Source organism: Ciconia boyciana, chromosome 2, assembly GCF_034638445.1.
Source record: "Ciconia boyciana chromosome 2, ASM3463844v1, whole genome shotgun sequence".
Classification (NCBI taxonomy): domain Eukaryota; kingdom Metazoa; phylum Chordata; class Aves; order Ciconiiformes; family Ciconiidae; genus Ciconia; species Ciconia boyciana.
This window is the reverse complement of record NC_132935.1, coordinates 123,441,329-123,585,507: the sequence shown is the minus strand read 5'-3', so window position 1 is coordinate 123,585,507 and position 144,179 is coordinate 123,441,329. Positions and strand designations below refer to the sequence as shown.

At 41.6% G+C, this 144,179-nt stretch overlaps 1 protein-coding gene across 2 annotated transcripts; it reads left to right on the top strand.

Annotated features, from left to right (window-relative positions):
• Positions 1–79,208: 79,208 nt before the first annotated feature.
• On the top strand, positions 79,209–140,920 carry TGFBR2 (transforming growth factor beta receptor 2). 2 transcript variants are annotated; one of them, XM_072853926.1, is made up of 7 exons: positions 79,209–79,578; positions 106,715–106,886; positions 108,554–108,744; positions 121,990–122,789; positions 127,080–127,221; positions 135,096–135,223; positions 138,741–140,920. In XM_072853926.1, exons 1-7 carry the CDS (start codon positions 79,485–79,487, stop codon positions 138,918–138,920), a joined length of 1,707 nt encoding a protein of 568 aa, XP_072710027.1. In that variant the 5' UTR covers positions 79,209–79,484; the 3' UTR covers positions 138,921–140,920. The 2 variants fall into 2 exon arrangements, with proteins under 2 accessions (XP_072710027.1, XP_072710028.1); XM_072853927.1 differs by lacking the exon at positions 79,209–79,578 and adding an exon at positions 100,120–100,195.
• Positions 140,921–144,179: the final 3,259 nt, after the last annotated feature.

The following is a 144,179-nucleotide window of genomic DNA, read 5'->3' as shown; positions in this document are numbered from 1 at the left end:
CTTTGTCCCACCAGGTCTGCCCCTGCTCTGCCACTTAATTATCCTCATAGTAAAATTACTTTCATTATATCCAGGAAAAATCACCTCATTCCCATTTATGATCACCGTCTCTCATTCTGCCCCTATTCACCTCAGCAAAGAGCCTGACTCTCTGCTCTCAATAACCTCTGTAGGTCCTGGGAGCAGCAGGTCCCCTGAAGCCATCCCTTCTCCAGGTTGAACCAGCCCCACTCCCTCAGCCTCTCCTCACAGGGCAAGTGCTCCAGCCTTGGCTGCCTCGGGAGCTCTCTGCTGGACTCACTGCAGTTTATTGACAACCTTCATGTATGGGGGGGGCCAGAACTGAACCCGGTATTCCAGATACGGTCAAGCAAATGCTTCCTTCCATCTCCCAGCTGTGCTTCTGCGTACACAGCCCAGGGTGCTGTCAGCCTTCATTGCTACCAGGGGTCTGCTGGCTCGGGCTCACCCAGCTGTCCCCGAGGACCCCCAGGCCCTTCTCCGCAGAGCTGCTCCCCAGCCAGGCAATCCCAGTCTCTTTCCTGTTGGGTGTTAGTCTGTCAGACACAGGTCAGGGCATTTGTCCTGGCTGAATTTCATGAGTTTCTTGTCAGCTCATTTCTCCTGTCCAGGTCCTTCTGAATGGCAGCCCTGCCTTTGACCATATCAGCTGCACACACCCCTGTCCCCCTCCATTTCAGATCATTGCAAACTTGATGAGGGTAAATCTGTCTCCTTCTCCAGACCCAGGACAGGCCCCTGAGCAACTCCACTTGTAATAATTTACAAATATTTGTGTGTAACTTTTTTCCATCCGTACTTTATTAAAAGCTAAAATTGTTGCAAGTGTTGTACTAGAAAAAATTTTAACAGTAAATCTGTCCAAACATGATGTTTCCAGCAAACTTGTTGCAAGATGGTCTAAAGAAAATAAAATTAGGCTGCCAACATATTTTGTAAGGCAGCAGGAATTGGTGGAATAATTTTTCACATTATTTTAGCATTTTCCTATCTAACAAATTTATGGGGCTGGTAAGAAGTGACTTAGATTTCAGTTATGGTTTAGTTCCAAAGTACCTCCAGTAACTACATAGGAGTGCCAGCATGCCCAAAACTGAATTGGAGACTATATAATGAAAAGGATAACATGTGTGCATGGCAGGACACTGTTCAGGGAACTAAAATTCACTCTGGTCTAATTTTATTTTTGCTTATCTTTGAGCCCAACTCTCTGATGCTCATGTGGCCCTGACCTCAGAGTTTGTTAGCGGGGTATTTCATTGGAAAAGGCAAAATGAAACATTCTTTCAAGGTAGGATTTCTTTTCCCTACTAAAACACACACACACAAAGAGGCAAAATGCCAAAAATGTCATATTTAAAGCACAAGAGATGCAGAGCCAGAAATTCCCTGGCTTCGTTAGAGGTGTGAATATTGCTATGTAGTTTTTACTCTGAGTTTTGGCTCTGTTCTCACTCAGTTGTCGTCTTTATTCATAAGCTCAGAAATTCTGCTGAGTGTGTCAGCCTCCTCTTTTGCTCTGTGGTCAAACGTGCTTTCTTCTGTTTTAGGAATATTCCTTGTAGATCTTCTCTCTGACAATAAGTTCTTGTTCATTTGTTGTCTTGATTTTGCTGAAAAGATGGGATGGGTAAGCTTGTGAAGAAAATAATCCTTCCTCTTAACTATTCCGTAGTTTTGTATTTGCCATCTTACCTGCATGATTAACAGGTTGGCTTATATGATAGTTTTTCCTTTTTTAATACCTTCAGGCAGAATTTTGTGATTGTGTCCTACTTTTCCCACTTGAGCGTCTGTCAGCTTCAGTGCAGCTCTCTGGGTTTGTATACCATGGGGTAAAGTGCCGTGTTAGAGATACCTGGCTACCCTGAATGACTTGTTCTGTACACATAACGCAACTCAGCTCTGAGCAGACACTAGCTGCAGAAATGGAAGCAGCAGAGCTGCATCAGCCCAGCACTAAGCCCAGGCTAATTAGCCCCCCTGAGAAGCTCATGGCATCACCTAAAGCTTTTCAGCATCTTAGGTCACACCTTGTTTTTCCTCCTCTAAATATGTGGTATGTCTTGATGTCTGAGCAGCACTCTTGAGCATCACTCCAGTGTGCCCCCATTACTTGTAACTAGGGAACGTCTTCCTGACCTTTGTAATAAAGATTCCCATCCTTAAAGCCCCTTTACTTTCGGCACCTGGCTTGTTATTGAAGTCAGTGTACTTAGGTAGCCGGAGAGAGACACACTGAAGCCGTTGTCAAAAGGATAAGAAGAATGTCTCTGTTATTTGTAGATCTGAATGGGAAAAATATGACACCTTTTACAGAGAGAGAGCTACTACACATAGAGTAGCAAAACTCCCGTTCCTAAAGAGACTTGATGCAATACCACGTGACAGTGACACAGGATTTATTTGAAGATGCCATCATCACAAGTTTTTCAGCTTGTACACTCTGCCTACAAGCATAATAATGATGGCTGAGCCCAGCAAACTTTTAAAAGCCAGCTGCAAGGATGGCCGATATTGCTGCCTTTGTTTTGGTGCTTTGAAGACTGCCATTGAATTCTTTTGTGTCAGCTGCTTTCTTCTGATAAAACAACTGTGGGCAGAATTTATTTTTGGGGTGAGCAGATGAGCGGAAAGAGGACCAATGCTGGTGATATCCACCAGGGCAGAGGTAGCTCAAGGTCACAGCATTCAGACAGGGTCCACCAGGCCTGTTCTGCTCCGAACCTGACTGGCCCGTCTCCCGCGCAGCCGTGTGAGCCAATGAACGGTGAGCCTACAACATCCAAGTGGCTGTCAGTTCTGTTCCGGTGGTTCTTCCATGTGGTCTTAATATTTTACTGTAGTAAAATATTTTACTGTAGTAAAATATTAAGTGAAGAGCCTTAGCCAATGTCAATAATATCTGGTTAATGCATGTTTTTGCAGTTGTAGAGCAAAATGCAGCAAACGACTAAGTCGTTTTTATTGTTTACCTAAGAAAGCTCAGCTTAGAGGCAAAATCTCATCTTTTTTAAATTTGGTCCCAAGTCTATCCATCTTTCCAGATGAAGCATGTGAGGTTCCAAGAGGTCTTGTGACTTTCTGAAGTCAAAGACTTGGCTGGTGTAAATTTACATTGTCTATTTAAAAGTAATGGAGCTAATGTGATTCTTGCTAGCTCAGGATCTAGCCCCAAGACTCCACAGAGGATTTACTCAAATTAGAAACACCAGGTGTGTTACTGTTGTACCTCCAAGTTGCTTGTAAATAGGCTGCAGATGTTAAAACATTAATGATTTTCTGTGTCTGAGCATGAGGTCCAGATATTATCCACTGTGGCTTCAAAAGTAGGATAAGAAGGCGGAGAAAACTGGAGTGTCCACTGTGCTTATGGAAAAAGAAAATATTACTGTGGAGAGGACTCAGGGAAAAGCGCAGAAGGCAGAACACAGGAAGGGCATAGGAATTTTGTGTCTGTTGATGTGAGAGAGACTTAACCTTTGAAACAAGGTGTTTAGCTCGCTTATCTAGTACAATGTTACAGTGGCAGAAGTAGACAGCCTCCAGTTTTCACTGATTATCTCTTCTTAAAAAATATTTAGGGTGAGCAGACACACTACTGACTTAAATACTGCATAAGATATCATTTATCAAAAAGAAATAGGTGCCATTTGGCACCTGCTGTAATTGCTATGATGGAAATAGCAATACATAACTATCAGAAGAAGGGGTGCCACACTTTTAAAAAGCTTACAGCTATTTTATGTATTTCTAATGGCCAATGAATAAATGATGAGACATACATTTTACATATCTGTGAAGTACTGAATTTGAGATTAAATCATACATAATGATTTTCAGGTGCTAGACTCGTTTAATATACTGAGGAAAAAATTGCTTTTGATGTGAAGCATGAATATAGTTACAAGTATGTTGGATAGTTCCTGGGAGTATTGTCTATACCTGAAGAAAATTATTTGACTCCAGCAGTGGACCCACCATAATACATGAAGAGCAGTCCTATAGCCCTCATTCCAGATGTTTATTTCATCTTCTAGATGTGCAGTCATTAAAAACGAGTGCTAAGTATTCCTGATTTTACCTGATCCTGCCACTGCTTGCTACTATAGTCTTTGACATGAACCGTTACAAGGCACATATGAACACAGCTGAACATGTTCATAAATGAGTGGTGAGAAATTTTAATAATAATAATAATGAACAAATTACATGACCTTCTTCCTGCAAAAAAGAACCCCTGTGTTCATCAGTTACAAGTATTGTTCAAATAGTAGTAAAAAAAATATTTTTTTCTTTCAAACAAAATGATGTCTGATTTTTTTTACTCACTGGAAGGAAATGAGATAATCTTTAAATAATGGAATTTTTTAGTCATTTTTTAACTCTTAAGGAGAAAGTGCATTTTGTGCCAGGCAGATGAATCTTCCATCAAAGAATTTCAGATGTGATTTTTTTCTTAATGTAATAAGACACTATGCATTTTGTCCTCAGTTCTCTGGAAGGGATCTCAAAGAAGCAATTAATATCAAACTGAATGACTGACCAACCATCTGCCAATTCCAGCACATTCAATACAACTGATGCTTTATTCAAATACAGAGTCAGAGTACAGACTCTGCCACCAGAAGAATTGATTTAGCTCAGTTGGGAAGGCAAGAATGATATGTAATTATACCTACAGTGAAACCTGCTCATATAAGACTTTGATGCAGTAAAAGTCTTTTTCTGCTACAGTAAAGGAGAAAAGATAACAGGAAACTTTCAGTATATTGCAATGTGTAAGATTCGAGGCAAGTCATACTGAATCTATACTTGTCAAGAAGTTGTCTGGGGAAGGGGAGGAGTTGCCTCATTACAGGAGGTTTTGCTGTTTAAACTCAGATATTCAGAGGTGCTAAAAGGATTAAACACTCAAATCTGATTTATTTTGGTGGACTTGGGCAACATAATCCTCAGGCAACATTTAACTCCCATGTTTTGACATCACAGAAGGCAGCTGCAGGGACAGGAAGCTATCCAACAAAGGCAGAGGAAATCCTGGGTTGTTTGGTTCAATAGAATATAAATGAAGAAGACATTATAATGAATAAGGAATCAAAGCTTGCAGAAGACATTTTGTGTCAGCTTGTGGCCACTGATTTGGTGACAGCCTATAAATCAACTGCAAAGTCAGCTGGAAAAGCCATGTGAGGTTTTCTACAACCTTGGGAGAACCTATAGGTCTGCACTACATTTTTCCTCAATTGGTTTGCTTAGCTGCAGGGGGATGGGTTAGAATCTTGTCTGGAAACAAGGGCATAAAATCCTCACATGGGTTACCATTTCTGTGTTTACACAGAAAGTGTCCTTAAGTCACTATGCAGGATGTTTAGTGAAGTTAGAAGATTTCTCAAAGTAGGACTTTTCATGGCTGGTTGTAGAGATTCTAGGTTTTGATATCAAAAAATGTCACAATAGCGATCAAAAGTAAAAAGGATAGTTCAGAGAATACTTACCGTTTCCTTTTTTTTTCCTGTTAAAATAGTGCTATTCTGTTATGCGACATGAACAGAAATCAGGAAGGGTCATATCAACCAAGCTTATCTATACAGCACGGAGTTCTGGCAACAGGCACAAAGTACTCAAACTTTCACAGAAGTGAAAGTGCTAGTTTATTTATTCTTGAGACTGTTAGAACCTCTGCTTTGATATTACACAGAGACAGTCATTCAGAAGAAGCTGATTTCAAGTCACCCACAGCTCTAGGATAAGAGTAAGTAGCAGTTTGGGACTTTCATGAATCAAGTGTGAAAATAGAGCTTGCTTCTTGACCCAAATGCTCGGGCTTTAGGATTAACTAAGTATCTTCATTGTTCACCTGTTGATTCTTATATGAAGCACCTACAGAAAACACACAGCCTGCATACTTGAGATATCATAGCTAGTCAGTGCTTCCCCCTGAAAAATGCTTCTAAGGTCAGCTGTTCAAACAGTGCATGCTTTGCTTTTAATACAAATTGAAACTAATTAGCAGCATGTGAAAATGATTGCTAGCAATTAAGTCACTGTTCATATAGCCAGGCACATTGCAAAGTTAGGATAGCAGGTTTTCTGTGGTCTTCTATAGGAGACTTATGGATTCATTTTTAATTGCATAGTTATGGTGCTTAAACCAGACCTTTGCCTTTTACACTTTGTATTTCACAGGCTAGTGGGGATTGATTTGTTTGTTTAAAATAAGGAAAATGAATTGACATTCATTTTTAATCTCATTGATTTAATTTGGTGTGGAAGAAGGAAACTTTCTGGGACTGAACATTTACTGCTTCTATGTAGTCTGACACTCTTGTATCTGCCATCTCTCTTAAAATATTGCTGCTGACGCTTGTCAACTTACTGAGCCCAAGGAAGTGAAACTTAGTGAACTTAAAATAATTCAGATTCCTTAGCAAGAATTATGCCTGGTGCTATTTTCTGCCACTACAGGGGAAAAGAGTAGAAGACCTCTAGACTGCAGACTAGCTTGTCCACAGCTATACTTGCTTCTCATTCAAGGTTTTTGCTCCATCCATTCCATCAAGCTGCACCTCCAAACCAGTCTGCAGATAATGGCACTGTAGGAAAGTTGGTTGGAGTTCTTGATACTAAACTTCGCTTACCCTGCGTACAGCTGCTGCAAAGACAAGCTCTGTTTTGCCTTTCTCAGCACCTTCCAGAGGCAGCTGCAGCCCCCGTGTTTAACTGCCTTGGTATATTGGCAGAATGATAGTTTTGATGACTGCTTACAGGTGGTGAGGTGATTCTGTATATATGGCTGTTTTCCCTATATTTCTAGATAGTGTTTCTTCCTTTCTGTTGTTGAGCATGTCTGCTCAACAGCATACGGCATCAGAGGAGCAAGTTTTAACCCAGTTTGCTGGTTCTTTAGGCTGCCTTGCACAGCTCTGTTGCAATATTGAGACCTGCCTTGACTGAAGGATAGCCCCTGTCCAAAACGATCCACAGCGCTTTCACCTTGTCACCCCAGAAGGTACTATCAGAGAAGGACCTGCTATCTTGGAGGGAAACAAGGGCACAGGCAAATCCTTAGGCTACTTTCACTTCTACTAAGAATTCGGTCAAAATGCAAACAGGATAGATTTCTCTGCACTAACCTCTTTCCAGCAGCAAAGAGCTCTGTGCAGACTTAATGATTTGTCTGCCTGCTGAGAAATGTAATATATGCAACTATCTGACAATAGATTTTTGCCCCAAAAGATACCTTTTTCCTCTCATTCTTTTCATTGTTATGCCACCTAACATGAAAGTAGAAAGGGCAAGAGTCATTTTTTTTAAGACATTTCTTATTGCAGATGTGAAACTCTCAGTGGCCCTTGTAAGTTAGTACACGTCTAAATACATGATCAGACCATCAGATCCTGAGTACACCAGGAACAGCTGGTGTATTGGCTGGTTAAGGCTAATCTTCATTTAAGATACTCTGATTGCAACTGAATATAGTGAAAAAGTGTGACTCTCAAACCCCCTGCTGCTCAAAATGTTCTGTTTCTATTCCTGCTATTATACTATTTTTTCCAAGATTGGGAAGATTAAAAGATGAATGAGATCTCAAAACTGAAAGGCAACATGTAGCTTTATGAAAATTAAATTTTCATTTCTTCCTGATAACACTGAAGTTAAAAATTATTAACCTTATATTTCTAATTCCCTTCTCTGAATTTCCAAATCTGTGTTATTTCTTATGAGTATTTGTTTAATAAAACATGAAAATCCTATAGCTCCTTTAGCTACAGTGATGCTTAGTCACTTCTGTTGTCTCAAACTAAAATAATAAAAAATAGAAACAATTTTTAGAAGATTAATAACTAAATACCTCTGGTAATCCAGCAAAACAAATTGCAGTATGTATTTCTTAACAGCTGTGAGTTGTCAGATATAAATTTTTACATGAAAAAAATCACTATTTATTTGAACAATTTATGATATTTGACAATGGAATTTATTTTATACTTAACAATTGTATTTAAGTAACAGTCTTTGACTACTACTTCCTTTTATGGACTTTTCCTCAGGATGCGTTCTTATATTAGTATTTCCCATGCTTATAGGGTAGGTCTTCAAGTCTTTAAGTGTTTTTGATGTTTCTTAATCCCTTTTTAGCCCTTCTACTTTGCTTTTTTTCTCTAACTTTTTAACTAAATGTTTTAAATGGAACTTTTAAATATTTTTGACACTTCTGAAAGTTTTTAATCAAAAGTATTTGCCAAACTTCATGACTAGTAGAATACTTTCAGTTGCCTTATAATTATTTTTCTTTGATAAATTCATTATTCACAAAAAAGATATTTCCAAGTTCTTCACAAAGACTACTTAGTAGATAATATCACAGAAATGCAGAGAATTATTTGGGTGAACTTGGTGATCCTGAATGTTCATTAACAAGGGAACATAAAGACCAGAATTGTTTCAATGGGCTATATGTAAAATGGATCTCTACGTTACAGTGAGAAAATAATAGCAATGCTATTTCATCACAAAAGGAAATACCACTGTAGGAAATGAGAAATCATGCAGACAAATGATAAGTCAAAGCAGGAATGCTTCACTGTAATGGAATGATGAGGCTGAATACATTTGCAATATTTCTTTAAAATTGAATGTTGTGGTTACTGTTTCACAGTCAATACCACAGAAAAGACTGTACAGACTGTATCTGTATATAATTTGGAAATGCAAGCATTCACCACTTACTTTGCAGGCTTGAAAACATGAAAAAAATATTTTTCAGGTGTGTCCTAAAGGAATGGGTTTTCCCCTGGTGACATACAGGGTTATCATGGCAACTTGAATAATAAAATTAATTTTGAAGTGATTAACAAATATAGTACAGCTTGTTTGCTGGTTCGTGATATGCAGACTGATTGTAAACTTGAAATTACAACCATGATTTTTTTTTTTAAGTGGACTACACTTGTGTGTTCAGTTTCTGCTGTATTTTGGTCAATAGCATCTGAGAAATGCAGAGAGCAAAAAAGGCAAACGATTGCCCCTCAGTCTCACCTCAGAGCCCCTAGCCAGTGTCTGAACCATAGTCTGCTCCTCTACTAACATTTACAGGACTGCAGGCCATATTTGGCATTATAATAGCTTAGATTGGATAGTCATTTTCACAAGTTTATTGTAGCACTTGTGAAAAGATCTAGATTGACAGCTCTCTCCAGTGAAGTCTTCTCTTAACTGGTCCACAGAAAATTTGCAGCAGCTGGTGCAAGGTCTCTGCATGTGGGATCCACCACCCTACAGAACTGCCTGGGGGAGCAGGAGGAAGAATTGCATTTCTCTGCCTTTAGCATGGCTGGGATTAAAGGTATGGATGGTGACCATTGTGTAAAAATCTTCAGTGTGCATAAAAGGAGAGCGAAGCACTAAAGCAAAAGGTACCAGAAATGGCATATGCCTTTAACAAACCTGCTTTTTAAGTGAAAGCTGTTTGGCTTCAGTGTGAACAGTAGTAAATTACACAGTAAGACTCCTACAAGAATGTTGTAGTTAGCAGGGAGGTATTTATACATGGACTTTTAAAGCCCAGGAAATTCAGAGTTAAGATTAAATTCACAAACCATCGAACACTTGAAAGTTTGAAAATTCATAGTTAAGGTCCACAAACTCACTTGGCTTGCTCCCACGGCTGATAGCAGCCTCCCCAAATTCTTTTTTTATCTATGTTGTAATAAATAGTATTTTTTGATCGAGCATTTTTTAAATACTTTAAGAAGTCAGCAAATTTGAAAAAGCCATTGCACTTGTACTTCCACAGAATATCCAGGAAGGGATCAAAGTGTGCGTGTGTTTGTATTTCTGGCTGGCTTTTCTCTGTCCCTGAGCTGCTGATGAGCTAAAATTAGACTGTGAGGATGGGTTGCTGGGAACTCATCGCTAATAAACTCTGGTTCTGTGCATTTAGGTCTGATATATCCATTGAATCATGATGTATCTCTTTTCTTTTTTGTCATGTTTTTGCTGTGAGATGGTGAAAACTGAGGAAGGAATGTGGGTTTTCTGTTTCGTCTCATGAATGCTGAAAAACTGCCTGTCTTTGAATTCCTGGAAGGCACAGAATACTGTAATAATTATAAAATTCTCTTTTCTACATAACCACAAGCTTAGGGGAAATTATATTTCAAAGCCCTTGCTTTGAAACTTGACTTGGGGGGTGTGGGGGAGTAGGGGTCAAATTTTAGAATGAGGGCAAAATTACTGATAATCATGAAAATTGTAGATGAGGCATTATTAATGTATGGTCTCCAGGAGTATATACGAATGAGAAATCTATTATGTGTATTGAAAACACAACTATTATAACTGCATAAATAATTTATGCAGTTTAGTGATGAGCTTTTCATTTCTAATACCTGTGTGTTGTCTGAGAGTTACTAAGCCTGTATCTCCAATACAAATCCCAAAGTAACAGAGGCACTGCAGAGTTCAGAGCAGAGCTTCCAGAAGCTTAAACAATGTCAAACTTCACTGATGCCCTTTCCAGTCATGTGGATCCTGCTAGCTGTGCTTCTGGATACAAGTCAAATATAGCTGCCTGTAGAAGTAATGCAGAAATACATTACCAGTGTTTGTTTTTAATTCTCCTTGTGACCTGGACAGCTTACGAACAAATTTGGAAGCCTAATTAAAATAACGCATTGAAAGCTGTCACTAGATTTGAACACAGAGTGGAGAGGTAGTGACTCCTTTTTGATTTAAAAACAAAGCAAGTTGGGAATCAGAGTGAAAAAGAAAATCCTCTCTTTATTTGATGGTTCCCAGGGATTAAAATGAGCACAGAGTAGAAATGTTTGGAGAAGTCTCAGTTTTCCATTCCTCCTTCCTGTGTATCGCGAACACTATTATACGAGAACTGCAGGTAATACTGGCTCTAGGAAACAAGTGGCTGATGGTTTTCCAAGCTAGCAGCAGAATATTCCTTACACTGCTGCTGGCTGGTGAAGAAGACCAAAGTGTTTTTAAAAGCTAACAGAGATAGCACTGTTTTGATCTAGAATCAGCACAGAGTATGCCATTCCCTGCTTATCTACAACAAGCATCTGTTTTAAGATTGCAGTACTTTCTATAGAACTGCAAAAATGTTTTGACATGTTGCAAGTGAAAGGGAGCTAGAGTTCACAGTGTGCTCACACAGGATACTGCTCCCATCAAAGCCAAAAGCAAAGCTTGCTGTGACTTCATATACATGAAGGATTCAGTCCCAGCTTCTGAAACAAATATCATTAAAAGACAGGGGAGAGAATATAAGGGCTGTGTAATAGCCAAGTCCTGAAACAAGTCACTGAGGACAAAGAGTCAACCTCTGACCCTGGCCAGCCAGCCAACTGTTTGCCTGGAGGTAAGCAGTCCTTACCCGGGTGAAAGCCAACAGAACCTTCTCCCATGCCACCCCTTTTAAGGAAAAGGAAATGTGGAGGTCACTGTTCAGCTGTGTAGCCTCCATAGTGAAGTGAAAGCAGGCACATCATGACGCAGTTTGTTTGGCTGTGAGGGAACATACACAAACTAAGATGACCCGCAACCACCAACTTCTTGAGATTGTCTCTCAAATGTATCTATGTATTCATACTTTTTTCCTGAAACAAGGATTTTTTTATTTAATGTCATCAACATAATATATATGCAGAAACATGCATAGGCACAATTTACTATATGCTGAGGAAGGAAATGTTCATTTTGTACTCCAAGATTGACAATCCTCTTCTACTGCAGTTATAAATACTAATTAAGGTTTTCCACTGTCTGATCCTAGCTAGGACCTCCCATGCTTACCTTTCTACTGACATATTGCAATGCAATTTGTGTTTCTCTTGTGATACTGTAACAAAGATAAGGCTTTGAATGGGCTAAAAGTAACCTTGAGGAAAAGGTTATTTTTTTTTATTCTTGAAACTCCAGGTTAAATTTAGTCACAATTAAGAGCCTGGTGATTCATCCGTATTATTCCTTAAGAAATAACCACTGTGTTGTAGTTCCATATCCCATCAGCTCTGTGTTTTACATTTCCGTTTTTTTAATCTTGAGTACCAAGAAGACAACTGGGATTGCAGGGAAAATTTCTCCGAGAAACTGCATTCACCTCTTTTGGAGGGTTGTAGGAACGTTGGAAGGATTTAATAGTGCTGTTTAATCAACGCAGAAATAATCATTTTAGTGTGATCCAATCTGATTATGTGCATTTGTATTCTTGTGTGATTTGAGAATATCTGCAGAGATATTTTTGTAGGAGGTAAAGGAGGTAAGCAGTAATGCACCCTTTTTTAAGAGGCTGTGTAATTTACATGGGTCCATTTCAGTGCCGTTAGTTTAAATAGGAAGGTGCTAGCAGATACTACCTGTCAGTTGTAGTATATTACATAAATATGCATAGTACAGAGATAATAGATATGAAATCTCCCATATTTTTCTTTCTTTAGTCTTAATGCTTAAAGATATTGAAAGTAAAATCCACCCAGAATGCATTGTAACCTTTTTCCAGTTCACAACTGAGTAATTTGTTCTCTTCCCAGCCAGGCCTAGATGAGCTACCTAGTTAAGTGTTATTTATCACTTGGACTGAATTCCATGTGAGCCTTAAGACCCTCTTGTCTTTTTCCTCTTGTGACTGAGGGTCTATGAAGACTGATGCAACTTGAAGAGAAGAACTGGCAAAGTAGTACCTGCTGGTAGCTTGGTAGGGTAGGGTGCTGCTGAGCAATCTCTGTCTCAGACATCGGAACACCCAGGAACTCCCTTCACTTGTGATTCCCCTTTTGTTGCAGTTGGGAGTAACGGCTGCTCCTCAGGTTTCAATACCTCGAATGTGGCAAATCTGGCTTCCTGTGATGAAGAGTGAGTGAATGAGTATGAAGAGAGACAGCTATGGTTGATGATAGCCACAAGTAAAGTAGCTTTCCTGGTGATTGTGATCCCAGTCATGGTTTCTGAAATGCCTGACACAGAGTAAGTATCCTCGTTATTTTCCTCTATAGCAAACAAGACCTTTTTTCCTCCATAATTGATAGAGAGGAACATAACTGAGAGAGAGTAACACATTTATTGACTGAAGTAACAGAGATTTGGGGAAAAAAAATGTTGTGAATAGCATTCCTTTATTACTTTCTTGACTGAAAATCTCCATAAGAAAATACCTGGACTTCATTTAAGCTTGAAAAATAGCAGGTGCTCTTACTGAGGCTGCCACAAATGTTCTGAGACTTGCATGTTCTGATAAAGCAGTACAGATGTGAGGAAAGCTGACCATGTCCCTCAGCAAGATGACAGAAAAGGAAAGGGGGCCTTCCCACTATTAAGTTCACAGTGTTCGGTTCCTTGAGGCTTGTTTCATATCAATTTGAGGTTCCACAGTCCTCCTGATGTGTCCATCATGACTAATTACATAATCTAAAGTTTTAAGCCACTTAGTACATGGAATGGCAAAGCTCTTGCAAAAGGATGACCAGCAATATATAAAACCCATCTTAATTACATTGCTTGAATCAAAACCACTTGCATGTAAGCATTAGCTGGATAATACAGTAAATTGCTGTTCTCTGTAAGTGTTAAACCAACCCTAGGAAATCTTACACTGTTATGAAATTTTGTGATTTATATTGGCTATTAAGAAATATTAAAAATCTCCAACTATGCAAAAGTGTACTATAGCTGGAGGGGATCTGGAGATGCTCATATTGTGAAGTGATCCTTTATGAGAAAAGCGATTCTTTACTTGACAGCTGCGTTATTCACCCTATGATATGCTTCCAAAATATTTCAAGTTGTGGATTAGTTGCACTGTTTTAATTACTAAATGCAGGCATTTTTAATCAACCATGCTTCTAATGCCTGAGGAATTTGCCCGATCCTCTGGTAAATGTTAAGTCTTTGTTAGTGATAGGCATTTGAAGAATAGCTCAGTAGTCTGAGGGCTAAAGAAAATCCATATAAAACAAAGATATATTTTCATTTTTCTAGTTCTGCATATAAAAAAAAAGCTGATATGCCATAAACTATGTAGCCTTCTGCCATTTCTCTAACCCTTGGGGAATGCAGTGCAGAATGGACACTTGTTCAGTTACTAAAACTTCTTTTCAGCCTCACAAAGACTTGGCTTCCCAACCTGATGAAGACATTCTTAGGAGTTTATATATAGCACTGCTTCTTTGAGCAGTATTGTTTGGTGACAATAATAACATTATTGTTTTAGTTTCTCAAAAGCTCTCTTCACAGCAGTAGTTGAATAGTAGCAGACTAAATGCCACAGTACAGTCCTATGTGTTGTACCATTTTCTTCTGCACCCATGGACATAGAAGATGCAGGTGTTGGTTTCTCTCACCAAGTGTATATTGTTTCATAACATCCATGGGCATAAAAGTATTACTGCATGAAATACACCTTCACAAAATGTGAATACAGCTTCATGATTTGTAAAATAGAAGGAAAACAGTGATTTTTGGAGCAAACTCCCAGCTGGTATCAATTAACTCAGGTTTGTTGAAGTCTTTCTTTTGTCATATGCCACCATATGGTTTAAGGGAAACATTTTGGCACAGTCATTTTATCCTGGCTCAGGATTCATCTACCTAGAGAATTTGACAGCCTCTTCAGTGCTATGAAGTCAATACAGAAGCTGAGCACTTTTTCCCCCACCCCATCCGGGTGCTCTCATTTAGAAGTAGACTTCTTTTCACTGCAGTTTACACAATAGAGTATTTGAAGTGCTTTTAAGGATTTTTTTTTTTCAACTTAAAACATTAAGCCTAAGCTTCCAGAGTGCCTCTGGATAGACAAGCGAAGAGAGTCCTTGACTTGCTCAAGCAGCTTAACTGCATATTTGCTTGGTATATGTTTGTGGTAACATAAATCATTCATGTAACAGTAATTCATAAATCAGGGGATCTCTAGGTTTCTAATTTACTGTTTAGTACCCATTCTTGTAAAGCTGCCATTTTGCTTGCCCACAGTTGTGAGAAAACCCCATTCTCCCAACCCCAGTTTTACATTATGCTCACAGATGTAGTATAACCTCATGTAATTGATACAGTCCCTTGTGACATGTTATAATATAATAGGCCAGCTGGTAAAAGTGGAATAATGAAGAAACGTAAGTAACTGTTGATGTCAAGGTAGGACTGATGTGAATGTTGTGCTCTGGCCAAATCCCAAATTAGAGCAGAAAACACAGTCAGCTGAGATAGGTATGGTTTGAAGCAGCATTCAAAATGTTAGCATCCCATAGCGATGTGCAAAAAACCTCACTAGCTCACTTTCAGAGGAACTGAGGATTCTCAGCACCTCTGAACGAGGCCCCTTCCTGAAGAATAATTCAGGGTGAAGTCAGAATGCATGAGAAAAGCTACTTTGCAGAAATCCCTCAGCAAGAACAGTGGAGCAGTTTACATCAGCCTCAGCCATACCTTCTCAGAAATCAAATTATGTTAAAACCCAGGCTCTTGAGGATGTGGGCACATTCTTACAGCATTGCTCCAGAAACATTCAGCCAAATCATATCGATAAAAATGAGTTGTGCTTGCTTGATTGTGCTGAAAGATACAGGATGTGCACTGGCTAAAAATCACTGTAAGATGCTTATCACACTTGACCTCTTGGGAACAGAGCTATACTTGTATGTACAGCTGGTCAAAATTCCTTTTTTATAAATGTTGACTTGAGCACAAAAATATTGGAGTTTCTTGTCCAGAATATTCTTGAAAGAAGGAGGGGAGAGTTTGTTATCTAAAGGAAGAAATGTTTTAAGAAAGCTTTTTAAGAAAGAGCCATGCTCCACAAAAAGCAGATTCCCCCCCACCATTTGCAAACATTCCTGGTTAATCAAAAATTCACTTTTCGTCTTTGCTTTTGCTTTTTTATGATGTTCGGACTTGGAACACCAAGTTCCTTGCCTAGCCTAGTGATAATGTTACCAGCACTGGAAGTTAGAGCAGCCCACTGGGGAGAGTAACTTCTGCTATTTTTCACTTGGTGTTTAGAAACAACCCTGAGACTCAGAATGGCTGAAGTTTTACAGCTTCTTTGGCCTCACTCCTGTGCTAGTCTTCTAAGGGAGCAGCTTGAGGTTTCACATACAAGTTTAGCATCAATCTTGCATTATGGAAAATTCTCTAAGAGGCTACTGAGATTCTCTTACATTGTTGAACAAGTTCAAAATCTGACCCATAATGTTTGATGGTAATCTGAGTACAAGTGAGCTCAGGAATGTCACTTGGAGTTTAGAAATTTTTTCGCTTTGAGTTCAACAAATACAGGCTCTGTCTCTGTAACCCTCATTTTGTTCAAACTACTGAAGGTTAGATAGTTTCTAATTTGGTACCAAATTGATCTTGTCAGTGGAAATAACCAAGTGCTTAACATGTTCAAATAGGCTCTAGCTTCCAGAGATAAACCTTCGTAAACATTAAGAAAATAAAACTCTTAACTTAGCTGTGGAGTATCCAAAGCACAACTTACTGATTAAATGTTATTTGCCGCATTTCTCCATTTCCAAATCGAGTAAGATGGCCAGCAAAGGGCAGAAATATCTTAAAAAATGATGTTGGAATAGATTTTTTTTTTCAGATGGACGAGACAAGTGAATGGCCAGGCACCCAATGCTGCATTCTTGTGGCCAAGGGAGGGGCGAATACAAAGACAGCTTAGGGCAAAGAGCAGTCACCAGTTAGTGGCTAGTTTATAAGGGAAAAGCTTTTTAGATGCTCTTATCACTGGAATGGGGGAAACAAATGAGAGTGTTTAAATGAATATAGACCAGCTTCAGAAAGTTTCATCTGATGATGTTGAGATGGTAAGGTTAGCTGGAAGAACCTAGCAAGCCTATATTTCAATAGAAAATACCTATTTAGTTTTGAGGAACTGATTATTCACTTTGATTTACCAAAACTCTGTAGTTACCTCAGCTCTGCCATCAGTAGCAAGACAAGGTGGACGCAGTGTTGTGCTAGGGAAGAAAACTGGCTTTCACCACAGACAGTCGGTGTGATCCTGAACAAGGCCAGGTTGGGTGGGGCTTTGAGCATCCTGGTCTAGTGGAAGGTGTCCCTGCCCATGGCAAGGACAGTGGAACTAGATGATTTTTAAGGTCCCTTCCAACTCAAATAATTCTATTATTCTATGATTCTATGACATGTCTCTGTTCATGTTGGTCATAACCAAGTGAGTTGTTCTCAGTCAGTTCTGTAGAGAAGGCAAGGAGAAAGTAGAAGGAGATGTTGTCAAATTACAAAATTATGAAAATGACCTTAAGCATCCATGTGTTCTTTTGTCTCCCTGTCACATAAAGGCCAAAAATCTAAAAGGACAAGAATAGACTGAGATGGGGAGGGGAAGGAAGAAGGCAACTGCACCTATATTTCTAAAGAAAATTAACACATGGAAGACAAGATAACGTGAGAAAATTTGATTTCAATTGATGTTGCAATCTTGATTTGTATTTTTTTTGCAGCCATCAAGCAATTGCTTGGCATTCGTTTTCAGAAAGCTATAAAAGCCACTCAGTTTATTAATTGGGATGGGAAAAATCAAGAAGGAAAATAAAAAACTTCACCCTCAAATTGTCATATTGTCCACACGTGACCTAGTGTAAATCCTCAAAGAATTCCAGTTTGAAATACACCATGGTAGAGAAATGAACAAAACTAAATACACGAATTCTCCAGTTCTAATGATGTGCCTTTAAGGGAAAATCGCTCAGCTTACACAACTCATTACCTTTTCTGTATAATGGAAGAAATATTTACCTACCTCAAAGGAATTTGAGTTGGATCCTGATTCTGATTTTATGGTCACATAAATGGTAATTTTACCAATGAACATTTTGGCTGGTAAAAGGACAGAAGAAAAAAGTATTTTTTTCAAAAGAGAGACTTTTGCAGGTGCAAAGCAGCAAGCATTAAGATTTCCTTAATAATACTTGACACCACATAAAATTATAAATAGATGCCCATCTCTCCAGATTCCTGAGCCACTATTAACAATAATGATACAAATAAAAGCTGTTTTGTTTTGTCATGTTTGGAATTGGTAGATTGGGCTGTTAGCTCCATCTGGAAATTTTAAGAATATATAACCTTAGTGTAGCAATATTGCTTTTGCACTACCTTGACAATACTGTCTGGACTTGAAACAGAATTTTCCTAGAAATGCAATGCAAAGACATCAAAACAGAAGTTTGCATCTAAAGAACCAGAAGAATTATTGTGATGAGATCTGAGTTCCTTGTCCTCTGGAGTTGAATAGCAAAACTCCTGCTGACTTGGAGGGTGGCTTCAAACATCTGTCCATGTCTAGAAAGTTAGAAAAAAATTGATAATTCAACACATCCTCAAGCCTGAGGAGTGTAAACTATCAGATTCTTTTCAATTTGCTGCTTCTTGACTTTCCTGCAAACCTTTTTCCTTCTGGTTCTTTGTTGCAGGCCATGCTTGCTTTGCTGCACCAGTTCTTTAGACATTTAGGATGGCACAAAACAAAGACAGCCACTCTGTGCTTGGAGGAGATAGTTGTGTGTCTTGAAATGGTTAACTTCAGATATATAACAGTCACTGCTCTGCCTCAAAGACTACTTTTGCTGTTGTACAAACTGCTTTCTCCCTAATGTCTTGGCATAGTCCCTTTTCATGTAAATGTTAAGATTTGAAATTTAAAATGCTTCATTGCCCCAGACTTCCTGCTGCTGGCAAAGGAGGGAAGACAGTGTCAGTAACCTTGGTGCTTTTTTCAGTCAGGCTTTTTCGGCAAATCAAAAAAAATCACATAGGTCTTAATATAAAAAGCTTTACAAGATTGCCAATTCCCTCTCAAATCAGTCTCAGTGCTAAAGGAAATTATTAGATTGCTTTGCACATTATATGTTATTATGAAGGATATTTGCAAAAGTTCCTAACTTCTGATGTATTTAGGAGCACAATTCATGACTATAGTCCCCTTCCCTGCTTTTAATCCCTAATATATAATCTGGTGCTACCAGACTGTACTGTGCCAGCAGTTCTGATACAGGATGGGTCCAGGCAGCTGTGCCATGACTTCAAGGAGGCCAGGAGTCTGCCCTAAGATTTTCTTAATCAAGAAGTCCAAAATGCAGATGAACACAACAGAATCCTTTCCTCATACAAGTAGTCCAAATACAGCTGATGGTTGCTTCACTTTTTGAGTTCTTAATCTCTTACACCATTACCCTTGATTAGACCTGCGGAAGCTTTAGTACCTTTGAAACAGCTGCAGCTTCTGTCCTTATGTCAGAAGATAAAAATATTCTGCTCTTTGTGTCTAATTCTGTTCGGTTACAGTAAAATTAGTGCTGAAATTAGGGATTCTGGTTTTCAGGTTACTAAAAAAAAAAATCTGATAAAATTACATCAGCTATAAGTTTCCTAGAGTCAAAATAAACATACTTGAATGGCAGAAAGTGACACATTTCCTTTAAAAGGTTTTTCTGGAATTCACCTTCTGTTCACACTGTCTGCCGCACAGCATATACCTCTCTTCCTGTTCACGCTCTCTGTAGTTCACATGTGCATTGGTAAAAGTAGTATCTTAAACAGCTTTTTATTTGTGTACTAAAATCCACGTGGGACCATATGTACCAAATCCTAAATGAAGTAATGGCAAAGTTTGTATACATTTTCCTCCTGCCTTTCTGTCTGTCTTGTAAAACAGCTCATTTTTGCTCAGGTTTACATGGCTACCATTCAAATCTTCATGTAAAAATCAGTTTTCTAAGAATTTACAAAGTACTAACCATTTGTAAAAACAGACACTAAGGATTCACTAATTATACCATTAATTAAAAAGAAATCTCTCTCCTGGAGATGTAAATAATTCATTTTATGTTATATGCCTGGGAAGAGTACAGTCTCTCTTTTTTGGGGGAAAAGAGTTGGAGTTTATTCTAAATGTTACAAAGTCAAGGATAGAAAATACAATTAAAAATGACATTTTGATCATAATCCCCCTTTCAGATACGGCATGTAAAAGAAAAGGTATATTTAGTAATAGATCATTTCGCAGAAAGGCTTAAAATGTCATTGCTAACCATATTTTTTACCTTTGCTCTGTGTCTGTAGATAACCACTTGTTCCATTTGCCACCTACACATTGATAATGCTTTAAGCCCCCTTCTCCAGGCGAAAGGATAATCCAGTGGTTAGACTGAAATTTGAATTTGATGAGCAGCTTTGCCGTGGACCTGTATCTGGTGACCTGCACAAATCCCTTATTGCCATATGCAAACAAAAGATAGTAAATGCTGCAAAGTTTAGGTCTTTTCTGGTGGTGTCTGGCTTGTGCAGACTTACCAGGCCTAGTTGGACTTGTAGGACACCTTACCTAGAGAGAGCCACCTTGAAATGTGGGAACATTCAGTCTGGGGAGTCAGGCTAACTCAAGTCTGAAGTAAAACGCACAAAATGACTTGCACAGGATCATCAGTACCAACTGCTTGATCTGCTTTTATTCCACTGCGCTTACTAGTGTGATTGACTCCTGGTTATCTTTCAGCATCTCGTTTCCCTGACTGTACGCGCTGTCTGCTTGCTAGACCCGTCCTGAGATTTCACCTGGAATGGAATAACTAGGTCTCTTTCTGGACAAAATTAGCAGCTACATAGGGTTTGAACAAAGACTGTTCCACTGGGCAGGAGGGTCCTCTGGTATTGGTCCTCCAACCAGTCTGGTCATCCACTGCCATTCCAGAAAGTATCATATCGGCACATGACCTCCAGCAATAGCATAGAGAGATTAATGCTTAAAGAACCTTTAAAAGGTTTTTAAGATGTCTCAACCCAAAAGAGGGACCACAAGAGACTTGGAGGAGAGATGGGATCTTTATACCAATGTTCCTCAAACTATGCCACATATAATTGCAGAGTTCATGACTGTGACATTGGTCACCTACAGGGATGTGGAGTGGCTTCATCTAGAGGAGTTTAAAACACCACTGAAACTAAATGTGATCTATACTAAGGTCCAAGGAGGGAAACTGCCGTGTCGAGCACAGGGCAGACAAGCATTGTGCATGGCATGAGCCATGTGCTAGAAGTGCCTTTGACAGAGGGAAAATGGAGGTGTATGGGACAGCTGTGGAGGCAGGGTTTGCATTAAGTGGTGTGCAGTGTGGAATGGACTGGCTGGTGCTGGGTGTGGCTAGGCAAAAGCAGAGACAAGGTGAGCTACTCTGGACCCATTGGCCAAGGCAACGGGCCCACCCATAGGTGGAAACCACAAAAAGAGGAAACTTATACACTTCAGTTCCCCAGTGATAGAATTAATATTTCATTATCAAGTGTGTTGTGAAATGAATAATTCAGAGGCACCTGGATATTATAATAAAAGAGTTGTGTAAGCAAGTACTAGATACGCAGTGGATACCCATTGGCCCTTGAGTCAGCAAGGCAGGTGTGTAAATGTTCTGCTAAACAAGGATTTAAACATAAGGTCAGAGTCCCCGTTTTGCTACTTTTTTCTCTTTGCTTTGGCCCTAGCAACATCTGCTGCACTGCATCATCCCACTAAACACATCAGAAGAGTCAAGACAACACTTCTTAAAAAAAGCCGGTTGTCATTTCATACTAATTTCCTGACAGGAATGAAGCTAAATTGGTTAGAATTTTTTTTTAAGGAACATCAGCATTTGGCAAATAAGGATGCATAAAAATAATTGAATATACTATACATTTCACTAGAGCATGCTTGAATAGTTCCTGCACTAAATTACATATGTGGATCCCACTGTTTCATCTGAGAACATCTCAGCAGGGATGACTATGGAAATGCAAATTTACACTGCTGCTGAGTCCTTGCAGATTTTACACTGTGTGTCAATAATTCACTTAAGGATCTTGGAATGGTTTGCTTTCTCTCTTAACTTTTAGCAATTCAAACATTTTGCTCTCCAAATTAGATACAATTATTTAAATCATTATGATCTTTTTAATATCCGCTCTGGGCCTCTTCTTGCTTGCTGCAGGAGGTTCCAGGTATCCCTATTTCTCCTTTGTGCAATGTATGAGTATGACCATCACTTAATCTAAAATATGAAGGGGACTTTGTGCCAACAGTCTTTCAAAAAATGACAAAATGTTCATTTTTAATAGAATTCTTTGTTTTACCAAAACCAGAGTCAACACAGGTGACAATATTGCTGTTCACACAAAATCCTACAGTGATTCTGCCATCTATTGTTTTTACAAAGCTTCCTTCAAAATCACTGAAAGCTATGCCAATGTAATGACTGATGAAGCATTCTCTGTATGGAGGTGTTAGATATTTTGTTAGACTGACTGAGAAAGTTGTCAAAAGATAGCCAAGTTTTTGCCTGCGTGAGCTGTTTTCACCTTGTCTCACACAGATTATCACAGCCAGATTGACTCCAAGACTGTAACTATCCAAAACTGGCAAACTCCTAATTGCATTTATCCTTGTACTAAAGAAGAAGGAGCAAATGACCAGGACTGGTCTGTTAAAAGTTGGAAAAAAAATTAAATCTCCTAATAACGTTGTCTTGCTTTATTCTATTAGAAAAATCGAGGTTTCCCATAAGCATCGAAGGGAAGGAAACTTACTTTCCTATGAATTTATTTGGTGATTGACTTCACAGCCTAGGATGCAAGGTCTTGCTCAAGCCTTACCAACAGCGGGGTCATTTAGAGGGGCTTTTGATATTGCAGACTTTCTGGCATCTAATAAACATTGCACCTTTTTCCCTCACAGGAGTCACTGATAGCCTGACTCTACCCAGCCTTGATGGAACTGCTAGGAACTTAATGTCTCCGAGACTGCCGTCACTCTGCCATGCTTGCTTGAGCATATTATTGGGAACTGGATGGACAGATGAACGCAGCACTTAACAAGTCACATGAGGGTAGATACCTTACTAACAAGGGTAGAAAACAATATTGTATGTAGCTAGGCTAGTCAAACTCACATTTTGGACATACCTGATTTTCAGGGGATCGTTAACTTTCTTCCAGTTTACTGTAAGACTCTGCTACATGCTTCTCCAGCTGCCAAAATTCAATTGTAGAACAAATGTATGGATGTTTAAAAAAATCAGTCATTCTGAAAAATAAACTGCACTTGGATGAATTCTCTTAATATAAGTTGGTCTTTCTGTTATCTCTGCTCTTTAACTCTGTTTCTCAGGGCAAAGATTTTTGGGAGTCACAGTGAAAGGGATAGCACATTTGTGTGGCAGTGCTGAAGGTGCTTTTAGCTTGAAACTTGTGGTACTCCTTGAAATGAGATACTCGTGGGAAATGTGCTTGGAGGCCCAACCGACTGAAGCATGCTGCTCTGGACTCCATTTGCTGTGGCCGTGTTTTGTTGTAGGTCAAAGAACAAGAGGAAGTCTAGTACGATGGAATTTCTAGCCATCCCAAGAATAGAATGGGTTGGATGTTCTCCAGTCAAACCATTTTTTTTGTCAGAAAATGGTGACTCATCACATCTGGAATGATTTGTGGAACTCTGTCATTTTAGCAAACTGACAGTGAACTGTAAGGAGGTTTTCATCATTTCTCACTTGTTTGCCTGGCAGGAGGTTGTAGACCCCAACAACAGTCACTTCTTTGGTACCATGGGACTTCTATGAGTTTTTATAGCTGCCAGGAACTCTCACAGGCATTTGGAGGCCAGAAGCCCAAGGAGCCTTTAGTCCACTTGGAGTTTGGCCCACTGTTGTGCAGCTGAGAGCTCATGCTGGGGGCCTCTCTCAGAGCTTTCATGTAGACACTGTTGAAATTTTCCAGATATAAACTACTTTTTTTTTTTTTTTTTCTGAAAAAAATAGCTATTTACATCCATATGAGTAATTTACAGATACTTTGAGTGAAAAGTAGTCAACACATTTCTTTCTTAAATTGACCTAAGTTTCAAGTTTAAAAAAAAAAAAACAAAAACCACCAAAAATTCTCAAACTCTCAACATTTCATTCTGCCAGGAACAGTCTTCCTTCCATATATGGGAGAAAGAAAGGTTGAGACATTGTTTTCTGCTTTTTGATGGTGGCTCGTGTGGAAAGCAGGACTTAAATAAGCCAACTAAAAAGCCTGCTCTGTGTGAAAAACCTACTCTGGATACCTTTGCCAGTGAGCTGGAACACTGATTCCCACACTCCCAGTCTGCTGCCTCACCCATGAACTCTCGGGGCTTTGCTGTTTCCAACTCCCTGTTGTTACCCTAGGAGCTGGGCATTAAGCAAGAGTTTGTCATGGTCTCCAGTTTCAGTTTCTTCAACATTTTCAAAAATTCAGTAATTTTAGCTATTTGGAAACAAAATATCTAGGAACTCTTCACTTTCATGGGAAATTCTTGAAATTTCTATTTTTATATTCCAAAGAAGGAAGGAAAAAGTCTCAAATTTCCTACAGAGAAGAAATGTCAGCTTTTAAGGTGGTGTTCTCAGGAATATCCTTGCTAGAGGCCACAGCATTGCAGCCTTAGGAACAATGGGAGCTGGGTAGAATAGCTGGAGGCAATCTGAAGTGTCTGTTTTCTGTGATGTCATTTTATTTTTATCCAGGAACAGCAAAGTGTTAATGCCTTGGCAGCCAAAATCACAATAAGCTCTATCTGTAATGAATGTAGGGATGCAGACTTGCCTGCAAATCGTGAGAGGTGTGAGTTTTTGGATGCAGTCATCTGTACTGCCAAACCTTGCCCACATGTGCTGTTCTCACATTGGGATTTTTCAACTGTTACTTCTATTAAGAAATAGCATCACTCTCAGAAATTACAGAAAAGAATTTTGGGAAAAAACAGAGCATTTTTGAAATCTCACCTCTGCCACCCCCTCCCCAACATCCTGTTGTCACCTTTTCCTTCCATAAATGACTTGGAATAATTAGAGCTTTTTAACAAATCTGAAATTATCTGTTTATCAGCGAGTGATGCTATAGCTCTTCAATAGTGCTTGTTAGCAGGGGGATGTTGATCTGTCATCTTCGGTCTTGGGAAATGACCCTAGTGAGATTAAAATGACATCGAATACACTGTTTTCTAAAGAACAGCCTTTTGATTCCATGGAAGGAGAGCTGCCTCTTTCACTGTGCTGCCAAAGCTTTTCTTCTACACTTTCAAATTAGTATGAGTCATTTTTGCAGAGAGCTGAATATCTGCCTCCTAGTGAGGCTGCAGGTGTCGGGTGTTATTCCCAAAGTCCTCTTTACATTCCATGCTTGCTGTTGTGTTCCCCCAGCACTGCTCCTGCCTTTTTGCTTGCTAGATTGAAACATGCATTCAATTCTTGCTACGCCTTTGCAGCAGGGAAGCATTGATCCTGGTCTTGTTCAGTAACCTCTGACACTAAAGGTGTCTGCATGTTCTCTTTGAAGCAACTACAAGCTTGAAGGGAGAGGCCATAGTTTGCATTAGGCCAGCTGAAACACTTGGAGAACACAATCAAGTCTTCACACATGCAAACCTTTCTTCTGGCCTGAGGGAGAAGCAGCAGCCAGGCTCACACTAACTAATATTGCTCAGCCATCATGGCTACAAAAATGCCACTACTATTGTATTGTAATGCTTTCTGTAAAAATGCCAGAGAAATAGAAAACTGGGGAGGGGTACTTTAAATTTTTAGTATTCTGCACAAGAAATAGTTCCCCAAACTGAAATAATTTTGTTTGGCACTTTTCCTAGATTTGTACTTGCACAAATCTGACTCCGGAGTGAATATGATCGCTTAACGGGGTCACAAATGTATTTATCAGCAGGCATCTTTAAGATTGCCTTCCTCACTTTCACCTTGTTTCAGTTGCCAGGCCATATTCCCTCAGCCCTGCAGAGCTTCATTTTCCTTCCAGCCTGAAGCCTGGTTCTCTGGTGTCTATTCATATCCATAATAATGCCTTTATGTTTACAAAACATTAGGGCTGAGCATGAGACTTTCCAGTTTGTAAATAAGAGCAAAATCTATTAGGCAACCAAGGAAGCAAGAATTCATCATTTAAATCCCAGATTAGAAACAGTGGGTATAAAAAACTGCATGAAACTGTATCCTGCATTAAAAGAAAAATAGAGCCTGTCATTTACTCACTGGAATTTACATTTTTTTCTCTCATGCAAGAAGCAGGATTGAATACATGGGTCATATTAATTACATCTTAACTTCAGCCATTTTAAGGTTGCCCTTTAATCTACATGAATTATTTTAGTTCTGTTTGGAGACAGAGGAACAGAGGCAGGCAGCTCCTGAGAGTCATTCAACCCACCTTAAGAGCAGATAAATAGTCCTGTGTGACTGTTTTGGATTGCCTTTCTTCAAGATAGCTGAAGTTAGGTGAGATGAGCCTGTCCTGGTTTTGGCTGGGATAGAGTTAATTTTCTTCATAGTAGCTGGTATAGTGCTGTGATTTGGATTTAGTATGAGAATAATGTTGGTAACACAGGGATGCTTTAGTTGTTGCTAAGCAGTGCTTACGCTAAGTCAAGGACTTTTCTGCTTCTCACCCCACCCCACCAGCGAGTAGGCTGGGGGTGCACAAGAGGTTGGGAGGGGACACAGCTGGGACAGCTGACCCCAACTGACCAAAGGGATACCCCACACCATATGACGTCATACTCAGTATATAAAGCTGGGGGAAGAAGAAGGAATGAGGGGGAGGTTGGAGTGATGGCGTTTGTCTTCCCAAGTAGCCGTTATGCGTGATGGAGCCCTGCTTTCCTGGAGATGGCTGAACACCTGCCTGCCGATGGGAAGCAGTGAATGAATTCCTTGCTTTGCTTTGCTTGTGTGTGCAGCTTTTGCTTTACCTATTAAACTGTCTTTATCTCAACCCACGAGTTTTCTCACTTTTACCCTTCCGATTCTCTCCCCCATCCCACCAGGGGGGGAGTGAGCGAGTGGCTGTGTGGTGCTTAGTTGCCAGCTGAGGTTAAACCATGACAGAGCCCCATTTCCCAAAGAGAAACCCTAGATTTTTCCCCCATCCCCCCTTCCTATTAATTGATCTGTTTTTCTCAGAAGCACTAAAGGAAAAAAAGTGGATATAGAATCAGTTGGCAGGATCCCTGCAGGATGATGTCTCTCTTTTTATCATATACATTTTCTTAAAAAAAAAAGAAAAAAAAAAAAAAGCTGCAGTGATATTTTGCAATCCATAAAGAGTTTTCTACATTTGGCAGAAATAAAATGCAAAGCATTTATTCCTATATTGCAAAGAGTCCTGGAGGTGCAGTAATCAACACTTTATACAGCCAAAGCGGCTTTCTAGGAGACATGCTGTAAAGCAGAGCCAGACTCAGTGGCTATACAGTCCTGTGTCTGTGGTAACTTTGTTAAAGAGGGGAAAGTGGGGATTGTTGTTCCGTAAGGAGGTTTGGATAGTTTAATCCTTGGGATCCTAGTGGTAAAGGCAGTATGGCTGGAGCAATTTATATTTGATTTAAAGCCTAGAAGTCCCTGAGCAATCTCCATGCTGACGGAACCAGTAGGGCACAGGGAGGCTTGTATTTTGCAGAATCAGCCCCTTATTTACAGTTCTAGTTTATAAAGAAAATGATATGAGATAAACTTCCTTTTCAAGGCCAGGGAAATATGACCAGAACAGTCCACTTTGAGGGGGGTCTTTAAGTTCCCAGAAATATTTACTGTGGTATGCCTAATCCTAAAGTGAGCTGGGGAGCAGCGGCTTTTCAGACTGCGTGGAGACTATATAGAATCCCTGTATGGGGTGCTCTCTCCAATGTGCATCACGTTGCCACCCAGCCACAGGTCTCTGCAAAAATGTTAGTACTCAATATGCGGTAACAACCTTTATTGGAGAAAAATGCAGTCTTGCAGATCCCATCAAAAGACCCTTTCTTTCAGCCTTTATCAGAACTGGGGAGTGACTCATTTTGGTACCGATAGTAGAGCCTATTCTGCATCTCACAGGCATCTAACCACTTTCTAGGAGTCTCAAAACCCACAGAATTTCTTGGTAAACCTTAATCTGGGTATTTTGAAACAGATGTTTTTCCCCAAAATAAAGGTGCCATTTCTCATTGGTTGTTCTACTCTACATTTATATTTCTCTTTTCCTTAGAAAAGGCTGTAACTGCAATAAATAAATTGATGCTTTTAAGAATAAATTTACCTGGAGCCACTTCTACAAATATGAAGTCATTAGACTTCGGCCTGTGCTTTAGATTTTGCCAGGAAACCACTTCTCCTTACAGTCATTTCCATTTAGCCAAAAAGGAAATTGTCATATAAAAATACTATGTAGCTCAATAGAGTGATTGGACCATTTATAAGTTTTGGGCCAAATCTCATCTTCAGTGATTACCTCATGCCACTCTATTCATTCTAATGGATTTGATGTGAAAAGAGATGGAGCTGATAGAAGCTCAACCTATGCTTTCAAGCCAAGACTACAGGCAACAAATCCAAAGCATGTTGATTTAATGTATATCAATAAAGCCAATGTCTTGGCAGAAAAATTCAGCAGTGTGCTTAAGTGAGCAAGACTAGTAGGCTAATGTGTGCATGATTCAGTACAAAAAATTGCACCTTCTACTGGCAAAGTATGACTAGGAGGAATAATAAATCCAAGTTCTAGTAAATAAACACTGATGTTTGTTACACCCAGTAGTTGTGCAGCAACAGAAATGGGAGAAAAAGGTTATGCCCTGACATGCTTAATACTAGTCTTGTTAAATTTCAAGTGCTCTGATCCCATGAAACATGCAAATAAATCTAGTTGCAAGCATCTGAGTAGTCACATGGAATTATTAGCTCCATTGCATTTTCTTCAAATTGATAATCAAGTCTAAACTTGCAGCTTCTTTACTGTCTGACACTGTGCACCTAACTAAGGTTCTGTGTGCCTCTGTCTGCAAAGGTGGTTAAGGACTTCCAGAAGGCCATTCACTGAATATAGGTGGTGAATATGCTCCTAATTCTGTGCCCTCACTTAAATCCCTGAATTTGGATGGAAATAATGCCAACCACAGTCTTTTCAGGAGGCCATCAAAAGCCAATTACATGTAGTCAAGAGGCAAATCTGATGGTGCCCAAAATAGGCGTGGAAAGCACAATGAGATATCATCAGTGTACGTGACATGCCCTTGAAATGTCTCGTCCAGAAACATGACCTGTTTCTGAAGAGGGGAATAGTGCTGGGAATCAAGGCTGCAAAACTACATGGCTAAAAGAAGCAGTTAAACTGCTGTGTGGCCTGAAAGGCATTTGGGAAAGAATGAAATGGGAAGGCACCACTCAGGAACGCCTTAGTGTTGAGTTTGAAGTTTTACAATTGCAAAAAGAAGGAAAATAGACTCTCTAAATCTCTTCACTATTATGGGAACCCATGTAAGAGGAGGTCAGTTTTCTGGAAGCTGGTCATTTGAAAGTTATTCTGATCTGTGTCTTCTCGTTTGAACTTTACTTCCTGAAATGCATGGTTAGTTTCCTAAATAGAAGATGGATTAAAAGCTGATGTGACTTGATTCTTTTCACTGGTAGATCTATTGTTACATAATCATAATAGAAACATAGAAAAAATTAATTGGGAAGGGACCCTTGGAAGTCAACTGATTAAACTACTGCTCAAAGAAGGTTAATGAAAAAGTTCAGAATTTCTAACTTCAAAATCTTTGCTGGCAGCAGCATAAACCATGTTCTTTGATTTCAGTCACTGTGGTTAGCATAGTGACTGGGGAAAGAGAGAGATTTTTAAACCACCTCTTTGATTTTCCTGTATTTTTGTGCTCTAAGGTCTGCCTGGCTCCCACTGTAAATTGAGACCTCTCTAAAGTATGTTTTGTTAATGGGCCGTGAGAAAGAAAATACAGTTTTAGCATTCCCTACTCTGCCTGTGTCTTTTGTTCCCATTTTAGAGGAGTGCCATTACAGTGGGAGCTGAGAGAAGAGCTGGAATAGGGTCATTCCCACAACCTGTGCTGATGGGGGAGGCTCCTTCGCCTAGTCCCACAGTACCTTTCATGCTGAAAGATCAAATGTAAACCTTTCTTACGTCTTTTGCTGTACTCAAAGAGATAGTACAAAGGACCCATACATTTACGTTTCAAATAACCGTGTTTGCTAATACACAGGGCCCAGCTGCATACAAACCTCTGCTATCTGGAGGGAGTTGGAATCCATCCACATCTGCTGGATTTCAAATTGGCACTTTATATAGCTCTCAGAAAACCAATAAGAGGCACGTAAAGAAGTGAGATATATTTTCCAGTTCAGAATTTCCCTGTAATTAGAAATATTTCAAGTCCTTTTTTTCTATTTCAGTAATCTAAAATGGAAAAACTCATCATAAGCAAAAGGCAAGCGATTTTCAATCTACATGTGAGACATCATTTATCATTAGGAGCTATGAGAGCATGACCATTAATTTTTTTCCCAGGTCTTTCATATCTTGTATTTTTTAACTCACTTTTGTATTACGTTTTTGAATGATAAAGCGTTCAATTCACTGCTTAGGGATTGTTCTCAAACTCTTTAATATAAACCACATCCATACAATATTGAAGGATCTGACTTAAATTAAATCTACAGAAGAAGGGATATTCAAAGTTCTCTATTTTTATGAGTGTATCATTCATCTTCATCTGTCACGTCAGTGTCACTCTGTACTGTAAGACTGTGCTCTTGTCTTGTCCATTCCAAATTGCTTAGATATCCCTGAAAAAACAGAACAAAAACAGAAGCAGAATTTTGTCATCAACTTCACAGAACCCAGAATTCAGCTTTTAATGCAAGGACTGCTACTTGGAAGTCTCTGCCCAGTCATTGCAGAAAATTAAATATCAGGTGTGAGAGACTATGGAAATGATGCTCACCTTAGCTACGCAAGTGTTAATCAAAACTAAGCTCCATGGATTTAAATGGGCGTGCAGCAAGGTCGATCAGCTGCCAGACAAGAACCAGGTTCATTAAGTGCTAAGGGAGTGACTTCCACCAATTTTCCAGACGTTGCATTTTCCCATATCATTGTAGGGTGAATGGGAAGCTATAAGCAGCAGTAAATAACAGAAGAGGATATGATAAAATAGGGGGGGAGGTTAACTGTAACCTTCCTGTGAGTTGTTTTCCTGCTATGCATTGCTTTCCCCTACAGTTGGTTTGCCAGCCCACAGAATGTCAAGCTGTTGCAAGACACACAGTTTTAGCACATCTGTCAATTCTCCAACCAGTGTTTACTTCATGCACTGTATATGTGCAGCCTGCCTTCCACGTACCATCTAAGAAGGCACATATATACGCATATGAACCTGAAATGTTGTTCATGGAGACTTTCAGTGGTCTGGCACCTTTGGAAACACAGTAAATCATCTGATATCTGTGCACCAAATTGTGTAGGAATTTGCTCCTGAAAACACTGTTGGTACCCGAGTTTCAGTTCTAAAATTTGTCCGTGATCAAAAGTAGGCTTGTACAGTGTCTGCTACTTAAGAGTAGTTGTGCAGCGTATATGCTCTAGAGAACATTTACATGCTTTTGATGCAGTTTAGAAACAGTTTGTCAGAACAAAATATAATCCGGTATAACTCATCACTAGCAACCTGGGTAGTTTTTAGAGCTTAAATACTTCTTCTCTTTCTGAAAGTGCAAAGACTTGACTCACTTCACTATGCCTTCTCTCGTGGAGAAATGCTATCATGCATAGGTCATACTACCTCAGCGCACAGTTACAGGAGCATATATCAACAGTATCAAAATTGATGTCTCTTATGAGCCCTTTTAAATGAATTTACTACTATTTATTATAAGGACTGTATTTATTAAGACATTTTATCAAGAGTTTTGGACTTTTTAGTTAAATCAAATAAAAGTATATTATTTTCTTCTTATTTGTGCTACTGTAACTCCATTGCTTTTAGTGTTTCAGCAGCCAGTGTAATTCAGAGGACCATTTAACTTTTTGTATTTGTGTTCCTAATGAAGTTAATATGAAATTGCATTTCGATTTCCCTTATTCCCAGATGAGCTGTCATGAGAAAATAAGTTCTGGGCAATACCATTTGGTCATGGCATATCCAAGAAACCAAAAAGCTTGGATTCCAAATGAAAAAAGTCAGTAACCAGAGGTGATTTTTGTTTACTATTCCCTACCATGTCCCTGTCCTCACACTGTCCTGCAGTGGGCACGTGTGGGTTTTTAACATTCTGGTCTGGACACCCCCCTCTGTTAACAGCTTTCAAGACTCCAAACCTCCAGCAAGCAGAAACGTCCGATTGTGGAGCTGTGTCTTTGCTGCCCAGCTGGGGAAATCTCTGCTTGACTTTACCATCTGCCTCCCCACAGCCCTTCTAAGAACACCATGCAGTGGGGTGACTAATGGGTGAAACGCTCTTCTGGGAAGAGTTAGCACAAAATACAAGGGACCTGAAAAGAATGAACTCACTGTGTGTTGGGGGGGGGGGTGTGGTGTGGTGTGTGTGCATGAAATTCAAACCAAATGTCTTACAGAATTAAGACTGGTTTGCAGAGAGACCTCCTGTGTTAAGATTGTAAGCTGATCATGTTCTGCAAACAGAAGGAGATGAAAAAATGAATGCTGTGGACCCTGCAGATTCGTAGTCACCTGGGAACTTGGGCACGTGTGAAGCTTCCGACACATAAGCAGCTGGGTTGAAGTCGGTGCCCATGATTAAGCCTCTTCCTGAATCGGGACCTGGTTGTGAATTATTGGCTTAGTTCTAATTCTTGCCACATGGGACTGCTTTTAAATCTAAATTCGTTCATTAATGTTTATAAGGCGCACTGAGATCTTCCAGCGTGTATGGCACTATTGAAATGTTAAGTGTTGTTATAACTCATGCTTGCAAAAGCAGCTGAAGATGGATTTACTTTACGTGGCAGACAGTAATGGCTCACTTGGAACAGTTACACATTCTATTGGGTAAATAACAAGAGTGTTATAAATTGTAAGAGTGATATGTTTACATAATAGACGGTAACCACTCCAGAGAAGCCATAACAGTCAGCTTAATAATATGCATTTTGAAAATGATGTAAATATATGTATATGTGAGGAAGCAAAATGGCTGTAGAAGATACAGAGCTGACAGTTCCTGGTAAATACTGCATGTTTTCCATGCCGTATTTTTATGTTTTTATGCAAACATGTCCATCTGGTGGCTTAACATGATAGCAGAGCAGAAAAAGGGTTGTATTCCAAGGGCTGTCACTAATGTATACACCAGTGCTATTAAATGCACTATAGATGGGCTATACAGTGGGCTGCTGAGTTTGCAAGTCAGGCAGTGCTGCTAAAAGCTTTCAGGCATGTTTGTTCCCCAAGACAACTCCCTCCATCTTCTCATCCCCCTTTTGGCTGTGTACCTTCACTTAAGCTTCCTCCCACATTTTAAAAAATGCGACCACTTCATTTCTGCCAAGCACGTTGCCTGTTCTCCATCTGCACAGTGCCTCAGGAAAAAAAGTCCTCCCAGCTTTGTTCTCTGGCTCTGTAGCATTTACCTGGCTGCTTCTACCTCATTGTGCCTTAATTTTTAATATTCTGGGTAGTGAAGTTCTGGTAAGGAATGCTGCTCTATGAAACAGTATGAAACTATATTTTCCATATGCCATAACCACGCTGTTGATGGTTCTACTCACTACGTGTGAGGGGAAATAATGCGGTAGCATTAACTGCAAGAGTGAAACCAAATTCTTGACTGGAGCTATTCTGCGGGTGTTTGTGAAACATTTTTTCAACAAAAGGAAAAATGCCTTTTTGACCAAAGGAATTTTTTTCATGGGAAAAGCATATTTTGGTCAAAATCATTCATTTTGGAAAGGAAAAGGGAGGGGGGCATAAAAAAAGGCATAATTTTAATTTCTTTAAAAAAAAAAGAATTAGAAGAAAAATCATTATACTTTTTTTTTCAAAATATCCTGTCAAAAATGGTCATATCTCTCTGCTTTATTCCATAGCTGTGTTGATGCATCTACTGTTACATAGTTCGTATAAGAGTTTTCCCCATAATTCTTCCACCATTTTGAGAAAAATACCTGAACTGTATCACTCCCTTTGGTTTCCTTGTCTGTTAAAAAAAAAAATAAATGACTCAAATAACCTTTTAAGTATTAAGAATAAGCTAAGAACACTTTAAAACTTATTTTTAGCATCGAAACTATTTTTAGTACCCTGAAATAACAAGCCTAAAGACAGGAAAATTTGTCAACGAGGAGTTCTGGTAACCCCTGTGCTGTGGTGGCTGTATGACAGACCAGGAGAACTGTATTCTTACAGCTTCTGTAGAGTAAGAATCGTACTGCTCTTTGCATATTTATCTGGTTTCTGTTTCTCTCTAAGTCTGTGCAATTTGGGCGCCCATGACAGAAAAGTTTTTCTGTGGGGCAAGCCACATGGGAGTCCAGAAATCACTCTGCCTTTTCAAATCTGAGCAGCACTCTGCAGGGACGCAGCCAGGCGCTGTGGCTGCTGAGCCACGCGGGTCTCTTGGTGTGCACCAACCCTTCAGTGGAGCCTGCACAAAAAACCCTGTCACCTGCGGAGGATTCCTTCACTCCTCCTTGCCCCAAATGGCACAGAGAATGTGATTCCTTCCCTTGGGTCTGGGGTGACATGTGAGGAGGAGGAAGTCTGGTGGAGCTGGAGAAAGGACCTTTGGAGATGTAGTCCATGGACAAACTGGGATCAGTTTGTCATTCATGGTTACCACTAAAAAAAATGAAAAATTTTCTTGGGTGCTGGGATTGGGGGGAGTGCTTGACTCCCCCAAAGCTCTTGTACATCCAGTTTATTCATTTGGCATCTCCTTTCACCAGAGGATGAACCTGGACTGCAGCTTTAATGCCCCCTTGCAGCTTAGCCCCAGTGCATGCTCCTTCCCCCCTCCCCTCTGCTGCGCGGCTCTCTAGTCTCTTCCTTTACTTCTATAGCAGGAAGCCAAGCAAAAGTCAGGAATGGAAAGGTCTGGGCATGAGTCCTGTGTCAAAACTGAGAGAGAGGAGCAGCTTTGGAGATGGTATGGCTTTCCGTATCCCTAATAAGGATTGTTTAGAGTTAGAATAAAACTTACTATGGGGTTTTGATATGTTTTTTAACTTATTGGCCTTCAATAGTGCCTAGGAGCTAAATAGCTTTCTACTATTACCTATTTCAGGTGCCTGGTTTAAAATCTATATTAATACTTTGATGCCGATTTATCCGTGATTTTATAAAGATTTTGCTTCCTTGAGGATTCTCTTCCCAAACTACAAGTAATATCTCAGTGTTAGAGCACATGGCAGATCTAGAGGTTTACAGTCAATTAGATGAAGCCTAGGGGAGGTGGGGAGTTTGGATTTCATTCTTATCTGTATGTGCAGCAACTGGGTTAGGATGAGGACACGCTCAAAAGATTGATTTTCTTTTCCTGTAAATACAATGGAGGGATGAGTCTTTTCAACTACAGAAAAACCACACCCTGCCAGAACAGGATCCCCACCCTGTCTCTGCTCAATCCTTTCGATAAAAGCTTCATGCTGTGGGCAATACAGATTAGTTTTAGATGAAGGAAGCAAACTGGAGAGGTAAGGATGGAGGGGGTCTCTGACTTACAATGCTGTCCATTCTAGTTATCTAGGAAACATCTAGGGACTGCACCTCATCTTACCCTAGCAATTGCCAAGAGCTCTGTGTCTCATCGATGTTCAGTCCAGCTGTGGGACTGGGACAATTTCACTTTTCATATGACATGGTCTTAGCTCTTCCCAGGCACATGATTTTAACCGAAATGTGGTATTTACAGTATATCCTTTTCTCATTTATTTTGCAACATGAACTGTCATTAAAAAAGAGACTTACAGGAAATATTAGGGGAAAAGGCAAAAGTACAAGAGTTTCCATCAGCAAGACACTGGGAAAGTGAGAGACACGCAGACCAAAAAGGAAAAAAGAAATTACCAAGCAAACCCAGCTGACATGGGTTGACATTATTCTTCCTAAAATCAAAATGTCATGGCAGCAGCAAGGAGCGAGATGTATAGCGTGATATTTTGACTGGGCTGATTCATGGTAGACTCACAAGAGTTGCAGAGAGACAGCCCCAGTGAGAAGTAAATTTCAATCAAGATGCAGGTCTTTCTCTTTCCCTCTTTGTCCCAAAGACATATCATTAGCACATACCATCAAAGCAAAGTGTCTTTTGCTTTCTTTTTCTTATTCAAGCAGTAAGACAAGCTGGATGGGAGAAAAGAGCTAATCTATAAAGTAAGCCAAGTTCTTAAAATTTGGATTTTGGACAACATATTTGGGGCTGTTAATTGGGGGACAAACCATTAGAGTTTTTTCCTGCAAGCCCTTCAAGGTCCAGCCTATTAACTCCAATTAAGTTGTTCTGAAGAACAGTTTATCATGGTCGGAGAGTCCTTGTCTCAGTATCCAGTGAGGAGTGGGATTGACTCACGCACATTATATCTAAACACTTCATCTGAATAACAAAAAACCTTTTTCTCTCTCCTTTCTTCCTAATATCCATTTTGTGATGATGACTTGATTGTAGCCCATATTTTGTTTGTAGCATTTTTGGTTGGGAGTTTCAAAATGCCTAGGCAAGTCTGATACTTCTTGCCACTGAAACGCAGGGTTAAGTGGGAATCATAACTATTTTTTATTAGCTTCAGAAATCTGGTCTTTTATTTTTCCATCTGTTACTAATTTTTTTAACAGATTTCATTTTTTGAGGCGTGAAAAAGACAAACAGATTTTATGGGTTTTTTTCACCTGCAGAACCTGATTAAAAAACATCTTTCTACACAGAATACACTCAGCCTGTGACACTGTGGCTGGGGAACTCTTCTGAATCCTCATGTGGCAGGAGACAGATTTAGTACGTAATTCACAATTTAGTATGTAACTTTTTTTTTACAAGCTGTAGCCTTTTCTAATAATTTTGATTACAGCATTTGTCATCAAAAGAAATATATGCAGTACATATATACATATGTATACATATATGTATATGCATGTAATTCTAGTGTGTGAGAGAGCATGGTGCTTTATGGAGTTACTAGGTTATATATGCTACCTGAAGGTACTGATGTCTGCGTTGTAAAATCTGAAAATAAAATAAGATTGCTATTGCGACACCGAGGGAGAGTTGGCAGCTGAATAGCTAAGTACTTCCTTGCATGCCAACCTGTACAAGGGCAGCAGGGCTAGTGTGCTGTGAGACTGAGTAGGACCCTGCAGTGGTGCTGCTTAGTTCCTAAGGCATCTCCACCTCTCATTCCCTTTCCTTACTTCTATGTTGAGTAAGACAGTTTCAAGTTTAAATATTTGGTCTTCTTCCTTTTAATTTTTAGAGGCATTTAAATAAGTCCCTTTTGAAGAAGCTCTTTGGCCTGGCTGCAGGAATTGTTCCTTAGAGGAAGGCAGCCAGCAAAATACCCTAGAAACAAAAGAAGAAAATGAGAAAAACAGCCCCGATGGGAATGATTTACAGGCAATCTCAGTGAGATTAGCAAATGGAATAAAAGCCAAGTCTACAAAAGGAGGCAATGCAGAAATTAGATACTGATCTCTCTGCAAGAGACACTGTCCCAGAATTTGGGATCAGCTCAACTGAGCAGCAATAAACAAACAAACAAAAACCAACAAAGCTTACAATAGTTGGGATCATAAAACACTTAAAACCATTCTGAAAGCCATATTAATACAAAGCCAACAGGAGAAACAACAAAACTTCTGAGTAAGCTACTGTATACTGCACCTCATAAGAAAATTGCCCCAATATCTAACATGAATATACTTTATGTTACAAGGCTTCCTTAGCACTGGCTGACCATATCTTGGTATTTTGTAAAACACCTTACATGCTGGGCCTTGTTTCTGTTCAGCTATTTCTAACAGTCAATGCCTGTATTTGCTCTCCATCCTCATCCCTTCCTGAGAAACCTGGCCCCCAGATCCACATACTCTAGTCAGCCCTCAGAAGGTGGTTTTTTGACTGATTTTTTTTTCTTTTTTTTTTTCCTTTTCATCAAAAAGATACTGAAACTAAAGTTTTTAAGGGTAATGTATCACTTATGACAAAATTTTTATTGGAAAATGTTTTTCAGTTCCAGGAATTTGTGGTCCAAGTGTAAGAGTAACAAATTGTTTCAGTCTAGGTTTTAGTATCTCCTGTTTGGAAGAAGTCACAGGTTTTTCCAGATTTAAGGCATGGTATCTGTCTTGGTTTCCCGATCTGTTAAAAGAACCTGACAATAGATTAGGACTAACAGAAAACTTGCTCTAGGCCTCTTGGTGTAAACTGTGAACATCAGTGAATTTATATTAGCAAAACTCAGTCAAGCTATCCAAAGCAGTATTTGGTGCAGCACCATGGTGGATATTTCTGAGCTACCTTATTCTGTTCCAGCTCTGGGCCCCCTGCATTGCTCTCTGTTGTACAGCAAAGATATGACAAATTCAGGCTTTGAAGATTTTGCCAAGTTTCACATCAATTATGTTCCAGATGAGATTTCTTTTCACATTAATAGTCACTGCCTTCTGATTACTGCTGGAGCCCACTCTTGAATAGTTCTAGTGATTTGCCCCGTTCCTATTCATAATCATGTAGCCAAACTCCTTAGTTCAGTAAAAATGAAATAAACACTGATCCACAATTTACAATCACCTCATCCATTTTGTACTTTAAGAAACACATTCTACACAGATTGTTCAATGCGGTGAAGTACTATTCATGATGGAATAGCACTGAGGCATTTCCCACACTACAAGCCGGGATCTTTTAACTAGACTCAAGGGATTGCTATTCCCTGGCCTGCTTTTCTAGCTCAAGGACATGGTGGAAAGAAGTTCAGCCTGAGAAATCCATGTGGCACCCCGCATTCGTTGGCAGCTTTGAAAGCCTCACCTTCAAAGCCAAAACCCGCACTGTTCTGGAGTCAGTCCTGACCTCTCAGCTGAGATGTTGTCTGCATGCTAGAGCTAGCTCACAGAGAGTTAGGACATAAGGCATAAAGACACCCAAAATCCAGCTTGTTCTGCTTTGCTACCGGATGCGTACTGGGGGAGCTAAGAGCAGTCACGTGGGGAGGTACAATGGAGAAGCCACTGCTTCCTAGCCTCATCCCCAACCCACTGCACAACAAGAGAGCTTGAGGAATAGTGTCGGGGAAACTTGCGGCAGTGCTGCCAGAACTCAGCGTTTGCTACAGAAAAAGGCCTTTGGTCTGTAGTTCTGCTGCAAGCCAGCAAGCATTACACTCACTCCAAAAGTGTTTAAATAATTTTTTTAAGGAAGAGAAAAAAGATTTTATGCTGTGAGTAAGGGGATGCAGAAAAGGGCCAAAGAAAAAAAAAAAGAAATGCATAAAAGTTAATTAAAAGTTATTTGCGGCATGAAGCAGTTATCTAATATGCACCTAAAATATAACATTGGTAGGAAATCAAAACATGGATTTCTTTTATATTCAGAATGAAATTCTTCACTACAGTATCCAGTAGCTGGAATCACTAAATAACTGTGAATCCATGTTGGAAGTGGGTTTGAGGTTATTTTAAAACAAAGGGAAAAGAATAAAAATCAATGAAATACAATGGTTTGGAAAGACTTTTCCTGGAAGAGAGAGATAACTCTTAGGGTATTCATGATCCAGTGGGACAAGTACTTCTACTGCTTTGATAAATGACCTTTTTTGCTGCTTTGGAGTCAAAGGGAGAGCCTCTTTCCAGCGTGAATGGAGCTGGGTGAATCACATGGTCTATGGCAAGCTCTAGAGTGCTTAGCAAATGAAGTCATCCAGACAGGATTAAACAGAGTTATGTCTCCGTAGCAGAGCCTTGTTTATGGAAAATGAGTTTGGGCGATTGGCTTAGCCTAAGCACATACTGTTCTTTTTTACCTAGGCACATACGGCTTTCTTCAATAAAGTAGTCCTGTCCCAGGCAGCAAATATTCCTGGTTTTAGTTCATAGAGGTGAAGCCTGGGGGAAGGAGGCTGGCCTATCTGTTCCTCTGATTTCCCATAGCCTTGGCAAGCTCCTCAATATATACAGCAGTCTGTGCTGCTTTTTTTTTTTCCTAATGAAATCCTACACTTTTTGAGGTCCCTGTGTCTTTTCCAAATGAAGCTGCCAAGAAACACATGAAGCATATATCAGCTGCAATTAGAAAATGGTGTTTTAAAATTATGTCGGTATTTTAAAGCATAAATATTCCTATTCATATGCATCTAAAATGCATAAATGCACCAGCTGTGAGGTTTTTCCTTTACTTCAGCTTATGAAAAATTCTGGGAGAGCAGGAAATTTAGAGCACAAGAATGGTTTATTTTTATACCTATTTCCCTTGTCATTTCCTTTTCCCATTCCAGTCCCTCTGAGAAGAACCAATTAACTTGAGACATTTTCCACATTCATTAGTATCTTCATTAAAAAAAAAAGCAGAATTGTTTCAAGACTGGTATTTTATGCCCAGTAAACTATGATAATGTTGCCTTTCAGAGTGTAGCAAATAGAGGAAGCGCTAAAGATGTAAAATCTGTGAATAAATAAAACTGTTAAATTTTGCATCTGCACCTGTATCAGAACGGAACAGATGCCATTACAAAACAGCAGGTTGCTAAATAAAATGTACTTTAAGAAAGCAGGTTAGTGGCCATAAATGAAAAGGTGATTGCCAATGCTGTTGGAGCTAGTTGCTGGAAAAGAACGTGATTAGCACTTTTCAATAGAAGAACGAACTGTTGTGACTTCAGCAAAACAAAACTTTTTAACACTATCAGGCATGTAAGGAGTCACCAAAATGTCACCTGGGCTCCATGCCACAATCAGAGTGGTAGCACAGGCAGGGAGACAGGAGTGCCCTGTCCGGATGCCATCCAGGGAGTCCTGGACCCACAAGGCATCTGTTGCTGGTACCGCTGCATGACCCCTTCTCCCTCTCCCTCCTTCCCCCTCTCCTCCTGCCATTTAGAGATGCCATAGCCACCCTGCCATGAGCACAACCAGGAGCAGAGGCAGGTGATGGGGAGGAGCTCGGTACATGTTGGGGGTGAGAGCTGGTCCCTTCACGTGTATGCTCTTCTCACCTGATTTGGTGATATCAGGGGATATTGCTCTAGGCCCAGAATGCTCCTTGGATGTACGCTTGAGTTTGGGCCTGATGCTTTGCTCCTTTGCTTCTTGACCTCAGTAGAAAAATGCTAAGTCAGTAATAGAGTAGGAGAGAGTTACCTTTGCTGTGTACGTATGGTTTGTTCCCTGCTGTTTATCACTATATTTCTATGGGCTATATTACAAACTATTTTTTCATTATTATTCTTTCTAATAATTTAGTGAAAAACACTAACAAGTTCTTTTCCACTGCTCTTTTTCTTCTTTACTACTGAGGGGGCTGGAATTGGCTCAAGCTGTCCAGCCAAAATTGTGTATAATATCCAGAAGTCCTCAGATGGCATACGACCAAGGTACCTGGTTCTTACACCCACTCATTTTAATTTTTTGCTATGGAGACATGAAGTCCAGTGCATATTTTTCCTGTCCTTCAAGGATTTCTCAAATCATGTAGGGTGAACGTTAAACACCAACCAATAGTGCACATTGGAGCAACCCCGACAAGTTTTTGTTTTAGGATTAGAAAAACCTGTGCATCAGCAATATGTCACACTTCCTCACACTACTCTCTGTATTCTTTCCTTCTTGCCATGCTGAGCAAATTGTCGTAGAGCTATTGGTTCTCGCTAGACTGGCAGCAACCCTGCTCTGACCATTTACCCCAAAGGGCTCTACAGTCTCTTGCAATGACAGTTGCCCAGCACAGACAGGTCTGACGCTATTTTTTGGTGAAGTTTGCTCTGTAATTCCTAGCTGAATCAGTTTTTTCCTATTATAAGGGGTTTTAAGTTGCCAAGATCAGCCAGCACTTCAGACTTAGGGTTTATGGCTAAAGTCAAGTAGAGTCAATTCTGAAAGGAACACTGGGATCTAGTTGCTGCTTGAATAAAGTGGCTGGATCTTTAGTAGCTCCATCTCAACTATTAAAGGTAGAGAGAGAAAGAAGAGGGAAGGAAAATAAAAGCATTTGTGATGGAGCAAAATTGTCACCCCAGAAATAAAGTGGAGGAACCTTTCATAATCCTTAAACCGGTCTCACCAAACCTCTGATAGGGCTAGAGAGGCTTTTTGGTTAGATGCCTTTAGTTCCCAAACTCCTGCTTCTTCAAGACTCCACTCAGAAAATTCAGTGTGCTGTTATGTGAAAGATTAAAGTTTTCCTGACTAAATTATCAAGAAAGATTACAACTGCTTTCAATGACTGCTTGCAAAATATTGTTCCTCTTGGGAAAAAAAAATGGCCCCATTTTTAAGGAAAGGGCTTTGCGTATGACTGCTACACTGTAGGTTCAGACATAGATAAGAGAATTTCAAATGCAAAATTTAATATGAGAAACATAATAGCTGTTTGAGTTCTTGATAGGCACAATATGAATGGTGAGTTTCTGATCTTCATCACAAACAGCACTGAATACAGCCTCCACCTTTCAGTCATATTTGCTGAAGTAATTTAGTATCTGTTATCATGCCTAAATGTATCTGTTATTATGCCTAAATGGTTTCATTACACATAGAAGGCAAGTCTGAGCCAAGTATCTCAAGCATCTTTCAGAGTTTGTAGGCACAATATCTTATAATAGAAAGCATTTCAGTGTCAGAGTGCTGCAAAAATCTCATGCTTAAGAATTTTATGTATAGGACAGTTCACTTCAGAAATTATGGTTAGCTTTTTAAAACAACATTTTTCTGATTTTAATCAGCTTAATTCTTCAATCTCCTATACTTGAAAATACAGGAAACAAGAATTAGACAATGGATAAAAGAGCTCATAATAACTAAAACAAAATTTCCTCCCATGAAGTCAGAGATCTGAACCTTGCAGGAATATCAAAGTACTGCATATATTTTCTGTGCACTAAACTAAATATTTTAAAATACCATAGAGGCTTTTAAAAATAAATACCTTACTTAGAGCACTCTTCTGCCTAAAAATATTTTTAAGAAACACAATTGTGTTTTTGGTTTCTATATTGTTCAAAAGAAGAAAAGAAAATCTGATGAAGCAGAAGCCAGAAAACAGAGCAAATGCTGTAGTGTTCCTGTAGAAAAGTAAACAAACAAACAAAAAAACACTATGGGGGAAGACGTACTGAGCTACCCAGGGCAAGATTGTAATGGCAATGAAGGGAGTCACATACGCCACATTAGGAAAGGGAAAACAGATTTAAAGCTAAGTCAGTCCCACTACATAGAATAAAAAAGATAACCTAAACATACCCAGGCATTCTGTTGGTTTTACTTGTCCCTGCCACACATCTGTGGATTTCAATGGCTGATTAAGGATTTGGGAGGTTTTTACATTTTTGTGGGTCTGCTGCTTTCTTGGGGATATCAACTCTCTCCTTGACAGTATACTGCATATGAAGGATGGATGCTTGCAAAAAGAAATGCCAAACGTCCTCAAGCCAAGCTTAGAGCTCTGCATTTCAGTGTTGTCCGTGGAGCTGATTGTACAATACTCACCCTGCTCTAATTGTTAGTGATATCTACGCCTGTGCAACAAGGAACATGGAATGATAGAGCCATAGCACCTTACGTGAAGAAAAGATGTCTAATATTTGTGAATGTTTTCTACATTATTTAATAACAGCTGAGACTCTGTTCTGATGGCGCAGGTGCCTTTGCAGTGGAAAGATCAGCAATAAATATTACCCAAACCAATATCTGATTAGTGCAGGAATAGCTGCAGCTAAACTTTGTGAGCCTTTTGTCTCATGAATTAAGACTTCAGGTTTGATCTAGCTCCTACTGAAGTCAATAAGAGTCTTTCCATTGACATTCAAGAGAAGCTGGACATAGGTAGACCTACAAAGTCAGTAGTCTTTGAGCAAAACTCCTTTGGCTTCAGCTGGAGTAAAAGCAGCCAAAAAAGGCTGTAAATATTTCAGGATGGAGTTATGTACTTGTGCTGACACAGCGGACAGTTTCTTTTTATCTGGACATAAAGAGCATTTCAGCCAACTTCTGGGTTTTAGCTGGTTAGAGCAGAGTTTTAAAATTCACAAAATACTGCGTTACAAGTGGCAGATGTATTCCTCACCACTGTGAGTCAATGTGAAACGGTGGGAAAGTAGAACAGCTTGAGAGACCTTGCCATGTGCCATGTTGATGGACATTCACTGAATGGCTGCATGTTCTTGGAGGTTAATTGCAACTTTGGATTTGAGCATTTTGGCACATCCATGGGTCAGCAGAACTCTAATGCAGCCTTTCTTGCAGTTATTGCATGACTGGACTTGTGTAGTGTGAATGATTGATTCAGAGAGGCTAAGCCTCCTCCCTGTGCGTGGGAGGATCCTTTAGAGAGCCATTTTCCGTGTTTGCTCGAGTTCCCTGCAGAGATTAAATTTGTGGAGTGAGGCTATTACTAGGACTAGTGAAGGGGGGTGGGAGAACCTCACAGATCTTCACACCCAGAAAATAGCTATGGGATTCAAGTTCTCCGGCACAAGGACATGTTAAGAGTCGGCCAAGAACAAAGGCGTGAACAGATCTCTGAAATCCTCAAAAGGACCAGATGGGATTTAAGTAAATGGACACTGAGCTACCCACGTCTGGAAATAAACACACTGTATGCGGAAATAGAAGTATGTGCATGGTGGGGATGGCAGGAAATTCAGTTTCCCCATTAGAAGATCTGGCATGTGTCGTGCATTGACTGATGTTAATGAAGCAGACTATATTTTCATCGTTGCCTGGTAACTCTGGCCCTGCCAGTGTATTTGTGCATGCTACGTCTGTGTGTGTGAAAAGGACATTTTTCTCTATCTTTCTTCACCTTCTCTTCCCTTCAGTGGACAAATCGGGCAGGTGGTTACTGCCTTTACTTCTGCTTCTGCATGACCTCTCCTGAGATCAAACACTGTATGTGAAAGCTTTCCCCTGCACATTTTTATAGCTTTACTAAAAATACTGTGTACACACACTTAAAAAGATGTCTTATCAGCATAAAATAATGTGGAAGCCCTTTTAGAGTAAATTACTCTCAGAAAAACATATCCTTCCTCTCCTCACACAACATCAACACATACCATTATTACGTATGTGTTCCTGTCTCGAGTCCAACCACGTGCGCTGCTACATATTGAAATGTCTGTACATTAGACAGTTACTTTGAGCAGCTTCAAAAATTACAAGCAAATTTTTAAGCACATTCTGTGCTTCGTCCTTATGGCCCAGTTCCTGTCATCCATCAAGTCTGTTTTAAAATAGGACGCGTTTTTGGTATTGCAAAGTCAACAGTGCTGGAAAGTTGGCAGGTACGCTTGTTTAAACAACATTCCCAAGTAGTCTCCTGGCAGGTGTTTCCAGAGTACGTTGAGCACAATTCTTTGGATGGGATATCTGCCAAAGTACATAGCAACAGGGAAAAAAGTGTTTTCCTTTTACCGCAGTTGGGACAGTGCAGTGTTTTAGATGCTGCGCTGTGCATCCATTTCAGGAGCTTATTCTGGCATAGGGTCAGAGCCTATACAATGGTAAAAGACACAGCATCTTCCTGCCTGTTTAATGCAAGTGAGCTCCAGAATACCAACTGGTAGGTTATCTTCCTGGCAATGGGCCAGCCTGTGACATGCCTCCTGCACCAATCTAGTCTTTCAGCTATATAGAAACCTTAGAGCTCCTTACCATAGACCGTCACGCTGCAAGGGTTTCTGCAAGGTCAGAACAAATGTTCATTTCATAGCTGGCCAAAAGAACAAAATGGGAAGGGTGGGTGAGGCAGGAGAGGGATCGGAGAAGCCTTGTCTACCTGGCACTGCTTTCTGTTACAGCTGAACCTAGCTTTGCTTAATTGAAACCTGTCCTTTAGATTTGAAAAACACACGACTGGTTTTATAATCCTTCTGGCAGCCTGTCCACTTCTCAGTATGTGTTCTAGACCTAAAATTACCCTCTGTATTATCCATGCAGAAATAGTCTCTTAGATATGTATACTCTTAGATACGTACAAACGCTCTCTGACCTAAAATAGAAACAGGTATGTGGAACAGTAAACAGACATCAAAGGCTAAAGGAAACATTAACTGAGGGATATGCTGTTTTGAAATTTAGACTTTAATGCTAAGCTGAAAGAAGCCCTGTTCAAAGACATGGTCACAGCATGTTTGGTTGTTAAACAAGTACTTAGTAGTCTAATACCAGAGCTGCAGCTGCAGGTGACCTGCACACATGCAGCCTTGGCACAGGTTATGGAGAGTGCTCTATGGCACAAAACTGGTTTCCAAAATAAGGGCTTTCATCTCAAATCCAATTCTAGCTCTTGGTTATAAAGAAAAAGACCTGGGTCAAACCAAAGCACTTGCATTTTCCTGGATGTGGAGACGAGTAACACAAAAGTTTTGGATGTGACTTACTCCAATCACTTCAGAACCTTTGACCATTGAAGTGACTGTGTAAGCATCCATACTGCCAGTTATTTCACTTCAGCTGTTACTGTCGTATTGGGTTTGTGTGGCAAGGTTTTGGTAGCAGGGGGTTACGGGGGTGGGTTCTGTGAGAAGCTGCTAGAAGCTTCCCCCGTGTCCCAAAGAGCCAATGCCAGCTGGCTCCAAGACGGACCCGCTGCTGGCCAAGGCTGAGCCCATCAGCGATGGTGGTAGCGCTTCTGGGATAACACATTTAAGAAGGGGAAGAAACTGCTGCAAAAAAGCAGCCAGAGAGAGGAGTGAGAATATGTGAGAGAAACAACTCTGCAGACACCCAGGTCAGTGAAGAAGGAGGGGGAAGAGGTGCTCCAGGCACCGGAGCAGAGATTCCCCTGCAGCCCATGGTGAAGACCATGGTGAGGCAGGCTGTCCCCTTGCAGCCCATGGAGGTCCACGGTGGAGCAGATACCCACCTGCAGCCTGTGGAGGGCCCCACACCAGAGCAGGTGGATGCCCAAAGCAGGCTGTGACCCCGTGGGAAGCCCACACCAGAGCAGTCTGTTCTTGAAGGATCTTGAAGGTCCTGAAGGGACCCACACTGGAGCAGTTAGTGAAGAACTGTAGCCCATGGGAAGGACTCATATTGGAGAAGGTCGTGGAGGACTGTCTCCTGTGGGAGAGACCCCACGCTGGAGCAGGGGAAGAGTGTGAGGAGTCCTCCCCCTGTGGAGGAAGGAGCAGCAGAAACGTGTGATGAACTGACCGCAACCCCCATTTTCTGTCCCCCTGAGCTGCTGGAGGAGAGGAGGTAGAGAAATCAAGAGTGAAGTTAAGCCTGGGAAGAAGGGAGGGGTGGGGGGAAGGTGTTTTTAAGATTTTGTTTTATTTCTCATTATCCTACTCTGATTTGATTGGTAATAAATTAAACTAATTTCCCCAGGTCAAGTCTGTTTTGCCCATCATGGTAACTGCTGAGTGATCTCCCTGTCCTTATCTCGACCCATGAGCCTTTCTTTATATTTTCTCCCCCTGTCTGGCTGAGGAGGGGAGTGATAGAGCAGCTTGGTGGGCACCTGGCATCCAGCCAGGGTCACCCCACCACAAATGTGCATGTGACACAACTCTATACTGTCTCCTTACTCACCTCCTTACTTGCCTGCCCTACCTGCTACATAGTGAGCTACCAATACCTTCACCTTTCTCATTTGTAACTTCTGCAAGTTGGCATAGGTGCAGAAACCTGTAGTACTCCGTAAGCTGCAAATGACAATATCGTCTGGTAAATACTGCAGGAAGACAAGCAGTGTGGGTGGTAACTTTTTTCTGTTTCATTTTGGAAAAATCTCCATTCTCAACTGAAATTGTCTGGCACAGAATTTTCAGGTTGCCAGAGTAGGCTGCCATCAAATCCAGCTGACCTGGCTACAAAAGGTGTGGACTGGCAAGGACCGTCCCTTGTCCTTTGTAACTGCCAACCTTCCTGTTTCACTGTGCCTGCCCTGTTTCCCACCCAAAATTCACCTTGGCCTGAGCTAGAGGCAGGCTCTTCTCTAGGGGTTAGGCTTCTCTAGGGAGTTGTGACTCCGCCTATCTTCAAAACTAACTTCAAAGCTCTCCTGTTGTGAATATTTTATAGGTGACTATTTCCATTACTTTTCTTTGCTTTTTATGTGTAAGTAAAAGGGGGGGGGGGGGGGCTTGTTTTTATTATTGTATCTTATATAAGTTAGAGAGCCTAGACGTACGTATATGGACAGGGATGCTGTGGGACTAGGCACTGTGCGAACACAACACACACACAGGCAGCCCGGCATCAGACACGTCCTTGTTTAGGTGTAAGGGGTGGATGGGCAGGACAGTAGGAGGATGCAACTAAACTCTACAGGGTGTCATGACAGATCTGAGCAGCCCTGCTCTTATTAGATTGTGCCATTATGAGCATTGCAGCAAACGAAAGTTTTCAGCAGGCTTTAGAAGAAAAGCGAACGGTCCAAAACAAAGTACGAGTCATCACTTCAGGGGAGCCCAGCCCAGAGAAGATACTTAAATACTATCATTGTGAGGGAGAGTCTACAGTAGGTTTTTTCTAAGAAGTCCTTAATAAATTGTTTAATATTACTCTGTGTAATAACTGTTTTAAAGAATGAAGCAAAGAAACATGAAACAAAGAAAATGTGCAATGGATCCAGGGCAGTCAGATATTCAGTTCCTAGTTTTGGTGTTTGACTTACAAAACCACTTCTCAGTGATACACATAGATATTTGAGTATTATTGAGGCATTATAGCTGCATTAGCTAAGCATCCTTTTCTCTTACTTTGTAGACATAGCCTAGTTGTCAGTCATTTAATATTCTCAGAGGGTGACATTCACTCTGATGCTGGCTCTGTCCCCAGGGACGAAAGTAACCCAAGAAAGTAAATATAAATCCTTTAAGTCTGGCTGAAGCAAAATTTGAATTAATAACTCCAGGAATGTTTATAGTATTTGCCAGGCTACATTGCTCAGATTAACAATGGAGTGAAGAATACTAGTACTAGTACTGCTCATAAAAAAAGCTATATTCTGAGTTGTTATTGGAATTCTAAGCATTTCCAGGTGTTGTGCATGGTTTACAATAGTAAGGATGGAAATTTTCCCAGCCTCCTTTTCCTTTTTGTTTTGACTTTTTCTACACTTGTGAAGGATACTAGACTGACAAGCCTAGAGAATACTCATTTGTCTTGCCACAGATCATATACACTCCCGATGTCTGGGCTTTTCCACTCTGACCTATAATCATATGTCTTGTTTGATTTGATTTATTTATGTTGGAGCTGTCTGCCTTCTCCAGATAATGGAATAAGACCATCACCATTTTCCATAAAGAACCCTTATTCCATTCAAGTTGCATAAACCCACCATGGACATCAATGTGAACACAATCACATTCAGTGATGATAATGCTTTCTAGTCATTACCAATGTAGGCCAGACAAAGGCTGGTGACCTAAAAACCTCAGAATTACTTTATTAATCCTGTAAATCTCTGGATTCCTCAACCAGAAGGTGGACCTGCTGCATCTGACCAGTGGTCAGGCTGATGGAGATTCCTGGTCAAGGGAACAAGGAATTTTTGGTTCCCTAATAATTTGCACTAGGCATATATTTTCAAACAACTTGCTTTTCACTTCTGGTGTTTCCTGAAAACTATTACTTTTGAAGAAGCTTCTTTTAGCTAGTAAGTGCTCCTGTTGAGGAAGGTGCATTAATGGTGTAGTTTTTCTTAAGGAAAATCTTTAAACATATGTGATCTCACAGATTTGCATCAGTCAGGGCCTTAGAGACGGAGCTTTGGAAACTGCAACAGAAATTTTGGAAGAAGGTCCAAACCTTAGGGGACACTGACTGCCATTCTTACAGATACTTTTTGAAAGAGGAATGTTCCTGAATATTTTACTTCCCTTACGGTTCTGGATGTAACTTTACTCCAATGCTGGCGTAGCTTTCTCTAGAGTGGGCAAAGGTCTTGCAACCAAAATGGAATTTCTGTGACTGTGGTTACCACATGCTTCCTTTAGAGAACCTGACAAGGAAAACAGGGAGGCATGTGCTGAGCAATCAGTGTGGGGTTTTTTTTAGCCAAGCATGCTAGTGCCTGTCATCGTCTTTGAACAGTCACTTCTGAAATTTGTGGGAGCTTATCACTAGCACTGCCAAATTACCAAAAGGATTCAGTATTAAATCTACTGTTCAGACTGCAAAGAAATCACCCCATCTTTTCCTCTGTTCAGTGCAAGGTGCGTAATAATAATTCAGGGGACATTTTCCTGTAGAAAGCAGAAATCACTGAAAGCTTTAAAACAAAATGTTTTCTAAGCCTAGCTGAATGGTCACCAGCTTGCTGAGTTGGAGCCAGCTTTCAGCTTTGTTTGGAACTGTGTCTAGGCATGGCTTCTAAATCAGTTTACCAACATACCTCTGTGGAACAGATCCTCTGTCTAGTATCTCTCATCAGCATGTGCTGCCATAGCATTCAGCTGCCAGAGACACAAGTACCCATTCTGACACATCCCATTTCCTTCACTCCTCTCACTAACTGAAGTACGTCCAGAGCTCTAACCTTTGGATTTTGTGACCAATTAATATATGAGATAGACAATATCAGCTGGCTGAGTAGTCTGTTCCATTGCAAGGAACACAGACTTGGAAATCCCAGCCCACACAGGACAGAAATATGGAATAACAACATTTAAACATAGGAAGGACAAGAAAGAAGTAATGCATTAGAACTGCCTATTGGAAGGCAACTCACTTTCTAGCAAGACATGAGGACAAGGCTAGGAAGGCAAAAGAGATTCCAGATTCTTTGGAAGGGTTCTGTGGCCAGGACTCTCAGGAAAGGATTCTCGGTAAAGGCAGTAAGAGAACATCATGTATGTAAAGTAGACTGTTTTCTTACAGGCTGTTGTCTCCTGAGCTTTGTCAATAAGGTATCTCATTTTAACGGTTGTTACAATTGTGTTGTGTTCTGTGACACCATCTAGTTCTAACTATTCCAGCCTTGTTTTAAAAATAACTGCAGGACCCAAGAATTTGTTTCCCAAGCCAAAATCTGAAATTATCTTCATATTTCTATATGCAAGCAAGAATTGCTGGGCTTGAAATGACCACTCCTTCATAACATCTTAAATACCAGAGACAGCAAAATGATTGTCCACATTTTCTTTGAGAAGAAATTTAATTATTATAAAGCGATAAAGATTCAACATTTGCTTTTGTTTTGTAAAACCTGTTACTAGTTCAGCGTTAATTCTCAGCTTCTAACTTGCTGAACAAAAGTAGTGAATGTATTTCCAATATATCCTTCTCCCTTACATTTTTTTTTTTCAGGAATATTGTAGCAAATAAATTCACTAATAGCATTCTTAGAAACTATGAATTTTAAGTTTGTATGAGGGTTCATCTGCAGAAAAAAAATTTTCAACTCATGAAACCTAATTTTTAGACAAGGTAATCTCAAGCAATCATGTTTCAGCAGCTTAAATAATTCCATCTCAGCTCAAAATTATTGCCATGCAACTGAGTCATTGTAGCAGACCACCGCCATGCTTTTAAACCAGTGCTGAGCAGAGTCAAATGAGTTACTGCAGATAACTGCTAGTTGTTGTTCTGCCACAGAACAGGAAAAATACTCTATGGTCAATGTATCCAAACCAGACTAACCGACAGTCTTTGAATTTTAAGTATTGAATATCCTTACCCAACTGTCTGCAAATGATGCAGTCATTGAACTTTGAAAAGCATATGCATTAGAGGAAAATTGGAAGGTGCTCACAGATTTTTTTCCAAAATTTTTATTTCATTGAAGTATGTGATTTGTTGCAAATTATTTACCAGTTCCACTAATGAGAGAGAGAGAGAGAGAAAAGAAAAGGAAAGGAAAGTCACACAACAGCTTCAAAATAGAAAATGGAAGTATCATTGAATGTCTTAGGCTACAGTGTAAGGAAGAGATTTGTGCACACCAATCAGGCTTCAACTGGTGCAGCAAACCATGTAAGATGGAATTCATATAATACCACTTCAGTCATCTGGAAAGTAGATGTTTAATTTAGTAGCAGCCCCGGTTCACTCTATAGCCAGTGGCAAGTAGGCACCTCCTGAGAAAAGTCATCCACTTCGGATGTGTTAAATACTTCTCCACACTGATTACAGAGGAAGCCTCAGTAACCAGCCTAATAGCTCACACAACTATCTTGCAGTAGGTTAATGTTAGGTGAGACAACTCCTACTTACAGGAAGGCCTAGCTTGCAGTCAGAGCCAAAATTACGGGTCAAAGCTTATCGTGTGCAGTAAACGCGTTTACATTATGCAAACAGTTCTTTGTCGCAGGGGCCTCCGGCTGGTGAGGGCCAAACGCATTCGTGACATGGTTGCCCTGTCCCTGGAGTGGTTCTTGCTCTGTGAAGCACAACAGCCCTGGGGCTGGCAGCGCTGGGAAAGAGGGGCTCAAGGAACAATGGGCTCGTAGCTGAGCCACGCACAGATGAGGAAAGGAAGCCATTTATCATCTCTAGGCCATAATGGAGAGCCACTTCCTATTAATTAGAGAAACACAGAAATTGAAAAAAGAAAACAAGAAACTTACGTAATATGATCTCAGAGCTGGCTGATTTGCTAATGTAAAACACAGGGTGGAAAAAAAAGGCTGATAATGTGGAACAGTAGGGCATGACTGCTGATCTCACAGAAAAAACATGCGGAAAATACTATTCAAAATACTGGCAAAATGACTTCATGTGAAAGGCAGATTTCTTCTCTTCCAGTGGGCAGAATGTTCCAGAGGAACCTGCATGCGTCTGCCTGTGTGCTGTTTCCATTAGCAGGCGTGCAGACGGCTTGGCTGTTGCAGGGCCAAATGGGCAGTGTTTGGTTCACATAATGTGAGTATCTTCATCTGGGATTATGAACCTGTTAGATTGCATCTGAGATATTTTTCTTTCTTGAGCCCTGGCTGTAAGGCTAGGAGCATTTTCTGTGGTTGTGAGGGCTTGGGGGGCAAAAGAGAGTTCCTTATCAGATGCAGTCACTCACCTCTAGCTCTCTAAACCCAAATGGTAACAGAAGCAGAATTAGCAGCAGGATATGGCTAGTCCCTGTTTTTTAAAACTGGAGTCTGGAGCATGGGCAAATGACCCAGGGACACTCCCTACTACTTCTATTTAGTAACCATGTACACTTTTTATTATTTTCATAGTAGATATGAATGACTGAAGAAATAGCCATTAGTTCAGGTAGATTTAAAAAACCCACCCATGATACCGTAAAAAAATGACAATTTACAAAACAAAACTCCCCTTCTCTTTCATGTACAGCAAAGAAGGTTTAACAGTGATTGCTTTAGGAAGAGATAGAATGTTGCACTAAAATAGGAGATGTCCAGTATTTTGCACAGCAGTATAAGGTGGTGTTCAAAATCTTTACTAGCTCCTAAAAGTTTAGGGGGAATTTCTCCATGTGCTTATGAATTCTGGCTCCCACTATTACACACTCAAGCACTACACTCTTTTGCTGTTATTGGCAGGAAAATGAGTTTGACAGGGGCTGATCAGAGGCTTGAGAAACAAAACTGTTGGCCTCTGTTTCTCATGCTGTTTTTCCTGCCCTTACAAAATCTATAATAAGCCTGGGCATTGAATGAGATCCCACACATGCTGAGAAATGAACAGCTAATAAAAAGAGACCCCAGATGTCGCTTTGGAGGTGAGCATGGTCCTCTCCTGAACAGGCATCTCTCCATCACTTGACCGGAGGTAAATCTGCTACATCAGCACTAATCGTGTGATCACAGTCTCTGTCACTTCCTTCCTTCCTAGCAAACCTATGCTTCCTATCTGTGTATTTTTGGAAACATCAGAGCGAAGACAAAACTGAAATTTTAACCCTCGCCCAATACAAAAAAGCTGTGAAGTCCGTTGGTGTATTATTTTGTCTTTAGTTGCCAGCTTCTCTGACACCTGGTGTTAAGACACAGAGGCACCTTCTAATTCTTTGACAAGCCCAGTAGCTAAATGAATTATTTTATTGGTCATAACTGTTACATGCACCATCTTGCCTTGGTAGTGTTATCATCTCGCTTAAACTGGTATGCTTCATGTAAAAGAAACCAGGACTGCCCAGATTTAGGCAACAGTATCTTTGTTAGGTCAGGCACTGAGCTGACTCAGATGTAGCTTACACTGGCTTTTGGCTCTTTTTAAAGAGCTGTGCAGATGCCATGGCAACTGACCCAGGCTAAGAGAGGCAGGCTGGGCATTACTAAATGAGGCTTTGAGCTTTTTAGCGCAGTTCACTGGAGAATAACCTGACCTCCATATATGTGACACTCAATCAGGATTTTAAAGTATTTTTCTTCATTAAAAAAAGGTTTTTATAATTTCTGGCCTGAGGCAAAACAGCCTTGGCATTTGCAAAGGCTCTAAAGATTGTTAATATTTGACTAGTCCCTATTGCTTCAGCAACCTGAGCATAGGAATGGCATAGAGGATACGGAGCATATCAGGAGTTTGTCTTGTTCTGTTATTCATATAGGAAACATGCAGTGCATAATAAAACTTTATTCTGAGTCATTGCATTTACCAAGAATAGATCTAAGAGCTGCAATAGTCCACAACAGAGATCAGCAAGAAAGGCAGGAAAGCCAAAGATGGTACACAGGCATTTTTTCATGCTATGTGGTCTAGAGCTAGGAGCAACATTGTAAAAGAGAGATCTGTAAAAGGCAACACCTCCCTGCTTCTGTATGAATTTAAATTGAGCTGGAAACCATTGTCTCATAAAGAATTGAGATGCCATCAGTAAAACTTTCTCTCGTGGAGGTGCAACATGTCCTGGATTCTGGTGTATTTTTACTAGGCAGGTTTTAATCTCTATTTTGGAGGAAGAAAATTACATCCTGATGCAACCTTTTTAGATAGGTTGCTGCCTCCTGACATAGAGCACTGGGCAAAATACCATATTGCATAGATAAGGAGGTTTTTGTAATGTAAATTATGCCCCACATTTTCTCCCAAGAAAACTTTCTTTGCTCGTTCTCTCTTTCATTTTTAAAACAGATGAAAATATGTCATGTACCTTAATATAGGGTTGAAATCTTAATCCCAGTTTTATGAGGTTTATGAAACTGATACATATTGTGCAATGTGGGAATTAATCCCAGGTGACCACTAAACAAGCCTGGTGTCTCTAGTTATCAAGTGCTAGTCTCCTACAAGTACGTGTAATCTGTGCCTCTTCCAGTGTGTACAGTGTATTCTGCATTACGATTTAATGAGATAAAGACAAGTGGAATGTGCACACTTAATCAGTTCAAATGATAGTATTTCCTAACCCACATCACCAACAAAGGCTCACAGCTGTTCAGGCTCATTCCAGTGAATAATAGCTTTCAAAGAAAAATGAACCATAAAAAATAATAGAAATCAAAATGTAATTACAGGCAACTGGTAATCTTTCTGTCCTAATTACAGCACTGCAATTGTCCTTACTTCAGAGAGAGAACTCTTGGGAGAATTTTGCCCACTGGATTGTTCAGGGGAAAGAAATGAGAAACCTGTAATTTTTTGTCCATTTCCTTCTTGTGTGGTTTCTTCCTTTATCCTAAAGACTGTCAGGTTCATGTCCTTTTAATTTCATTGTCTGGCAACATGTTAGCTGTGGTATGGAAGTGACAAAGAGAAATTGAGGATTTCTGAATTCTTGTGGAAGAATTAGGAAAAGTTTTAAGAGAGCATGCTTTGCATCACTGTAGAAACTAGTGATTTATCATTTTCAAGGGAAATTGTTTAGAAAGTACTTGAAACTAGTTTTATGGAGCAGGGTGTATTACTTCATCTATTTTGAACTTGATGGATTGTACATGTTTCTCCGAATTAAATCTGCCTTCTCTCTTTGCTCCTCACCCTCCATATCCCCTTTCCAGGACGTGTTTTTCTAGCGCCTGTTTTTGCCCTTTGCTAGATTGTCCATATTCTGAACAAAGTTTTTCTTCTCTTTTTTCCCTTCTTCATCTTCTCCACTGTTATCTTATCTTTTCTTTCCTGTAATAAGCTGTTTAATCCTCTGGGTTTTCTGGCAGAGGCTGTTGTGGGTATACTCTGGCTGTCTTCTGTAGGGCTTGTCCTTTCATCTCAGACGTCTCTCTGTGCACCAGATCCCTTCCAGTGCTTCATTTGACTGTGAGGGTGGGATTCATTCATCTAAACATAGGTGTCCAGAGACATTTCAATGCCTTAGGGTATTCCCTAAGGCCTTCAGTTGTCTGTCTTGAAATCTCTCATAGGGCCTGTGTCATATGAGGATGTCTTAGATACTCTAGGACATCTAAACTGAACTTGTTGACTGTGTTTAGGTAACTGAACTGTTTCCTTTTAGCCCCTCTTCCTCTTCTCTGGCAGAACAACTTATTCTCTCAGTGACAAATACACAGTCTGCAGGCACAAGCCAGCCTGTCAAATGGCTCCTTTCTGGCGTATAGACATCCCGGGAAGCTCAGCCGTTGTTCCGCTTGTGAAGTTTTTGCACAGTATCAACTTCCGATAACTTAAGAGATACAGAAAGATGAATAAGTCACTGTGCCACATCAAGGTTTATCCCTTGATAAACCACATTTACCATTTGGATACCTAAAAAAGAGAGGGAAATTGTCACCCATACTTGAATCCACATCCTGGCTTACCTCACCATATTTTTTCACAGGAGGCTTGACAGAAGGAAATGCATTCAGAATTCTGTCCCACTTCTAGCATTAAATCCTCATTTCCCAGTTTGTGGTTTTCACTTCCTAGTCTCTGACACCCCTGTTTCTCTTTACTTTTCCCATGTGAGTTCCAGCAAAAATGCAGCCCAGTCAGGAGTTTTGGGTGCAAGTCTGAAAGACTGAACGAGAGCACCACTGGGTCAGACTCTGATACCTTTTTTAGTGTCCTAGACCCTAACTCCATCCATAGCCTCTAGAGTAACTGTGAAGCACAGCACTCCTTCAGACAAATAGGTCTTTGAAAACAGTAGCAACAGCCTAATTCTGTACCCCCTAATATCTTGAGAAACCCCAATGAATTCAGTATAATTCATCCACGAATTTGGCTGCCCTTTTCCTTTTCTTTTCAGGGTAAATAGTTGACCTTAAATGCCATATTATGAAACAAATTACAGAAAATGTGATATTTTTCTAAGAAATGAATCCAATGTAACCATACAATGTGCCTTGTCAGTCTGGACTCTGTCACCCTGGGATTTTCTTATATGTGCAAGTATTACTGGAAGGAGTCAAAAGAAGTGACCCTTGGGAGCCCTTTCTTATGGGACAAAAGCCAGGCAACACCATTTTTGTGAGAGGGTTGAATGGTGCTTCTTAAAGACAGCCTTAAGCGAGGTGGGAAAGCATCTGTCTGAAAATCATTTCCTTTGCCAAATTTTATATCTCCTCCTCAATATCTTTGTAAAGGCAGGCTGGGAAATCTGTTGGCACTTGTTACCAGCAGTACTTTTGCCTAATTTCCTGCCCAAAAAATTCATCAATTTTAGCCTAGTTTTCTGCCTTCAGACACAGCCAACAGTTTGAGATATAAGTTAAGGTAATGAACATTGCTGTGCACTTAGCCAGGTATATAATGTTGTTCTTATACTTGTGTGTGCAACAGGATTCCCTCTTGATCTCTCCAACCACTAGCTTATGTCCTGAAGACTGACTATGAAGAGAAGCAACATTTTTAGGTCATAGCCTGATCTTGGGGGGCAGTATCACAAGACAGTAGAAAACAAACACTTGGCAGTGGAGACAAGTAGTCAGGCTTCCTTTTAGGTTTCTAATTTTTTTTCTTTTTTTTGTGTAATTATGAAGGATTAATCCCTGTTTTGTCAAGCATTGTCAAGGCCTATGATACACATTTGTGCTACAGAGTCCGAGAGCTTGGCTCTTTTAACTTGTGCTAATACAGGGCAAGCATGAGAAAGCAGAATTGGTTTTTTTAACAACAGCCTACTGGTTACGAAGCAAGAAGTGTTTAAGCAAAACAACAACAAAAAAGGAAATACTTGAATGAAAACAGAGTTAGCAAGACTTCTGGTGTCCTCTCACGGCAACATGGGGAGCTGAAGTGAGCCTGCCTCTGTCCCCCACCATGCTGCAGACCACTGGCCTTAGTTGGCAGCTCAGCAGCCACTTGCCATTACTGAGCATCTTCCCACTTTGCCAGGTGGCCAGCAGTCAGTCAGGCCTGTCTGAGGAATGGCTGAACTGTGTTTCTTTGTGGAGTTTGATAACTGAGACATTTTGCAAAAGAACCCAGAACCATCAGGGGAAGCATTTATAAAGCAACTGGAATCACTTCTCTGTAGTACTTTCCCAGACCTTTCCTGCCTCACAGCTCTCCTAGATCACTTTTCCCTCCCATCTTCATTTTCTCAGGTACTCGAGTAGCCATCCTAAAGCCTATTGTTCAAAAAAACTCTTTCTGATTTGCAGGGGTTTTATCCCTGCACATAGTACAGGGCCAGAAATCAGTCTCCACTGAAGGAGAAAGACTCCACCTTAACTGTCTTTTAACCCTTTCCTTAACTAGGGCTTTAAAACATAGAGGAGATAGGAGGAACCAGGTTCAAAACTCTTACAAGGATAAAGAATGCAACTTTGCCAGGAAGAAGCATCCTAAATACCTCAGTTCCAAATACAATTATTAAGAATCAGCAGTATTTTTTTATTTGCTCTAACACCAGAGTTAGGCAATACCATTCAGCAGGAACTTCTATGTCATTGATTGTTGAGTCAAAATACTTTCCATGACAGGTCACAAAATGGTTTTGCAGCATTTCCACACAGCTGGAGAAATAATCATACAAGCAAAAGGGCAGCAGCTGTGAGATTTCAAAGTCTTACCAGGAAAGGAATTCTGGAAATGTAACAGACAATTTAAAGTCCTCATCATCTGTTCAGTCCTCCCATGTCTCTCCCTTTCTTGCCTACATATGTCTTAAACACCAAGTAAAAGAAATTACTGATATGGTATGGTTCTGGTTTCCAATGTATATTATCTGATATTTGCAAAAAATCTATCCATAAATAAAAGTAGAGCTCTTTGTCTTTAGAGGTTGGATGTCTCAGCTTTAAGTATTAAATTGTTCTTTAAGAACCCACAAAGTATGGACACCCATTTGAATCCAGTGATTCCAGGCTGTGTTGTGAAACAAGGACAGAAAGGAAACCTCCAAAACTGGAAGCGCACAGCAGCTGTTGACTAACTTTCAGCCCACCAAACAACTGAACATACAGCCTGCGTTTTTCGGCATACTCCTAAGTCTCACAGAGAATACTGCTTACGTGCACTGTGGAATGAGCAGTTTCTTGAGCAGCAAACTCTGATTATCCTTGGACTGCAAGTTTGAAGAATATGGATGAAATGCAGGAAGAGAAAATGAAGTAGTAGACAAGTGCAATCAGCATAGTAATTTTAGGGGCAAATTTTTCAGGGACTTGCTCTCTGTCTTTGGGAATAGTTTGAGTTTATGCAGACTTTCTTGAACCATTCCAATCTAGAGCATTTTTCCTCACACAAAAGGGACACCATTTTCAGTTTGCAAATCTTCAGCTAAAGCAAAAGAAGAATTTATTTAGTGCTCTGGAATGCTGTTGTATGTATTTCACATACATCTTCTCAGCAATGGTATAATGCAGAGAAATACTGACCGGCATATATTTTGTTTATCTTAAACCTTGCTTTTACTTCTTTGTTTCATTATGAAGCAGCTTTGCACTATGGGTGCTCAACTTACCATCTTCTGTAGGTACAACCTCTGTGGCCATCTGTAACAATAAACTCCTCTTGACCTCAATGGCAACAAGAATGTGTGTTAGGCAGAATCAAAGAACAGCACGCAAGCACTCAGAAAGCAGGAACACTGAGCAGATGGCAGTCTCGGATTTACAATCCGAGAATCCACTGGTTTCATCAATATCATATAAATAGCTAAATGCATCTAGTAGTGATGTTGTCGTACCTAAGTATGGGGCCGCAGCAGTGAAGGATGTATTCTGGAAGGACTTAGCAGCCCCATGCAGTGACAGATTCTTGGAGCTCAGGTCCTTTGGGCCATTTCAGTCACAGACTGTCCAAGATTCCTATTGCTCTCATGGGAGCCAAAGTGGGTTTTGTTTTATTCAGTTTGGAAAGCTTCTTTCTGGTTCCTGCATGGGTGCTGGGGCTTTTGAAAATCAGGTGATTTATTTGAGATGTTCAGCCCTTCTGAAAGGCAAGCTTGTACTGCAGTGTTTTGTGTGCATATTCATACAGGACAGAAGTGTGGGGAAAAATCTCTCTTAGCTGGCACAGCCTGTTAAAAACCTACCAACAACACAGGGTACGCATAGCTATGCCAAAGAAAAGGATGTCTTCTGAAGTATCTTGTGTCATGAGGAGTTATACAGAAGTCTCCACTAGGAGGCTCTGCCAATTAGCCCAACTCCTCTGGTTCAGTTCTGTCTTGCAGGTGATCTCCTACCCGGAGATGAGGGTTAGCACTTTTTGCTAAGTGTTCAGAGTACATGGCATGGCTTTAGATTTTGCTAGGGTGTTAGTGAAATACCTAGACGGGAATTCTGCCTTAATATAAGTTACCTCACAATTACTGCGAAGTGTGTCCACCCAAGCCTACTTAGTCTTGTTTGTCTTCCTGTACACCCACTGTTGACCAATGCAACTACCATCACTTCTACCATGTCAAAATGCCTGGTAATAACTATCTAGATGAAGAGCAGTCATCTCAGGCTGAATCCAGGCAAGACCAAAGTGTGTCTGCTTGAAAGGGGAAACACTTTGAACAGCTGGCCAAAACATTGTCACCACCCTTCCTCAAAGATATACAGCCCTTATTCATCAAAGTTATGGCTGACTCCTCGCTAGACTTGGATGATCAAATTTGCAACAATTTCCAGAAATGCTTTCTTTCACCTTCAGCTCACTAGGAAACTGTCATTTCCTTGTAGATGAGCATCTTGCCCCAGTGATTTATGCAGTTGTCACCTCCAGCCTGAACTCCTGTAACGGGAGTGGAATCTGAAACCTGTGAATGGATCCAGAAGGTGACTGCTGACTTTTTCCATGGTGTAAGGTGCTTTTAGCACAGTATGTCTGAACTCAAGTCCCTCAGCAGGCTTCCACTTTCTGTCAGTACCTGTTTACAGCCTTGGCCATCATTTTCAAAGGAACTGAAGAAATGTCAGGGACAGCTACATACCTCTGATGTGCTTTAGATCAGGAGGTTTGGGAAAAATGTGTGAGAACTACTCACAATATGAATCTGGTTTTGCTTTGCTATGTCTGCACCTCTTGCCAAGGCAATCCTGCTGTGGAATGCTCTGCTGGATTCTGATCACCTTCATGAAATATTGCAGTTTTCCCTATAGGGTGGGGTGGGGGGCGCTTACTACCATATATGACACAATTCAACAGCTGTTTTTATTCCATAATCCCTTCCTCCTTTCTCCCAGCTTTCTCCCACCAAAAAACACTTAATGAATGTTGATCCCACAGAGCATATGCAAAGAATCCCATGAGGCAACCAAGGACTTTACTATTGCTTTTGATGTCCTGTGGAAGGTATTCGGATAGTACCTTGTTCTGTTTAGGATTTAAGTCCTAGTAACTCATTTTTTCACCTTCAGGCTCTTTCCAGCTTCTGTTACTTTTATTTCGAGGCAGGCTATAAAGGTTTTCAAGTACTCTGAGTTTTAAAACAATTTGAATTCTGAAGTTCCATGAGTGAGACCTCCTGAGGGCAAAAGTCAGTTCATGTGGTTTATTCACTTCACTATCTGTGGAATACAATTTGTTTCAAAATGCTTAACTACTGAGATGTTCTCTGCTGCTTCAAACTTGATTTGAGGTTGCTAAGATATTGTGTTTCTGATGTGATAACAAAAATGTTGGAATTAGTCAAGTAAAGGCAACTGTTTCATTTAGAATGAAAACACAGGAGGGTGGAAGGAGGAAGTATTTAGAGCTTTCTTCTAAAACAGTGAAATAGTTTAATATTTAGGGTTATTTTGACAAGCGACTAAATCCAAGGGAGTACAGGTCAAACCACTGTAGAGAGGGTGGTTTTCATATGATAGTAAAGAATGTGAATAAAAGTAAACTAAACTGAAAGGAATATTCCATCAAAATACACATTTTTCTTTGGAAGAGCAGGACAGCAGGGGTTGATGCAGAAGGCTTAGATGGAAGTGAGCATATGCAGACTGTTACTGCACTGAGGCCAAGACTTCAAAATGCATGCAAGAGTATGTAAATTGCATAGAAAAAATGCTTTTGGTCTTCAAAGTATAAGTCACTCTTGAGTCAGTATTCCTGTCACAAGGAAAATTCATGGACAAACTGGCTGGCCTCCATCCTTTTTCATTGTGGAATATCTTGTAGACCTATAAGGCCCATGGCCAAAAGTTTTACCTGTCTGTATAGACCACACTCAGATTTTGGAGATGTGCTTGAGCCTAAGCTGTGAAACACCAGTTGGGAAAAGGAGCTGCTTTGAATTAAACTGAGCAATAGACCTGACTAGAATTCATAGGACAGAAAGCCAGCCGTAAATTTGTGGCTAACACAGATTCCTATGGAGAGGAGGATTAAAAGATCCTTCACACCAGTCAGGGGTTGTTGCCTTGGTTGTTTGTATAGCAAGAGAGCAGTATTGTGTCTGTAAAGCTCTCCCCCAGTTTCCCTTTCCAGCACCATTCTGGCTGCATTCGTTTCTGCCTAAGGGACATACATTGGCAATACAAAGCCTTGCTATGCTTTGGGACAACCTCACAGCCTAAACTCAACATCTGATGCATGTAATTAGTTCACAAAGTAGACCAAGTGAAGTCTTGTAGAAAATATGTATTTATGTATGACTGTCAATGTTTTGTGAGTAAGGCCTCTCTTTTGGTGCTGTGCATTCAGTGATTTATACAATCAGATGACAGTTGCCAACTGCATTTCCATGTTACCACAGTGGACACTCACCGTACCAATTTTAATTTTAATTTTAATTTAAAAGTTGAGCCAGATGATCTTTTGAGGTCCCTTCCAACCTGGGCTTATTCTATGATTCTATGATTAAATGAATGATTTACTCTAGTTCATGTAAGTCACAGCTGCAAGAAAAAAAGAAATAATCATTCCAAACTGCCATTGTTGTAGAAAAAACAGGTAGGTAGGCAGGCAGGCGCATCCAGCACAGACATTACTTGTGGGAGCCATTCATGGGAAGAACCTTCTTCCCATGGGATTATTGCTATGGCGAATGGGCAGCCCAGAGAGTTTAGACAAGGCATATGGTATGAGGTTAATTAATAAAATTCATAGAAATACCTCAGCATAAATTTCTACCTCCCTGACAGACTGAAGTTGTTTGTCCCAAGGCAGACCCCATGAGGCTGAAGCCATGGCTCTTCCTTTCTGCTATACATGGAGGAATTTCTACAAGAAATCCAAATTTATACAAGTAAAAAGAGCCTGGTACAAATGGCAGAGAAGCTCAGAGAGGAGGAAAGATTAGTCCAAAACAAGCAAGCTAAAGAACCTCATTTTCCTAGTAGCCATGGATTAGAGAAGTGCTCTGCCCTGAACCCACAGACAGTGAGAAGAAGCAGCTGGAGCTAGATAGATAGAGCTGCTGCCCACACTTTTCCTACTGTTCTCACACTCAGAGATTCCTGGAATTTATGGCCAGAAAGTACTATTAGTTGATTTAGTCTGACCCATGTTTTTTTATTCTAACTTACTCCAGTAACTTGTGTTTAGTTGCAACTTCCATCTTCTCAATCTGAAGACAGAATCAAGAAATACAGAATCCACCGTCGCCTGCAACAGTTTGTCCAATGATCGGTCATCCTCACAATTCTTAAAAGAAATTATCTAATTTCAAAGGCATCTCTTTTAAGCTTCTGGTCATTGGTTATGTATGATATTTTCCTGGTATTTTGTCCAGATGAGGGTAATCAATGGAGACTTTTCAGTCTTATTCTAGGTGGCCCTCTCCTACTTGTGAAGGTGACTTCCCACTCTGAATTAATCTATAACATAAGTCAGGAATAAAGCTATCTAACAGTGTCCATGGAGACACAGCATTGGTTTAACTCAAATAGTTCATTTTAGTTTTGTACTTTGCTTAGCACAGAAGACTCTCCCCCATCACCATCCTTCTGTAGAGACCTTGGACATTGTTACAATACAGCTGATATATGACCATGGACATGTGATTCTGTCCCTCACCATTCATCCAGCCTTGTAAGGCTATAACCTTTTGGGATGACAGCTGTACTTTCATTGTACTTACATTTATTTTTGTACAATAGCTAGCACCAATGTCCTGATGTCATTTGTATATCTTTGTAACAGTGAACACTAATAATTGATGAGAAAGCTCTGACGAGAACAAGGAAATGCCACTGTTCTTCAGTCTCTGCAGGTGGGAATATATGGCAGTTCCAGTGCTTTGTAAGCTCTTCAAATCCAACCACCGGCCATACTTTTTCATTTACATACAATCACTTTTATTGGATGTGGAAAACATCAACAAGAAAAATAACTTAAGAAAACAAGCTGATGTGGCAAGTTGTTTACAGTTACCTATGTTATTCTTTCCATCTCCAGCTGTTCTGATTAATCTTTTGAACCCTGCTACAAAAGCTGCTGTGTTCTTTATAGCAGGATAGTAATAAGTCACCATAGTTATTGCCAGTGCTTCTAAAACCTAAAAAGTTAATGAAAAAATAAATTGCATGTTTTCTTTAATGAGACAGTTGCATTATTTGGAATTTTTTTTTTTTTTAATTCAAATCTGGAGAAGATTCTTCAGGGCAGCCTGAAATTAAACTTTATCGTTTTTCTGAGTATTCCACCATCCCATCATTTTAGCAGCAAAATGGGGTGTGCAGGGGGAAGAGGAGTGGCAGTAAAATCAGAAAGATAAAAGCTTGAGAAAATTCTAAATACTTCTAAAATATTTTAATGGAAGACGCTTAAGGAATGAAATGCCATCCCCTTTCAAAGTGTACAAAATATGTATTTCTTTAAACTTCCTAAAAAGTCTTCACTAAGTCTCAGTCCTTTCTAATGTCATGGATAAGGGGAACTCCTGGGGAATATGGAACTAAGCTGGTTGATCCAACAGATCCCCTTAGGGAAATCATAAAGAATGCTTCTTCTGCAACTTCCTCAGGTCAGGGAAACCTGCTATATTTGCTGCTTCCCTGTTTTCCTTCCTTTGTGGAACAGGAACACAGACGAGTCATTTCTCAGGGGTGTCACAACAAATGAATGCATGGATCCAATGGCTGTAGCTTGCACTGAAGGAAAACAACATTCCCAATCAGCTAAGCAATATGAATTGCTTATGCTCCCAGCGTGAGAGTTCTTTCTACCTGGTGAGACTTCAGTAGTTTAGGATCACTGACATTAGAAATTACAAAATCACCCAGAGTAAATAACAGCAAAATAGTTACAGTCCCTGGGAAAAGGTTTAGTATTTTGCTTTAGTATTAAAAGCAACGCCTTGCTAGTTGAGCTAAAGGAGCACTAATGCCTTCACCCTTTCCAGAAAGATTCACACTGAATTCTGATTGTCCAATGTAGATTGACATTAGCAAAGATAAATAAATCCACAGATCTCTCTCTTAAGACAGATTTGATGTATTTGGTTCTGATTACAATTCAAGAACCTCCAAGAAAGGCATGGTTTGTTCAAGGAAGAAGGTTGGACATCTTTGAATTTGACTGCCCGTATTTTATTCTTCACCACAGCTCATAGGGAGACCCCGTCACCTGTGGAATTAACTGTGCTAACCAAGTTGCAAAAGTGCTTGAGCTTGAACACTAACCTCATTACAAATATCAGTCAGTTTTAAACAATGCATTTCTGCAGTGCTCCAGCTGAACAAGTCATATGTGTACAGCACTCTTCTCCTCCAAAGGAAGGGCCAGATGGCACTGGTGCAAAAACTCTTGCTAATTCTGCTAATCGGTGTGTGTAAACTGGTAGTCCTTGAAGAACTGCTTATTGTCACTGGTGAGCCATTTCTTTCTAGTTCTCACCAGTAAAAATTGCTTTCCTGCCTTTAACCTCTCTGTGAAACCATTGTAGGTAAGTCTGCTGCTACAGCAATCAAACAAAATATTGTACAGTGCCAAGACATTATGCTACAAATGAATTCTCAGCACATAACTCTCCAAGAACATCTTTCCACCCAGCTAAAACAGGGTGGGACTTTTTCTCTCGTTTCCCTTGGCAGTCTCTCCAACAGCTCGCCCCCTAATTAAAACAATTCTATTGCAGATTATTTTGCCTGAACTTACTTTACCAAAAGAAATGACACATACTAAGAGTTTTAAAGCACATTTGGAAGGTACGGTACAGGAAAGAAAAGACATACGATGTAAAAGGCAGGACAAGGTGTGGCTTGTGAAAGAGAAAATAAGCTAAATATCAGCTTGTTCCCAAATATCCAGCAGCTCACTGAACTTTAAAATCGGCTTTTTTTTTTTTCTCTCAATTTTAAGGTAGGGAAAGATTTTTCCATTAATTGTATGCATACCCATAGTGAAGTACTGCCATCAGCTTGAACGGTCTTCTTGTGGTAGCAGGCGTAGAGACACTAACTCTCCTAGAAAAGGCAGTGTACAACTGAAGGACAAGTTTCACCGACTGGAAGGGGCTCACCTCTCCCTCTGCCCTGTGGTGCTGGGGGTAGTTCTGCAGAGGTTGCCCACAGGCCTGTCCTGATGGCTCTGGAAGGGGTACACAGGGGAGCGCTGCTGGTTCTCTTGAGAGAACAATTCACCATCATGCTTTCTTACAGAATTCAATTCTTCCCTTATTTAAGGACTTGTGCACGTACTGTAATTTTCTGGATAAAAGCCTGAAGCATTTCACAGTGCTAGGGAACTTCTGCTTATAGAAAAGCCAATATGTGGAAAGAGTTAAAACATGACCTTGGTAACAATGGACTTCACTTTATCCAGGTACTTCTCTGCCCACTTTTGGAAGTGGTTTTGGAATTGCTGGAAGGCATCCCACATAGTTATGTGAGCCTCACAGTGCTGTTGTATTGTGAGGCTAACTCCTTCAAAAGTGCTCCCTGCTCCTTTTGTAAGTGCGAAAGTATTCCAAGTGGCTTTATTGTCCAGTCACATGGACATTTAGTAGCTTGTTCCTTGCAGAACCTTTTTTTAATGTGTTTAAATCTTAAATCTCTTGCCTATACTCACATGGTGAGAGCAGTAACAGAGCTGAGAAGTGGCCATAAGTAACCGCATGAATTTCTTCCTCTTTCCTTCCTTACACAGCCTAACCTACATGCATAGTAGCTTGACATGACAGGTGCTGCTGCAACTGCAGATTTTCCCAGGGCTCTGTTCTGACCTCCGAAGTCTGATAGAGTCTTTTTGCTCTTGCTGCTTTTCTAAGCACTTAAAAACCAGCTGTCATTATTGGGCCTCTGAAATGAAATTCAGATATATGAAGATTTCCTTCATCCAACACAATGAAGTTTCACACAGACTCTGAACAGAAACCGCTGGTGTGTTTCAGAGGCTGACAACACCGTACAGCGTTGTGGAGGAGTGCTAGGTTAGTAATCAGAGGTCACTGAAACTGCTTAACAGTGACCACAGCCACCCCCTGCTACTGATAGTGTTTCTTTCCACACAGCTGGAGAAGCAGCTATACAAATAATCTTTATCACGCCTTTACCAGGAAATTGCTTAACATGTATCTGAAGCTGAGCATGTTCAAGTTGAGCTCATTTCATTTCAAGCCAACTGCTGTTTCTGTGCTGCTCAGTGAGCACAACACATTCAATTTTAACTTTGTTACAAACAAACAAACAAAGATAACTAATAACATATGCTTTAGAAAGACTCTTTTTCCTAGAGCAAGATTTCCAAAACCCTTTCCAACATAGAGCTAAGAGCAAAAACTGTTCTAAAAACTCCTGGGAGAGCCCGGGGAATGCTGTGCTCTGCATACATTGCTGTCCTCTCCTTCGGACAACCGGTGTTCTGAGCCATTCAGCGCATTGTCAGCTCTGACCTGCTTGGGTCAAACCTTAGCTTTAAACAATGGCAGAAACATGAAAATCGTTGCCTTGGAATGGCTTGGCGGTCCACTCTCATCTCATATCCAATCTCAGTGCTAAATCTGTTCAAGGAAACAACCCACCACCCCAGAAGCAACTATTAGAATGTATGAGGTCAAACCAAACAAGGACTTTTTTTTTGACATGTTTGTTGAGTCAATACTAAATAGAGAAGGCTATGTGTCCAATGAAATAAAATGTGATCACAAAATGGAGATTTCTATGGACTTAAGGTGTTTGGCAACAAAATGTTAGGCATGTAGGAAAATTCCTGAAAATTCCAGTTGGCATTGATCTTACCTATATGACCTAAATCCCTTTTTTAAATCAGGGTCAAGAAAGCAAGACTCTGCTGACTTCAATGGAACAAAGATTTGGCCTTAAATTTTCTACACATGGAGTTTTCAAAAATATCTAGAAAGGGAGCTAAACCAGAACTAAAACCCCGGAACCCAAAGCTTTGAGGAAGTTTTGGTTGTAAGACAAGCTTTGCAGCTGGCCTTTGATCTGAATGGAGCAAGCCCAAACCTAGGATGAGATCTCCTGTGAATGCTGAAGAAAATTGTGTTTGGATCCAGATTCAGACTTTACCATCTCCTAAAATGGTATAGATGAAGGCCAGAAATGGCTGCCTCCTGTAAAAGGAAGCAGAAAGCCCCTCACCAGCTCTGAGCAGCCTAGCTGCCTGGATACAGTAGTATCAACACAGCAGGGGTAAGCCCACAAGGAAGTCTCTGTGGTAAACTGGTTTGCAAAAGCTGAAAGTGGTGTGTGTCCTTTGTAGCACAGAAGGTTATTCTGTGGCTGCTGCAAAACAACTTCTAATTCCTGTCTAGGGCTGCAAATGCAGCCTTTGCAAAATATGCGTTAGGCTTTGAAACCAAAGTTCACAGTGGTTCCTGCTTATCGCATATTGGCTTACACACTCTATCAGCACCTGCCAGTTCTCAGTTGTCACCACTTCTTTCACACCTGGAAGCTCACGTTGCCAGTCTATGATTGGCACCGAGTTACAAGCAGTAAGTGGTGATGTTAGCATGCCCTAGATGAATCACATTTGATACTGCACATGTCTTCTTAAGAGTCATCAACATGAACATTGCGAAGAGAATTATGTTTGCACCTGAAAGGCCATGTAGAAGAAAACATACTAGAGTTATGAAGTACATATATCATTAATGGTGCTTTCCACCTGGGAAGTAAAGTATGCCTTATATACCCTAATATATCAGTCTCATCCACGCTGTGGGGTAGTAATTATTACTTCCATGTTGCACATGAGAAAACATGTCCACAGAGGTATGAGTTATCCCCCATCTTGTCCCTTCATGTGCCACACACAAAAGTGAACAACAGAAATAAGAATGGATATATATCCTTGTCTAAAAATCTGCTCAGTGCTGTAAGAAAAGGGACTATTTCTTTTAGGTCATAATGATCACTCATGAGAAAAGAAACTTACCTGTGCTTCCCAGGGGTCTCTTTCTCCACCATACCTTCCAGCTGAGGATCTTCAAGCACTTCACAGGGAGTAGTGTGTCTCAGTCTATGAGAATCATTGGGTTTCCTCTGATTCTTAGAAAGCCCGTATGGCTCCCTGGAGAGAGGTGCAGGCTGTCGGCATGCATGGTGCAACTGTGATAATTTGTAGCTTGAGTGGTTTATTCCAATGGAAAAAAATAGTTTTTTGCAAAAAATAGCAGGGGGAAAAAAAGACTCAGGCCCTTCTAGTGGTTACCTCCAGCCATTGCCTCCACTGGAAGATTATAAGATGAGTTACACTTATGGCTACTTGACTGCAGTTCATTGAGGTGAAGGTCTACACGTCTATGTAGAACAGGCAAAATGGTACCTTGCTCCCTTAATCACCTCCATGATCTGCCTGCCTTCTGGTCACCAGTGAAGCCCCTTCAAAGGCATGGCTTCCTTTGCCATGAAGTGGGTGGACAGTAAGCAGAAAATAGGAAGGCAACGAAGCTTGGCTCCATGTAATACGACCGCAGCTGGCCCCATTTGTCATGGCACGTGGAAGGAATTGTGACTTTCAGGGGATGTTCTGCGTGACTGAAGACTTTTGGAGCCTGTGTACTAAATGATTGGGCTGACAGCCATGTCTGGCTTGGTGTGGGGCAGGAAAGGAACAATACTTGAGCTGTCTGTGTAAATTTGTTCTTTGCCAGATTCTTATTGTTCTCACCGACACCCAAGAGGATGAACAACATCAAAACTAATCAATAAGCAGCAGCTAGATATCCAAGTTCTTAAAGAGTCCAAGACAGCAATTACTCATTGTTTTTGGTATAGAAAGGCAGTGATGAAAAGCCTCTTGTCGATGATATGATTGTGGCACCAGCAAACTTTAATCACAGTATTAAAGGCAATTCAGTGCTAAAAATCATGTTTACCTTTTAAATTTTTTTGCCCGCTGCAGCTAAATAAGGAAAGAAATTCAACAATGGCCTAATAGGTGTTTCAGATTGTTTTTTTTTCTTGAATCTTCATTGGTTTTAAGAAACTTTACATGAAATACCACGTAAAAGCTTCCACAAGAGCCATGGAGGATGATCCATACAGGATGGGCAGGGACACGTACCCCAGCATTCCTTCAAGGGGCACAGCAACCCAAAGCAAGTATGTCAAACCCTGCCAGCCAGGGCTGCTGGGCAGTGGGCTGAGCGGGCCGAGCAGGCAATGGCAGCTGGCAGGAGCTCAGAGAGGCTAGAAATAGCAGCGGGGAGACGGAGAGAGAGGACTAAGGAACTGGAGGGAGCAGGTAAGAGAATGCACAGATGGCGGGACGAAGGCAGGGCAGAAAGGAGATGCTCTGAGACTGAAACATCCTGCTACAGCTCTGGGTTATGGTAAAAGTCTGCTGGTGTTTTAGCTTCCAGTTTAGATACATGGAGGATAGGTCTTCACTGCAGTCAACATAGGCTCTGGTAACCTGGATCTGAGTGTGTAAGCTAGCCTAAGCTACCTTTGTCCCCTCTGGGTCTCCCAAGGAGGTTGTGTTAAGCAAGTCTGGGAGTGCATCTCGGTGCAGCATTCATTTGAGCTAATGATCCAGTCCCTGGGAAGGGTGGAAGAGTCAGGGCAAACTGTGGGACAGCACTGGAAGATGTTCAGCACTCACATGAGTCAATTTGTGTCCTTGCTGCAAATTAAGCACATTTTTGAAGTGAAAATAGGTTCTATACTCCCCAATATGCCACTAAGCTTCATGAGCAGATCAGAGAGGAGTGGAAACTGGTTCTGCACAGGAGGCCAAGCTCATTCTGCAATGCCAACCCCAGTTCAGCTACACCCTGCCAGCACCATACACATATACATGATTGTACTGGTAGAAAAAGTGGACCTCAGTGCCATGGCTTTTTGCAGGGCTTTACATATCAGCTTATCAGCACGTCTGAGAATAGCTAGAAGAAATTGTTGAGGGCCATAATGCAATGGAGGCCAGCCTGGGGTGGGACTCTTCATTGTGGTTAACAGGGAAAATAAAAGAGCTGTAAAGTATATTATGACATTTCCATTTCACAATGCCCTTTATTCTGGACTTTGACTGAATGACACCATATTAGACCCAGAAGTTGTACTACTGATTGATAAATTATCTGAGTGGGGTTGTTGCCAGTTGTGAAACAAATAGTCAGGAATATCTTCTGAATGAAATGCTAATGCACACACAAACACACAAGCAGACACACTTTTGAAGAAGCAGCTTGTTAAGTCTAAGAGTACCATAGTCTGAAATAGCAGTAATTACAAAGATGTTAAAAAAAGGATTTATTTTTAAAATAGCAGTCTGTAATTGACACTCAGAGGAAAAGTCAATGAGGATAGATTAAAACACTCAGAACAAATAAACTGAAAGAAAAGAAGGAAAGATATTAGAGAATAGGAGAAATAAGGGAAAGGAGGCAAAGGAGGCAAAAAAAGGCAACAAAATGAAGAAAAGAAAGACATGTCAATTCAGAACAGCATGCCCTTTAAAGGAAAAACATTGAAATCATACAAGAGTAACGTCATGCAGACAGCTGTAAATTACTTTTCATTTGTGATGGAGATTACTGAAGTTGATTTTTCAATCTTTTCTTATTTTTGAATCACAGTAAAAAATCATCCAAGAAAGGTAGAGATGAAAACCAGGCTAATATTTATGGCAAGCAAATACATGCATCAAATAGCAAGTACTATAAAAGCCCTTCAGAAAATTCACTCTGACTTCAACAGGATCTCCTCACTCACTAATGAGCATCACTACACTTTTCTGTACAACATCCCACCCCATTGCCTGGCTGTCTTGTTTACCTCACCATAAAGCCTACAAACTCCTCAATTTCTAAGCAGTTTTTATATTAGATGGGCAGCGGTCCCTCAGGACAGGAGGGCTCCAACTGCTGCATGATTCAGAGATCAAACTGTGGTAGCACTGGACAAGATATGTCCTTATCTATACTTCAAAGCATGTGAAGAGACAACAAATATTCACTCACCCTCTCATCCCTCATCAGTCTCAATTGCACCTCTATTTGTAGTAGGCAAGAGAATTACCAAATCACTTTCTCCAGGCATAGGTCACCAGAGACATGAAAACGTTCTTACAGACAGGGCAAAGTTGAGCGAGAAATGTTATGCACCTTTGTATAAAACCAGCAATGCTCATTTGTTCTCTCACTGCAGTCAATATCTGGACGTAGAACTGGGGAACTGACACTCCAGAAATGCCAAATTGTCAGAAAATGCATAGTGTTATTCCTCCATAGACAGTGGAGTCAATCATGCATCTTTTATTAACTGCAAAGCATCTAATTCTCAGTTACATTAGGGCCTATGAATAACACTTTAATATTGTAAAAGGGTAATAAAATGGGTGTAAATTGCACTACAGCTTTCTCTAATAGCCCCTATATTGTTATAATGATGCAGAGAGCCTTGAATATCACTGAGGCTGTGGATTAACAACCTCTCTCTGATCCTTGCAGAAGTCTTTAATGCCCCCAAGGCTTGTCCCAGTCTACCAGATGGAGATGGTAGGCTTCAAACCTATTGAGAGTTTCAGGTGAGCACTATGTAATTTTCACTGCCCAGTATTAGACAGCTCCAGCCAAGAATTGAAACTATTGATGGTAGCCCGGCTAGTCTGGCCTGAGTTGTGAAGGGAAATGCCTGCCCAACGTTCAGGGCTGGTAAGATTGCACGGAGAGCATCTTCCTACTGGGGAGATGTCATACCAGCTGGAAGGTGTGGGAGACTGTGCGTGCACAGCCTGAAAATGGGGCTCAGAGGCTAGTTTGGTGATGGTCTCAGTCACAGAAAAGGGAAATAGCAAAAGAGAATTATATTAGTGGAGTTATTTGCAAGTCACACTTAGCCCATTTGTTCCAGGGTCAGCTCTGTTGGAACAATATCCAACTCCCAAGGCATTCTGGATCCTCCTGTACTGCTTGCTTCTGACCTCTAAAGCACAGTAGCCACCTCCTGTGACCACAGATCATAAAGTTGCCTTGCAGATAAAAATTATGGAACCATGCGTTTCCTTCCTGAGAGGAACAGCTGTGCTATCGCAAATAAATTTGTTTAAAGATCCTGGTCAAATGAGTCAGTTTAACATCATCAGTGTACTGCATTCCTGAATAACACAGACATGATCTTCTGCTTGGTGGGGCGGGAGGATACTTTCCTCGGTCCTGGGGCTTTGCGGTTGAAACACTGGGATTCTTTCAGACTAGATTTAGGGATATACTCTATCATAGATTCACAACTCCCTTTTGTTCCAGTGGGAAAAATGAAATAGAAGGGCCTCTGTGTTATGCTACTTAGGTTCTTTGATAGCTTCAGATATTTTCTGAGGCTTGGCATCCAATATTAAATTCTTTCTAATGAAGAGCCTAAAATAACAAGCTTTGATGATAATAAACACTACAGATTATGTGGGAATGGAGACAGGTTCCACGGGTAACCATATTTTTGAGCAACTTAAATTATCACCCAAGTATGTCTGTAATAATTTGTTTCCATGTCTTTTAAAAATGACACTTCATCTAGACCTAGTTTTACTAGTTCTTGTACATGTAAAAGAGTTAAGACAAAAGATAGAACGTGCTTATGGAAATGTGCAAGGTTTTTCCCCAGCTCAGATACCCATTGTGAGAAGTACAAGAAACTGAAGAAAACAGTATAAAGTTCTCTCTCTTGCTTTTGGAAAAACAGAATGCAATTCTTCATGTAAAAGGTTGTGTGGTGACATTAATGGTGCTTCCTGCTTCTGGCCCTGCCAGATATCATTCACTGAGGGAACGGTATCTCTTCTGACAGTAACGTACTTCTGCTTTCACTATTGGGAGTATTTATACATACACAGTAAACACAGAACAAACCAATTCAGTGAAGCTTAAAAATGGTTGATTTGCATTATAGCTAAAAGTCAGAGATCATGTGAACAGCAGTGCCCTAAGAGCCGAGTGCTAATTCAAACAATATTTCAAAATTTTATTTTGCTAAGTACCATTCAGGAGATTTGTACAGAAAGCATTACTAAGATAAATCTTGAAGATAACATTATTCTTGTTGCCTCTGATGTATGCAGGAGTTGATAACAAGCTGATTGCCTCCTTCTGACAGATGATTACAAACAACAGATGTTTTAATTTGATTATATCTGTGAGATAAGCATAATGCTATGTTAAGTCCAAACACTTTTTATGAGTCTTTCAAAACATTTTGCAATGAATGTAACCTTTCGTAAATGTCCTTGCTTGAGGCTGTGTGTGTTCTCATAATGGTCCAAATTATTAGTAATAAGTTGAAACCAGTGATTATGCAGAAGAAGAAAACTGTAGCTGTAATTCTGTGCTCTATGATAACCTAAATTAAGAGAGAAATATGATGCAAGCAGTGATACAAGGCACAATAGTTTAACACTACTCCAAAGAGGACTATGTGTTCTTCAGCGAATGATGCACAAGACAGGCAGAGCTTTTCTCAAGAGCGCTGAAAGGCCAATACTCCATGCCAAGCACCCCCAATTTGAAAATTAGCAGGGCAATGTCAGCTTTGTGAACAGAGCACTGCAAGGAACAGAAGTTTGGGGTTGCAAATAATACAAGGTTACAAAATTTGACTTCGATTTGAACTGAAATGACAAAACTTCCCTGAAAATAAACCTCTTCCTTCACTGCAGTGAAATCAAAGTTTTGTATGTTGCTCCCATGGTTGGTTTTTGTATGTAACATGGAGAGAACAAAAAAAATTGAAAACTAATTGGCTGCTTCAAAACAAAACCTGATCTGTATCATACCAAAAATGTCAAAATGTAATGTGTCAACTTTTCAAAGCAGACTTCGTATTTTTCATTTGAAAGTAGTTATGACAAAACTTATTCAGAGTCATCAATGTTTTTATTTTGGTCAAACTACTTATTCCAGTTATGTGACTAATAGTTTTGTCAAGGCAATATCAGCATACTACGTACCCAATTGCTGTGTTTCATTCCAAACAAAAATCACAGGCAGTCATTCCAATGATTGCCAGTCAGTAAAGCATCTTGTAGCTTACATTATATGATGTATATGATTCAAAGAACATTTTCTTTAGGATTCATGTCATCTAACATCAGATCCCTAAAAAGCAGATGTCTGGACTAACTATGCTCTCTTTTGTCAGCTCATGTGTCTAGAGGTTTTTTAAAATATCTAGACTCCTCTCCATCCTTTGATGACTGAGGGAATGTAGGTGACCTTACTTTTGCTCTTCCAGTTCTCTCCCCCATCCCACCAGGGGGGAGTGAGCGAGCGGCTGCGTGGTGCTTAGTTGCTGGCTGGGGCTAAACCACGACACCTAATAGCTTGCTGCCACCGTAATGGCAGTTCTGTTCATCCAGCCTTTGTCCTCCATCCTTTGGTCCTTGAACCTGATCTGGGTTCTACAGTCAAATTACAGTCAAACAAATGAGACTGCTCCTTTGGATGGCAGGAAAGGTACTAGGTTGTCTCAGCCATCTCCTGGAACTTCACTCCGCGGCTAACTTTCAGACCACTAAAGTAAGGTGAGACGTCTTCACCCTAAGCCACATATGTCAGCTTTATATAGGCATGAACTTTACGTTGTGTTAGTGCAGCTGTATAGGCCTTATTTAATTCTTAGTCAGTGGATCTGGGAAGTAGCTTGTTGTGGGATTCTTAAACAAAGCAACACTGTAGCTAATAAACTAATCAAAATAATGGCTTTACTGGGCACACCAGCAGTTCTTGGCTGTGGGTAGAATGATTTTGGGTTAAAAGTGTATGTTGTGTACAGTGAAACGACAGTTTTCAGTAACAACGCAAGTTTTGTGGAAGCTTGAAAGTGTTCTTCGTCTGACAATAATGCTGTAGTTGGCATGGGATTTTGACAGAAATATGATCCTGCAAGCTGAGAAATGGTTGGAATACTAAAGAGAGATCATTCGTACTCAGTAGTTTTTATGAACTGTTTTAAAAAGCTGTGCCTAAAACTGCAGCAAGAAGCACTTAGCTTGTCTTGATTAGGAGGCCCTGAGATACAAGAGGTACTAGCTTGTTTGTGTTCTGCGTATCTCTTCTCACAAAGAAAACACAATATTCAGTGTTTCAATATTTCGCCTTTCTGAGTAGCAAACTGAAATTAGCTGACCCTTCCTTACCCTGTCAGGTTGTAGTTAATTACTTACAGCTTTAATCTGCGGCTCTTCAAAGTGGGCTCTTTCTTACCTCAGTCAGGCTGAGGTTAAATATTCACAGTTCCCATCTAGAAGTAAGTCATAAACTGCCATCTGCAAATAGGGAACTAGGAACTATGAACAAGGAAATGGAAAGAAATGACCAGCTTAGTCTCGTTTTCTATATTTTGGTTGTCCAGGAAATCCTGATTAAGCTGCATTTGGGCCCTAACAGGGAAGCTCATAGTACTCAAAAAGGCAGGATGTGAGCTTTTGTTAATAAGCCTGTCTGGGACAAATCTGTGAACCGAATTGGGGTTTACTTCAACTTCCACATTGACTTTTGGTGACAAAGTTACTCCTTCACTGAGGATATCCAGGCAAGATATATTCCTTCCACCAAAAACTTTCTAGTAGCACCTACCACTCTCATGGGCTCTCTGAACATCCAAAGTGCAGCAGTAGCACAATCCTCACTGCATGATGTGTCTGTGGAAATAAAAACAATGCTTATATGGAAATATCAGACATCTGAAATCCACTTGTAGTAGACTCCTCACTTACTGGGTAACAGGCGCTGTATCACCTCACGTGGGAGAGAGGGGCTGTGATGCCAGGCTGCAGTCAGGGCTGTGAGACTACTGGGGACCTGAGTACAGCCCTCCTCAAGGCTTCCACCTCCTGCAAGCCCCTCTCCTACTCCCAGACCCCAGATGAGAGAGGCTGGTCAGAAGGTGCCCATGTAGGAGAAGAGCCATGGCACTCATGAGAGGGAGAGAGATGCAAGCGAGGCAGAGGCCAGCTTGCCAAGTCACGCCTGGATTGGGACAGGTTTGAATAGTAACATTAAATCTGTATTTAATGGCTTTTAAGCTTCTTTTCGTATTGAAAGTTAGTCACCAAAAACTAACAGGAGAGTTCAGTATACACAGCCAACTTTCTAAGCAAACAGCAACTCTTTGGCACCTGCAGCTTGACAGCTACAAGGAGAGAGAAGTGTATACAGCGTACCGTATATACTGATGGGGGTTGAGAAATGCTTTCCTTTAAGTGGATTACTGAAAACACAGCCAGCTTCTAGCACAGAGCTGGAGCACAGGAACTGATAAGAACACTCCAGTCTGTGCTGAAAGGGAAGTCCAACATTTTTCTTACCTCTGGAACGTGGCAACCGTTTGAGTGAATCTTGACTGTATTTAAAGGGGGTGGGGTAGAGGAAAGTGCTCTTGGAGAGGTTTATGAGAATTTGCACCATAAACCGGGACTGCACTGTGAAAATATGCATTTAGGGAGTTTTTAAAACTAAATTTACATAAAATCACAATAAGATTTTTTTATGTCTGTTATAAGCCAATTAAATGCATTATGCAAACATTTCCAAATTCATACAGAGTTGATCTGGGACATTCAGAGCGTGATTACGTATATTTCCCCTGAGGGCTTAGCCCTTTTTCTGAAATACCCCAATCTGTCCCTCTAACTATGCTGTAACCGAGACGAAAGCGAATCACCAAAATTTGAACAGGCACTCTCAAATCATCCCCATGTGCATCAGTTTACCTTTCAAAAATGAGTCTCAAGACAACTGCTGCTATGCAATGCCTGGATTTATATTGGCAGAAAGCTCAGGCCTTATTCAGGTTGAGAGTCTAATGGTTCTTACAGTCTCTGGGCCATGCAAAGCTGGCTTCAGCAGTGTGGTCCTGCTCCCTGAATCCTATGTGCAATTCCTCCCTTCTGGAGAAGGCAAAATCTCTGGTAAAAGCTAAACCTGCTTCAGAGGGGAATGGAGATGAACTTCATCTGTGTCACATACGCAGCATTTGGGACCAAGTGGTGTGCATCCAGCCCATTTGGGAGCAAAATGCAAAAAAAGAGGCAGGTGACAAGTTGTAGCAGTCAGCTTCAACATCTGCAAGCTGAGTGCCCAGCTAGTCTGTGTGAACGTTTTCTGTGATACCCTGACTCCAATCTCCTCTGCCCTCTGCTTTAGTTTATCTGGGGGTTACGTCCGTCTTTCAGATACCAGTTCTGCAGGGGGGTAAACCCGCTGCAGCAGCATCGGTAAGGACAGGGATATGGATGCAAGGAGGAGCTCTGGGAAGCCCCCATGCCCCGAACGACAGGACCGGGCCCTTCTCAACTGGTGGGGCGAAGGGCCCGTTCGAGCTGGCGAGTTCCCGTCCACCTTGAGCCCCCTCGCAAGCCACGCCGCCGCTCCGGGGCCCGGCAGAGCGGCGGGTAGCTGTGCCCGGTCCCCGCCTCGGGAGGGAGGCAGGCGCAGAGATCCGGGCTGCACGTCGGGGCTGGCCCCGGCGCGCTTGTGGTGGGAGAGCCAGACCTGAGAGGGGCTGGCCTCTGGCACATGATTGACACCAAACTGGGTGAGGTTTCATGTTAAAAAAAAAAAAAGAGAAAGAAAGAAAAAGGGCGAGCGCAGGGGAGGGGGTGACTGTGGGAAGGGGGAGAAGGAACTACTGTAAGAGTAAGAAAGTCCTGCCCAGCTGTTTGCGAAGTTTAAGATTTCCTGTTTCCCCTGCAGCGCCGAAGTGAAGTTTTCAGTGAGTCACCCGCAGCCCCGAGCAGCGGAGCCGCGCAGCCCGCTCCCCCGCCGCCCTGCCAGCCCCGCCGCCGCGGCCTCCCCCGCTGCCCGCCCGGCCCGGCCGCCCCCCGCGCCCCGCCCGCGGCTCGCCGTCTATGCCGATCCGGCTCCGCGATGACTCCCCGACTGCCGAGGAGCCTGCGGCGGCTGCTTCTGCGCGTTTCCCTCTGGGTCCTCATGGGCAGCTCGGTCCCCGCTCTGCTTCGGGGTAAGTGCGCGCCGGCCCGGCGCTCCCGCTTGACAGTTGCTGGGGCCGGAGGCAGGAGCGGAGCGGGGCCGGAGACAGGAGCGGGGCAGGGCAGGAGGCAGGAGCCGGGCAGGGCAGGAGGCAGGAGCGGGGCAGGAGGCAGGAGGCAGGAGCCGGGCAGGGCAGGAGGCAGGCGTCCGCCGCGGGAGAGGGGGACGCGGTTGCTAAGAAAGTTTTGAGGCTGGAAACATTTCGGGAGGGGTGAGCCTGTTTGTTTATTGCCCTGCTGGAAAGTAAGCGGGGAAGAAAGGACTGGGAATCTGGGGTTTCGCGGCAAAAACTGAGGTCCGTCCGTGGAGGGAGGAGGGGGGAGAAAAGAGAGGATTTGGCAGGAAATGCAGCAGGGTCTGGTCCGGCCGGAGGAGCCCGGAGAGGGCAGCTCGGGAGCTGACTGCTGTCCCCGGGGGCAGCGGCTGCCCGGCCCTGCAGCTGCTGCGGCAGCTCCCGCACCTGGTGCCGGGCCGCACCGTGTGCCCGGGGGCGCGGGCGGGGGGCGCCAGGCCCGGGGGGAAGCAGCCGGCCGCCGCGGCCCGCGCCTCCCGCCGCCGCCGTGCGTGCTCGCGGGGGCAGGATCGGGCCCCCGGCGCAGCTTTTGCCGTGCCCTCTGGGCCGGGGAGCAGCCCGCCCTGCACACCCACAGGGAGAGGGGCCCGGAGGTGCCGCGGGCGCTGCGTGGCCCGAGCCGGTGCGTGCCGGCTCTAGAGCTGAGGGCCTGTGCGTGGCCGCAGCGCTCGCTGCTGCGTGCATCGGCAGCTGCTTGCCAAAAAGTTATTTTAATGTGAGTTTCTGCCTCTACCAGAATTAAGCCGTGATTGTGAGCAGTTGGACCGAGAGTAGCAGTCGTTCCTGTGGCACTTAGCGCTCATGTTGTTTGATTCACTTTTAATGACACTTTACATCCCCTATTCTGTTTTTACCAAGACACCCTTAGATAGGTGTTTGAGGCTGTGGCTTGCAGTATTCTTTCTTCATAGGATAATTTGGAAGGTACCAAGAGCTTAAAGTGCTGCTGCAAAAACAAGGTCCCAGCCCCGAGGAGCTTTCGATCTCAGTCCTACCACTACTCACCCACATATGTGAACTAACATCTGTAACTGCAAAGTTAGGCCCTAAATGATGTTGCAGAGCAACTGGTGAACCTAAAAGAGAACATCAGATTGCAGCACAACTACATCGGAAACAGTTTTGAAAAATTAAGTAGATTTCTGAGATGTCTTGTGATATCACATTTAGTTTTAGTCTTCAGGTGAGATGTGCAGACACCTGAGCTTCCACAGACTTTGCTCTCTGCCCTCTGATTCTCCCTTGTGGTCTATTTATGGTCAATAATGATCTCAAAATTGTTGCTAAAACATAATAACATAAACTAGATAGCTCTTGTGTAGGTACTGCCAATAGCTATGTACAGTATGAATAACTTCATGCTTCATTAATAATCCTGTCAAAGTCAAGAGGTTTTACATACCTGCAAAGTTACTCATGCAAGCTCAGGGCAGATGAAAAAAAACAATTTAAGAATAAGACACTATGGTGTCCCAGGGCTCAAAATGATATTATTTTAAATGTGAGGTGTGCAGCTTCTTGTTGATTTTGATATATATTTGTGTTATTTCTGATTAATATAAATCAACTAGTGATGGCTTTTATTTTGACCCCAGCCCAAAATTTTTTGCAGATTCCCATCACAAAAAGCTTTAAATGAAAAAGCTCCACTTTTGTTAATCTTGTGTTATTTATTATCATGCGCTTTTTTTTCACTCAACCAGTATAGACAGTCTCAAACTACAGGTAGATTTTAAAAATGCACGTAGCTTAAGAATTTGTTCTTCTTTCTTGCTGTAGGTCCAGTGAGGAAAAAATATAGAGAGATTGCTTACAATTCAGCATTTTTCTTACTGATCTTCATCCACACCCTACGATAACTAGAACTGAGTAAACCTGTTGTCAGATAATCTATCCTAGAGCTCCAAAAGTTGTTTTAATAATCACCATAGGATTCTGTTGTGTGTATAATAGGAAGAGTTGGTCAGAAAACAACAGTTCTGTGGGGGCAGAAAATGTAAGGTTTGGTTATTGGTTGTTATTTGGCATCAGAATGAAAACTAGAGCTGCCAAATAGTTTGGGGAAAACGAAACAGAAAAAAGAGCTACTTACTTTGTAATAATCAATAGCTCAGCAGTTCAGTGAGGATGAGGTAGGAGAGATACTAGTCTCGGGAGAGCTCACTTCCCAGGTATGCCTACTAACCAGCTGGCTCTTGTTGGTGAAGAGGTTAATAAAGCCACAGCTAAAATTTCATTTTAGCATTCTTCACAGCAAAATATTAGACAGGAATGGCACATTTCCATAAAGATTCTGGACAAAAGCACAAATTTGTGAGCAGGTCCCATAGGAACTTTGAAAAAGATGCTCTCATGTCCTGTACTACACACAAGTAATTGAAATTTTTTCCATAGAGTAAAGGGACAAGGTGTGATTTTTTGAATGGTTGTGAATGCTATATTGAGCGTTTAATCAATAAATGGCAGTGCAAACCACCAGTTGCCCACATAAGAAATCGACACTGCTGTATCCAAGTGAATATGAATCTGTAATTTATCTTTGGGGTATCAAAACCAGGAATTTGTTCTTTGGAATAATCTGTGTAATAATTGTTCATTTCTGAACATCAGGAACTTAATTTCTCCATTCAGCCAAACTCTACTTGCGTTATTGTCCCCTTATTTTTTAAAAGCCATATCATAGTCAGTTAATTTTATAGTAACAGAATCAAATTTAGAGCTTCAGATATTTGCAAGAGGCAAGTATGAGAACAAACATCTTAGTAACATGGTGGAACATGTTTGTAACACGATCAAATCTAAAATGCATTCCTGCCCCCCATTAAAACTGGCAAATTTCCAGTTATTTCAGGAGGGAAGTAAGACTAGAACAGAGATATTATTGCATTTTCTTCTATTTATGGGGTATGCTTGAATTCTAAGACTTTCATACCTGAGACTTTGAAAATCACTTTTATTTAATTGCTATTTTGAGCTCCTTGGCATTAACACGCTTCTATAATATTCAGGTGGTGAATTCCATATAGGAATGGTTCCTATTAAAAAATGATGAGCCAGATCTTAAGCTGCTGCAAATGAATATAGTTCCATTAGCATCAGTAGAGTTACATAGAGTTATAGCATACAAGTTTCCTGAAACAGTTTCAAAAGTAATTTCAAAAAAAGGGCAATGGAATAATTCAGATTTTTTCATATTCATAATATTTTTTCACTTATATTTTATAAACACTTACTATTATATGACCTACATTTAGCCAAACAGCATTGCTTCGAAATGAAATATTCCTTTCTGGGATGAATTGTTACAGTTTCATGTAATGGTGGCTGATAAAAGTTGTCATTGTGACAAGGTTAATTCTGAACTTAGGAGCAAAGATGGTGTCAGGCTCTTGCCAGAAGGAAAATTCTTCATGGTTTGGTTTTTGGGTTTTTGTGTTTTTTGGTTTTTGTTTTTGTTTTTGTTTTTTCTTCAGGACTAGGCTTTTAGAAAGGACTTGCTCTTTTGGGGGAAGACAAAATACTTTTGGATATTTTTAAGATTATATTTTTGCATTTGTGGCATAGGAACTTTTTCTTCTCAACAATGTATGTCTGTGCTATATGCACTTTGCTAGCATTTACTTTGTATCCCTGTCACTCGTCTGACTTCAGAGGGCTGTGCCTCACGGTATAGCAAGAATGAGCAAAACCAAGTGGCTGGGCCCAACTTGTTACTCTCTGGGATTTTGCATAACCAGGTGGATTTGTATCAGCTAGGTATGAAATATTATCACTAGTGCAATGACAGATTTTGATCTGAAAGTGGTCCATGCAGTTTCCACACCGGCTGGCATGGCTACAGTTGAGTGTTGGCGGCACAGTGAAAGTCAGGGCTTCCAGCCCCATGGTGGCTTGTGGGCCCCAGGCTTTGTGGCCCCATGGTCCCGGGCTCAGCAGGAGGGAGGTGAGTTGTTACAGTCCTGGTCTGCCCATGGTCCCCACGGCCCCTCTGGCACCAGGTGAGCAGATGAACAAAGGGATGTCCTGAGCCGGGTGGGAGATGAGCGCTGCAGTGTCTCCTTTGCCTCACAGGAACCCTTGACTCAGGGCAAATTACCACATAGGCACATCCCAGGGACATCAGCTAGTTTGTATTGCCAGAGCATTGTAAACTCAGTAAAATGGACTAAGATATCAACCAGTTCTGTGCAGATGTTAGAGAGTACAAGGGATTTCCAGCATGAAGTAGTGGAGAGCCAGTCCTGTTGTGAAAAAGAAATTTGGCTGAGTCCTAGCCTAAGAGATTTAGTGCTGAGATTTTGGGTTACTTAATAGGTCTTTAGCCTTACATTTTGTTGGGCTTAGAGGGTTTCTCATTCCTTTTTTCCTGTAGGATAATGGGAACTGGTTTTTAAACTCTTATAATCAAGAATAAAATAAAAGGTCACGAAAAAATACTTGTGCTTTTTTATGAACCGTAATTCTGGGAAGTGAAAATAGCCTAAAATAAATCAGAAAGAATATGCCTTGTTTTTAACAAACTGGTTAGAAGTCCTTTTGAAGTTTAACTTCACTGGCAGGTGGAGGTGATAAGAGTTGTACTAAGAAACAGCGGAGAAACTTCTTACTACAGGGGGTAGATTGCTTTTACAGCAAGGAGAGGGCATACACACTGAGGCAGGGCATTGTAGTTAAGGCAAATGCTGCTGATCTGTATGCCACTGTAAGCAATGAGTTGATACTAAATATTTGCAATATTGGGTTCTCAGTGACCCAGCTAAGCCTTCAGTGGTTATTTTTCATAGTATGTCTTCATTCTGGCATAAAGACAGAGCAGCAGCACTAGCACTGGTTGAATACAACCATTTACATCCTACTGCCTGAGAGAACACAGATTTAGTTTGTATGCAGATGTTTAGGATAAGATATGTGGAGAGAGCAAACCACTTCAATCACCATCCAGTGATGAAAAACGCATCCAAATTAGTAGTTAGAACTAACAAATCTCACCAGGAGTTGCTTAATTCTGTTTCTGTTGGTGACACCATGCCATCGTTTGTTTGTGTCCATTAACTTCTAGGGATTTAAGCAGAATTTAAATTGGAGCAGGTATTACGGGGTTTGCCTTGCAGTCCATACAGATTCCTGAGTCAGGAACTCATGTCCATTTGTTTGCATTGCTGCAAAGTTGAGCAACTGTTTCAGATTTTAAGAAACAATAACATTAGCAGAGGCAGGAGAAACACTAGTTGCTGATTTGTCCATGTTTGTGCATTTTTTTGTAAATATGCCATTTCCTTGCTCTTTCTCTTGCTCTGAATGCCATTGTGGCTGTTACAGCTGGAACTACCTGTCCTTTTTTTATATGGACTTTAAAGCCTTTTCACCTCTGGGAAGATCATCTGGGGAAGGAGTAGTTTTCCTTTGCTCAAACAACTGGTATTTAGCAAGAACTTCCTGCTGGCATTCATCCCTGAGTTAATCTGGTTAGAATTAGAGCTGGTTGAGAGTATTTGACACTGTTTTTCATGGGAAAATGCTGATTTGTCAAAACTGCAACAATTTGTGGAAATGTAGCAGTTTCCATTAAACTTTCATCAGGAAATCTCCCCCCCCCCCCCCCCCCAGTCCAGGATGGAATTTCTGATATAGAAAGAGAGAGAGAGAGAAAGAGAAATCATCATTAATCAATAATTAGAATCATCACTGGTCGAGGATGAAAGAACAGCAGGATCAAGTGCCTGGTCTGGCTCATAGAGTGCACATTTGAATCTGGAGCTCCCCCTACCCACTCTTCCCAGGATATTGGAGGGCTGTCACTCTCTCATTGTGCATGCATGCACAAACACCCCCACACCCACCACTTCAAATGATTTTGGTTTCACTCCGGTGGTGAATATGAAAATGTATGAAATGTTACAGCACTTGGCGGGGCAGGAAAAACATTTTCCTGACCGTGTTTTTTAGGTTGACCTGTAACCATGTGTTCATTTTCTCCTTGTTGGGTGGGAATGGCAGTGCTCTGAATGACTGGTGTCTTCTGGTCTTTGTTTTATATCATAATAACAAGCTGTATTCAGAAATTTCTGTCATGCAAAGGAACCACAATTTTTATTACTAACAGTCCTGATAGTCTGATTCCAGGATTCCAGTTCTCCACTCACCCAGAGTAGTATTTTGGAAAAAAATTGACTGAAATGAATAGATTTCAGGAACAGATAGAGGAGTCTGCTTCCTCACACTTAAAGCATCCTTCAGTTTACAACCCAGCAGATACATCACTACAATGACACCTAGGGTTGACATTGTGCCTTTGAAATGCTAATCTGGAACCAGAGGTATTAGAAAGCTGTCTTGTGTTTCCTACATACCTTCTGTTTGTACCCAAGGTCTTCAGCCCACACCTGCAAAAGAGCTGTTGGCCTGCTCTGTAAGTAGACATCTGAGGTTTTAAGGTAAAAAAGAAAGACTTATCAAGCAGCCAAAGCTGTAAGCTCAGCCAGTGATTTCAAAGTCACACCATATTATTTCTGGCTTGTTTATAGTCATGAGTAATACAAGTTTTGAAAGATAGCCTCTGCCCTCTGCACAGTTGATCAGTTCCTCCAAAACATTACATTGGTATACCTGTGGGCTTCATTTAATTCAGCAGTTAAACTCAGTTAAAAAAATGGTCTATGCAGAAGACATTATAAAGTCCATCTTTTCTTCCCAAGGTTGTGGTGGCTCTGTCAGGGCTTAGAGGCTTCCTTCTGTTAGAAAAGCAAGTGAATTTGAACAGTACATACTCAGAGAGCAGCAGGAAGGTTTCACAGTCTTACTCCTCGGAGCAACATTTTCCAAGTAGAGACCCAAGTATGGTTCTTACGTGCCTGGGGCACTTGAATGGGCCTCTTTAAAAACTAGCATTGTGCAAGTGGAACGCATGCAGGGCCAGACTGTCAGCTGGCATAAATCAGCTTTACTCTGTTGAAGGCAAGGAACCTGCCCTGATTTATACCAGCTGAGAATCTGGCCACAGAATAAATAATAGGCAACTGTATGTTATGAGGCTGTATTTCCCTTGAGGGGGCTTTTGTGATATCAGTCTTACAGGCGCCGGAGTGATCCAGTTCTCTTTCTTGGAGCAAAAGAGTAATTTGACTGAAGTATTTTGAAGTCCTCAGAACTTTAGGAAGGAGAGATTTCAGGCAGTCGAGGGAAAGAAGATGTTTCCAAACTTCTTGTAATGTATCATTAAGGATTTTTGCCCAGGAAGAATCATAGGAGGAGAATTTGGGAGGATAGAGATGAATTTATTTGGGATAAGTAGTCCCAAAAAAAGAGAAATGTGTAAGAGGGATGATTTCTCATCAAGACCAGGCCTTTCCTTCGAAAGCACTCGTGTGCATTTCCCAAGCTGTATGAAAACTGAAGCTCCCTCATCACTGATAAGCTGCTAGTGATGGTGTAATTAATAAGGAAGGAAAGTGGAGAATGAGAAATGAAGATTAAGGGGCGAACTCATCCTCAGAATGTGGATGTGGTTTTTAATTTTGCTTAAGGTTTCACCCAGAAGGGTCATAAGTGAGCTGGTACTCATTTTATTGACTTAGAGAGAAAAGGGGGTTCAGTTAGATTTTCCAAGAGTTAACCTGTAGTCTCCTGAGTCTAGATATTTTAGACATGAGATGCAGGTGAGCCACCTCCCTCCAGTTTTAATCCTGCTGTGGATTCTGCAGCCCAGAATGGGAGTAAGCACATCGCGCGTATACGGCACCTGTTGGCACGGTTAGGTGGTGCCTGGGGCTTTTGGATGATAATGTGGTAATTTTGTAGATTTCATCTCACTAATATAAGTACATTTTTAATGTTGCTGTACAAGAGGGTGAACTTTGAAACAGACCACAGATGATTACTAATGGATTATCACTTCTGGTTATTTTCAGGGAAGGCAGCAGAAGCAGCTGTCCAGGATTCTTTTGTTTCTTGAGATGCTGGTCTGGTCTGATCCTTGAGGTCTAGTTAGTAGCTCAGATTCTATTGACAAGTCACTATATAAAGCTGTAGAACAGCAGTGGTTTTGATAACACAGCTGTAATACTTTGGCAACAGTTTAAGAAAGGTCTTGGTGCGCAAAGGGAGCTGAAATTTCTTACTGTTTTGACTGCTCCCCTGTTTTTAGTGTTACCTGGCTGTCCTGACTAACTTCCATATGCTTTGTTTGGGAGCTCTGTGGCTGGAGCAAATCTCAAGTCATAGTTACATCAAGACTTACCATACATTGTGCACTTAGAGTGCTCTGGGAGAGTAGTGTGTGTAAATAACTTCCATCCATTAAAGTGCATGCTTGGGGAAATATGGTAGATGTAACTAGACTTTTTGCCTTTCCAGTTTTTTTCTCCAACTGTCTAGCCTCTTAAAATATTCCTTCATTAGATAGTATCCACTGTGCAATTTCAGGCCAGTGCCTGAAATTTCAGGGGGGTCTGTAGCTACATGTTAGTTTATTTTACTTCAGCTCACTATAAAGCTACTAATTAACATGGAGTAGAACTTCTCTGTTATGCTGAGCAAGACATTACATAGGCTACTTTTTTTTTTACCTTTTACTCTAAAATGAGCTGCATTATAAAAAAATACATAATCAAGGATGGATCTTTTTCATTATGTTATCAACAGTGATAAGATGGAATGACAATAAAATCACATGCAGGAGTTCATCATCTGACCAGCACTGAGTTGTTTCCAGAGTTCACATGACAGTTGGTCGCTTCCTGCTCTCAGGATTCTCCCCCCTCAGCTCCGTAGCTATCTTAAGCTTTCCTGTGACATGACTGGGTAGTGACTCCAGGGTGTCCCATTCTTCTTGAGAAACTCATAGAAAGAGTGCAGGAATTAAGTGGTAAATGTTTGTGTGTGTCACTAATGGGAGGAAATTAATGAGGTTTTGAACAGCACAAATTTGTCAATCAGTGATCAGGAACCCATGAAGATTTCAAGAGAAGAGCTGTCATATGCAGGTGGTGGTTGATCCTTAATTTCCTTTGGCTGGTTCTGCCTGCAAGCATGCAGCAATTACCCTTCTCATTTGCTTCCTGCATACAAGGAGATCTATGATTCTGCAGTGACTGTGCTGTGGCAGTTGGCCAGCTGCCCTGCTGTGTACCTTCTACCTCCCCACAGTTCCCATTACCGATTTTCACGGTTGCATTGCCTCCTTTTCCTGCAGTGGTTAGAGCCTTTGCCCAGAAAGTGGGAGGCCCATGGTCATGCCACTCCTCAGCCTGAGAGTATCTAAACTCCATCAGTGATGGGCTCTGAGAGGAAGGATCCTTGCTGGCTGAGACTGGGCAGGGCTGTAGAGGCAGGACTCTGCAGAGAAAGGGTTGACGTGTGTGCGGGTGGTCTCCCGAAGCATGTCAGAGGAGAAGAAAGCCTGTTCCCTGATGGATTCATTCATTATTCCAGCCCCTGCAGGGTGACTGATATTCTCTCCAGGGAGTTCACAGCACAACAAAGAGAGACTTTACATACAGAATCTTTTTTTCTTTTTTAAACTGAAAACAACCGTTTCTCATCCTCATGAAAAGATCAGAGAGGACCATGTAATAGTCATGACTTCGTAAGCCTCTTTATTGAAGCTTTCACAAAGTAACTAGGTCAGTGATATGTGCTTCTGGGCTATTGAATTTCTCCACTTCCCCTAAGTCTGTTCTTCCATTTCCTCACCCAACTTTACCACAAGGGAATGCCTTAAGTCAAAAATCTGGGAAGCTGATCCTTTTATTGCATTTGTAGTATTCTCATCTGGTATGTACAGTGCCAGACCATCAGGCTTGCAAAGCTGGCGTAGCCCAAGTTTGCGTGTAAAGAGCAATACCACATTGTCTGGTTGTAACTAAAGCCATATCTGCTCTCTCTTTGCCTCTAGATAATAGAAACAGGAAGATGTTCAGCGGGAAAAGATTGGTGAACTATTCTGGAAAGAGGAATACAACTAAAAAGTGTTTCTTCATAATTGTTTTTCTTTCTCCTTCAACTCCTTTCTCACACACTCCTTACTTCTCACATTTTATACTTTTTCCTTGAAGTTTCTGCCTGGCTGGGAGCTTTGCTGTTCCCACTCTTCCCTGAGGCCACACTGGTACCATGAATATTAGCGCAACAAGAAGCAGCCTAGAGCTTCCCATATGTATGTGTTCCCTGCCTTTAATGTATATACAGGAAGATAAAAATGTGATTCAAATTAAATCACCAAAATCCAGGAACATGGGATTCAGAATGAGGACCCAGGCATATCCGATGTAGATTTTGAGTTGTTTAAAAACTAGGTGCTTGACCCTAGAAGGAAGATTTTAAAGTATCTCTATTAGGCATGAAGACTCCTGTATGTGTTGGAAGGAGTTACAGCCTCATTCTTTTACATGAGAGGAGGAGGCAAGACTTGTTGGTGACTTGTAACTGAGAACAGCTTTTGCATCTTGACCCATGGTTAAAGCAGTGATCTGGGAAGTCAGAAGTCTGGACTCAGTCTCTGGAGACCCAAACCCAGATCTCCAACTTCCCACGATTTAATCCGTTGTATTTTTGATGCCACTGTTAAACTTCAGTACAGTTATTTGTATTAGAATTTCCACAGTTTCAACTAGTTCTGCTTAATATCTGTCAAAAAATTAATGCATTGATGTGTTAATTACAGTTTCTATAGACAATTATAGAACTTATGGGAAATGAAGAGAGATTGTTTCAACACGGGTCTATTGTGATTGGGAAATTGAGGTTCAAAGAGAGTAATAACTGCTGTTATTTCCCAGCAGAAATTCTGGATTAAAGCCCTGAGAACATCCAGAAATTCTCATCGGCCTCAAATACCCTGCCAAGTTCAATAAGATACAACTAGCACTTTTTTCTCCTCTGTTTTTCTCAGGTTAAGAGGGTGTGTGCTAGGAGCTGCCAGGGAATGGTGAGGGTCAAGGAAGCTTTGGTAGCTTGCTTCAGTTTGGCCATTTAAAGCCTAACTCTTCCCTCAATTGTCTATGTATATATTATTCATGGTCAGCCAACTTGCACTTCCCCTAACTTGACTTTTTTGTTCTGGTGACTTGTAGTATGATTGTCAGGCGCATACCTACTGGTGGTTTGAAGTCAGAAACGTATTGGCCTTCTCATGGGTGAAGGTGGGTAGCAAATGCTAGAAGCAAACCACTAATTATTTGAAGTATCTTACCCTTGAAAGTTAATGACAAGGCACATTTACCACTATCATAACCACATACCTAGAGATAGAAAACACTGACACCTGCCTTTCCAAGCTGTTGCTTAGCAAGAGTAGTTAGACTACCTGTACAATCATCACTCTTCCCTTTCAAAGGTGGATTTTGTTTTAAGTTTCCATTTTGTGCTTTTGAAACAGAGGTGTAGATAGCTTTGACCAGAGCAGTAATTTCCACTCGATTGTCCTTAGGCCTGCAGCGGGCTAGGAAGGAGGTGGTACTGTTTGTTTAGCATTTTCAGATAAGAGTTTAATGTTAATAATTGCCTGCCTTTTGAAAATGTCAGACACTTGTGGTTTTGAACATGTGAAGAACAAAAGAATTAGGAATAGTACCTACAGCTGCTAGTCCCTGGCGGGATACAAATTTGGTCAGATACACAGGCAGTTTGCCATGCCTTAATAAGGTACCACACAACACATAAACACCAGTAACTGGGAGCATTTGCCTCAAGGCAAAGGTAAGGTAGTGCAACCTAGCTAAATCTGCTCTGCCAGAATGCTAACCTGGGGGTAGGAGAGCTCACGTGGAAGTTCACCACAGTTAGTTGATGGAGAATAAGGTGTTAAGCTGTGCTAACCTGATATTTTAGACTCTGCGGGCGATGAGATTATGGAAGGTGAACAAGCATCCATTCCAACACGTGAAAGCTGTAGGTGAACTAAATCACTCCAGAAACAAGGTGCGCATTTTTAACAAACGATAATTTCATTATTAGAGCCCTGCCAAGGGATGTGATGGACTGCCCAATGCAAATATCTAAATCAAGACAGGGTTTTGCTTGTTAAACTTATACCCAGAGAAGTTAGGGCTTTGCAAAACTAGCTGAGTGGAATGATTTCACTTGCAGAAGGCCAGACTGGGAATATCATCCCAGCTGTTCCTGACATAGAGGTCCTGTAACCTACGAATCTGTGATGCAGCAGGTTACCACCACCAGACTGGTATCGCTCATGTCCCTCTCAGAATTAGGACTAGCAGCTCCAGAAGTAACAAACAGTTAAGCTACTCTGCTAACTAACCCTGTGTAAGGATATTTCAAATATGCATGAGTTATAAATTTTTGCATCCAAAGAATTAAAAAAATGTCTCTCTTCCTACAGAGCACTTTCCTCTGGTATAAACCAACCTATTACTGCATTTGGAAAGCTTGGAATTGTTGTGTTTTGTGAGAACACTTTTTAAAACATATTGTGTTCTACATGAGTGCAGTATTTGTGAAAAATGCCAAAGTGACAGCTTTAGAGAATGAGCTGCCCATGTCACTGAACAGTTACACCAGCAACCATAAGAAAGCATGCAACTGGCTCCTGATGTTTAAAGGGATGCTGAGTGGTTCAACTACTATGGCCATGCTATGCACAGCCTCCTCAATGACAGTTGTTGAAATAGTATTTTCATGACATAATTATTAAACCACTTGGCATTTGATTAAAATGATCAAGGCATTTCATAGAAGCCCTTAGACATCCTGCAGACTGTTACTGATTTCTACAGTTGAATAAGTGCCCTCCAGATGAAGGATGATGATGTGTTATATGACCAATATCCAGAAACATTCAGTGACTCTAAACTGTTAAACATCAGCTAGTATAATTTGACATAGCAGCACTCAGAAATCACAGATTAGCATCTGCTGAAGATCTTATTCTATTAAATTTAACTAATACATGTGACAGTAAACATCATCTGTCCTGCAGTAGCAGGATGAGGAATGCTATGCTGTTGCCAGAAATGAACTGCACTATTTAAAAGTTTATGAAGTGTCATCATATTTTGCTTTTCATAGTTCTCGGTTGTTAGAAAAAATTGTTGAAGTAATTGGATGAAGTTTGAGATATTCGGATGAAAATTAAGAAGCAATGGAAGGTTTGCTTCTGAGCTGCTGCTTGATACACTTGGTCTTGTGTTTCTGTCTTATCTCTTCCCAGCTTTCTCCCTGAAACAATTCCTTCAATAGAAGTAATTGTTTTGTAGACACTTAAATTAGTTTCTTTTTTTGCAATATTTTTTTCTAAACAAGCTTGTCAGTGTATATGCTGTCTTGGAGTGCTCCTGAAAGATTATGGTCTTGAGAATTACTTAAGTTATAGCTTGAGAACCTGAAATAGTGGGTTTACGGAAACAATGACCATATCAAGCAATTGGGAGGGGAAAACCCTAGAAATCCAACTCCATGCGTACATTTCACATTCTGAGTTTATTTACAATTTTATTCTGCTGCATCATAAACAAAGTGGAAGAGTCTGCAGTCCCTCACACAACTTCAGGCAGGTAGACTAAACATTTTAAACTGGCAAGTTCCTTCCCACTGAGCTGCGTCTAATGTAGGAAATGTCCTCACCTTACGCTGTAATGCCAACCCTGCTGGGGGCAAGCAGTGAGTAATGTTGTATTGTTGCATGGAGTAAGAATTGTTGTATTCCTACATGCAGATTTTTTAGTGTCCAGGGCTAATTTTTTTTAATGTGGGGGCTTACCTGCTGGACCATGCACACATGTGGAAGAGACTGTTCTTAAAATACTCAGTTTTATAGTATAGTGAATGAATTCTTCGCATATGTGGTTTAGAAATATTAGCAAAGATAAGGACATTTCCGTGAACTTTCAAGGGAGGTATTTATGGGTGAAAAACCTATCTATTTCAGAATGGGCAGGTTTCAGCCATGGCTTTTATTTTCCTTTAAACCCAGTAAAATTTCAGCCTCAAACAGAAATGAAGGAGCTGATTACTCTTTCCCTTATTTCAGCAGGATGGTATCGCCAGCTACTGATTCACAGTCTCAAAGGTAACTGGAGGGAGTCATTTGCAAACGCATTAAAAGGAACAGCTAATACCTGGGGGATATGTTAGCAAATTTACCCTTGGCAGATAAAGGAGATGTTGCTCTGTTGGTACAGAGACCCCTTTACCAAGAAATCTGATAACTCTGTAACAGCATGCCACACCAGTAGGATTTCTGCAACGGAAGTCAGCAAAAGAAAGTTTTCCTAAGGCTGAATATCATTAGAAGTGTGTATTTTCATGCATGTGCCCTTTCCTCAATACTCAGTATATAATATCCGTTAATGGTTGTGGAAGTTAGATGTATCTATCAAGAGAACATATCCCCAGGGTATTAAATTCTGTTATTCTGCTTCTTTGTGTGTAACTTGACAGAGAGAAATATAACCATCCAAGCTACTGAATTTGAGAAGGATGTGTATTTTTCCCCAAATCCATTCAAAGTGATTCTGCTCCCAAGGGATTACATTTGAGTCTAACTTTCCTCTGATTTACTGTTTTAGCTGAGCTGATGGATTATGAAAGAGAGTAATTTCTTTTTCATACTGTTTTTCTGAATCTGTCATTCAAAACTTGCTGTGTGGGGACAGAATGGTTCATAAACATTATTTTCCTGGAGGAAAATGGCTCCTTACAGTAAAAAGGAGCTCTGAACAGAGCTTCCGCATAAACATGTTTGCCCATCAGTGACTGACAGAGAAGCCTCTGTGTGTGTAAAGGATGTGGACTTGTTAAATGAGACTTCTTATTTGGAAACAGTTTTTCAAATAGATTAGGAAGGATGGGTTATATTCAGGTCTAGAGAAAGAAATTGCATATGATTCTGTTTTACCAAAATCTATAGATAATATTGTAAACTTGTACCATAGTAGGAGCATCTTCTGGTCATGTGCCTTAACTTAAATTCCAGATCTCTCAAATATTCCTCAAGTTCAGAGGTCTTCAAAAAGCTAAGCAAAATTAGGTCTTTTATGCTCTTTACATTAGTAAGTTGTCTTTTTATATTAAGCTTAAACCAAAATCCCCAAGTCTTAAACTGTGACTACAAATTTTGCACCCTAAACACATCCTTGTTTTTGTTTTGTTTCCTTGTTTGTTTGTTTATGGCTGGGAGGGAGGGATAATGGCAGTGAATGCACTTAAAAAAAAATCCCACTAATACCCTCCTTTTATCTGGAAAAACAAATATTTATAAATCCCTGTGAATCATGTAACTGTGTAACGATTGCCGGTTTGAAAGCACAGTTGTCTGGTTAATCCATTTAAATGCTTATTTTGAATGGGCAGCTGTGAGTCTTTGTGTGCACACAGCTTCTCCCCATACTTACTGGTGTGTTATAAAATACCATCGAAATTCTGGCCTGGTTCAGTAGCAACCATTGTACACACATACAGTTTTCTATTCTACAAGATAGAGACTCTCCCCATGCAGAGCGCATCCTTGCTTTAAGGTGGACTTAAGAGCTGTGGCTGAAGCCAGTTTGCTCAATCACTTCCAATCCTGGCTGTATAGGTTGCTGAGATCATGCTTAAAGAATGTGCGGGTCCTGGTTAGAGGCACAAAGCACCCCCTAACCCATGACTTGAACATGCTCCAGCACTTGACACAAAAGGTGCACTTGTGAAGGGCCAGTACAGAGGCGCAATATGGAGCTGTGCATGGAAAAAGATCGAGGAACTCTAGTTTGAATTCCTCCACCTAGGTAAAAATAAAACACTGAACAGTAGGACTGCAATTTATGTACTCCAAACCATGCCATTGTACCTAAAATCTTTTTATGTCTGTCTTATGCTACTTGTGCCCCTCGTGCTTCATAATTATGAAGTATTTCCTACTTGTGAATGTGACACTTAAACCGATATTTGAACAGATGCAGCCCACTCTGATTACTGTGTTACATTTTAAGACTGCTTTTGATTTTCTTTTTAAATCCCAAACCCATTATTTAGGTTTGGCTTCATTTGACTAAGGTTTTGTTCCTTAGTCTACAGGATCTTGCTCCCAGTTTACAGAAAAGGAAGTGCAGTCAGAATCAGGCCCTTTGAAATCAGAGGTGGGAATTAAAGTTCAGCAAAAGTTTCAGAGCAAAAGCTGAAACTCAGGCAATACTTTTGTCTGTCTGGGTTTAGAGAGCATTTTCCCAGACTAGTGGTAGTTTCAGCTAAATGTTCATCAGACTTTTCCGCTGAAACAAAGCAGAATTGGGGTGACTGGTTGAATTTTATTTTTGTGTTCACATTACAGATCTGCAGCAAAATCAGATGTTTCACTTCAGACAGAGGATATCTGTGCTTCATAGTACTATCTGTCCCATTTATATAGTCCTTTCTCTTGGAAAAAGTGTATTCTAAAACCAGACTGCTCTAACCTGTTCAGCATCCTGTGAAGAGGAGACGTCTGCTACATCTGTGTACTGTTGAGGAAATAGTCACAGAGAGTAATACCTGTCTTCTCAGATGTCTCCCATAAATGTTGTTAACTGACTTGAGACACCAAAAATACATTTTCTACACTTCAAAGTCAAAATAACCTCCTGTCTACTTTCATAGTGGATTTAAACAGCTACGGGGCCCATCCTGAGGTGCCTCTGCAGATATTTCTGGGGAGAAACATCAGTCCTTGGAGTGCTCCCCAAAGTGTCATAACTCATGCAGATGAGTCCCAGGCAAGTCCCATCTGTCCTTGCAGTGACGATGCCTGGAGGAAAAGAATAACTGCAGAGCCCTTGTTTCCTCTCCTGGAAGGGCTGTGATATCTCCTGTCTCAGGGCAAGTGGCGTTTGAAAGCAAACTATGCTCAGGTTGGAGACAGCAGCAGACAGCAGGCCCCCATGTCCCTGGTGTGGTGGGCAGCCTGACCTTGCCCCAGAAGTAACTGCAGCCATAGATCCACAGAGACTTTTCTCTGCCCTCAACAGTGCTGCTGCTGTTGAAATACGCAGGTTTGCATTACCCTAGCCGTGGGTTCCCGCTCTTCATGCCACATTCTTTATTGTGTTTGTGTAGTCAGATAGTTGTCTAGACTGGAGAAAAGTGTTCTGGGTCAAACTGGCCTTTTGGAGGGGGAAGGCATGTGTGGTAAGGTGCGGTCTGATTCCTCTGTGAGGGAGGAGAAAGTGCAATGAGGGATGTGAACAAATAACCAGAGCAGGGGAGCAGCACTGCTGTTTTTTGCAAACTGAAACTGTTTGTGCAGATATTTTCTGTATGGCCTCACTAGAGAGAAAAGGAAAAGGGAAGATCTTTTGTGTTCACAATGCTTAAGAAACAAATTAGTCAATTTTCTTAAAATGGTCTGAGGACTTCATGAGGCAGACAACTGTTGTTCTCAAAATATGTGTTTTCTTGCACCAAAAAGGAACGACACTAAAAATAAGATGTCCGAAAAGGTGTTGTGAGTGTGAAGGAGGCTCTGCAGTGGCATCCCCAAAGGAGTGATCCACTGAGAGCTCTGGAAAGCTGAATGTGGCAGGAGCCTTTCAAAAGGGAAGATGGGTATGGCCTTAGGCCTTCCAAAACCTGTCTGGAAGGTGTGTCAGTAGTTTTAAGGGGATATTACTAAAGGCAAATAAAAAGAAAAATAAAAGCATGAAGTGGCAAATACAGGAGTGATACTTTTTCTGATTCACTGAGCAACCTAGCTGTATCAAAGGGAACCTGGGGGAGTCAGGCGTAACTTTGAATTTCCTGTTTTGTGTGATTTGTCACAGTCTTAATGTCTGTGCTTCATTTTCACTACTTTAAAAAAGCAAACAAAAATCTCCCCCCAAACTAACATATTTCACAACCTTTCCTGGAGGTTCTTCTCTGAGACCAAAGAGGGTTTGCAAGTGCCTGCCAGTTTCCTGAGTGAACAAACAGTGTTAATAAAAATCTACTTGTCTGTATTAACTCTTCATAAGGTACAGCATTTAGGTATTATTTACACAGTTTCGTCTACATTTTAGTTATTTTAGTCTGCTCTTTTGAATACACTAGAGTCCAGTGGACATACATTTAGCAAGAGTTTAACTGTTGCAAGAGTTAACTTTAGCAAGAGTTAACTGTAGTTTCAGGAGAATGATTTGGCTTTTTGCCACCTGAGTTGCTGCATGCTGCCAGCGTAGAGATCAGTCTTTAAATCATTACCGTTTTGCATTTGGAAGAGATGATTTTCTGCCGTCTATCTAACGTTCCTTATTCCTGTTGAAAATGCTGCAGTTAGATAGTCAAGTAACATTATGAAAGCTTCTTCCGCATTCAGAATTCACGCCTCTTGAACTTCTAGTTGATTTAAAAGTAACTGAGTAAACCACAGCAACTCTGTATGTAGTAATTCTCAATTCCGACACTGGCTAGACTTGTTCCTAATATAACCTATACCAAGGTAAATCAGCTTTAAAAGGATTTCAAGATGCAAAACTGTAAAACCTCCACCCCTTTAATTTAATCAGTTAAACTCATGTGGTGGTGTGCGTATGCCAGGCCAGCACTTAGTTACTTGAAGCCATTTGGAAAGTTAAGCATGACAAGACCATATACTAAATATGAGTAAAACCCTGTAGGAGTGTCATTTGTGAGTGTTTGGCCAAGCAAGTATGTTACTATTTTTGATTTCTGTGTGGCTTTGGTTGTGCAGTGGTCTGTGGGAGCTGAGGGCAGGACTCCATCTGCACAGCATGCCATGTGGCTGCCTGCTCTGGTGTCGCAGTGATGAGCCAGCACGACAGTTGTCTGTGCAAGGAAGAACTAGGAACTCTACCCATGCGCCCACCTACTCTGTCCATCACAGGTACCACAACTGTAATTCCCCATGGGAAGGCCGGCAGGGTTCGGCAATACAGGATAGCAGGAAGCTCATAACACTTTTGAATTTAGCCTCTTTGCCCCTACCGCAGATCCTAATTGTGTTCTGCTGCCCAGAAGTTTAGCAGAAGATGCAGTCGCTTGCCTTATGACATAGACTTTGAAACTTCTCTGCCTTCCTCCCACCTGTAGCCTGTCCAGTGAGGATGCTCCTAAAAAAGCAGAAAAGATTTGTCTTTGCGTTAAGCGGATATCACAAGACAGACCCTTAGGACTGCTAGTAAGTAATAAAAGGAAACCTTTAGGTAAACAGTGCTGATACCTTAAGAATATGATTCATTTTTTGATGATCTCATGGATTTTGCTGTTTGTTTGTGGCACTGAGCACATTCAGTAGCCTTGCAGATAAAATGAAGAGCCAGGATGTGTCTCTATGGAATATTTCACGGCTAATAGGAATAGCTTGGCCGTAACGTTATTAGAAAATGTCCTAAAGTACTGTTCCACCTGTACTGGGGGGACTCCTGAATCTCCAGGTTGGAAACTGGGAGTTTAATAAATAGGCCCTTGAAAATAGGGTTGAATGACTCTTTAAGGTGGACATTCCCCATTTCTGTTGTAGTAAGAGAGATAAAGGGAAGAAATATAAACTAAGCTTTGGAGGCAGTATGTGCCTCTTTCAGGACAAATGATTCACCGTCCCCAGTGCCATTATGAAGAATGAAGAGCCCTATCATATGTTGAAGTAGGTTGTGGTGGTGGTGTGACTGTTGAGGGGGCAGGAGTGGAGAGAAACATGTTTCTATAAACAGGCTTTCTTAACTAGCTGAAGGGAGAGGTACGATGGGTTCAGAAACTCCATTCAACCTACTTAGAAGATTCGATTGCATGGTTTTGTTCTGGTGAGGCTCTGTAGCTGAGAGTGGAGGCACATTTCTGTTTTTCTGAGTCAGAATTGTTCCTAATTGTGTATGTTTTAAATGTTGGGGGTTTTGCCACAGAGACTCTTCTGTTATGAAAAAATCTTTGCTTCCATCTATATCACAGAAATAACTGTATAATGCTTGAGTGACTGCTGTCTATTTTCAGAGCATGTAAGTTGGAAAAATAATATTTGTACAAAGCTAAAGTGTTTATACTCTTTCAGCTCTGTTTCAAGTGAAGTAATGACAGCTTTCACTGGGCAGGCAAGAATACAAAAAGAGGTGAAGTTGCAGGATATGCTGCTTAATGGACAGGTCAGAATTAGCTATGCAAATATCAGTCCTGAACCATGAATCATGCTTATTCCAACAAAGCAGGAAAGCTGTTTTTCCTAATCTTGTGAACCAACTGAGCATTGCTGTACTCAGTACTATATATCTGAAGTCACAGGAATTAACCACCAAGACAGCTTCCAGTAAGTTCCAAACTTAATGCATTATGCAAAAAAACCCTAGACCCTCTAGTCATAGTTGAATAAATTGATCTTCATGTTATATCACATGCGGTTCTCCAGTGCTGTGTGCTGTTTACCAGCTGTGTTAGGGAGGCTGCGGGTTAAAGTCAGGAGAAGATGAAAAAGTATCTTTGAGTGCCCTATGGGAAGCCATCATTTAGATTTTTTTTCAGCCTTTTTGCCTGGAGACAGTATTCTTTTGTTCCGCCTACCATGGAGTGCTAAACAGTGGCCAGAAAATGTGGAAGAGAGCAGCAAGTTAAAAATCCACAGGTAAAAATCCATCTCATTATTTGAAGCATCACAATAATGTTTTTTTTATTCCCTGTTTCAAGAATGTATTCACACTTCTATTGTAAGAGCTGAGCTGGAGTCTCCTCACACCTGCACTGATGTCAGTCAGGAGTCATGGCAAGTGAGCTCTGTCCTTAGGCATGTTGGAGGCAGTTCACTGCCATGCCCTGTACCAGTGAGAAGAGCCCAGCCCATGATTAAAACTGCCAATGCTAGCTCATTTTGGAAGTAGTGGATAAAAATAGTGTTATTTTAATGCTTTAAAGACAAGAATGATTTTTATCTTCAAGATCTCCAGCTTAGTATGCTGTTCCCTCCCTTATTTTCTCTGGTTGTGTCTCTCCTCCCAGCTCCTGCCAGATTTGACTCTGTTTCTGTGTTAGTGCCTGCAGCAATCCCTAAAGCAAAGTTTTGCCAGTTCCACTGGCTGTTAAAAGCCAGGCACTTCCACTGCAGAGATGAGTTAAATGAAGGTTTCTAACTCCTGCTCCTTTTCCTTTCGTCTTCTCCCTCTGCACGTACCTTCCTCTGCTCCTTGCCTGCCAGTAGGCGGGAAATAGCGGTTTCCCAGATTTCAGAGCAGTCCGTCAGCAGCCTTCCCGCTGTGAATCAGTTCTTCTGCTGTGGTCTTCCTTCAGCTGGGGCTGGCCAAACTACTTCTGGCTAGGTCTAGCTTGTCAGAATGGCTTACCTAGTCTGCCCTCTTCTTTCCTAGCAGACTTCTCGGGTATGGCTGAAGTTGCAGGTCGTAGCCCACATAAACTGTTTGAAGGCCTGTGGGCCCCACCAGACCGTTCTTTCCCCCCATCTTATAGTGGCTGCTTTGTGATAGGATGGGTTGCAGGGCTGTATGTGTGTCTCATTGCATTGAGAGTTGTATCGTTGCCATCTGATAGGTGTGACTTGCATTTTTTTCATATGACGGGCAAGAGCCACTACGTGATAGGGAGAAGCCGTGACATGCATCTCCTCCAAATACTTCATGAAGAAGTGCGTTCATAAAAGGGAAGTTATTTTGGTCTTTGTCCTTTGCAGAGCCCCGATGAGGTTTGATCAGGCAGGAAAGCAACACAAAGGTCCCAACCACTTTGCAAACAAAAGTGCAGTCTCTACACTTAAAGGCATGTCTTTAAGCACCAACTAAGGCAGTTGTTGTGCTAGGTCGGAAGGCTGAAGATCAAAAGGAAACCTAAGAGGTGAAACACCTTCTGAGGGAAAAAAGGGAGTAAGTTGCTAGGGGCAGACCAGGGTGACGTCAGTGATCTGTGTCTATATATGATACAGGTCGAGACAGAGAGATTCTGCAAAAGAATCTGTAGGAATGTGGTTTTCTGGAGTCCTGCCACAGGGACAGTTAAATATCTGGTGAGCTAAACGCTTATGGAACCTGTTTTCCTCTGACATATTTTAGTTGTATGTAAAAGATAGCTCATATTTGGCTTTACAGAGGCTCCCTCAGCACTCTTGATAATCATTTGTTCCTAATCTTAATAGAAACAGTCACAAAAGTCCCGTGCCCATGGTAATGCTACTGGGATAAATCATAGTTGAGATAAAGGACTGCAGCCCAAAGCAGGGTCCAAGACAGTATGAACTATGTGAGTTCATACTCACGTAGTGAGTATGGGAGTATGTCACAGAATGACACTCCATTTCAACTCATGATGGCATTAAGCTCAGAATTGGCAGCAGTAACTGAAAAATTGAAAATACATATTTCATAGGGTTACCCCTGAAGGTGTTGCCATGGGAGTTACTAGGTGATCTGCAGTCTTGCCAACTCCTGTGATTTTATGATGAGTCATATGATAGCTGACATTTTTCTTGAAGATCAAGCTCCTGGATTCCAACGATTTATTTTCTTTTTATCTTTTCATTTTGTAAGTTAGACAGTAATTCCAGCCCTCCTACTTATGGCCAAAGTTTCAAAACATGACTCAAATGTACTCTAAGAGTCCAGGCAGCAATGGCAAATAAAGGAGAACCCAGCAGCTGGTTTTTGGTTGGGTTTTGGTTTTATTTTTTTTTCCCTTCCTTTATTTCCATGATCTCTCTGGCTAGTCTTGTCATTTTGTAACTCATGATTTTTCAATCTTTGGGGTTGATTATGATTCTGTCTTTTATTTCTTGTGTTACTGCACTGAACATAATCAGTATAATTAAGAATATCCATCAGGGTATATCCAGGTCTTAAAAGCAAAGCTCAGATCACTCATTTTCCTTGACCCCTTCCCTCCTGCAGTTGATTCATCAATATCTGTAAGGCAAAGAATGTGCTTTTGCATCATCACATCTCCACTTTCATTATGCTGGCAGTGTCCCCAACACTATCAAAGTTCTGCTGAGGTTATAGATTGTGTACGGGGGGTGGCAGGCAAAATAGAAAAAATGCTGTCTTTAGTATTTTTCCTGCAAAACCTGGTGTCTTTCTGTTGGATGAGAAGGTAATAGAGCTTGGACGTTCTTCATAGCTGCTACTGCGCTTTCCAACCACTGAGGCATGATGTTGTGGAGCTGTGGTCTTTGGGAGAACAAGGACAATCTCCTCCAAGGCTTTCTGATAAAGGCATCCTCCTCCTTGCAGATTTCCGTGATGTAGTGGAGTGAAGTCTTAAATTTGAGCCTCTCTCAGGTGGAATTCCTTCACAGCAACTGAGTAGTTGAGTTCCCATCACATCTCCCTCAGCAATTTTTTTTTTAAAGGGATGGGATCTATCTGCTCAGCAGTGCTATTTTATATGTATACATGTGCCAGAGGCAGTGGATGAGAGAAGAGAAATGGAGTAACTATTTTTACAAGATAAGAGTAAGAGAAATTGGCTGCTGTTTCTGAAATGCATCCTAAGACATAAATAAAGTTTTCCAGTGTAGATATTCCCAAAAAGACAGCATGTTGGTTTGGGCTTTATTTAAATGTTGTTGGCTTTTGAAAGTTCTGTAAAGATACTAAAAAATAAGAGGAATGTAAACTATAGCCTGAGGCCTCAATGAAAGTTACACATCTACAAACAACAGACACAAAGCAAACAACTTCAAGACAGTCAATAGACTTTGGGTGAGGTGTACCGTTTTTAAGATCTTGAGAAATCATAAAAAAGATGTGAACCATAGAGTAAAAATGTTGTCCTGCAAGCCTGGCTCCACCAGAATCCATGCAGTTGATATTTCCTGTGTGGCTGCTCTGGTGTCTCTTCCATAATATCCAGCCCACATGTTGGCTTGCATGTTCCATGCATTTTAACCACAGTGACTGACCTATGCTGAACTGGTTGGTTGAAAGCTTCATAGCAGAGAAAACACAGTCTTTTATTTGGAGCCCTCTCCATGGACAAGGAAGCAAGGAAAGCTAGAATTAGGCTTCCTGTAGAAGTCAAAATAAGAAAACTAACATTAGAGAGTAGATGGCAAAACCCACATTTTAGGAGAAAAGCATACATTTTAGGATGGCTTCCTTCAGATTTGCAAATCTGTGCTTTCTCCATTGACTTTCCCATTATATCCACTTCTTTTTTTCATGCAAAATGGAAGGTTGCTTCTGTCCACAGTGTTCAAGTGACTTTGGTTGTCTGAACGGGAGAAAACCTTGAGGAGGTGGGTCATGTGGTATGAAGCACGCAACAGGATAGTCAAGCATTTTTAGAGGTGGACATTCAAGTGGCTACAAGAAGAGGAGCAATCTTGCTGGTCATGAACCACTCACTGCTCATGGGCCCCTCAGGGAATGAGTGAATACACTATTAGGGAAAGTAAACTGCAGTCTCACTTTAAATCAGATGCTGAAGCGTGGAAGAAAGTTTGTCCACCTGGGCAGTTTATCCAGTATCTTGAACTGCCAGAGGAATGAACAGAGAGGCACTGCACTGTCAGCCTCTATTACAAGAATTTTTGGAAGAAAATTCAAGTGTAGTCAGTTCTGGAAGTCCTAAAAGCCCATTAGCTTTTACCAGCAATTTAACCTGTTCAGAAATTAGCTGGGCCTAACTACCCAGCCTTTTGCTAGTAATTGAATTAAGGCCTACCACTGTAACTTAGAAACTTAAGGTTTGTGACCTTGCAGTGGCTTACTGCATTCCAGATGGTTGGGTTTGTTTGTTTTTTTTTAATCAAGTTGCTTGGTTCCCTCCTTGGAAGAGGTCCAAACATATTTTCATATGTTTGTTCCAGTGGGTGAATCTTGGCAGAACCTGGTATGGCTGGGGACAGCACAGGAATGAGCCCTGCCTCTCCACAAACATAATGTGCTTGAACCAGTTTACCTAAGGACCCACCTTCACGTGGCTTTTGGCTCCAGTGCTGCGGGCACTAGAGAGGACTGAGTCGTGTATGTGGCAGAGGCATCCATCATGACAGAGCTGCCCAGTGAAACATGGAGTCACGTGAGCTCAGAGCTGAAAGCAATGTAGATGCAGATAAAGTCTTTGCAGTTTGAGCAGCAGATGTCTTTCCCCTGTGCTCAGTTGTGAGCTGCTTGGCACCCTGCCACAGGTTTCCTGTGTGAACTTGAGTGAGTCCCTTCATCTCTCCCTTGATACTTGTCTGTATTGTTCGTCCAGGCTTTTAGGACCATAGATTGTCTCTTACTGGGTAGAGGTGCAGTCCCTCATTATCAGGTTGTTTTGATCATCACTGAAACCTAGATAAAACAATACAGCTATTAGTTTCTCTTCAACATGTGGTAAATAAGAGGTACTATCGAGAAAAGCAGAGCAATTTGCCATAATTGTGATTATATTAACACATATTTTATAGAACACTAGATTGAAGACCTTTTGAGTTCCTACCACGCCTACTTCAATGAGGCTTTGTTCTTCTGCATGGCTTCTGGGAGTTGTTGCAACACAAATAATTAAGAATGAGAAATGTTTACCTGGGACTTAAAATTCAGCCAGCCCGTAACATACTGCCAGCATTCTGCACTTGAGTAAGTGCTCCCAGTGAGTTCATTGTAACCCTCCCCTCTGTGTAGGAGCTTCTTCTATACCATTAAAATCATTGGGAATTTTGCCACTGATTATAATGGCAGTAAGATTGGAGACCTTAGGTCAGTACCAGAGCATGCTAGTGATGAGAAGGATGTGTGATTTGGATGAAGAGGGAAGACTTTTCTCTCAGTCCCTCACAATGGCTCAGAAATCCATTGAAAATGTTAGCAGAGGCCTTTTTATTTCCTTCTGGAAAAAGCATGTATATTTAATTCCTGTAATAAAATATTCTAATGGTAGTAAATAGTGAAGTTTTAGAAGGAAAAAAATTGGTTTCTCAGCTAATGGAGGAGAGGGGGGAAATTACGAATCTGTGGTTGCCTGTTATCGGTTGACTAGCAACATTTGGCCACAAAGAGCAATATGAACATAGTTTTAACACACAGGTGGCTACAAGAGAAGGGCTCTGCTTTATTAAGCCTAATATCTCCTTAAAGTGCTTCAACTTACTTTTCCAAATATATTACAAAGTGAGTCAGATTGAAACTGTTGTAGATAGTCTGCTCCACTTCAGATAGTTGCGTATTCATTTTAGCTTTAGAAAAAAGTTTATGTTGGCATTTTCTGTTCCTTGTAGTCATGCTGGCTTTTCAAAATAGTTTTTGAACTAAAAATATGTTTCCTGAAATTCATATACTGGGACAAAAAATATCTCTTCCCTTACTGCTACCACACTGAAGCAGATGGTGAGTGCTAAGACTCAGAACCAGTAAGCAAGTAATTCTTCAATGCTTGTGTGCAGAAATGTAGCTGTTGGGTCAAAGTAGACTTCTACAAGACAGACCGTCATTGCAAGTTAGTTTGAGTTCAAGTCCTCTTGAGTTAGCCCAGGAAGACTCCAGTAGCAGATTACATGAGCTACTGGGCAGATTACAGATTACAGGGCACAGATGCCCTATTGCATTTCCAGCTTGAGTTTCACCCAAAACCTCTGGCAGACCATCTACCTTAAGTTGAAAGTCAGTCCCAGCTCTGTGTTTTTCTATGTGAACAGTAATCAGATTAGGGACAACATCCAGGTTATGCCTCAGGTTAGTAAAGACAAACTTGCAAAATTCATTATGATCCATGTCATAATGATGTCACCCACCTAACGTGTATTCTCACTGTGGTATCCACAGTTACTTTGGCACACAGACCACGATGCTATATATTGTACGTGGGGGACAGATATGCTGCCTGTGACTAATGCAAATGTGTGACTGCAGAGTAGTTATTTCAGTGCAAACTGGACTCAGAATAAGATTGATTCTGCAAATTACAAAGCAGCTTTTGCTCCCTCTGAAGTCAGTAGAAGTTGATTTCATTTTTCAAATTCGCTTTGATTAACCTGGTCTTGACACTGTGGCACTTGCCCTGTTGTAAAGAAAATTGGTAGCTGTGAAAGATCAAAGATTTTCTAATTTAAGGTGGGAGGGAATGTTTGCTGCTGCTGAAAACCTTATCTTCATAATGAGCAATAACACACTCTGATAATCTACCATTATTGAGTTTCCTTCTCTTTTTTTTCCTTAAGCTGAAATTATGTCACCTGTAGACAGAAGTAAGGAAAATGGATTGCAAATGCCGAACCTATGCAAATTTTGTGACATTAAAGTAACAACCTGCTCAAACCAATATCAGTGCAAGAGCAACTGCAACATCACTGCTATCTGTGAGAAGAATAGTGAAGTCTGTGTCGCTGTATGGTAAGTTATTTCTTCATACAGGTGGGGAGGGGAGCACACCCTCATTCATCATTACTTAGTACTTTCCTCGATTGCTCTGATATTCAGAACGTCCCTGCTACCTCACCAGGCTTTGCTCTCTCGCTTCCAACTCGTATCTGTGCTCAGCATACTGAGAGTTGCTTGAGGTTAACAACAATTCTGATATGAAATGTTCTGGGGATTTTTTTCTTCTAAAGCAGTTCTGTTCCAGCTTATGCTGTTATTGGAAAAGAGGCATGTTTTCGCTCAAACCATTAAGCTGCATCCACCCACAGCACTCAGAGTAGAAACATATTTGAGACTCAGAGAGGATTGTGGTGGCATTTGCTGAAAAAAGACAATTCTCTCTCAGGTTTCGAAGTGAACTATATTATGTAGATCTATCACAGGAGGCTTATTTGCCATGTATAGCTAGAAATACTTTCTCTTAATGGTAAAAAAATGTTCTGTGTATGTAGTGACTCTGATGTAAGTGTGGTGCTTTTTATATAGCATATGTCTAGGTTCAAAGAAATCAACAGTATATGAAAATAAGTTGTAACCCTTTTTTAGGATTTGTTGACCCTAAGCTTGCATTCCAGCCTAAAAACCGGGGTTTTGCCCTTCCATAAATGGTAAGCCAATCCTACCAAAGAAAACAAGAAGCACTCTTAATGAGTTCATAAATGGACAAAAGGAACAGAACTGAGTATTTGAAACATTGCTGCTGATTTAGGAACATAATTAGAACCACTTACAGAAAGACATAATTAATTCATTTATTGAGGGATTAGTTGTGTCCATTGACGTGGAGATGTTCAGCCTAATTGGAAGCAGACACTTGAAATGCAGGATCAGTCCAGTGTGCTGTTCCATATTTGTCCTGTGCTCCTTTAGTAAGTGGCTGGTGTCTATTATTGCCATACAAAGTGGCTGTAGTGCAATTTAAGATACATTCTAGACTTTTCATGCCAATTTATCCAAAAGGCAAATGAGTTGAGAGCTGTATTTAAAGTGCTCTTTGCCTCTGAGTCTTGTGTCAATGAAATGAAATCTGTGGACCAGGACAAAACACAGGAATACAGTCCAGATTATCAGCTGTAAATATTTCCCTGACAGTAAGACAACTCCAGCTCACACCAGTTTTATGGTTGGTATTGGGTTTATTTAAAAAAAAAAAAAAATTATAAGGATAACTACTTCAGTGCAGAAATTGTGCTGATTGTAGGCTTCAGAAGCAAAAGGAAAAGGGCAACTCATTAGAAATTCCTCAGATTATGAGGAAATAATTCAGTTTTTGTCATAATTTCCCACAGATTTTTACTGTCTACACGGTGACCACAAAAACCAAAAGTCTGTTCTGAAGTTCACAGCAGTTCATTGAGCATTAGCTTGAATAATTCTGGGTGAGATTTTGAGAGGCACTCATTGGAGCTTAGTGGTAATATGATACAGGAATAGATGTGCCATTGTACAAATGCCCCGGTGTGAGGAGCCCAGACACAGCCAAATTCACCCCATTCAGGAAAGCCAGAGAAGAACATATGATACTCTTTAAATCCCATTTGAGTTCTCAAAAGAGGCAAATTTCAGGCAGGCGCAGTTCTGTCCGTTCCCTTTGTAAAATATTCCTTCTTTGATTTCAATTTTCTCCTTTTCATTTTTAGGAGACAGAACGATGAAAATGTGACATTAGAAACAATATGCCATGATCCCCAGAAAACACTGTATGGTCACATGTTGGATGACTCCAACTCAGAGCATTGTTTGATGAGGGAAAAGAAAGAAGATGGGGGACTGATGTTCATGTGTTCCTGTACGGGTGAAGAATGCAATGATATCCTCATTTTTGAATCAGGTACGTTTAATAATTTACCCTGCATTCCTAGGCTATACCTGGCAAGTAATATTAACTGTGTCATACCAATGGACTTTGGAATCGCATTTTGTGTAGGAAAACTTCTAGTGGCCAGAGATATTTTGGTCTCTTCCGAGTCTTGCAAAATCTCAACCTTTCTTTTCTGTGTTCAGCGGATATTTCTTCCTGCCAGGCTGTCCTCCTTTTGAAGTAAATCTGATACTCAGCTCAAGACATTGCACTTAGAAATTGGTGAAAAAAAAGGTGAAAGCAAGATGTTTAGAGTTGTTCTGTTGACACACCAAAATGCAACATATGCCAATTACAGTATAACACATAAATGAGAGGCAAATGCCATATTTAAGGTCTTGCCTCTTCTAAAAGGCTGTATTACCATAGTGTGGCATCTGTATGTACAGATACTGCTGAGTAACTTGATAGGATGTGAATTTAAAGACAGCTTCTCTGTTGTAACTGACTGTCTGCACTTGTTCTGTGGTGGGAGTGAAGTAGCTGGGAGGTTCCTTCACTGGTGGATATGCTACCTCATGCTTCCTATGGCACAAGGACATGTATGTGAGTTCAGTTAAACCGGTGAAAACTGAGTACAGACAAAATCGCAAGTGCCTAACCTGTCCGCATTCTACTTCATGAACGCCTATATAGACCACTGCAAATCCAGTAAAGGCAGTGCAGGTGTGTATAGTGCTGGTGGACCTCATGCTGCACACAGAGATGTGCATGTGTGCACGCACACACCTCACTTTATTTTCTCCTACCTGCTGGATCCCACAATAATTCTTTTACTGAGACTAAGTCAGGTCTCTTGCAGGCAAGTGTGAAGCTTCCTGTGGAGAACATTGTGTGCACGCACTTCTAAATGAGTATGGCACACATCCTTATCACCTGTAAGTTCCTCAGAAAAGGATATAATCAAATCCTCATTATCTGAGACAACTGTTTCCACTCCTGGGAAACATGGTGTGTGTGTGACTGCACTGAGGCGGACAATGATGTGAGTGGCTTCTAGCTCTTGCTTCCCAACCCTCCAAGAAAGCTAACAAGTTTAGGTTGCAAAACCACACCAGATTACTCAAGAGCAAGCTAGAAAGTCTTTGCCTCCCTTGGCCCAGGCTGTCCATACTGGTGCCACCTCCTCCCCTCTTCCTCATCCCCTCCCCAAGCTTGATTTGAACCAGGCAACCTGACTGCTGATCCATGGTTGTATGACCAACCCTTACTTGCGTGGGCTTTAAAGGAGTTGGAGCAAATACTGGTATTGATGTGAGCACAGGTGCTAGACCCAGGACCTAATTCTAACAGATTGCCTTGATTGTATTGAAGAGAACATGTTCCCAGTGAAAAGATCTTACTGTGTCAGCTGTCTAGAGTTTTTATACAAAGCTAACCACACCCTTGTGGATTTTGGCTAATTTGTTATAAATTAGTCACATTATAGCTGTTTCTCCTGGAGCTATGTAGCTGAATACAATCGCTCTGACAAATGTGTGTCTTCTGTGTTTATGAAAACTGTTCTATAAATTCGACACCAAGTGCCTTCATTCCCATCAACTCTGCAGCCCCCTCACACTTCCAAGCAGCCTAAAAGGAGCTGTAGTATAGATTAAAACCCAGTCTTTTTACCCTAATTCCTTTCACTTTTCGGAGTGGAGCTTTTCCTTCTAGGTCATGTGCTGTAAGCACGCTAGGTGACTCATGAAAACTGTGCACTGCATTCACATGTAGTAAGTGAATAATTACAGATAAAAATTAAAGTAATGTAAAACTTCAGTTTGTAATATTTCCAGTTCATTCACAAACACAAGCATTAACTCAAATTGGGAGGGGGGAGAATTGAGGCTTTGTCATTCCTTTTTTATTGTTGTGGATTAGTGTTTCTTTTAAATGAAAACAGCCCCTTTGGGTTGCTTGCCTGGTTAGCCATGGCAGGAAGACAAACGATTTTTACAGTATCAGACATGCGGTTTCCTGTCTGTGTTTAACTTTGAGCAGAACATCACAGCCAGCTGGTCCACGGCTCCTCCAGACAACTAGATAATAGCCTGTAATAATTTTGCCTTTGGAATGACTGTCATCCAGATCTATTCATTGTTCTTGCCTTTTTTCCTCTCTACATTTCTTGTACACCAGAGCAAGAATTTTTGCAGTGTTTTTGCACATCCTATAGTTTTAGAGAATGGACAAAACCTAGTCTAAAAAAGCCTGATCAAAAAGTGATTGTACTCATTTATTAGCAGAAACTGAGATGATAAAAAAAATTGTAATTATTCACCTGATAATCACAGCCTTCCTTTCAAGCTATTGCTATAAATGATCAGTGTTCTAGCTCTTCTTCCTCCTGGGTGCACACTTAAGACAGACCAGATTTAGTTTGTTCCTGGTGTTTCTGAGGTAAGGAAGAAAATTGTGGGTAAGGCGACAAGTTCTGATTTCCACCAGAGGTTAGTCACTACGTTCCAGTGATTCACAGCTGAGCTGTTATTGCTTGTAGAAGAATTGGTTTATAGCACTGTTGGCTTGTATCAGTCTTGACTGTGAAGGGTAAACCTCCGACTCCATTTTTAGACACAAACATCTAAAAGTTTAGGGTAGTGGGAGGTGTTGTGACTCACCCAAGTGTGGCTTTGGAAATGTTTGAAGTAGTTACATCCAAATCAAATGCCTGTTTCTTGTATTGACTTCATTTAAATTGCCAGTCTGCAAAATAAGCAAGACACAGTCAGGCATGTGCCTAAACATGGCTGTAGTTCTGCTGTGTCAGGGGGCTTCTGACCCTGATTCAGATCCTTGGCATTGCAGGCCATGGGCAGCTGGTGGAAAATACTGTGTGCAGAATCACTGCAAACAATATTCTGTAGTTCTTGGAGAAATAATATACAGGAGACAGGTAGCCATTGCAAATCTGACTACTCTGTTTATTTTTTAATCCCTCTCCTTTTTGCCAAACAAAATTGTGGGTGACTGGCAAGCAACTTACACCCCTGTGGTGGAAAAATGCTTCTCACAGCAAAACTCAATGCCAGCCTGTTTTAATTATTATTTATTCAAATGTCTAATGTCAGTGTTAGCAGAAGGCAAAGCCAGGGAGCAAAACCACTGGAAAAGATTAGCCAAAATCCGGGGGGAAAAATGCCCTGGCTGGCTAGAAGTTGGCTAGGTGGCAGACAGGGGCCTGGTCCTGCTGTCATGGAAAGGATGAGTGCAAGACTGGACTACTAGGGTTTTTTTCTCCCTGATGTCTAGTTGTGTCTTCTGCATCCTGCTTTGCCTTCTTATGTTCTGACCTGTTGTGATGAACCAGGTCTGTCTGTAGCTGTTTGCACAGTTCCAGGCCTCCCTTGGTGTTTGGGCAGCTTTGTTCCTCAGCCTCCCTTCACCACACCATCTCACAACCTCTATTCATCAGCCAGTGCAAGCATGACAAATGCCTAACAGTTCTTCTTTATTAACAATCCTAAGCTATTTGGCTGAGGTCAAGGCTTGTTTACCCAAAGGGACCAAGTAGGACTGTGGTCCTTCCAGCCTTGCATCTGACGCGTTCTCCATGGGCAGAGATGACCAGGCACTCATTGTAGCCAAGGAAATGGGATACTTGCATGTTACTCGGTGCATGACCTACCTGCTCTGCAGTGCAACTTCTTCCCGTTGTGCAGGGTCATTCAGACACATTCATTCAGCGGCGTGCAAAAGAGTGACCCCAGCACTGGAGACTGCAGACAGGAAAACAAATCCTTTAAGTACTGTTGTCATTATATACGCAGTTGTTATCCCAGGCATCAAGTTGAATCCAAGCAAAAATGCAGAGATCTCAAAATTTGGAAACAGGATTTGCAGACCTATAGCCCAGCTCTGTTTGGTTTAGAGTCATTCTAATAACTTACGTGGTGATCATTTTTCGTCCTCACCTGTCTTGCCATGCTATGCAGATCTCCACGCAGTTTGCAACCGAGGTGCCTGTTGGATTGTTCAGGTAGTCTCTTTATTCCTCATGTACTGCAAGATGAGGTCATTATTTTGGGCATTCCCACTGCACCCCGTGGTAATATGGAGGAACATTTAGCAGCAACAATGTATACAAGTTTTAATGATTATCTGAATCATCCAAACAGTTGCCTTGTAATATCAAAACTTCAGTGACAGAGATGACTGACAGGTTGGCAAGAGTTTATGAGAGTAATGAAGCTAACTGGGGAAGTGTGTCGGGGGGGAGGGTGTTGTGCTGCTAACAGTCTTCACATTGATCACAGTTTTACTAAGTTTGCTAATTGAGAGTGTAAAAGAGAAGTAAGTATTTGATTACTCCTTTGTGGCCGAGTCATTTGCCCGAACAAATTACAGCCTATGGATTTGCAGTGTGTCAAGTGCTGTGATTGCTCACTGCGTATGGTTGTTACCTGGGAGACCTGGTATTGTTCTGCTGCCTGAACCACCGCAAGCATGCCTGCGTGGTGCCTTGTCCTGTGGCCAGATTGCAGGAGATATGGATAATGTTTTAGAATTTCCTTAACTTGGTATCTCTCACTTGTCTCTAACATGTTGCCCCTGTCTTTTCCTTTCTTTCTCTCCTCTTCCTCTCCTTACTAGAGTCAAAGCGTTAGTGATTTTACTTGACTACATAGGAGGATCTCAGACTTAAGAGCAGACTTAAGACCTGTGCACAAACAGCCGCCAGGCCATAAATACTCATGTGATGAGTTGCCCAATGCTCAAGGAACAGCAGAAGGGAGATGATTACAGCTGGACTGCTTCCAAGTGGATTTTAACAAAGGCTTTCATTAATCTGTTTTTCTGTTATCCAACTAACATGTTCAGAAGGTAACTGTCTTCCAGCTGCCCCATAAAAGAGGTCAGTAGCATTACATAACGTTGCACAGAGCCTCTCACCACTTGTATATTGGCATTGTTCTCTATGTTTCCTCTTAGGTATTTGCAGCCACAGGGTCCCACCCAATGCCTGCAGCTGTATGTAACCAAAGGACAGGCTGTCTAATACTGAACATCTGATTCACTTAGTGGGATAGAAAGAAAATAGAATGAAAAGAGGCAGAAGAAGCCAAAATTTTGTTTTGCTCTATATTATTTATATTGTTTGCTTCCTAGGAAAATAACCATGCAGAGCTCAGTTACAGATTTGTGTAAAAACAAACTAGGCAGAGCTCTTCCAGTCTGGTTGGCATATTTGTTACAATTTGCATCACTTGAGAGCTTAATAAGTGTGGGAATGTGGCCAACCTTTTATCAGGTTGTCATGGAAGAGACTTTAATAATTACAGACAGAAACACACTGTAACTAACACTGGCAACATAATATTTTGGGAAAGGTTGGAGGGGTGAAACTCGGGCTGAGAATAAAAATAGTGGTTAATGCGTGGCATCTGTTGGAACATATTGAAACTGGAGAGATTGATTTGTTCCAGAAAACCACCAGCAAACAGCAGCAGACACTGAGTTTTATAAATGAGGCATGTATCACAGAAACACAGTCACATCATGTAAAGTTAGAATATGTCGGCTTTCGTATCACTGTGTAGGAAAGCTCAGCTACAAAAGTCAAAAAGTATGAGAGATGCCATGTACACACAACGAAGTGTCCTGTTAGAATGGGAGAGATAAGAAGGGAATGCATCCAGGGGTGGGAGATTTTAAACAAATGGGTGCTGTGCCAGCAAACCAAGGAATTACACTTTCTAGCCAGCAGCGAGGGAATAAAACAGCAACAAACTGTTTGTTCTGTCTTGGAGCTTAAGAGTTTCTTAAACCTCCTGGGTGCTGAATAGCATACTTGGCAATGAGCTGAAAAATGAAATTCTGCTTACAATAGATAAAATATCCATTACATCATTGCTGCCCAGCCTTTTCACTGAAGTAAGCCACCCAGAGGCAATCAAGTCGCCTGCCTCCCACCCCCGTGACTAAGATGCAGCCATTCCCATCAGGTGATGGATGCATATACGTGACTCTTCCAACATGCAACACATACTGGGTGATGTAACTGGGGATTTTCCCTGGGCATAACAGAGATGTCTTGAGTCCTGATCACACGATCACGGGTAGTCAAGTGCCAAGGGCAAAGCTGCTGGCGCCCAGGGGAGAGCAGCAGTGAGTGTGCCACAGCTCTCCAAAACTGCTCATACCTTTGCCTTACTACCTCTCAGGAAAAGAGGTAAGTGGTGGCACTGGGCAATGGCCTGCATTAAGTGCTGAGGGCTGGGTCTGGTTTGGCAGCCATATGTTGACTGCAGAGCAACATTCAGGCTAGCAAATAACCAAAAGGTCAAGTGAATGAGTTCCCATACCTTTGAGCAAACATCCTTAGGGCCCAAATTCTGAGCCATGAGGATGACAGTGCTTTAGAAAGACAGCTTTAGAAGCAGGCTCTAGAGATGGCTTTGCCTTGTCACTTCTACTGTCTTTGAGCCCCTATAGCAGGCCAGGCAGACCTGCCAACTACCGGAGCTAGTGCCTCTCCAGGAGGCTGCTTCAGCAGATACTGTGTTTTGGGTACCCTGGCAATATCCTCTTTAGACTAAAAGATGAAGACGTGCAGCTCAAATGCAAGTTACTGGCCTTGTGTCGTGGTTTAACCCCGACCAGCAGCTAAGCACCGCACAGCCGCTTGCTCACTCCCCCCGGGTGGGAGTGGGGAGAGGATCAGAAGAGTAAAAATGGGAAAAATTGTGGGTTGAGATAAAGACAGTTTAATAGGTAAAGCAAAAGCTGCACACACAAGCAAAGCAAAACAAGGAATTAATTCACTGCTTCCCGTCAGCAGGCAGGTGTTCAGCTATCTCCAGGAAAGCAGGGCTCCATCACGCGTAATGGTTACCTGGGAAGACAAACGCCATCACTCCAAACATCTCCCCTTTCCTTCTTCTTCCCCCAGCTTTACATGCTGAGCATGACGTCATATGGTGTGGGATATCCCTTTGGTCATTGGGGTCAGCTGTCCCAGCCGTGTCCCCTCCCAACCTCCCAACCTCTTGTGCACCCCCAGCCTACTCCCTGGTGGGGTGGGGTGAGAGGCAGAAAAGGCCTTGACTCTGTGCAAGCACTGCTCAGCAGTAACAAAACCATCCCTGTGTTATCAGCACTGTTTCCAGCACAAATCCAAAACATAGCCCCATACTAGCTACTGTGAAGAAAATTAACTCTATCCCAGCCAAAACCAGCACACCTTGACAGACTTGGTTTACCTAGTCCAAAAAAACCCTCTTGTCAAATTCAGGAACTGGCTGCAGGAATTTAACTTTCAGGAAAGTCTACAAGAAATGTCAGGGTTTATTTTCCACTGGGTAGCAAGATAGAATCCACTCTGGTTTTAAAATAAAGTAATCTCTGTCTTCTGCCATCAGATGGTTCAGCACAGAGCTGAGGGAGGGGTGGAACTGATTTCCTGCCCCACAAAACTATTAAGCTGAAAAAAAATTCATCATCTCCAGCAAGGATGGAAAATTATGATGTTTCCAAGAAACTGTCAAGATAAAAAAATGCAGGTTAGTTTGAGGTGCAGCATTTGAGTTTGATTATTTCCAAGTATTTTGTGTCAGGATCAACCATCTTCCTAAGGAAAAAGCTCCCCCCCAAAAAAAAAAGCTCCCCACCCCCATCCACAAAGCCCAGAAAACAATGCCTGTAAAATCAGTGGAAGTTTTTAAACATAAAAGTTGGATCAACTTTCAGACCACTTTTGTCCTCAATATAGAGGTTTCAGGGAAAAGTACAGGAATGTCAGAAGCAGAGTTTCTGTTTTTAAAAATCAACATTTCCCATCTAAAAATGTTTTGCTGAAGATTGCCAAGCCATTTTAATTCTAAAAAGACCAAAATCAGGAAGGTACATGAGACACTGAGCTACAGAATTTCATTGTCACTTGAGGATTCTTCAGTAGAGAGAAACTAAGTTACCCCAAACAGCTGCTCAGAGTGGAACTTCATTTCACTGAAAATGAAACATTTTATGGAATTAGTTTTCCTCCAGAAAGTAGTGCTAAAGAGATGGGCAGACTTTTCCATATTTTATTGCCTACTGTCTTGCCCAGAAATCGGTACGCACGTACAAACTCACATTTGCCTGATTCAGAATAATCAGAAATGAAAAGCTCTTCCCCGAATCAAACAGAGCAGGATGTGAACTTGGAGCTCCCATACCCCAGACTAGTCCCCTCACTGGTGGGGATTCAGCACTCACATCCCTTGCCAAATTGCAACATTTGAACAGAATTCTGTTTATGCAAAAACATTCAAAAAGTGTTAGTTTTCAGTCCAGTGTGGAATTGAAACCAAACTTTGAAACCTCGGGATTGCTGCAAAACGGAGTTGTCCTCCAGTCAGCTCAAAGGGCTGCTTTGTGTCTCAGAAGCTTGCAAAATAACTAGATCACAGTCCCGGGTCTGGGCCCATATTTTGTGACTGTGTGTTTCTGGGGGTTTTTAAGACACTGGACAAGCTTGCAATATATCAGTATCAATATGTTTAACCTGAGTTCTGCAAATATCAATTATATTCTTGCCCTGCTGCATGGCTTTGACTAGCAGTTGAATAGGCAGCAACTTTAGAACTCGCACAAGCAGCAAACAGCACTGAAGCAGTGCTGTCAGGACTGGCTGTGCATTTCTGCTGCCCTGTGCATTGAAGTGCGGGTCCTAATTTTATTGCCATTGTTTTATTTCTTGTTTCCAAAGTTCAGTGACACCAAAGTTCAATCAAAGGCACCCAGTCCAACCTAAAGAATTTGCAGGCAAAGCGCTGTTGTGCTTTGAAGCTTCCTGACTGAACAGGGGCTGTACAGTGTTTCCATTTTCCTTGGCACCTGAGCCCTATTCCCTAAAGGCTTAGGTAGTGTTAAGGGTTGTGCAGATGGCTTGTGCTTAGTTTAAACCGCATACAGGAAGCTTTCTTTTAGCTCAACTTCTCTATTGTTATGCTATATTAATAGGCTCTTTTGAAGCTTAAGAAAGGACTGATCTGCCTAAATAATAGCTCTGGGTGGGGAAAGTTATTTAGAAGCATGTTTGCAAAATCTGAAAGGCTGTTGCATTTAACCATTTCCTTGCCTGCCTCTGCAGCCATGTTTTGCTCATTCCAGTGCTCAGAAAGAGGAAGCTGCACTCCCATTTTTTTAAACTATGGGGTTTGAGTCATAGGTATTTATTTATAAGCAAATGAACATATTTATTCTTAGATTCCTGTAGTCAAGCCAGAAAATGTTGGCTAGCCACTATGCAAACATACAGATATGCTCTGAATTTTGATCCTGCCCTGACTTTGTACACAGATTCAACAGAGAAGTACCCCAACCTTAGCTTGTGCTGGAAGGGCTGATTTTGTTCTGCTCATATCAGCAGTCAAAATCAAAGGCGGTTCCAGAAGTGTCTTGCTCAGACCAGCCCTCAGTGCCACCAGCTCTTTGCTGCTGCTCTCTCCTTTAATTCTGCTGACAGGCAGCTCAGTCCCCTTCTTTTAAGCTCAGGGTTCAGCCTTGTCAGTCCTGACACCCAGTTCTCCCTGTTGGGTGCTCATTCTTGCACTTCCCGAGCCTTGAGTGGGACTTGTCTAGTGTCTTAAAAACTGAAAATAAGCACACCCTTCGTCCCTGCTGCTTTAGTTGGGGATGTGCAGCCGTATGCTTCTCGCGCTCTGCCTCCCTACTTCCTCCAAGGTGCCAAAGCGGATGTGTCACTTTGCAGCAGGGGTGCAGGACGATACAGTGCTCAGGGGAAGTGGCCAAACTGCTCAGCTTCTGCTTTGATTTAAAACATTTTTTTCATTCTTTTTCAAGTGACATTTGCAACATCAACAGTTTCTCCCTTCCACCCAGAAATCCCCCTGCACCACAAGCAGAGCTTTCTCTTTTGCAAAAAGAGGAAGAGCCAAAAGGGCTGTGAAGTCTGCTGGAGACTTCTCAGCTGTAGGCCAAAATAATACAGCCTGCTCTAAGGCATTACAGGAATGATTGGAGACCCTCAGACAGGTAGCCATAACAGTCAAGGAGTGGTGGCTTTGGGTGAGTTTCTTCTCAGTTAGAGCTGAACATGCACCCAGCTACCTCCAGCTGCTTGGACTCATGGGGAGAAATTTGAAAGAGAACTAATACATAGTGGTTTTTTTCTCCCTCGTTTAGAAAGACATTTGTATTTCAAAAACTGGGCTACATATTGCAGCTCTGTGGCAAAGAAAAAGGGCTTAAAGGGCCCTAAAGAGGCATGTTCATCTTTGTTAAAAAGTATACCGTATGATATTAGATGACATATTACTCAGTTCCAAGAGCAGAGTCCAAACTTCAAGCATGCTTTTCTATGGTCAAGAAAAAAAAACAAAACAGAACCCCAAACGTTCATAAAAACTATTTTATCTGATTGATTGTTACAGATCATAGTTGCATTCATGCAGTTGTGGCCTGCTTGCAGCCAAAACTCTGAAACGGCCATCCCACAACGTGGTCAGTTCTCTTCCACTGGGGTGTTTCCCAAGTTCTTTATAAAGCAGCTTTTCTGAGAGCGAAGAATGCACAGGGGAATAAGCAATGCAAATCTTCTGTTCACTGACAGTGACATTGGACTTTCTAAATATATTCCTCCAGTAAGTGCCATAAAAAAATTGGTTTTTTTCCCCCCTTCAACACACTGAGAAGCAGAAGGAGTGCCTGTAATCTGTGATGAACTTTTAAGTATTTTTTTTATTTAAAAGTTAAAAAGCTTAAAATTTACTAACATTTTGTTGCCAAGGGAAATCACTTGAGCATAAGGATTTGTGGTTTGCATAGGTGTGGAAGAAGGGATTGGCCTAAAAGGTTCTTTTGCATAAATGAAGGAAATGCATTCTTTGTAGGTGCTGCTAGTGAATGCCACTGACCTGTGCTAGCCGGGAATGTCAGTGCTAGAAAGGCACTTCCTCTTCCTTGAAACCCTGTGAGAGAGGCTAGGATTGAATTACTTGCTCTACATCTCGTTGATGGACCTTTCAAACAGAGGAAGCACATCCCAGTACAGGACTCAGGCCTTCTTCCAAATAAAGAAGAATATACTCTTCAGATGTCCCGTCACCTGCCTTTTGAATAGCTGATGGCTCCTGCTGCTTGCCAGCTTGTGTTTCCAATGGAAAAGTGATTATATGTGAAATTGGAGGGTCAGAGGTACTGATTGTAAAGTCTTTTCTGATTGTTCTGATTGTAAAGTCTTTTCCCCTACCCCTTTCAGCATTGCTTACCTTCATTTTGAGAGGCACAGAGTAGGGGAAACAGAGGTTAGTGGCTAATGTAGTTAGTGGCAACTTCCCTTCAGAGCTTATTAAACTTTTCTTTTTCTTATTGACTTATTTGGACCGATACACAGAACCTGAGTCAGTGACATTGCTGTAAGCGTCCGCCAGAGCGTTGTGCTGCCAAAACAAGCCACTTGCTTAACTCTGGTTGCATCTTCAGTTGTTTTAGTCCATTCAGGTTAGACTCCCAGGGCTTTTTCCAGTCAATACCCTCCCTCATGGAAAGATAATATAGCACGTTTGCTCTGACTCAAAGGAAGAAGTAGGCTGGGTGTCCTGGTTTCAGCTGAGATATAGAGTTAATTTTCTTTATAGTGTCTGGTATGTTTTGGATTTGTGCTGAAAACAGTGTTGATAATACAGAGATGTTTTAGTTGTTGCTGCACTAGTCAAGGACTTTTCAACTTCCCATGCTCTGCCAGGTGCAGAAGAAGCTGGGAGGGGACACAGCCAGGATAGTTGATCCAAACTGGCCAAAGGGCTATTCCGTACCACATGACGTCATGCTCAGTATATAAAGCTGGGGAAGAAGAAGGAAGGGGGGACATGCGGAGTGATGGCGTTTGTCTTCCCAAGTAACCGTTACGCGTGATGGAGCCCTGCTTTCCTGGAGATGGCTGAACACCTGCCTGCCCATGGGAAGCGGTGAATGAATTCCTTGCTTTGCTTTGCTTGCGTGCACGGCTTTTGGTTTACCTATTAAACTGTTTTTATCTCAACCCTCGAGTTTTCTTACTTTTGCTCTTCCAATTCTCTCCCCCATCCCACCAGGGGGGAGTGAGCGAGCAGCTGCGTGGTGCTTAGTTGCCGGCTGGGACTAAACCACGACACTGGGAGAGTACATTTCCATGTGTCCAATCAAATCAGGTTCAGATAAACTCTGACCCTCCTTCTTTAATCTATTTTCAGAATAAAACTGTTCTCTTTTAAACTGTTTACCTCCCCTAAAAAATACCCCAGACTGAACTAGAAGGGTCACATCTAGAGGTGATAGGGCAGCTCTCGCCTTTAGAATAATGTTCTGTACCATTCCCAGAACATCTCCCTATTCTAGAATATGTCTCCATTGTTCATCTATTCCCTATCCCTATATGTTCCACCTAAGAATATGTTAGTGTGTGAACCGCACCAGCTAAGGAGTTTGGAGTGAGCCGTCAACTGCTTTACAACAGGACAGCCAGTGTACAGCCAGCAAGTGACATGCAGAGGATGTTTTCAGTTACATAAATCCATGCAAAACGTACATGGGGGCTGACAATTCTCAGATGTGTCATACATGCCTGATTCAAACACCTGTGTACATGCAGGTGTTTGAATTTGTTCTAGCAACGCTCTTTCACGTACATCAAAGTATGAGAATGAGTTTTGGTTTTCAGATGTGTATGCAGGCATACATATTGTGGCTGAATATTAGCCTGCAGTAGTTGTATGCAGACAGGCTTCCTGAAGATGTCTTTACATGGATCCCACTGAAATATACTGGATCTGGAGTGATAACTGGGCAAGTGGGAATTCACATGCTGCATTGTTTATTTATTTATCAACCCAGTTCTTAGAAAAATTAATGTTTTCTAGTAATTACTGATTAAAGGGGCAGATCTGTCAAGAATCCATTGACAGAGTAAGTGCAGGAGACTTTGTCTATTGTATTCAGGAAAGTGAGGGTTTCATCTATAATGTATTAAGAGCCTGAGAGAAGAACAAAGCTATTAAATTACATTAGGTTCTTGCTCATTCAGTTCTGGCTTTTTATAAAATAAGCAGACAGGGAAGTCCTGGTAAGTGGAGGCCTATATACAAAACAACATTTTGAGGTAAGAAAGCAGTGATAATTTTTATTATTTACTGTTAGTGGAGGAGATCACGTATTGCACTCTGGATAAAAATTATAATTATTGACAGCCTCCTGTATACATAAAGCTATTATATCATTTAATGTGTGCCTTCCTTCTGTTCTTCTTTACAGATAACCCTCATAAGCCAGAGGAGAAAGTTGAAATTTCCAAAGTCACGATCATAAGTCTTGTCCCATTACTGGTGATTTCTGTTGCTGTGATTGTTATCTTTTATGCCTACCGCACTCATAAGAAGAGAAAGCTCAACAAGGCATGGGAGAAGAATGTTAAGCCCAGGAAACATAAGGACTGCAGTGATGTTTGTGCCATTATGTTGGATGATGACCGCTCAGACATCAGCTCTACCTGTGCCAACAACATCAACCACAACACAGAATTGCTGCCCATTGAGTTGGATATTGTTGTTGGCAAAGGAAGGTTTGCTGAAGTGTATAAAGCCAAATTGAAGCAAAACACATCGGAGCAGTATGAAACTGTGGCAGTCAAGATTTTCCCCTATGAAGAATATGCTTCCTGGAAAACTGAGAAGGACATTTTTTCAGATGTAAACCTCAAGCACGAGAACATCCTCCAATTCTTGACGGCAGAGGAGCGTAAGACAGATCTTGGTAAACAGTACTGGTTGATCACTGCCTTCCACGCTAGAGGAAACTTGCAGGAATATCTCACACGGCACATTATCAGCTGGGAGGACCTCTGGAAACTGGGTGGGTCCTTGGCCCGAGGGATTGCCCATCTGCATAGTGATCACACACCCTGTGGTCGCCCCAAAACACCTATTGTGCACAGAGACCTAAAGAGTTCCAACATCCTGGTGAAAAATGATTTAACCTGCTGTCTCTGTGACTTTGGGTTGTCCCTGAGACTGGACCCTTCTCTGTCTGTGGATGACTTGGCTAACAGTGGGCAGGTAAGTTAACAGTTTGAAGAGGGGGCTGTGTGTTGTACCAGTTGGCGTGTCAGTTCCTGGGGTGAAAAGAGGAAGAATTCTATGTTGCCATATTTACTTAAAATCTTAAAAAATTAAAGTGACAGTATTTATAAACAAAGAGGCTCTATATTTAACATTAAAGCAACAGTGAGAAATGTGCAATGAAGGTTTTGTTATGATCAGAGAGCTGCATATGTATACGATGAAACCATACTCTTTATACACTTATACTAAGTGTGTATGAGCTTGTTAGCAACTGTTTGTGCTGCCGCTGCAATGCACACACACACATATGATAACGATGTTCTTCACATTGTGAGGCTGTGCCACAGTTTTCATTCCTGATGGCATTACCGTGTTGTGTGAGTAGACTCCCTCCTGGTGTACCCCAGCATATGTGAAGTCAGTCTTCTATCTTTGAGAGGCATAAGCAGATAGCTAGAGTGATAGATAATAACTTTAAAAGGCCAAAAATAAACCTGTTTAAGACTATGGCACTTTATCCAAATGCAAGCAAATGCAAGAATCTCAAATAAAAATAATTGTCCTGTTGTTGCTTTTTCAACTAAGTAACATGGATAATCCTCATCTACTTCACAAAGATGCCAGAAGGATGTTTACGAATGCTTTGAAGATGAAATTTTTCAAATAAATCTCTAAATACTGGCTCTTCTAATGAAAAGTCCCCTATAAATTCAGAAATTTAAGTTAATTAACAGTTAATTAACTCATAATTATTTAATTATACATATATTTATACATGTATTTTTATATTTATATTTTCATACATAGGTCCCATCAAAGCCTGTCCATTTACACTGACTTTTACTTCACATGGAACTAATATTTTGGTTTAGAACATTTTCAGGGACAGTTCTTCAGTCAGTAGTGCTCCTTTGAGTTCATGGGAGCTTTGCTGTTGTTTATCTCATGAAGATCTGTCTTTGAAAGTCTCCTTAGTAAGAGGCAACTGTCCTGATCTCATTTTGAGAGGGTTTGTTAACCAGCACCAGAGTAATGATAACCAAGGAAGCTGTATTTAAAATAATACAAACACCACTCACAATTACATGTCATTTCTTGCCAGCACGCCAGAACTTTTTGGAGTTCAGGGAAGTCATACCATATTGTAAGTCGTAAGACTGGTTCAATTTGGAATAAAGTGAAAACAGAGTATTCAGCAGTGTAAGGCAGGAGCTCTGAAACTCAACCCCACAGACACTTTGATTGCTTAAAGCGAACCCATATTTTAAGCTGATATCTCTCACATTGCTCACATCACTTGGAAGTAGGAGGGTAGCGTTGATACTGCCACTTCCACAGTCCACACCGACACTGACGACAAAGTACAGTGCTGCCCAGAGCAGGTTACTGCTTTGGAATCAGTGTCCTTGGACACTAGTGTTGAGGCCCACTGTTTTACTTTGTTTAGATTCATTGAATCTGTTTGAGGGTGACCCAGCCAGTGTCATTCTTCTCTCTGACAAGGAGTAAGATGGTGTGAAGTGGCTCCACTTCAACTTCCACCTTGTTTCTTCTGGGCACACCAGCACCACCCACTCAAATTCCCCAATGTGCCAACTTCAGTGCTGCAGCTTTTGCTAAAGGGGTTTTGCACCAGAATTTGCCTTATGCTTAATTTCTGAACTTTACCCTTTGACTCAAACCTTTCCCACCAGGAGGTCCAATCTTTGAAGGTATGCTAATGGAGCTGACCCAAATCTTAAATCAAGGAAAGCTCTAGCTTCCTATGAAATAGATAAAAGAGTGTAAGTATTTTACCATCTTTTTGGTCAGCCTTAGTAATATTCAAGGCAAGTTGTTGGGGTTACAAAACCATCTTCTTTCCCATCTGCCCAACTACCTTCCATATCATGCAAATGTAGCCATTATTGACCATACAGTACCAGTGCCCTTAGTGACTGGCTGGAAACCTTCTTTTTCCCCATTAGAATCTTTGCACTCTTTTCAGTTTGGCCACCCACGATATTTGCAGACATTACTTAATGTGAGTACATAAACCTGGACTTTTGTCCCATTGTGTTCAAAGGACTGGTAGGTGCCAGCGAGGCCAGCAGTTCCTCACCTCAGCAGCATCAGCAACCTTGTAACAGATGGTCTCCCTAATCAGATAAAGAGGGATATCTACTGCCCCTCTGACACACCTCAGGGCACAAAGCATCCCTCAACAACTTGAAAGAAATGTAAGGTCTCCAGTAAAAAAGATCCAAAAGTCACAAAAATTATAGTGTACCACAGGAAGAGAGATGGTCCCTCACTAGAAGTTTTGGAGAAGCAAGAACTGAAACCAGACTGGTCTTTGCAAAGAGAAAGCATATCCAGACTCCAGAGGGGCAACCAACTCTGAATTGCTCGAATTTAGATACCTAAAATGCCTTTGAGACTCAGGGCTCAGGTTTCCACGAGATACAGGAAAAGTATCTTTGACCCAAAGACCTAATAATCTAAATGCAGATAAAAAGACACAAGCAGAGTGAAACACATGATAAATCCTAAGCAGCATGGAAATGGGATTGATTTGATACCATTCTTCAAGTCATTTTAAATTTTCTCTGCATTTCTCACTGTACTTTTTAGTTATAGGGCTTGATCCTCCATTGTCCAGCAAAGTTACAGAATAATTTTCAGTGCTGCAAAGAGTGTGAAATGCCAGACCAGAACGGCGCTTTGCGACAATGTTAAGAATCTGTATTTAGGCTCCATTAACTCTTGTTAAAATCAGCAGGATTTGGGGTTGTGGGACTGTGGGCCATAGTGTACAGGTAACCCTTCTTAAACTTTGGATGGGATTGGCTTGGGGAAGAAGTTGTGTGTTGGGGAACGGATGAGGGGTAAGAACAGTCTCTGCTGCAGAGTTTTCATACGTTCCTGTTCTGTAAGGGAAAGAGATGCTGGCCAGCTCAGTGGTGCTGAGACATGATTGTCCCAAGTACCCGTTCAGTGTATGGCTGTTGCTCACATACTTGGCCTCATCACAGAGTCCATGTAATACGGAATTTAACTTTGGGACTGATTGCACAGGGTTTTTTCTGCCCTCTCTCTATAAAGGCTTTGATCCTACAACCATTTGGATATTTTTGGCACAGAAATTCTCTGCTCTTGCAGGGTCCTATGACAAAGCCACGTTCTTGTTCTTTCCTGCTGTCTTCTTACGGTGCATTGCACTTTTTGTGGAACTTCTTCCCATTTGCCCTGAACCTGGGGTGATAAGATGTGTTTACAGAAGCTTGTAAAATGGATGTCGTAGGGCTCTCTCAGGGACTGTACATTTACTATGTGGCTGCCTGCAATTGCAGACCCAGTAACTGAAATGATCTTTTGCAGTTGTGCTTGCCGCTGGGCTCTGGAGTGATTGCTGTAGTGCAGTCTACAAATAGCTTATTTGAATCACAGGTCCTACTGCATCACCCACTTGTGCTTGTTCATCTCTGTGATTAACCAGTCTCCAATGTGAAACTGTCTTTGCCCAATCAAAGACTTATTATGCTTGCAGTTTTTCAAGGGGGATAAATTTTTTATACCTACCCTGTGAAGAGTTTGTTATTTGAGAGCAGCTGTTGAGTAATCCAAAAATTCTTCCTTAAATCCTTTCTTGTGATAAAAACAGACATTTAAACTTTGCCTTCTGTAATGCTAGGTCATAATCTAGATCTCAGCAAAGCTACTAAAATAATTGCTGAAAATTGCTGAGTATGAATAAAGTTTATAAGAATGGCTTTTCAATCAAAGGGGCCGATTTTCGGTTTTGACTCAAATGTGCGCTTCTGCATTCAGTATTTGTGTATTTGCTTTCTTCTGCCAGGCCTGCATTTACCACTTTCCTTTTAAGCCTACCATGAAAAGAAACAGCTAACACTGTAACATCCAGCGCAAAAGAATCCAATGTGTTTCTTACTCATCTGAAAGACACTTGGTCAGCAGCAATTGCTTCAGGACCAAAGGGCAGAGTTTATCTGTAAAGAGCCAAAGAGTGAGAAAGCTTGTTAGTGTCAAAATTATTTGCTTAAGGAACTAAAAAGGGCTTTGGTTTTTTTTCTTTACCAAGGGAGGTGCAAGTAAGTTGGTAGTCAGGACAATGCCAGATTCCCCTGGCAGCAGAAAATACAACCTGTGCCAAGTATGGCCTGAATTTTTGGATGCATGTCAAATGGCACCATTTCTGTGAAAGCTGAAGTTAAATCACAGCAGAATCCAAAACATGAGTTACAATTGCAGCTCCTGAGCTCTCCCCAATCTCCTCTTCTGTAGGTTGGTACAGCAAGGTACATGGCCCCTGAGGTTCTGGAATCCAGGATGAACCTGGAGAACATGGAGTCCTTCAAACAAACAGATGTGTACTCCATGGCTTTGGTCCTCTGGGAAATGACATCTCGCTGTAATGGCGTCGGAGGTAAGTGCCATCAGTTTTCTTCTCTCTAAAAATATGTTTGCACAGACATACTTTTGTGGTTGTCTGGGGAGGGGATGATTCTTTTTAACTCTCACCAATTGTTCTAGCATACCTGGATGCTGTAAATCAACAGGCCTTTGGTAGTATGAGATGCACCTGTGCATGAGCAGGCTTGAAGGGCAAGCACCTGAGAGCATGAGAAAATTTGTTCTCAATTGGTGTAAAGATAAATCTGCTGTTAGGTAGACCACTTATAAAGATAATTAATGTCTGTTTTTCCCTATAACATCTTGAGTAGCCATGGATTGATTCAGTCTGGTTGACCTCACCCAAAATGATTGGAAACATAAGACAATTTGAAATATTAAGACCAAGAAGTGATAGCTGCCTCCCATTTACTTTCATGGAATGTTAATTCTGAAACCTAACGAGGGACAATTAAGTGTCACATTTACTAATTGATCATTTCAGTAAGAGCCATCATAGTGATACAGAAACCTTCCTGTTTTCCCAAAATCCCCAGCTGCTGCTCATCATTTTTTGTCATATTGCAACAGATCATCCATATGAGAAATCAAGGGATGTTTGTTGTATGAAGTGCAGTAACAAAATAAAAATGATTGGAACTGACTATCAGAACTGCTCCAGGAAGAGCTGCTGTGCTTGTTCATATTCAGAGTTTGTTCACTGAAACAAAATCTCCATTTCTGCTTTGCCTAAAGCTGCCCCAGAATTCCCAGTGTGCGGCGCTGGTATGCGCTAGAAATCAGAAAAGTTGCTGTTGAGATATCTGCATTACATATTGCCATGTTTGAAGATTTTCACCTTACTTCAGGGACTAAAATGAGACTAAGTTACATATAAAATTCTTCAGTCTGCTGATATTGTCTAACATTCATTCTAACAAAAACTGCTGTACAGTCCAGGGCTCTCACAGGCAGTCTAAGAAGTGCGTCTGTAAAAGGTAAAAGGTGGATATTATAGTAGATATGCGACGATGATTTGATTTGTTACCCTTCTTCCAAAACCACAGAGGCTCCCTTTTCATCAGACTTGGCACGGTTGCATCTCGAAGGGCTGCCACAGAGACAGGACAATCTTGCAGGCTAGAGCACTACAGTATGGGGAACATAGTGTACAGGAGGGAAACCAGCGTCCCATGGGAAGATATGCATAGCTGCTCCTTGTTTCTCTTCTAACATCCGTGGGATACCACAAGGGTGTCCATGGAGGTCTCTGAAGCCACTCTGCACAGTGGCGGTGTGGCTGCATCACAGTGTCCATGTGCAGGCAGGAGGAATGCCTCCACCTCAGTCTCCTCCTATGTCTGACCAGCATTTAGTCTTGTTGGGTGGGCTGGACTGTGGGCAACAGATTTGCCCCTGTTTGCACCCTGCCGGGAAAGCTACAAAGCGAGTATGTGTGCAAACAGCTAGCGCTAGCATAAAAGCATGAAAAAAAACTCTTTTCTAGTCAAATATTTCGGGGAAAAAATATTTGGTGCTTCAGGAACTGAACCTCAGTCTGGCATATTCCAAGGCAAACCTATCCACATTTAACTGTCATGGTCATGCCTGTTTCTAAATGCATTGGCACAACCTCAGCCTTTCATTAGCACTTTGTAAATGTGGCTGAGGAGATTTAAAACCCGAGAAAAAGGATCTTTGCCCTGTCTCTTGAGCTCTCTCCGTTTTTTGCATTTAGAAACTCTCCTTATTAATATAAATATGAGCTGTTCGCTGTGGAGTCTTTTATCTTTGCTGATGCCTGAGTCCCTTCCTGTTCATATTTGCTGAGTACAGTGAAATGGAGATTGTGGCAAGAGCAAACCTTATTGCTACTGTTCTCAGAAGGCAACTGCCTAAAAGAGGATATAAAGGGAGTTTCATAGGGAAGGAAAATCACCAGCATGTTTAGCTAGAAGAGACTGACCCATTATAACCTTGAGAAGAAGAGCTGAAGTCATTTCAGGAAAAGGAAAGATTTCTCTGGCCCAGCATCCCCTTTGTTTTCAAGGTGGAGCTTAACCCCCACCCACATCCTGATTTTCCCTATTCATTTCATCCCTCAGTCATCCTCATCTCCAGAAACACGTTTCTTGAATTTTGTTTCCCTATTTCAGTCATCTTTCCAGGGGCCGAAGTCCCCAGCAAAACCACAGGAGTACTTGGGCAGATCTGGGGGGCTGGGGGGGTGGAACCTGGGCTTAGTGTCTTCATCCAGAGCAGTTAAATACAACTCCCAGGATGTAGCTCCCTTAACTTGTCACTGGTACTGAGCTGCAGCAGCATTGCACAGTTTCTCTCATTTCCTTCTTAGATTTTCCCCTGGTTCGTGCAGTCTGGCTATCTTTGCAACCAGCTGGTGAAATACCCTTACAGTGATTCATGACTACAGCTCCCCCTCTGCTTTCTCTCTCCATCTGTCACTCCTGAGACTCCCTCCTCTCCTCACAGCCTACCCGAGGAGCTGCCTCCGCTCACGCAAACCCCTCTTTTCTTCCTAAACTGTTAGGCACCGAGAGGAATGACCTCCCGTATAAGCTGGAGTAGGCTGACCTGATTGCAGCCAGCCTTTCCAAAGGAGCCTAAAAGATGTAGGCACCATCTTTGCAGGGCAGGCTTGACTGTGGTGTTAGCACCCTGTCGCTAGAGAAACCTGTGGTAGTTTAGAGGGCAGGAGTGGCAATCTAAGCTGAGGCAGCGGCATTAGCAACTTTAATTAAGGAGGGAAGCATGTGGGGGGGCTAATTGCCATTCAGCCACGTAAAGGTACGGTGACTTATTTCTTTTACAAAGGGAGCTCTCAGGATTCATTTGTCAGCATGCAGGTGTTCAGTGAGTGTGGGAGGCGATGGAGGCAGGCCCTTTCACTACAGCAGCTTTGTCAAACACAGTCTCCGCACTATGCCAGGCCTTTTCAGTCAGCAGACGTTTAAACAAAAATACCCAGCAGCGTAATCCATACTGTGAAGCTGCCGTAGTAAATAAGCAGGTGGGGATCGGCTTTCGAGAAAGGCCATGCTGTTCATTGTTACTTTGTTGTGCTAAATATGGAGAAGCAGAAATGGGGCACAAGGGAAAGGGAGACAGAGGCAAAGATCGAGTTTGACTGATTTTTCACTGGAGTATAATTTAAGAGGCATATTTAGAAACTCAGCAATACTACTTTAGGGAGAACTTCAACTGCTCCACGCTGCCGTTAACTTGGTATTTCATTCAGTGCAACAGCTGTGCACCAGATGCTGCACGTTGCAAGAAATATAATTTTCATCTCAACCACTTGCTTTCAGAGCGACACAGCTTTGGCGACTGAGGCAAGTGTAATTTCTCTGACAGCCTCCTAGAAAGAAAAGAAAACCATCTGTTTTGTATCAGAGCTGCTGCGGGTGGGGGACTGTTGGGGGTGGCAGGGGAGGAGGAGAGGAAAGGGAAATTCTGGATACATGGGGTTGGTGAAGAGAGAGAAGAGAAACCCCCTCAGAAAATGGTGACATTGCTCATGCAGTATTGAACTGCCTGGAGTGGTGGCTGGCTTCGGTATAGCAGCAGGGCTTTGTTTGAAATGGCAGCCTTGCTTTACCAGAGCTGTGTTTAATGTGAATAAAAGTGATGATTAATCTTATGCTTACTTGGAAAGAGTCAGCCAAGAGCCACAGTTTGGTAACTAAACATTTGTGCATCCTGTACTTGTGAAATGCTTAGCTTTCATCATATTGACGTGGAGAAGTGACAGTTTCTGGTGGCAGGGAGCATTTTGATAGCCTGTACAGTGGGGCTGTGCCTGTGCATTGGGCTGCAGCTGGGGCCTGATTTAAACCTCTCCTTCTGTGGAGCAGAGCCCGATTAGGGCACATCTGCACTGCCCTGGCTTGTGGTGGCATATAGCCCCGAGCAGGTACATCCACACAGTGCAGCATCACGCCATGACAGTAACTCATGTCCTAGAAATTCTCTAAGTGTCACCACAGTACTACATGTAAGGTAGCAAGTGCTGTCCTTCAACAAGCCCAGGTAGCAGTAGATAAGATCACTGCACTACACTCCATTTTGGGTGCTGACATGCTCTGTGTTCCTCTACTTTCCCACCTTAGGATCCAGCACACAGTGACTAAGCAGCCTGTAACCGTACACTGATGGCAGAGCTCGTGCACTCCCAAACCTTTGGAAGGGTGGCTGTGCCTTTGATCATCAGATGTGAAGTCACTTAAAACACATCTGTGCAAGGGAAACTGCACAGTGAGCTCACCCATCCCAATGCACCCTCACCCTTCCCAGCTAGCATCCATATTCTGAAGGAGTGGAACGGGGAAACCTAGGGAAAATGTGAAGTAAGCATTTGACAGCTCCTTAACCTTGGCCATGAAATGGCTTTTGAGCCTCTGCTTTATGCATTATTACCCCTTTGTGGAACAGCTAAGTAGATCCACCACCCAAATTCCTCTATCATGAAGAAAGATGCAATCTTCACACACATACAGGGGGTGTGTGTGTGCATGAGCTGTCACAGTAGCTCCACCATCGATTGATTTATCCCTTCTGCGGCTCTCCCCTTGTAAACTCTAAAGGGAGGAGCATTTCAAAAGGACCTAAAAGTTCCCAAACTCAAGCCCACTGCTGTGGACTGTGTTTCACAGTTGATTTTTGCTGGCTTTCTTTCACCTCACTCCTGCCTTGATTCTACAAATGAGCCTTCATCTTCCAGCATGAGAAGTTGTCCCACAGAAAACAGTTAAGACAGATCCCATGAGGGAGTGTCGACAGGGTTTGCAGGTATGCTGTTCTGACCCAAAGGAAGAGAATCTCACTGCAAAAAGCTTAGAGTAGAAAAAGATTACATGAGCAAGGCATATTTTTCATGAGGAACCCACGGCCAAATTTTCCAAAGCATTCATCAGGCACAACAAATAGGTTTTCAGTAATGTCTCTGTTTGGGGCTAAAAATCCAGACCCAGCCTTTCTGAGAGTTATGGCCAGGCCAGTGTCAAAGGAAAACAGAGGTACAGCGATTATTAGTGCAAGGTAGCTCACAACCATAAAGATTAAATGCTGGAGGTTAAAGTTGAAGGAACTCTGCCATTACCGAATGCTAAAGGTGCTGTAGTTCATGGTACCTGAGGTATTTATGGTACTTCAGCCAGTTGTCATTTTTAGTGCCTGACTGGTCTAAAAACAATGAAAAGAGACATATAAAGCATGAAAAATAGATTCAGCATCTGTATACAGCCGTGCACAAGCAGCTAGGCACAAACATCTTAACCTACCTCAAATTGACATCTGTTACATCTACTGTAGCACGTCAACATGATCCATGAATAACCCCAGCTATTACTGCAAAATGTGTCTGACACCTGAGATTCCACAGCATAAGGATGATTTACTGCAAGAGGATTCAGTGGGCTTTTCTTTCTAAGGGAAAGAGAAGCAAGATAATAAATAGCAGGAAGATGCTGCATGCTTTTCAAACTGAGGGAAGGCACGACTGTATTACTATAAAGTCATTACAGCGAATTGGCATCTGGCCTCAATTTCTCTTTCTTTACCATAAAAAAAAAACCAACCACAACAACAACAAAAAAACCCAAACCTGAAAAACCTATTCAATCTTTATATTTGGAAGAGGAATGCTCATAGCATAGAAAGAATTTCTCAAACAGGGAAAATGTATTACAAACCTATCAATTCCCTGGGAAGGCCTTCCCTTCCCTCATCTTATGAACCTGAATGGCCTTCAGATTAAGCTCAGCAAGAGGGAACAGGTCAGCCCCGCAGCACCAGCTTCCCTCTGTTGGACATTTGAACTCCTCTGACACCTCATACTGCAAGAAGATCTCAGAACCTTGGCTGGTGTCCATGACCGCTACCACAATCAAACCATGACTGATGGAGATGGTGTAGGAAATGGCCGTCTAGGTCATGCTATTTAAATTTTCCCAGCAAACTTTAATATTTTGGTTAGCTTTGAAAGTAGAGGTATCTGCTTTGTAATCATTGTGCGTCTGCTGCATAGTAATCCAGGTCTGACCAGCAAGATGGCAACTTCCCAATTAACTTCTAGGGCTAAAGTCTTGTAAATTTACTTTGGCTGAGTAATCTCTAACTCAGATTAATGCAGGTGAAACTGGTATGCCTTCTTGTAGAGGAAAGAAAGCAAAGCAGACTTTGGCCCTTGGGTCTTAAAGAAAGTGATTTACGTATGAGAAGATAGGAGTTGTGTTTCGGGACTATAGCCGCTCTCCAGAGCATCGTGTGGACAGTGGCCAGCACCAGATGGTTCAGGAGAAGGAAGGAGAACTCTGCAGGAGGCATCTGTGGGGTGATCTGCTGCACTGCACACACAGTTGTTCGCAGCTGGATCTCTAAACGCTGAACATTTGAAGCACAAGGTTTAATACCCGTTCCAAAATGTTGGTTATCATAGCTTGGCTATTCTTTTTAAGCATTAGAAATTATTTTTCTGTAGCCTGATAAAGTCTTCATCTCATGGCCATCACATAGAAGTGAGATCTACAGCCTGACCCTAAGGTTTTGGAGAAAAGTCCACCTTTTAGTTATGTTCAATACTATCTTGTTTTTATCATGAGACATGACAGAAGGACCTGACCTGTGTTATCATGATCATTAGTTATTTTCAGTATTTTGTCATATGACACCTTACCTTTCTCTCCAAAGTAAACAAAGCCAAGCTTTAGAGATTCTTCCCATTTCTTTCTGGGCCTTTAATCATTATCACCCTTCTCAGAGCTTCTTTCTACTGTAAAATGCCCCTTGAGAGGAGTGAGCAGCACTGGACACTGCATTTGAACTTTGGTTGTATCATTACGCAACAGTACTGTGTCTCCTGTCTTGTTCATCTCTCTTCACACATCTTCTGGGCACTCACATGCATTCTTCATACTGCCTTGTAGATTACACTTCAGTTTTTCTTGCCCTCAATTAATTCCTAGAAAGAAATAAGAGGCAGCAGAACAGGCCAACTTCATAAATCTTTATCTAATACTAGCAAGTCATTAGGCCTGTGAGTAAAGTCTCCATCTGTTCCCAAAGAAACCACAGCATTTTCTACACTGTGTCAGCATCTACTATAATATTTCCGCTCTCAGAGATTTCTTGAGTTTTCTCCAAAGGTCCCATATGTCTGCCTCTTCCTTTCTCTCTCCAAAGAAAAGCAAAGAAAATATGCAACGTGCAAACAAAAACTAGAATGGCAGCAGCCCCTTCAGGAAGCTGTGCCCCCTGCATCATGGGCCAAAACTGACCCATTTTGGGAAAGAGGCCTAAAATAAGAGCAGACTACTACTTTCTACAAAGGAACATAGCTCAGTAATAAACAAGGGCAGCTTCCAGCACTGATCCTTACTGTATCTTTGTCCTTTTCAAGCAACTGTTTCCTCCTAGCAATCTGGCATGTTAACATCTATCATGACCTAGATAGATTTCAGTTTATATTTCACCTGGTAAGTGTGTGTGGACTGCAGGGGACCTAAGGGGGACCAGTTCCTGGCTCAAACAAAACTCACCTTGAAGCTCCTGTGTGTTTTGCCTCAGCACAGATTGAAAGGCTCACAAACCATTATAGGTTACTCTGCTGCTCTGACTGTTGCTAATATGATTATGCACTAAAGGGTTTAAATGAAAATTGTTTAGTTGGCTAGGAAAGAAAAGGGGAGGGAGGGGGTGTGTGGGAGAAACACATTTGAAGCATTTTTGAAAATGCCAACTGGCTTTGCTTTGTTTGGAGCTGGTCAAGCAGAACAGTGGCACTGAGCAGCTAATCAGTAGCTCCTACTCCTCCAGAGAACAGCCAGCTCCTTTCACACTTGGCACCAGCACAGCCCAGCTGAATACCCTTGTGTTTGCTTATTCTCTTGGCAGAAGTGAAAGAGTACGAGCCCCCGTTCGGCTCTAAAGTGCGAGAACACCCCTGCGTGGAAAGCATGAAGGACAATGTCCTAAGAGACAGAGGGCGGCCCGAGATCCCCAGCTCCTGGCTTAACCATCAGGTAAGAGCACCGCATGTGAGCAGCTGGGAGCTGCACTATACATTTAGCTGCTGCCTGAAGCCTGAGCCTTAACTCAATGTCCTGCCCAACAGGCTGGACCTCTCTTTTGCACGGATTAGAGCTCTGTCACATGGTGACACCGGTGCTGCCATGGTTCAGACACCACAGTGCTCTGCACCATGCCTGCCCCAAAGCCCTAGGATTTCTGCTGTCACCAGTGTAATCTAAAAGTGATCAAAACAAAAAGATTGGAAACTTGAGACCCAACAATCATCCAGACAGCCACAGAATAATTAGGGCCTTAAAGCACACTGTGTGCAGGCTCTGAAAGGTCAAAGAGAACAACTTCGCACATAGGCCCCTTCAGCAGAGAAAAGAAATCTCAGTACTTTATCATGGAGAGCAGTCATAGTTGTATCCCAGCTGTTGACAGGTTTAAGAAAAAGGAAATGAGTCTTCAGCAAGCCAGTCTGTTTTTATTCAGGTTGCGCATTAGCAGTCCATTTCCCTTGCATGTCGTGAAGCACTCTGTCAGCTTTCCCCGTTCACGGACACCATGGTTGCACTTCCTAGGCGACAGTTGCAGCCTGATTTCTCAGTAGATGAAACTGAATGAAGACAAGCCAAGGGCATGCATTTCTTCACCTTTGCTCTGAGCAGTTTTATCGGAAGAGATAAAATGAGAATCGTCTCAGAGGAGAAGTGAGGCTTGGTCATTCCACTTGCCAATGAAATATGTTGAGTGGCCTTTACAGACAAAAGGAAAGCATCGTGAACATTTATAAAAGCCCAGGCAACCACGATCAGCTAGTATTTCCATCAGGAGCAACATAACACTCCATTTTTCATTCCAGTTGAGATGTTAAAATCACAGTGTAACACCTACTTAGGAAAGGCCAAGTGAGTGGCCAAAATCAATCATCTTTCCAACCAAGAACAACGCATCTGCCGCCTGATGACTATGGCAGAGGGCAGCCCTTTCCTGGACCACCGGGACTTGCTCCTTATGTAGTCATCTGTGATGAGTAGGGTTATTGAGGAGGGGTGCTTTAACTGCGGAGGAGAGCTGTATTTTGAGGGACACCTGGATATCTGATGTTACGAGTACTAAAAAGCCCTTGACATTTCTAGGAGCCATAGATACAACCATCTTCTAAATGACAAGTTGAGCTGGGAAGGAGAGATTATACTAATGCTCATCTGTATAGAAAAGAACTGGTTGCAGAAATTTTCTAAAAATTGTGGATGAGCTGGTGAAAGGGATCATCAGTTGACTACAGTTTGTTTTCCACGAAGCCAAAATGAAGTCCAAACTGGCAATACATATGTGGTACTTTAGAAGAGCCTAAGTAACAAAGCAGAAAAGAATCCTGAGGCAGATAATTTGGGAGATATTAAATAGTAGAAATAGTAGAAAATGCTTAAGATTAGGAACAGTGTGAGAACATTTCTTGGTCTCGTGTGTGAAAAAAGTTAAAGTAAAGAAGGGTAGAAAACTGGTTAGGGAAACAGAAGAACAATAGGAAGATCTGTGGTCAGCAAACTTGAGCATAATCACAGTTTTCTCAAGAGCAAAAGGAAATCTAACTTAGTACCAATCTATTGCTGGATATGAAAGAAAGATACTGCTTATGCTAACGCAAAGGCAGACATGGTCAGCAAATATTTCTGTTCTGCATTTGGGAAGTCAGATGAAGTACATGTAATAGAAGGTCATGAAAGCCCCTATAAAGCAAAAGTCATTGGCACTTAAAGCAGGCCTGGGGCAGCGTTAGGTGGCCCAGAGACTTGTCTGCGTTTGGGACAGGGCTACTCCTGCGGGCACTGCGGCAGGGCACTGCATCACGTGGCAGTAGAAACGGGCAATGCCACCGGTTATGCCTTGGAGAGAAGTGTCCAGGAGCTGGTTTCATGCACAGCCAGGCATAGCGGCAAGTGTAGGTGTGCTGGCATGCCCAGGGCACCTGGGCAGGGAAGCACTGGGCTCGGGATCCCCATGGTGCTCAGGCACCGGGCAGGCCTGCGGCTGCTCTCATGGCAGTGATCCTGAGTGTGTGGGGGGCTGCAGCTCAAGGTACTGGAGTAGAGCTCTAAGATACACTGTGAATTTTGTCACCTCTGGGTTTACATAGCAAGTAAAATGATTGCAGATTTGGACCTAGGTGTCCTGCTTTCGACTTCAGCGATTTCTTCCATATGTAAAACCCAGACCTCAGTCTGCTCCCAGTACAGGGCACCCCACCGACTGGGAGGACCATGTGTCTGCGCTTGTGTGTCACTGGGATGGGCACAGCTGGCTCCAGCAGGGTTCAGCTAAGAGTCTAAGGCAGGAAATGGATGCTTTATAACACACTCACGGGACATTTAATGAAGGTGGATTTAATTCTCTTCATCTGAATCCCTTCAGCGTTTCACATTGCACTATCTAAAATGCAGTGATGCATTGGCTTCCACAGGGCTGTGACAGTTTGCAGCAGCTGAGGATCTGCTTTGAACTCCATAGAAGTTGCTCTTACTGTAATGGCTCTTCCATATTCATTTCCTTCCTCTGCAGTCGTGTTTTTGTAATGAACTCATTATTCATTGTGATAAAATTCTGGAATGGATTTACATATTACAATTTCCCCCCCCTTAATGAGATTTGTTGCACTATCGATTTCAAGTTAATGTTTAATATTTAATTTAATTTACTGCTTGTAATTTCAATGCCAGCAGAAAACTAATGTTATTTGTATACAGACAATAACGTTCTGCTATTAACATTGACATCAGTCAACATCACCAATTAGGTAAATTATGCAATTAATGCAGTGTTGTGAAATGTTATTTTTTTAAATAAGAAGTTTAAGATAAATCCTACTTAATGGGCTTTTAGTGTCATAAAGCAAAGCACACAATTTCCTGGCAAATACCTCATGTTTATAAAATGCATTACAGAGATGCAACTGTTTTTTGCTCCTGTAAACATGTGCATCAGCATTGAAATGAAGGTTAAATAGTTACATCTGTGAGTGATGTGTTTAAGTGTTTGTGGGACTGTGGCCCATATTTGCACATAGATTTGGTTAGTCTGCAAGGAATTCATAAAGGGCTGATGTAGGGCCTGATACTGCTGGCAATCAGAATTTTGTTCAAAAAACCCAAACAGAATTCAGGTGCGCAAAGGCATGGGTTGAGCGGGAAGTCACATTATCCAAGAATTCTGATCGTATTTATCAAAAAAAACCCTACTTGATTCTATAGTACTAGTCCAAAGCATCGTTTTTCTTATTATAAAGTATCAGAACATATGCCCAGAAATGACAGTACCAACTAAAGTGCTGAAAATATTGTAGGAGGGTTTATTTTAAAAAAAAACAAAAAGCATGCCCCCATGACAGTAGCAGCAGAGCCCATAAAGCACCTCCAGGACACCCGTGAATAACCCCCTGAACTTCAGAGGGCACTAAAGCAACTCTCACACATGGGCTTTGGCCGTGACTGGCCCCATCACGGCTTCTCTCTGTGCTTTCCGCAGGGCATCCAGATGGTGTGTGAGACTCTTATTGAGTGCTGGGACCACGACCCCGAGGCCCGGCTCACGGCACAGTGCGTTGCGGAGCGCTTCAGCGAGCTCAAGCACCATGACAAGCTCTCGGGAAGAAGCTGTTCGGAGGAGAAGATCCCCGAAGACGGCTCCGTGACCACCACCAAGTAGCTCGCACCTGAGAGCTCCAAAATGGAGGGAATTCACTCCTAGACATGTCCACCTTGGCAAAGGAAGAAGTCTCGATCGGTGCCTTGACTTGCTTCCTGGAGGACTGAGGCTGTCACTACTCCCTTTAGACTCCGGCTCCGGACAGGGAGATGTATTAGTGGGAATTAAAAGCTGGGGAGTAGGTGTCATACCCTAGCATTGGCTGCCGGCATCATGGCGTAGGAGGAGCTATGTATGTTAGCACTTCCTCAGGAAATGAGATTTGAAAATAGCCAATAACATTATGCACTTTATTAATGCCTGTATATAACTATGAAATTGCTATTTTTATATATATATATATATATACATATATATATAAAAAATGTGTGTGTATGTATATATATCTATCTATATATCTATAAACAGCCATGCTCTGAAAAAAAGAGTTTTTTTAAAAAAAGTGCTTCCAGGAAATTACCGGTGCATTAGAGATCCCTCCCCCTTAGGGAAGGAGCCTGGGGAGACTGGCATAGCACGACACCAGCAATTGCACACTAAGCGCCCTACCAAAAAGATAGGAATAATATGCGATAAGAAGATGGCTTTCAAAGCATGTGCTGTGAACACCCGGCTGTGGCCCTGTAGTTCACAGTTGCAGGAGCAGTGTCACAGCAGACAGGCCAATTTGGCTTTGCAGTTGTACCTACGCATTCCTGTCTGCAGCATATTTTGGAAGGTTCAGGGATGCCTTTGTCCTCTCACCTTAACCCCAGTGTCTTCATAGTGTCCCAGAACAGGAGTGCAAGGAGGTTTGGTCCCTCCCACACGTGTGTTTCCATACAGAAGTCATTAATGTTATATGTTTATTGCTTTGAATTCATGCTGCTTGCAAGCAGGTTGCAAAATATCAGTGGGCTGAGTTTTCCCCTCCTCCCACCCCCACCCCCAAACCATACAAAACAAGACAGGGCCAGCAGTAATCCAAGCAGATGTTTCATATTTGCTGTGCATTCTGAGTGCAGGCAGTACTATTTTTTTTTCCTTCCTTTTACCTTGATTGTGTTGCTGTTAAGAACAAACCTTTTTCCCTATACAGCGTGTCTAATTGCTTGACACACCACAGTCTGAGTCTATTGCATGCTTTCTAGAGAAAAGTAAGAGACAACGGACAGGGCCTTTATTTTTGCAAAAGGACCTTGGAGGTGAGGGAAAACTCTGTAGCATTAGGTTAATGGCATATCCTGCCCTCAGCACTGCTTGCATATAGGGCTGCCCTCAGCAAGTCAGGAATTAACAGAAAAAACCCAAAACCCAAGAAAGATGATTTATTCCAAAAGGATCCCTCAGCCATTGCTTACATTCTTTCAGTTCTCCAAAATGTTTAAGACAGTTGACATCACATTGGACCTATATAAATGGCAGCAATGTGTTTAATAAGTGCTAACAATTTTGTCTTCAGGAGTTTTGCGGTGATTTTCCCACTTTTTTCTTCCCCACGGCATGTAAGCAGGCCTTGGAAATTAGAAATTCATCCAGCACAAACCAGTCCTGTATGGATGTGTCTGGTGCCATTTATTAAACACCTTTGACAGATTGACATCGATATTTCTCCAGAAGACATTGCCATATAAGTCAATAGGAATCATGCTTATTCAAATAAGAGTTAAGATTTGTGATGACAAATATTTTATTTGAAATGGTTTTGTATCTGCCCTTTTTTTTTTTTTTTGGTCATTTTAACCACACTACTCAGAAATATTTAAACAGAGCGGGGCAAAAACCTCAACAACTGCAGTGGAATTCAGAGGACACTATGTCAAATTTTATGGGGAGGGGAGGGGAAGATTTGGTTTTTTGTGGAAAGGAGGACAGCGGGCAGAGGCGCGGGGCTGCGGAGCTGCTGGCGGCGGGAGCGCGGGCGCGGCGGCGGGAGCGCGGACGCGGCGGCGGGAGCGCGGGCGCGGCGGGGCCCGCTGCCCTCTAGCGACGCGCGGCTGCCGCGCCGCCGCCTCGGCTGCCCGCAGGGAGGGAGGGAGGGGAGGGGGGAGAGGGAATGTGCGACCCGCTTCTCTTCCTCCGTCTACGCTGAAGGTCAAGGAATGGCGCCCGGTAGTTCCTGACAATACTGACATTTTTATGTTTTGGGGTTTGTTGTTTGTTTTTTTTTACTACTACATGTAAAGGAAAATTTTTATTCTTTTAAGGGATATTTCACCTGTACATCATGTATGAAATAGGAATGTGAACAATATATACTCTTGTATATCGAATGTTTCAAGCACTTAACTTGCTTTGTAAACAGTTTTGGGGGTTTTTTTGGTCTGTTTCGTTTTGTATAAATCAAATGTTTATTGGAGCAAATAAAATAACACCAACTCAAGTTTGTCTTTCATCTCTGTAGCATCCAGAATAGGGAGAAGGCTCTTCTCAAAATGAACCCTATCCTAAAACAATTCAGGCCCGTTCCTTCCCACCAGAGGCCTGAATGTCACGCTCAGTGTGTCCAATGGCCTTTGCGTGTGTCCTGCTTCGCTAATGACTCTTTCCCCCGGTGTCCATCCTGCCCTTCAGCAGAACAGCACTAGCAGATATCCAAACTTGCTGGCCCGTTAGCCCCTGCAGTGTAAAACCTTCACTAGTCTTGGGGGGGGGGGGGGAGAAGGGGGTTCACAGCCGACGTTCTCCTACTTTTAGGTTCCTCAACTCTCAGTGTAGATGTGGCACTTAGGGACATGGTTTAGTGGTGGACTTGGCAGTGTTAGGTTAGTGGTTGGACTCGATGATCTTAAAGGTCTTTTCCAACCCAAATGATTCTATGATTCTATGATAAGGCCTTAGTTAAACCTCAGTCATTTTGGTGCTGGTAGTAAAATGAGCCAGAAGGCAGCCCACTAAATCTGTGTCACTGAGAAATGTATGATAAATGTGCTTGTGCCTTGCAGCTATTGCTCTCCACTCAGAGCTTTCACCTTTTTAAGCTGATACCCCTCCCATCAAAGACATGCAGAACACAAGCACCACAGAAACAGAGAGTGAGATACATCCCTCCCCACCAAAAAAATTGCCTTGAGTGTGACTTAGGTTGACTCTAAGCCTTTACGGAGGGTGCAGTCCACCAGTGCCTGATTTAGGCATCTGAGACTCTCCAGGCATCACTATTTTTTTCGGGGAATGATGTATTTTGGTGCCAAAACCTGCACCAGAGCTCGTGCTTGGCTGCACTGAATATCTCCTGTTGAACCTCCAAGTGGGGATTCCCCAGTCAGGCACCCAGGTGTCTTTGTTCATGCGTCGAGCAGAATCACAGAATAACTGAGGCTGGCAGGGACCTCCAGTCCAGGCACTGTGCTTGCTGGTCGTCTGGTCCAGGATTCTGTTCAAAACAGGCAGCTTAGATCAGGTTGCTCAAGACCTTGTCGAATTTTGAGTATGTTCAACGCTAATGATTTCACAGCCTCTTTGGGCACCTGGTGCTCTGAACAGAGCAACACACATAGCCGAGCTCACGTGTCATGCAAAGCACAGCAGCCACATCTAGTCTAAAACTGGCAAATGGGGTCTTTGTGAACCAGGCCCTGCCTAGGTGCCTCCCCAGGCAGACAGTTGCAGGTGACCAGCTCTTCCTTTAAGCCAGCTACCCTCTGCCCCTTCTTACCAGACTATAAATCAAGCTGCAGAGTGAGGATGCTCTGCAGCCAGCTGAAACCAGCTGCCTGGGGACTGCATGGAGGGGCCTGCAGGGAGCCTTGCTGCAGGGCTGCTGCCACGGGTGCAGTGGGGACGGGTCAGGACTGGCCCGCCAGCTGCAAGGCAGCACTGCCAGCACCAGCCTTGCTGTGGTTGCTCAAACATTGCGGGATGTTGGCATGGTCTATGCCCCCCCCCCCCAGCAAGTGTTAACAGTGCAGCCTTTGCTTCTCGGCTATTTCTTCAGCAAAGGCCAGGTACAAAACAGCTCTCAGCTTCCTCACAGGCATGCAAACTTACATGCAGTGGCCACCCCTCACCAGTCCCCACCACTGGCCGCATATTGGCAAAGATCTTCAAGCCCTGACATCCTGTTTATACTGGCTCAAAGGTGAAGTCCTTTTGGCATAACAAGGCAAACAACTGTTGCAAAAAGAAATAGAAAGTGTATTAAGAAACTGTAGCAGGCAAACTCCAGAGACCTCTCAGTCTTGAAATGAAGTACACAATATCCTGGAAATAAAGTACACTATATCCTTTTAATATTTTTTTCAGTTAAGGCTTTTGCCCACCTTTCTTATCCTAAATATGGTATTCAGCATCCTTTTGTGAGCAGCTCTTAATTAGCATGTCACTCATTTTATTGCCAGGATACACAGCAAGGAGACTCCAGCTGTGCAACGCAGAAGGCAATCGTTGGGTTTACTACTGAACCAAGCAATGGTCTAAGCTGGATGGCAAAGTTTCCCAGTGCAGAGTGCCTCCGTGTTACCAGTTCACACAATTCACAACACAATTGGGATTTCACCCCCTTCTAGGATATTCCCAACTGCTACTGGAATAGACATGAACGATAAAAGAAGAAAAAAATCATGACCCAGCTCCTGAGAGGGGAAAAAAAAGAAAAAATAAAAGCATTAAGACATCGTTATTCTGAATGCTCCTGGAAACAAACTGAGCCACATGTAGAGCACCTGCAATATTGTCCTCTTGTCAAGCCAGCTGTGCTGGGACCCAAGGGCTTCCTTTGCTTCCAGAGGAACACTGATTAATTTATTTCCTGATCCTCAGCTCTGTTTCTCTCTCTTGCTTGGGTTTTTTTGGGTTGTGGTTTTTTTTTGGCATTATGTTTTTAATAAAAAGCTGCCTATGGCAATTTTTCCCTCCGGCCACAAAGAAGATGGAGTGAATTCTGTTCCAGACTGTCTGCTTGTTGTTCCTGAATGCAGTTTGGCTGCGTTCATGCTGCTTATTACTTGGCAAACGTTCATGCAAGTGGGTGCACACCATGTGCGTGTTCAGAAAGCTCTTGCTGGGGGGGTGCCAAAAATTCCAGTCTTATCCTGGGTCGGTATAAGTGATGCACCTCACTGCAGGATTTTGGTGGGGATTGTTCAGGCACCTGTGTCCTATTGGGTTACATTTCCCAGCATGACCCACAAGACCCAGTTGGCCTGAGCCCATGGTGTCCCAGCCCAGCTGTCCGGACCCCATTTCCTCATAGTGCCTTGACCTATTGGCAGCTCTTATCTATTTTTGACCTCTGGCAGCTGAAAGGCCTTGCTCATGGGGAGAAAGCTGAGGACAAAG

Bases quoted from the DNA above. Each gene is read 5' to 3' on its own strand.
- TGFBR2 (XM_072853926.1), top strand. From the start codon at position 79,485: ATGACTCCCCGACTGCCGAGGAGCCTGCGGCGGCTGCTTCTGCGCGTT. The intron at 122,790-127,079 runs GTAAGTTAACAG...CCTCTTCTGTAG, and splicing joins ACTTGGCTAACAGTGGGCAG to GTTGGTACAGCAAGGTACAT. The intron at 127,222-135,095 runs GTAAGTGCCATC...TTCTCTTGGCAG, and splicing joins TCGCTGTAATGGCGTCGGAG to AAGTGAAAGAGTACGAGCCC.